Source organism: Arvicanthis niloticus, chromosome 13 (genome assembly GCF_011762505.2).
Source record: "Arvicanthis niloticus isolate mArvNil1 chromosome 13, mArvNil1.pat.X, whole genome shotgun sequence".
Classification (NCBI taxonomy): Eukaryota; Metazoa; Chordata; class Mammalia; order Rodentia; family Muridae; genus Arvicanthis; species Arvicanthis niloticus.
The window spans coordinates 77523598-77659365 of NC_047670.1; the positions used below are offsets into that span (position 1 = coordinate 77523598).

At 45.5% G+C, this 135768-nt stretch overlaps 5 protein-coding genes, 1 long non-coding RNA gene and 1 pseudogene across 11 annotated transcripts; 2 read left to right on the forward strand and 5 right to left on the reverse strand.

Annotated features, from left to right (window-relative positions):
- Window positions 1-6540: 6540 nt before the first annotated feature.
- Gpr84 (G protein-coupled receptor 84) lies at window positions 6541-9133 on the reverse strand. 2 transcript variants are annotated; one of them, XM_076912196.1, is made up of 2 exons: window positions 8732-9133; window positions 6541-7939 (listed from the first exon to the last, which is right to left on the reverse strand). In XM_076912196.1, exons 1-2 carry the CDS (start codon window positions 8805-8807, stop codon window positions 6741-6743), a joined length of 1275 nt encoding a protein of 424 aa, XP_076768311.1. In that variant the 5' UTR covers window positions 8808-9133; the 3' UTR covers window positions 6541-6740. The 2 variants fall into 2 exon arrangements, with proteins under 2 accessions (XP_076768311.1, XP_034373407.1); XM_034517516.2 differs by having other exon boundaries at window positions 8681-9133.
- A 3197-nt stretch (window positions 9134-12330) lies between these two features.
- On the reverse strand, window positions 12331-38634 carry Znf385a (zinc finger protein 385A). 4 transcript variants are annotated; one of them, XM_076912197.1, is made up of 9 exons: window positions 32816-32917; window positions 32389-32451; window positions 31652-31788; window positions 18756-18866; window positions 16488-16650; window positions 14570-14812; window positions 14061-14230; window positions 13795-13890; window positions 12331-13659 (listed from the first exon to the last, which is right to left on the reverse strand). In XM_076912197.1, the coding sequence occupies exons 2-9, from the start codon at window positions 32423-32425 to the stop codon at window positions 13429-13431; spliced, it is 1188 nt and encodes a 395-aa protein (XP_076768312.1). In that variant the 5' UTR covers window positions 32426-32451; window positions 32816-32917; the 3' UTR covers window positions 12331-13428. The 4 variants fall into 4 exon arrangements, with proteins under 4 accessions (XP_076768312.1, XP_034372499.1, XP_034372501.1 ...); XM_034516608.2 differs by lacking the exons at window positions 32389-32451; window positions 32816-32917 and adding an exon at window positions 38515-38634; XM_034516610.2 differs by lacking the exon at window positions 32389-32451 and having other exon boundaries at window positions 32816-32959.
- A 3568-nt stretch (window positions 38635-42202) lies between these two features.
- On the reverse strand, window positions 42203-65233 carry Itga5 (integrin subunit alpha 5). The gene is made up of 30 exons (XM_034516606.2): window positions 64787-65233; window positions 58239-58369; window positions 56654-56766; window positions 56395-56515; window positions 56122-56183; window positions 55985-56030; window positions 55532-55657; window positions 55293-55337; window positions 55142-55185; window positions 53474-53530; window positions 53270-53322; window positions 52802-53010; window positions 52262-52453; window positions 52034-52079; window positions 51787-51888; window positions 51565-51620; window positions 51311-51465; window positions 50796-50933; window positions 50633-50700; window positions 50214-50364; window positions 50032-50124; window positions 49843-49922; window positions 49652-49732; window positions 49447-49552; window positions 48889-49041; window positions 47502-47582; window positions 47284-47397; window positions 45164-45265; window positions 44313-44435; window positions 42203-43724 (listed from the first exon to the last, which is right to left on the reverse strand). The coding sequence occupies exons 1-30, from the start codon at window positions 65158-65160 to the stop codon at window positions 43641-43643; spliced, it is 3306 nt and encodes a 1101-aa protein (XP_034372497.1). The 5' UTR covers window positions 65161-65233; the 3' UTR covers window positions 42203-43640.
- A 1088-nt stretch (window positions 65234-66321) lies between these two features.
- LOC143434182 (uncharacterized) lies at window positions 66322-68102 on the forward strand. Its single transcript, XR_013103522.1, has 2 exons — window positions 66322-66437; window positions 67891-68102. It is a non-coding gene; the product is annotated as an uncharacterized LOC143434182 (long non-coding RNA).
- Window positions 68103-98537: 30435 nt separating this feature from the next.
- LOC117718750 (developmental pluripotency-associated protein 5A pseudogene) lies at window positions 98538-99287 on the forward strand (annotated as a pseudogene).
- Window positions 99288-101850: 2563 nt separating this feature from the next.
- On the reverse strand, window positions 101851-119150 carry Gtsf1 (gametocyte specific factor 1). Of its 2 annotated transcripts, none has more exons than XM_034517277.2 (9): window positions 119071-119150; window positions 117081-117125; window positions 114349-114449; window positions 110140-110266; window positions 109407-109490; window positions 108884-108947; window positions 106385-106479; window positions 104185-104218; window positions 101851-101949 (listed from the first exon to the last, which is right to left on the reverse strand). In XM_034517277.2, the coding sequence occupies exons 2-8, from the start codon at window positions 117094-117096 to the stop codon at window positions 104202-104204; spliced, it is 504 nt and encodes a 167-aa protein (XP_034373168.1). In that variant the 5' UTR covers window positions 117097-117125; window positions 119071-119150; the 3' UTR covers window positions 101851-101949; window positions 104185-104201. The 2 variants fall into 2 exon arrangements, with proteins under 2 accessions (XP_034373168.1, XP_076768313.1); XM_076912198.1 differs by having other exon boundaries at window positions 118889-119116.
- An 8565-nt stretch (window positions 119151-127715) lies between these two features.
- Window positions 127716-134955, reverse strand: LOC117719346 (gametocyte-specific factor 1-like). Its single transcript, XM_034517515.2, has 7 exons — window positions 134813-134955; window positions 132843-132940; window positions 132209-132329; window positions 131950-132051; window positions 130086-130152; window positions 128328-128395; window positions 127716-127864 (listed from the first exon to the last, which is right to left on the reverse strand). The coding sequence occupies exons 2-7, from the start codon at window positions 132933-132935 to the stop codon at window positions 127851-127853; spliced, it is 465 nt and encodes a 154-aa protein (XP_034373406.1). The 5' UTR covers window positions 132936-132940; window positions 134813-134955; the 3' UTR covers window positions 127716-127850.
- Between the last annotated feature and the right edge of the window lie 813 nt (window positions 134956-135768).

A 135768-nucleotide genomic window follows, 5' to 3' on the forward strand; every position in this document is an offset into this window, starting at 1 on the left:
AAGGAATGGGTGGGTGAAGGGCGATGCCCCTGCTGCATCCCTAGGAGAGAAATCAGCTTTGGGACTGAGGACAGCAGCAGATGAGAGCTGATGTCATTCTCAATCGGAGAACTGGAGTGGAGAGGCTAACAGAACCAGGACGCTGAACCAACATTTCAGGGATAGGCTGAGCCTTTGAGGAGTTTCCAGGCAGACCCAGAGCCCATGATTGGGGCTGCGTTGTGCATATTGCAGTTTCATGTCTACCTGGGTCTCCAGAAACATGTTCCTGGATCTGTGTTTTAAATAACCCCACAGGTGCCCTTTAGTCTGACCCCAAACGCTCAGGGACTCCAAGCCCTTCCTTACTTGGTGGTTGGCGTGCAGTGTTCTCTCCCTATGTCTTCCTGGGTTTCCCTAGGTCCTTTCAGTTCTCCTTTAGTGGTTCTCTGGTCACCTCAGGTACCCTGTTCTCTACTTCCTGGACATAGCAGAACCCACTGGATGCATGTAGAACCTGTTTCCTCCCTTCCGTCCTTGTAACCTGGGTTGGAACAGGGCTCATAGTGGAACTGAGACAGAGGGATGACAGGACTTAGAGCGTCAGAGTCTGGGCACATGGAAAGCACAAGAAAGTAAGGGAAGGGGAGGAGGGGGCTAAGAAGGAAAGAGAGGCAGTAAAGGCACAGAAGCAGAGGTGGAGAGAGGTAAATGAAAATGACAAGCTGGGAGAGAAATCTTACAAAGAAAGCAAGCAGAGAAAAAAATGAAGGTGGAGACAGGAAAGACACAGCAAGAAAGGGCTGCTGGGGAGGGGCAGGCTGGCTCTCCTGGGCTGCTTTATCCTGACAGGTCATAAATCATGTGTATGTGTGCACATGACACATGCATGTAGGAGTCCAAGGTGCTGAAAAGGACGATGTCCACAATATTATCCCTTTAGCAGCCTCCTTTGAGGTACCTAACACGATGTCCCAGTATTCTTGTTGCTCTAGGGACTGTTTGGAAGGTACTTCCACATTTCAGGAACTGTGGCTTTCTCACTTGAAATATAAGCCTGCTGGAATGTTCAGGACCCACAGAATAATCCAAAGGTCCCATCCCCTCAGTGTACATCCCGATGGCTGCCCACCAGCTGCTCCTGTCCATCTTCTCCTCCCACTCTTCTCATCTGTCCCCCTCCCCCAGACTCTGACCCCCAGCCTGCCTGGGGCCTGGGTCAGAGGGGAGACAAAGACAGGATTTATCACCAGTGTAGAGAAGCAGCTAGAGACCAGGGCTGAGGGCAAGGGCTGACCTCCCTGAGATGGGAGGAGACACAGAGCCGGATGCAAGAGGCTAGAAGTCTAGGCACTTCTGGTTCCTGCCCATAACCCCCAGTGTTCTTGCTCAGCCTGGCTCTCCTTTTTCCCTGAAAACAGAGAAGATGCACACACCCCCCCAGGCAATTGTTGACCTCTAAAGGAAAATTCGAGAGGGGAACAGATGAGATTCATGTCACAGGGTCGTTCTCTCATGACTGGAAGGAAACCAGAGGCAACCAGGCCTTCAGCTGTTTCTGGGCTAGGAAGATGCTGCCAGATGTGGTACAGAGAACTGCTTTCTAATATAGAGAGGGGTCTCAGCAAACCTGTCAGGTCACCAGCAGGAAGGGAAATAGGGATCTTGAAAGACAGGAGGCAAGTCCCACCTGGAAGATAAAGCAGCAGAACTCGTAAAGGGTTACAAGCTCCTACTCCAGAGAGTCTGTTTCCTCCCTGAGGTGGCATTCAAAGGGCAGAGAAAGCTGCCTTTGAAGCAAACACAGATGGCCAAAGATTGTCCACACAGCAGACAGGACATGTGCTGGAAGAGAGGCCAGTATGGTCCAAGGAGGTTCTGAGAAACCAGACTCTATATCTTCTGTGGATGGATCCTGAGGTTCACCTCCAGCTGCCCTTAGAGCCATCTCCAGAGCCTTGGTGCTCGTGGCATTTAGTGCTCTGATTCTCGCCTTAACTTACTATTTCCAGAGGATAGACACTTAGAGTGAACTCCAGGCAAGAGCTAGGTGGGAGAGCCACTAAACCCTTACCTCAGTCCCCCCCAACCCATTCCTACCCAGGGCAGATGAGGGAAAACTGGGTCCGCTCTCAGACTGCTCTATGAGGGGCATTGACTCAATTTCTGATGAAATGCTAGAAGTTGGAAATTTTACCAAGAAAGGTAATGGATTGGGAGAAAACAAAGGAATGGGGTGGGGGGCAGGAAAAGGGAGAGGAGATCCTGTCTTTTTTCCTTACTCTCTCTTCCCCGATTGAGGAGGCAGATTTACAGCCTTGGTGTTGGGGGGAGGTGAGCATAAGGAAGACAGATCTGCAGTTTTGCCCTCTGAGTGTCTGGGTACTTAGCTTTAACTCCCCCATTAGCATCAATCCCCATCTTGCTGCCCATCCGTCTTCTGACATCAGCTCCTTCCTCTCTGTGTAGGCCAGGCTTTCTGACCCTAAGTGGCTCTTAAAGGGCCAGCCTAGACCCTTCTCTTTCCTTCCTCTCAGTGGGAGGAGGTGGAGGCAGCAAGCTGGAGTCTGTGCATATGTATATTGTGTCTATCCTTGCAGAGGCCAGTGTCACTGAGGGCATGGGGGGGGGGGGGCGGGCAGGGTGACGTTCCCGTTCCTAGTTCTCTGTAGAGCTTCCTTATGTCATGGCGCCTATCTTTGTCTGCTAACTCCCCAAACCAAGAGCAAACGCATTGCTGGCCAGGGGTTGAGGACTGGAGAAGGCATGTGGATCCTTAAGCAGATCCTTCTTCCCTCTCTCTTTTACCGGAGGCCCAGAGCCAAGGAGTGTTTTTAATTCTCAGCCAGCAGTGGGGGTGGGGGGGTGGGGGGGTGGGGGGGTGGGGGGGTGGACAGGTTGGGAACCGAGGCTCCTAGGAGATACATTGGGCACCAGATTCCTAGCCTCCTTCTCCAAGGATCCAGGCTGCAGGCTCGGTGGGAGACTGCAAATCCCTTCTCTGTGAGGGAGACGTCAAGTTCGAGAAACCTGCTTGTGTTTGCTGACTCCTCTCCCCAATTCATTCCCCAGCAACTGAACTTAGAGGCGCAGGAAGAGGGCAGACTTCTCCCGGTCCTCTGCAGAAAGGCTGTAACTGCCCTCCAGGGTCTCCAAGAACGAAAGGATGCTCACAAAGTTCTTCCCTGACCTGCCTTCCATCCTTTCTGCTGCAAAACTCTGCAGGCATCGGAGGGGGTTCTCAAGGGCCGTACCTTTCTAACTTTCTTACTGGTTTCTGAAGCCCACTACCCACAGTCCCGGAGCTCCCTCTGGCTCAAGATGAGAGGGAGCCGCTGGTGGGGTCCTTGGGAAAGTGGCCGCGTCCGAAATAGGAGCCCCCACCGAACCCCAGCGGCCTCTTATTTATCACCCTCCAAACCTCACTCTCAAAGAAGCATAAATATTCCTAATTCCTGAAGGCCGAACCTGAGCTCGTAAATCTAAGCGGGGGTGGGAGTGGGGGTGGTGGGAGGGGTCCTGCGCAACAAACGCGACAGAGCTCCCACGGGCTACGCGCCGGCCTCAGGCCCTTCAGTTTCCCGGCTGTCTCAGCCGGTCACTCGCAGAGCCGCTCCGGAAGCGGCGCGGCGGGCACGCGCGACGAGCACGCGAGGACAAGGCGCGCGGGGGAGGGGCGCGCGGTCTCGTTCTCAGCGGCGCCCCCCCCCCAAGCGCCCACCAGGCTGTAAATCAGGGCCGAGGCCACTGGACCAATGGCATCGCGACTCGTAAATCGGCCTGTCAAGATCAGCCAATGAGACGTGGCGTTAAATCAAGTCCTGTCAGGAGTCGGCCAATGAGAGACTCTGGGCTGACCGTAAATCTGTCTGCGGGAGACAGCGAAAGAGAGAGAGTGTGCTTGCGAGCGGGCAGGCGGGGCCGTGGGGGAGGCTCGAAGCGGGGGACCGTCAGGAGGTCGCGGGCGCGGGCGCCGGCGCGGGCGCGGGCGGGTGGCGCGGACAGGGGAAAGACTGCAGTCTGCTCGAGAGACGCCCAAATGGAGAGGGACAAAGAGAGGCTCGACAGGGCTCGAGCCGGAGGCTGTTAAAGATAGTGGTGAGGGTACAGGCACTGACTTCCCATCCGTACACTCATGCCCCAAGAGAGAATCACCAGAAAGCCTCGTTTTTTTTTTCGTTTTCTTTCTCCCAACTCAGCCTTTATTGAAATTAGAAACGGAGATAGTGCAGAGGGGCCCCTGAAGGGTGAGAAAGCAGCTTACTTGCTAAATTTCTGTCCTTTGGTCTTGTGACTCCTATGTCCTCTGAGTCATTTTTTCCCCAGCAATTGAGAATTAGGAAGCCACCCTGATGTCTAACTGCAGTCCCTATCGCTGTTCTCTTCTACACTGAGGAAGATTTTGAATGGTCTTCAAGGAACGTGAAAAGCGAACCCTTTTACAAGCCTTCAGAGAGCTGTCGACTTTTAGAATCTTGGGAGGACTGAACAGAGCAGACTTTTAGGGTTTGCCTGATCACATGAAGTAGCTTCAGCAACACAGTTGTAGTGGTTAGTCCTTATTGCTGGCAACAGCTCTGGTTAGACTTTGCTCTCAGACCACAGTTTATCACTTACTAGCCCTTTGACTAACAAATTAACCTGTTGGTGTTTGTTTTCCCATCTGTAAGAAAGTATAATTGATTGTCATGGGAATTTTATGCCTACATGAAATATTTTTGCAAAATTTAGCACTACACAAAGAGTGTCCCCTACTCTCAGCTTTCTGCAGATCATGAAACTTGAAGCCTAGAGTGAGTCTCAAGTTCCTGGAACTGTCACTCAGGCCTTTGGTCAATCCTCAGCTGCACAGTCGCAGGATGTACTGAGACCCGGCCTCTCTGAACCCTGTCTCTGTAGCTTCAGCTTGCTTTTGTTGGCTGTGAAGAACATCTAGAAACACAGGCTCTGGATTAGCAAGACAGACTCCTCGTCCTCACTGGGGGTGGGGGTGGGAGTGTGTGTGTGTGTGTGTGTGTGTGTGTGTGTGTGTGTGTGTGTGTGGAGTTGGAGTGTCTTTCTATTCTTAATTCTGTTCTTCAAGATTTTGTTTCAAACCAGGCATTTGGGGATAGGAAGAGGCCACATGCAGCAGGGCATCTTGTCAACCCAACTCAAACATTCCATTCTCAGTGGCCTCATGGTGCTCACCCAGTACCCTGTCCCACCTTAGATAGAGGCTCCACTGGCTGAGCCTGGTGACTCATACACATCCTCCCCCACACCTCATCCCCATTTCTGAATCCTGAAGAAGAAAGATCTAGTATTTAAGGCCAGCATCAACTACATAGTGACAGCCTGTTTCAAATGAAATAAAAAGAAAAACAGTGGTTTCAGCAAGAATTACATGCCTGTAAATTTGCATTTTGTGGTCAAAGGCTGTAGGATCATGAGCTCCACTCAGCCCGGTTACATGGTAAGACCTATCAAAAATCAAAAACATCCTTCCCCCAATCTTCATTTTTCTAGCCAAGCTTGGTGTATGTGTGTGCTGGTGCAAATCCAGGGCCTCCTCCTCAGGGATCTTGCTGGCACTTACAATCCTCAACCGGAAGTAAAAAGGGAAGCACAGAGAACCAGCACCACCTGGTGGACATTGTGTTTTCAGGCAGTATTTACAGAATGATGGTGCTTGAGAAGTCAGGGGTGTGCCCTGGGGGGCTTTCTTCAGCCTGGAGAAGAAAAATGGAGGAAGAGAGTCTCCATGTACAGCTGCCATCTGCTAAGCCTGGTCCCATTTTCACGGATCACAGCCTCCACCTTGACTGTCCCCTTGCATGGGGTGCAGTGGACAGGATTCACTGCAAGGGTATAACCTGTAGCGTTGAATAAACCTCTTGGCCTGAGTGAGGGATTCTTGCAGTACTGGTGAGCAGTAAGGGCTATTTTACTAAGGAAAAAGGTACACACCTGTAATCAGGCTGTGGCTATTGTTGCAGGGTGATCTTGAATTTGAGAACAAGTTGGGCTACATATGATGTCTCAAAGGAAAAATAAAAGGGAGAGAGAAAGCTGATTCTATGTACCATAAGTTCCTGGAACCTGGAACCCTGTCAGTCACAGGCTATGTCTATCCCTGGATAGTTGCTCTCTAAACGGCTTTGATACAGGTTACCCCAAATCTCAACCACTGGATTCCAGTTCTGACTCTGGCCTAGATCCTTCTTACTCACATAACCACTCTTGGACATTAAAAGCATTCAATATGGAGTTAGGGAGGTAGGCTGCAAAGTGCTTGCTATGCAAACATGGGATCTGTGTTTGGATCTCCAACACTTATGTAAAAATTGGTCAAGGCAGTGCATGCCTGTAATCATAGCATTAGGGAGGTCATGTCAGTGGGGTTACTCACTGAAGCTTGATGGCCAAATTCTGGAGTCCCAGAAACACTGTTGCAAAAACTAAGATGGAAAGAGACCCAGGAAGGACACACAAAAGCTAAGATGAAAAGAGACCCAGAAAGGACACACACACACACACACACACACACACACCACACAGGCACGCGCAGAGTGTGGGGGATGCAATTTTTATTAATAATTAACCACATTTCTTGGGTCACACAGGGTTGACACACTGATTCCTGAATGGGAAAGCGGTGTACTTCTATAACACTGAGGTTGTCTGTGAAATGTCCAAGGGCTGAAGGGCTCCTGTCCTGTCCTCTGCAGGCCACTTTGGTTCCCGATGTTTGGCCCGGCCTGGTGAGTGGACTACTAACTCTAATGGAACCGACGGAAACTCTGTGGCCCGCGTTTCAGGATGGATCCATAAGCATGGCGAAACTGGCGGTTCATGGCTGCATAGAGGACAGGGTTGATACAGCTGTTGAGCCAGGTGAGGTTGGCAGCCACCATGTGCACTACTCGCGGAGCGCGGCCCCTTCCGTCCAGAATGTTGAGCAGCAGGAAGGGGATGTAGCTGAGGACGAAGCAAAGGAACACTGCGAAGCACATACGGGTCACCTTCCCGAACTCTGATGGGGCATCCGTGGCTTTGCGAGCTCCTGCAGCTTCCCGGGCCTTACGATGCACTTCTGGAAGGCTTCTCTCTGTGATCTGCTGAGCTGCCTTTCTGATGCCCTGGCTCCCCGCTTCTGGCGAATCACCTTCCAGGGTCTGCGTGGTCGCAGCACTGACTGGCTCAGATGAAATCCCCTCGCTGGGCCCTCTTGAGGCAAGCCCGCTGTCTAGCTCCTGGAAGTGGCCAGGCATAGCTTCATGTGTCCCAGCTACCTGATGAGAGCGGATGCTGGCCTGCTTCAGCCCGTATTGGTCCAGCGCTCGAGCCGCACGCTTCACTTGCCGGTGGATGAGGCAGTAGAAGACGCCCACGCTACTGAGGCCAACCACAAAGTAGATGACCATGAGGATGGTGGTGTAAGGCCGGCCTCGCACGCGGTCAAAGCTGCAGGTGCAGACAACTGGCACCAAGACAAAAACATTCCATAGGGGGGCAAAGCTGGTCACCCCCACAACCCAGCTGCCCACCAATGCCAGCACGATCCCCTTGGCACTGAAAACCTGGGGAAAGAGTTTAGGGTGGGCAATGAGGAGGTAGCGGCCTAGAGCAATGAGACAGAGGGTGAGAATGGAGACAGAATTGGAAGTAAAGAGGAGAAGTCCGAATATTCTACAGAAGATGGTGCCTGTGCGCCAATGGAGGTGGAGGTATGTGTCCACGGAGAAAGGCTGCAGGAGTGTACAGTAGAGTAGATCAGCCAGGGTGAGGTTGGCAATGAGCAGGTTGAAGCGGGTTCGGAGCTTGGGACGGATGGCCAAGGCCAGCAGGGTGAGCACATTGCCCACGGTGCCTGTCACAGCCACTACCACGCCCCAGATAACTGCAAAGTATCGATAGCCCAACACAGACTCGTGGTAGCAGGAGAAGTTGGCATCTGAGCTGTTCCACATGATGGAGACTGAAGGGAGAGGAAGAGGAGAGGGAGATGGTATGAGAACTTGCTTCTCCAGTTGCCTCCTTTGAACAGCTGTCCCCTGCTCTGCTCCTAGAACTCATGTTAATTCTTGGCTGAAAAGCCACACACACACACAAAAGTGATAACTTTGTCTCAAAGTTCCCTGTTAACCTACGAAGGTAGGTTCTCTCTACCCTTTCCTTTCACATTCTTGGACTTCTTTTCAAACTTCTTATCAAATGTCTCTTCTGGAAATGTGTTAATTTTGTTTCTCCAAACCTCAGGACCCTTCAGTATGCATGGGTGCCCCCATAAACCTGGCAACTTCCGTCCTAATTACTCCCAGTTCCTGAAGACCAGCCAAGAGTCCTCTGCTCCTTGATATCTCACTCCCCTCTCCCCCTCTCCCCCTCTCCCCCTCTCCCCCTCTCCCCCTCTCCCCCACTTCCTCTCTCCCCCTCTCCCCTACTTCCCCTCTCCCCCTCTCCCCCTTTTCTCCTTTCTCCCTCTCCCCATCTTCCCCTCCCTCTCTCCCCCTCTCCTGTGTTTTATTATTTAGTTAGCTCAGGCTGGCCTTAACTCACAAAGATTCTCAGGCCTCATACATATACCACTATTCTCCTGACCTCAAATTTTATGATTGTAACTACCTGAGAAATGATAGGATCGAGAAAGTAAGACCATGCACAACACACACACACACACACACACACACACACACACACACACACACGATGTGCTCACCTGAGGTTCCCAGTTCTCACACTTGTCTTCAGTAAACAATATCTAGCTCACCTAAAGAGCAGGCCTTTTGGGGGAGCAACCAGGCTTCCAGCTTTTCTGGGGGACAGTCAGGCTTCCAGCTGGACATATAGTGCCTCCTACCATGCTAGACAGAAATAAGAAACTCCCTAGTTACCCAACCTTAGCCACTTCCTTCCCCACCTCCAGCTAGTCCTACTAATTTTACCGTGGCTACTAAAGTCCGAGCTTCTCTGTTGAAATTCCCCTGCAACTTACTCCAGAGTTGTCTCACTCTTTCTTCTCTCCTTCCTGAAACCCAAGTGTTGTTTCCTTCCTTTCTCTGAGGCAGATCCTCTCTAAACTAAGGTCATTGCTGAGAACTGTTGAACAGTGAGACAGTGTCAGATCCTCTGGACTACTTCTGTTTTTTTTTTTTTTTTCTCTCTCTCTCTCTCCTATCTCTTGAGATAGGGTCTGATTCATTATCCCAGTCTGCCACGGAACTCAGAAATTCCCCTGCATCAGCCACTTGAGCACTGTGAGTATAAGCACAAGCTACCAAATCTGACTGAGCCACTTCTCAAGAGGTCAAAACTGGAGACCAGGTGCTACAAGCAATGCTGAGTACCTCCAGAGAGCTTAGACCTGTTTTGCAATAGCACTTCCTTTCTTCTCTTCAGAGACTGGAGATGGTTTACAATCAGAGGGTCCCAAATGACACTTCAGCACATCTGAGAAGTGGAACCAGATAAAAAAGGGACTGGCAAGATGGCCCAGACTGAGTTGTATTCCAGAACTTATGTTATAGAAATAAGAATCAATTCCTGCAAGCTGTTCTCTGACTTTCATACAAGTTCTGTGGGACATGGGTACCTATAAACACCCCCACAAATAAATGCAATTAAAAAAATTGAGGAGCTGGAGAGATGGCTCAGCAGTTAAGAGCACTGGCTGCTCTTCTAGAGGTCCCAAGTTCAATTTCCACCACATGGTGGCTCACAGCCATCCGTAATGGAATTTGATTCCCTATTCTGGTGTGTCTGAGGACAGCAACAGTGTACTCACATATATAAAGTAAATAAATCTTTAAAAAATAAAAATAAATTGAGGCAGGGTCTTATTATATCGCCTTGGCTGACCTGGAGCTCACTATAGAGACTGGGCTGTCCTCAAACTCACAGAGATCCACTTGTCTGTGGTTGCTTGTGCATTCCTCACCTGGAATGAAAGGTGGAAATAGGGGCTGATAGTACAGGTTGATGATCACAGTTACTCAAGAGGATTACAGTTCTTAAGATTTGCCAGAGTCGCATAGTGAGTTCTAGGTCAGCCTTGGTAATTTTGGTGAATGAGAATTTATCTCCAAATAAAAAGTAAATTTGGCAGAGGATGTAAGTCAGTGGTAGAGTGCTTGCCCAGAATTCTCATGGGTTCAATTTCCAGAACTAACTTCTCAGATTCCACTTCTCACATATGTAAACCAAGTATGCAGGTGCACACCTGTAATCCCAGCACTCAGAAGATGGAAAGATCAGAAGTTCGAGGTCATCCTCAGCTATGAAGTAATTTGGAGGCTGGCCTAGACCATGGAAGACTTTGTCTTTAAATAAATTGATTTGCCAGGCCGTGGTGGCGCACGCCTTTAATCCCAGCACTTGGGAGGCAGAGGCAGGTGGATTTCTGAGTTTGAGGCCAGCCTGGTCTACAGAGTGAGTTTCAGGACAGCCAGGGCTCCACAGAGAAACCCTGTCTCAAAAAACAAAAACAAAAAACAAAATAAATAAATTGATTTATCCTGGCAGAGTAGTCCATGCCTTTAATCCCAGGACTCAAGAGCCAGAGGCAGGTGGATCTCTGAGTTCAAGGATAGTTTGCTCTAGGTAGTGAGTTCCGAGATAGTCAAGGCTAAATAAAGAAACCCTGTCTCACAAAGCCAGACCAAAAGAAAATCACAGATGCTAAATTGATAGCCAGACTGTTGACTCCGACTTACAGTGCCAGCTCGTAGGAGTCAGAAGCATTTTGAGGCTAGGCTGAGCACAAAGTGAGACTTTGTTTCAAAAACAAACAAACAAACAAACAAACAGGTGACCCCTTGTTTTGTGGTTGGTTGGTGGGGCTGCTGCTAAACAAGAGACTGAAGGACTATGATGTACCCAGGGTTCATTCCCCAGCACCAAAAAGAGAGATAAGGAACATGGGAGGAAGAACAAGCCTAGGGAGAGGAGGGAATGATGTATTCCATTTTGAAACATCAAGTTTGTGGTGTATCAGTTTCCCAGCCTTTCCATTTTGTTTCTTCTAGTCCTTCTGTGCCATCCTCCCCACACCAGGCCAGCCATTGTTCTCCACCTATTCCATTCTTTATGTTTAGTTATTTATTTTGTGTGTGTATGTCAGGGAAGCGGGGGATGTACATGCCACAGTGCAGATGGATGGATAACTTGAGGGAGCTCTAAGGGGTTCTAAGGATTAAGGACTAAGGCTTGGAAGGAAGCATCCTTACTTACTGAGTCCCCCATTCCTTCATTCCTTCCTTCCTCTAAAGGAAAGTCCATCCATGCCTTTAATCCCAGCACTCAGAATATGGGTGTTTTGTTTGCATTTATGTCTCTGCATCATGTGCATGCCTGGTGTCCAGGGACACCAGAAGAGGGCTTCAGGTATTGTGGGACTAGAATTACTTAATCACTCATTGGGTGCTGGGAATTGAATCTGGATCCTCTGAGAAAGCAGCCCAGTGCTTTTTTTTTTTTTTTTTTTTCTGCACACTAAAAACCCCACTTGCTGGGGCCCCACTTTAGTTGGTAAACCTAGGGGACCTTATTTCCTACCTTCCCTGCTTCTGTCTTCAGCAAGACTGGAACGTGAGGAAAGATGTGGAAAAAGACGACCAGTTATGAGACTAGCGAAGACTGGTTTGAGTTTGAGGTTTTATTTTTTATTTGTTTTTCCTTGCCGATTGCCCAGATGGCATGGGGTGGAGGGCTGTGTCACTCACAGTTCTTGAGACTATGTAGTTGGGTTGGATTCTGGGGGCACCCTCCAGCCACAGGACACCTGGGGCCTGATGAGAGAGTATCTTATGTAGCAGATCTGCAGATGGCACTGCCTTGGTGGTCTTAGATCTTGGGTTTTTTAAGGTCTCAAAGGATCCTTAAAAAAACTCAAGCCTGCTTGTTGGATTTGCAGATTAGGAAACTGAGGCTCATACAGGACAATGACTGATTAAGAATCAGTACATGAGACCCATCCCCCTTCCCCTGACTGTCTTGTTAGCGTGGGTTCCCAACAGAGTTACAGAAGTCTCGTTTCTTCCTTCGTCTGGGTTTAGACCCGCCCCCCCCCCCCCCCATTGAAATACATTATCGAACGGGAGACTCCTTTTATGCGTCCTTAGCGCCGCCTAGTGGAGTTCCATCGAATTCTCAACAGCTTGAGCTGTAGTCTCAGACATGAACTCGAAATGATTTCTTTCTAGCCAAGTTTACACCAGCTAGACAGGGCCTAGAGTTTCTGCTGGCTTTACACAGCCTCTTCCCAATCTCATTTCCCGGTCTCCCTCCTTAGGTGTCGGACTTTACATTAGACACATCTTCCGAGAAAAATCGCTATCCAAACAGCAAGCAAAGACAGTCTGAGTCCTGGGCGGGAGGGCAGAACAAATCCAGACTTTATTGTCAAGGAGAGAGAAAGAGGGAGGGGAGTTGCTACATTGTCAAGCAGAAAGAGTCCATGGGGAGGGGAGGGCCAGTGGGGGCCGGTCCCCATCCCGGGTCGGCGGCTGGAAGGGCTGACCACACGGAAACCACAGAAGGGACGGGTTGGGGGTCACGCCCCCGCCCGAGTTGTGCAGTGGAGGTGTCACGGGAGGGGGCAGCCATGAGGTCTAGGAACTGGAATGGGGAGGTTACAGACGGCAGATCCTGCGGAAAGGGACGGGCCGGGGCGGGGGCGAGGCTTCTATTGCTTTTTGCTCACAGTTTTGCGGAAGGCGAGGCGGGGGTGGGCTTGGATTGGACACCCCTTGCCCCCCTTGGTACCCCTTGGGCTATGGGTGCTGGTGAAAAGAATGGAACCCGGACCGGGGAGGAAGAAGGCGAGGGAAGGGTCTATGAGGGCATCTCCTTGGTCCCACCCAAGTGCCTGAGATGCCCCCAAGTGCTGCCCCCTGCGCTGGGCCCGACTGGACCTGGGGCTGGGGCATGGTGCGGGGCGGGCACAGTGAGGTTGCAGGCGGTAAAACCAAAGTGCTTACGAGGGACCCAGGATCCCGCCTGTTCCCCTCCCCCTGCGGAGGACGGGGTTGTTCACGGAAGCGCTTTAGTTTGGGGTAGGGGAGCCGGAGTCCCAGAGTCCGCTTATTGCCAAGAAAATCCATGTTCTCCCCCCGGGCCCCGACCATGGCTTGTGAACCCCGTTTTGTGCTAGGTTTGGAGGGGAAGGGTTGGATGGACATGGCTTTTGGGAGGGGGTGTCTCCGAGGGGGCTCGGGGGTGAGACGGCCCCCCTCTTTTCTAGGGGAGAAGGAAGGGCAGGGGGCGGGGTTCCCTGAGATCTGGGGTATTCCCCCCCTTCTGAAGCCCCCCTCCCCCGCTACCCTTCCCCTTTCCTGGAACCCCGTACCTCGGGGTGGGGGGAAGGAGAGACCATTCAGGGAGCGCCGGGAGGAGGGGCGGGCTGGGAGCCCGGAGACCTGGGTCCCGGCTGGAGGTGGGGGATTCAATGGGAGGGGTTCAGGGTTGAGGTCAGTAGGGGGAGAAGAGGATGGGTCCGTGCGCAGTTCGGATGGGTCCTGGGGCAGGGTGGAGTAGAGGGTGTGTGATCGGTGGTCCCTGCAGAAGAGGTGCGGCTGGAGCTGGGCGCAGGGACAGCGGAGAGCCTGCTGCAGCGGCCATCACCGCAGCCACCGCTAGGGGGCTGGGGAGCAGGCCACCGGCCAGGGACTTGGGCAGCTCCTTCGAGAAAGTCAGCGTGCCCTGCAGCAGGCAGAAAGATGGGGACAGAGGTCGGGCCAGTAGTCCAGCAAGCCCAACCTCTGCCATCTTGCCCAGATCCCTTTCAAGCTTTCCTGGGTCCTCCCATAGCCCATTTCCCCAGCATCCAGGCCTCACCGCCAGCTCTGCAGCGCCCCTAGGCTTCTTGTGCCGGCTCAGTAGAGGGTTGGGCTTCCCAGCAACGCCATCTCGGTGCCTCCTGCTGGAGATGTGCTGTGGTGCAGTGGGTAGTGGGCGGTGAGCTTTCAGTAAAGAGTAATCCCCAGAGGCAGGGCCATTGCTAAGCACTGGGCCATACTTCCTTCTGAGTGGTCCTTACCCAAGTTCCCTTCCTTTCAGTGGGTCAAACTATTCAGATACCCTGGGATGGATGTAGGACATACCTGTTTCAGCTGGACCTCCGAATTGACCTTGACATTGCAGATCTCACAGTGGAAGGTTCGGTCCTGGGCAGGAGCCTCTGGTTCCCCAGGAGTGGGAGGCCCCAGCCGAGGGTAAGCTTTGATGGGTCCCAGCCCACTTCGGGCCTCCAAAATTGTCTTGTGCTTAGTACCTGGCCCACAGAGATAGGAGGTGAGGGTATTTGAAAAATTCTACAGGCCTACCAGGCCTCAAATGCCCACCTTCCCAGTTATAATGTGTAAAGGAATGAGACAAGTGTGGAATTCATTTAGAGTCCTATGGGTCCCTTCTAGTTCAAATGGGTCTGGGGAAGGGTGAAGGTGAATTGGGAAGCAAGAGGCTATGGAATAGGGGAGATGTCTGGGAAAAGAGACACACTGGTAGGTCTTAAAGGATCTTCAGCAATGCTGGAAGGCAGGGGAGTTAGGACACAGAGTGGGATGAAAGTGAGCTGAGGACAGGAGACTGCTTGGGAGTAGAGGACCCATACCTTTGTTATGTGCCTCAAGCTGGGACAGGGAGTTCACCGCCACCTTGCACAGTGCACAGTAGAGCAGACGCTTAGCCTTCTCTTCTTCTTCCTTGCTACCCCCAGGCAGGGAAGCTGGGACTGAAGTTCCCCCTTCACCCTTGGTTACACCCTGTCCAGTCTCTGGAACACTGGGAGGGGATGGGGAGCCAGGCTGTTTCTCTGGGGATCCTGGGGCTGGACCCAGGCCATTCTCCATGGAAACTGTTGTGGAAGAAACATGGGGTCATCCCAAATGGCTCTTCATGTGGAGGCCCACCCCCATTTCCTTGAGGGTAAGGGCCCAGGAGTCAGTCCCCACCCTGTTACAACACACATGTTCTCATGTTCTGGGCCACAGCCAAATTCTTTGCAGCTGCCACTGGCTGGGTGTGCGATTGTAATGCCTGCCTCACTCCCACCAGGGGTAAAGGCAGACACCAAGGATTTGTCCCATCATAACCTGGGGGCCCAGCCTGGGCTTCCTGCCAGGACCACCCCTTCCCAAAGTCTTGCCTGACCCTCAAGGAGGTACACCATGGGGCTACGGGAAGGTGCAGAATGAAGAGGAGGGAAAGTCAGGAGAGGCAGATGTAAGCATAGCAGAGGGAAACAGAAACAAGAACCAAAGAGGGAAGAAGCAGGGATCCAGGCTGCTCTATAATTCATGGTGCGATTAAAGATGCACAGGCCCCAGGCTCTTGCTTCTGCAGGGGAAACTCTAGTACTCCCACTTGTGCTCCAACAGATGATCCAGTTTCCGGGTCATGGGGAGGGTTGTGGTGGGAGCAAGAGAAAGTGGAAGAATTCTTAACCCCTGCAGGTATATGTGCTTGTCCATCCTATGACCCCTCCTCTGTATCTCCTACTCACTCACTCAACGACATTTTCCATCTTCATCTCAAACCAGCACATCCTCATCGAACTGGGCGGGATGGGTACATGTATCTACCCTGTGTCCTCAGAAAGCGTGCAGGGGCTACATGAAGTGATGTGTGTAAAGCATCTATAACAATAGTAGCTAAGAAATGTTAATTGTCACCATCACCAACTCTTCCCATCCTTGTTTTATACAAGTTTTATTCAGAATCAGACAGAGCACAATTAGAACTCAGGCCTGGACCCCAGATCTTGGAATGTCAGAGGGTGGTTCTAGGTGTGTGTGTGTGTAGTCACAGTGGGGACCTGGATCCCAAGTGGTGATATAGAGACTTGTTTCTCATTATTTTTAGGGTGGGGCAAAAAAGACAGGCCAGACTGAGGAAATGAGGATCAGGGGAATGTTAGGTCTCTCTGGAGTTGGCCATGACTGATATCTGATGTGGCAATCCCAGGGTGGGGGTGGCTGATATCCTTCTGTCCCCATATCCTCTCAGTTCCAGTTCATTGGAACTAGAGTTGAGGACAGCCGTCAGCCATGAGGGGAAAGAACTGCAGAATTGCTTTCTGTAAAGCAGAAAAAAAAAAAACTTAAAGATTTTTCTTTAAAGAAGTTTCTCTTTCTTAACTTAGCTCTAAGAAGTCCATGGGTCCATCCAAGATCATTTATGGAATCTCCTGGGCACATGGCCCTTAGTCTCCAGGGAAGCCTGTCTAGCACAAAGGGGCTTCATCTGGGTCAGATGAATGAGGTCTTCCGGCTCTTTGGGATGCCTGCCAGGTAGCCTCACCCTAGCCCCTTGCTGAGTCACTGGGCAGTGGAGAGGACAGACAGTAGGGACTCTGTTGAGAAGAGCTAAGACAGGGGTGGGTAGGGTGACAGGATGGAATTTTGACATCACTATGCCTGGCTCCAGGACTCACCTTGGGTGTTGGTGGGAATGGGGACTAAGGAAAGAGGAGAGGAGCAGAGGGGGAGTTCTGGGGATTGGGAAAGAAAGACAGAGATCCGTTGACACACCTGGACGAGGGGCTACACCATCCCCACTTGGAGGGGTGCTGCCTGCTGGAGCTGGATCTCCTGATTCCCGGACACTAGGCTCCCTGCCTCGGGTTTTGGCAGCTTCGATGCCTTTGACTCTTCGGGCATGGCGATTACCCTTGTAGTGCGCCTCAGCCTGGCTCTTCAAGAATGGAGGAAGAATACAGAGTCTGAGATCACCTTTCATCTACTACACCCCACAGAGCTCCTTCAGGTCTCAGGGTGGCCTCAGCAGGCTGCGGTGTGCTCAGCCTTTACCTCTGCTGTGTAGAGCTCATGCTGACACGCCTGGTTGTTGCTGTGGCTCAGATGGGCTTCTCAAGCTTTAGTCCCTGGGAATCTGGACCCTGGCCTAGTCTAGTCTGAACTCCGCCACCACACCCAGGACCTGGCTGATGACTCAGGCCCCCCACCTAGTCCTGAGTAGAGGGAGGGGACCTTCAAGCCTGCAAGAGAATGCTGAGCTGGGGGAGGTAGAACACAAAACTAGTTGGCATCTCAGATCCCAGGTGCCTGAGTTCCTCTTCTGCCTAGAATCCTGCTCTGCTGTTTCACTAGCTCTGTCCTGATACTTCCTTCCTTGGAGCCTCTGTCTGTGGACACCCTGGAAGACCTGGACTCAAGCCCAGCTCTGGAGACAGGAGACAGCAGCAGAGACAGCTGTCAAAACAGAGCAACTTTATGGGGGAGGGAAAGGGAGGCAAAAAAAGGGGGAGAGCTGTCTGTTATTGGCTTTCTATCCTTCCAATCTTGTTCCCTCCACCAGCAAGTGGAGTCAGGGTTGGAAGAGAGGATGCCTGAAGTCTAAGCAATGAGGGCTGACACTAGTTTGGCTCTGGCTCCATCCACCTACTGCCTGCCTATACCCTCCTCTCCCATTTGTGCCACCACTAAGAATGCATAATATTTGAGTCACAAGGTCACCTAAACAGGGGTAGAAATGAAGGTATGGATGGGCTGGGAAACAAGATTGACAGGGGTAGTGGTGTACAGGGCCCTGCTGTATAGGATGCCTGCGCATGTGTATACATGTGCTGGGTAGAAAAACAGAACCTGTTTTCTTTTCCCCTGCTCAGCAGAATAAGGCTCTGCTGTTTTTCTCTCAAAGCTTTTAGAGCCTGCACCTCTACAAAGTCTGGATCCAAACAGAAACCCCAATGGAGCTTTTTTTTGTTTTGTTTTTTGAGACAGAGTTTCTCTGTATAGCTCTGGCTGTCCTGGAACTCACTCTGTAGACCAGGCTGGCCTCGAACTCAGAAATCCTCCTGCCTCTGCCCCTCAAGTGCTGTGATTAAAAGCGTGCGCCACCACTGCCCGGCTCCAATGGAGCTTTCTTTAGAGGGAGGAAATCTGAGAGGCTTCTCCTCATGAGGAAAGTCCCAGACTTTCAATGTGATTTGGAGGGAGGTTAGAAAGGGGTAGAGAGAGGAGGAATGTGGAAGGTTGGGGTAAAGTAGGAAGGGCAGTTCAGCAGTTACCAAAGGGGAACTAGGTTCTGTAGAGAGCCAGTGAGATCAAACTTAGCACCCACAGATGGAAGGTTAGACACACCTTCCTTGACTCCTGGATTTCCAGGCACTCTGAGCAGGGAATGCTTCAACCCCAAAGGAGAGAAGGGCTAGTCTTAGAGGATTTGTCTACTTCCTGCCAGAACACATGGCAATATCCAAGCCTGGCGGCACAGGCTACTTATAAGGCTGAGGACTGAAAGTACTGTCCAGGCTACAGTAAGGGACAGGCTAGCCTGGGAAATTTCTGAAGCCAAGCTTCAAAATAAAAAATAAAAAAAGGAGCTGAAAGCTGGGCTAGGTGTGGTACTACATGCAGGTGAGTTCCTGGACAGCCAGGGCTATGTAGAGACCCTGTCTCAAAAAAAGGCAAAAGAAAGAAAAGGTCATGGTGGCACATGCCTTTAATCCCAGCACTCAGGAGGCAGAGGCAGGCAGATCCCTCAATGTGAGACCATCTTGGTCTACAGACTGAGTTCCAAGACAGCCAGGACTGTACAAAGGAACCTTGCATCAAACAAACAAACAAACAAATAAACAAACAAACAAGCAAAACCAGCAAACACAAGGCACAGCATACACTAGTCTTTCTCACCAGCTTTCCACAGACTCCTGCCACTTTCCTCCCAGGGTTCCCCTTAGTCACTGCCCCTCACTCAAAGTCACCAACACTTGACCTCCTTCAAGGTCTCATGGCTTCCCCACCCTATTGCCAGAAGGAAGCGGATGGGCTTCTTACCTGAGAATTGAAGCGGATTTGACAGACATTACAGGAAATGACTGGACGCTTGGTCTTGAGCAAGGGTCCTCCAAATGTGTGGGAGAGCACAGCCTTCTGTACAGGGTCCATCTGTGGATGTTGGCTAGGGTGAGCTAGGAACCCCTGTACAAGCTCATCTATCACCCCCATTTCTCTCCACCAGCTGAGGTAAACCAAGGTTCTTAAGCCCTGCTCCAGGCCTCAAGATGCCTAAGGCCTCTGAGCCTGTTTTTCTGGTTCTCTCCAGCCCAATCTTCATAGCCCTGGAAGGGACCCGATAGACACACTGGATCCAATGATCCTATTTCATAGGAAGTAGAAGTGGTCTGTCCAAGGCCACATCATGAATTAACAGCAGAGCTGCAAGTTGGACCTAGACTCTTATTCTGATTTACCATACACCATGAAGGTTCAACTCTTGTCTGTTTCCTTGGCCTATCTTTTGCAGTGAGGCCAACCTGTCAAAAGCCACTGATAGGCAGTCCCAACACATCAGAGGGAGGTTCTAGGGCTCTTGAATCCTTCTGGCCCTACTGTCTGCCAAGTGCCACTTTTGGTTCCAGGAGACAGATTTTCCCAGTTTTACTTCCCTGGGCCCTACCTCATCCTAACACATTTAGGTTCTGGACCACTGTAAGTCAGTAGCTTCTAACAGGAACCAGAAACTTGGGAGATAATTGGTGGTTTTATTGAAGAATGGGCAAGAGGAGAATGGGAATAACTTATATGGTCTGAGGGAGCCCAGGACCTTCTTAACCTTCTCTCCACTGTCAGCATCAGCAGGGCTTCAGGGCACAGCTGTTGGGACTGGAGGGATTGGGAACCTTCTCTGCTCCACCCTGGGCCAGAAGATGCCTTTGCAGTCTCCTGCCAAGAGTTCCCATGAGCAGGGAAAAGGACGGGGTTGTCTCTGAGGCCTTCTGATAATCAAAGGATACAGCTAAAGGGCCAAAGGCACAGAAACAGCTACTCTGAGCAGTTCTGCCCCCTCTCCCCCTGGTGGCCAGGGAGGGGAGAGCCTGGAATGCAGCCAGGGTCACACAGACTAAGTATAGTTGGGATGTCTTAGAACTCAGGACTGAAAGATTATCTTCTAAGGGGAGAAGGTTAAGACATGTTTGTTGGTGACTCAGGGGTCCCTAGCAATTCATGTGAAACTCTCTCTGTGCTCAGGTCTTAGGGTTTTCCATGAGACAATATGAGGGATACAACGTGAATCTCCTCCCTGCTTCCCACAGGAGTCTCTCCAGCTGATTGAAGTTACTATCAGGAATGGGGCTTCAGGGTCCCAGTGAACTGAGTGCTGACTTATATCTGTTCCATTTTGGTAGTAGTGGATGTTGGAGCCATGACTGAGTTATGATAACCTGTGTGACAAGTGTCAGTCTCTTAGCCTGCCCTTGGCCAGAAGCAGCCCCTCTTAGTGGCTATCTTCACCTCCCACAAACTTCCTGAAAGCCCCAATCACATACAGAGAAAAGTCAGAGTAGCAGAGAGAGAGAAAGAGAGAGAGAGAGAGAGAGAGGAATGTGTGTGTGTGTGTGTGTGTGTGTGTGTGTGCACCCATGAGCATTAGACAGCCTTCCATCAGTGAAAGGGTGAAGTGAGAATGAGTGCCACATACTGTGTGTATCATTTGAAGATCAACATCTCTTCATTGGGGGCTTTGCTGACACTGCAGATAGTCAGGTTGTGTAATCTTCAGCTGTGTGTTTATCTGTACAAATGTATGATATGTTTGGCAGAAAGAAAGTTAGAGACAGGCTTTAATCAGAGAGGGGAGACAGATTGCTGCTCTCAGCTTCTAGTCTTCAGGCCTCAGTCCTCCTTTTTTCAGAGACATCCTTCACCTAATTCTGCCTCAGGGTTCTAGTGAGCCCTGGGCTTCCTCATACTCTGGGTGGGGAATGGGAATTCCGCCCAAACAGAAACCTAATCTGGGCCAGGAAACCTAAGTCGTATAAAAACAGTAGGGAGAGAATAGGATGGTGAGAGGAGAAAGCAGTCTCCTGGTTCTGTCTGTATCATCACTCTAGCCAGTTCCCAGGAAGGCCTGAGGCCAAGAATCCCAAGGATGACTTGTGGACTGATAATCCCAGTATCCATCCCCTAAAAGTCTAGGTTCCACCCAGATCCCTCTTCAGGAGTGAGCAGTTTGGGGAGTGGAACAAGAAATGGAGGGAGCCAAGCCAGCCTGCCCCACTCTTTCTTCCAGGGACTGAGGAGACAGCTGGTTGAAGGTGAGGGCTCAGGGCCCCAATCCCCAAGTAGGTGGAATGTGAGCCACTGAGGTGCTCCTCTAAACCAAGGTCAGGAGGCCCCGGTGACCTAGATGAAGGCTCCCTAGGGAAGGGTGGAGGCTTCCGAAGACCCATTTCATTCTAGAGACCCTTCCCTCAGATACTGGCCTAGACACACCCTGGCAAACTCTCCAAAGCAGACCCCTCCCACCTGCCCTCCAACAGTGGTGAAGGGGAAAGGCTCCCTGAAGCTGGGCGAAATCAGGCAAGGAGGGAAGGGCAAGGAGGAGGGAAACCAGATCAGGAGCAGGAGGGCGCCTGCTACGATTAGGTTTCCTCTTGCTGCCCTTTATCGGATGGAACCCACTGCCCCTTGTTCAACCACCCACTTCCCTACCCCACCCACCCCTCAAAAGAAGGCGACAAGAGAAAGGGGTGGAATGGCAGGGATGGAAGGACCTGAGGAGCAGACAGGACTGACAAGGGGAAGAGGGAGCTGAGGGTGTCCAAAGAGCAGGTCGGGCGAGTTGGTGGGGAAGGGTTGCTTGGAAGCGGACAAGGCAGAAGGGAGGTCTGGGAAGCATGGTGATATAAAGGTAGGTGTAGAACCGATGGCAAGTCTGTGATTTGGGGAATTCCAAGGACCTGGGAAGCAGAGGCTAGCGAATCCAACAAGGTGGCAGTAGTTGGGGGCGCCAGTTGGGCTCCAGAGATCGGTGAGGGCCGCGCCGCGTGGGGGATGGGCGACAGTCGAGGACTGGGCGAGAGGAGAGGTGGCCGGCCCCGCAGGGCGGGCGGGGATGGGGTGGGGGGGCGCTGCGGCAGCCGCGGAGGCGGGGAGGGAGGGGCTGGGTGGCTTACCCTGCGGGGCCCTGGTGGCCGCGGCTCCATGGCCCGGGGCGGCAGACCCAGGCGGGGGCCGAGCCTGGCCGGCCGGGCGGGCCGGAGACGCGGCGCTCGTTGCCCGGGCGGCTCGGGGCTGTGAGGCCCGGCTGGTTGGGAGGAAGGGAGGCGGCGCTGGTCCGTCCGGAGCCCGCCCTGGAGGCGGGGCCGAGGGCGGTCCGGGAACGGGGGCGGGGACAGGGCACAGGAGAAGGAGGCCGGGGGGCTCGGGCGGAGAAAGCTAGGGACCGCGACCAGACACTGCTTCCAGGAAAGGCCTTGTTCCGGCCCGGGGCCTCTCAGCCAAGCGGCAGGGGCATTGACCTGATGACCTCGGCTACCAGCACTTAGGTTCCTTCCTGGGTCCAGTGACCGCACCAGTCCTATGCATGACCGTGTTTGTCTAGCTCAGACATTGTCCTTTTTTTCCACCCCTTCCACCCTGCTCGGTGCCTCTCTGCTGACAGCTTTTCCTATACAACGCTTCCCCAGCTTTCTCTGTACACAACCCCTGTGCCCCTGCTTTTAACAAGTCACTGCGCTCACGTGGGTGGAAAACCAAGCCCGGGTACCGAAGATTCTGGGCGACTTTTCTGGTCAGTGGAGCCGAGGGCTACTTGAGCAGAAGCGACCTCAAAGTGGTGGACGTTGCCGCTTAACCTCTTTTTACCTCCTCTTCTGTGTTCTACACCTGCCCCAGAACCAGGTTCCCAGAGCTACGCTTCGTGCCCTTACTGCCCTCTGGTGGTCAAATGGGGCAGTACTGAGAAGGCCAAAGACTTCCCCATGGCTAGGACACTCCTCTGGGTCTCAGAGCGCCCATCCTACCCAGGACAGCGACTAGAGAGATAAGTGAAGCTGGATACTGGTTTGAGAAAAGCCAGCTTTGGGAGACAGTGATGGATGTCCAAGGGTAAATAAAGTCAAACAGTGGACTGAGCGTGGAAAGAATGAGGAAAAATAATAATGCAAATATCTGAGGGGCAGCAACTGTTCACGTAGGAGAGAAGAAGAGAGATACTAATCCCACAGGGAGAGACTGCCATAATTCCGCCACCACCACTTACTGTCGATTGAGCCCTTGGAATGTGCCAGCTCTGCACTGGGCTCTTTGCTTGGATTATCTAATTTAATCATCACAACTGCGATTTGAAGTAAGTACTATTATTATCTTTACTTTATAGATGAAGGAACTGGGGTTTAGAGAGGTTAGATGATTTGCTCAAGGTCGTAAGCTAGTAAGTTGCTGGACTGGGATTTGAATTTAAACCTGAGCAGCCTGACTCCAAAGCCATGGACTTAGCAGCTGCACAGGCCTTCTGAAGGCGGGTGTGCAGCTTTTCTGCAGTCCTCATTGCTCTGCAGAATCTGAACTGTCATGCAACCAGATACTCTCTCTTGTCCTCTCCACCTCTACAGAGCAGACTTACCTCCCCAACCCCTCCAGCTGCTCATTCTGTTTCTTCGGCCAGAGCCTCCTCCTATTCCCACTACCCAATTCAGCTTAAATTTCCAAGACCACAGCCATGGTCATCCAACCTTCCTTTTTCACCTTTCCCTTAAATAACAGTGATCAGGTGGCAAAACTCTGAACACTAACTCTGTGCTAGGCATTATGATTTTGTAATATAATTCACATGGCCTTGTGAATTTGTACTGCCCCTCCCCCATGTTTGTTTGTTTGACAGTCTTACTATGTAGCCCAATCTGTCCTTGAACTTGTGAGCCTCCTGCCTCAGCCTTTCAGGTGCTGGGATTACAGGCACGTGCCTCCAGGGCTGGCCAATATTTATTTTACAGTTCGTAAGTTTAAGGTTTGGGATGCTTAAATGATTTGCCCAAGTTTATAAAGCAAGGAGTTTGCAGCATCAGTTCATGTCCTAGGAGTCAGACGCTGACAGTGATGTTGTTTGCCACCCTGCTGCACTCCCGGGTCTATTCATACTCACAGCTTTCTCCCTATAATTTATTTACTCACTCCTTCTGAGGTATTGGGGTTTGAACCCATGGTCGCATGCATATCAGTACTCTACCACTGAGCTGTATCCCTAGGCTTCACTCTTTGTCAGTGAAAGTTTTACTTTAGTTCAGGCTGACCTAGAACTCACCATGTAGCCCAGGCTGGCTAGAAATTCGTGGAGATCCTCTTGCCTCAGCATTCTGAATGCTGAACCACCACACCTGGCTCCAAACATATTTTGAGATACTCTCTATCTTGCACTTAAAAAGGGTGTGTGTCTCTCTGTATGTGTGTGTCTGTGTGTGTGTCTGTGTGTGTCTCTGTGTGTAGAGGGCTCACTGGGTAAACACCTGTTTCTTAGTCTGATGACCTAAGTTCAATTCCCAGAACCTATGCAATAGAAGGAAGAAAACTCAGTGGACAGGAGGGGACTAATTCTCACAAGCTTTTCTCTGACTCACAAATGCATGCTGTGGTATGTGTGTACATATTTCCACCCCCACCCTTACAGTAAATAAACAAAATATACAGCTGGTGTGATGGTGCGTGCTTTTACCAGTACTCAGGAGGGAAAGGCAAATGGGTCTCTGAGTGTTTGAGGCCAGTTTGATCTACAGAGTGAGTTATAGCCCATTTAGGTCTATATAGAAAGACCTGTCTAGATAAATAGATGGATGGATGAATAGATGGACAGACAGATGGACAGATGTAATAAAAAGGAGAAAGCTTGGTGATGTAATACTTCATGCCTGGAATCCCAGCACTCAGAAGCCTTAATTAAGTATAAGGATCTTTGTGAATTGGAGGTCAGCCTGGGCTACATAGTAAAAACTTGCTTCCCAAAACAAACAAACAAACAAACAAATCCCATAGTCTGGACAGGGTGATTCAAATTACTTGAGAGGCAGAGACAAGAGAATCTCCACAAATGTGAGGTTAGCCTGATCTACAATTCTAAGTTCCAGGCTAGCCACTAGACAGAACTACATAGCGAGACACTCTAAAACTCCAAAAATATCTGGGTGGTGGTGTGATTAAAGGTGGATCTCTTTGAGTTCCTCCAGGACAGCCAGAGCTACACAGAGAAACCCTGTCCCCGCACCCCCCACCCCCAGAAAAATAAAAAATAAAAGGGTGGCCAGTGAGACAGCTTAGATGGCATGAGCACTCATTACCCAAGTCTGAAGACCTGAGTTCACCCCATGGAACCCACCATGGAAGGAGAGAACCAATTTTCAGGAGCTGTCCCCTGGCCTCCACCCACATGCTGTAGTATGTATATGTACATGTACACAATACTAACATACCTTACAAACCAAAATAACAAAATAAACTTGATAAAACAAAAGTATTCAAAATACAAAAGGGTATGAAGTTGACCCTCCGTGTTCTGAGCTCCAAGCCTGTGGGTTCAACTGATGAAATACTGAAAATATTTTTCAAAAAATCATGGCTGTATTAAACATGTACACATTTTTCTTTAATATTTTTTATTACATGTATTTAGTGTGTATTTATGTGTATAGACCTTTTGTCTACACATTCATGCCACAGTGCTTGTGAAAGTCAGAGGACAACTTGTAAGAATCAATTCTCTTCATATAGGTCCGAGAGATCAAACCCACGTCCTCATACTTGGCAGCAAGCACCTTCATCCATGGGGCCATATAGCCATCCCAGACTTTTATTCTCTTGTCATTATTCTGTAAACAATACATCTGTAATGGGTACTATAAGTGACCAGAAGCAATTCAAAGTATAGCAGATATGTAGGTTATTTGTAAATATTGGGTTACTTTATACAAGTGACTTTATCATCCACAGGCTTGTCGCTCTTGGGGTTCTGGATTCAGTGCTTATGAATGACAAGAGAGGATAATATAATAAATAGTGCATCTTGGTCTGGGGAGGAAGCACTTGCCAGCAGGCCTAACAACCTGAGTTTGGTCCCTGTATCAAAGATGGCAGGAGGGAATCAACTCCTAATCTCTCTTCTAACCTCCACACTTGTACCTGCATTCACATACACATAAAACAATAAATATTATCGATAAAATTTTTTAAATGAATAATTATTTTCATCTGCATGTGTATCTGTCTGTACACTATGTATGTGCCTGAAGTCCCTGGAGGTAAGAAGAGGGTATCAAATTCCCTAGAACTGGAGTTATAAATGGTTATGAGCTGGAAACCAAATGGGTCCTTTACAAGATCAATAAGTGCTCTTAACCACTGAGCCACCTCTCCATCCCTGAATAACTAAATATATAAAAAACAAAACCAAAAAAACTGCCTCAGAGCCAAGTGAGGTGGCACATGCCTTTAATCTCAGCTCTAGGGACGCAGAGGTGGGTGGCTCTCTGTGAGTTCTAGAGCAGCCTACTCTATGTAGTGAGTTCCAGGTCAGCCAGGGATACAAAGTCAGACCTTGTCTTAAACAAACAAACAAAAACAACAAAACAAAGTAAAAAACAAAACAAAAAAACCAGCCCTACCTCTCAGGCCACATAGATGGCAGCAGTTAAGACTGTGTGCTGTCTTTCTAGAGTATGTCCAGTTCAGCATGTAGCAGTTAAGAGTATGTACTGAGGTCGTATCACAGTACCTAAGTTGAGTGGCTCACAGCAGCTTGTAATTTTAATTCCAAGAGGATCAGATGTGTCTGCATTCCTGAGGCACCTGCACTCAACTGTACATGCTTACACATGTATAAACATATTTTCAAATAATAAAAACCAATCTTAAAACATGTCTCTGTTCCTGTCATTTCTCCTGCCCCCACAGAGTGGCATCATTTGTAATTTCTTGGGTATCCATCCTGTTGACATTCCTGCACTCACATATAAACATCCTACCTCTTGTAGGTTTATAAACACTACCTGGTATTTTATACCTTGCTCTTTTTTTTAAAAAATTAATTTTAATTTCTATATTTTGTGGATGTGTGTGTGCGGGAGTAAGTTCTTCCTTCCACCATGTGGGTCCCTGGGGTAGAACTCAGGTCTTCAGGCTTCAAGAACAGTGTCTCTGCCCTCTAAGCCGCCTTGCCCCCATGATCCCCCTACTTTTGTTCAACAGTCTCACTCTGTAGACCAAGCTGGCCTTGAACTTGTAATCCTTCCACCTTAGTTTTTTTTCTTTTTATTTGGCTCTAGTCCTATGCCTTAGCTTCTAGAACAGCTGGCATTACAGGCCAGTGCTACCAGGCCTGGCTTTAAATTTTTAATTTTACTTTATTATCACAATTATCACATGGGGGCATGTGCACATATGATGCCATGTGCGCATATGGTGCACATATGATGGCCAAAAGATAACTTGTGGAATTGGCTCTCTCCTTCCATTTATGTAGGTTTTAGGGATTAGACTCAGGTCACCAGCTTTGCACGACAAGTGCCTTAGACTCACTAAGCCATCTCACCCACTCCCACCAGCTTTTTTTTTTTTTTTTTTATTGTCTTGCTAGGTAGCTCAGGTGTGCCTGGAACAAACTTCCTACTTCTGTCTCCTGAGTTCTACAGTTACAGGTGTAACCACCATGCCCAACTCTTTCATCGTTATTATTTTTTCTTCTTTTTTTTGGTTTTTCAAGACGGGGGTTTCTCTGTGTAGCCCTGGCTGTCCTGGAACTCACTCTGTAGACCAGGCTGGCCTCGAACTCAGAAATCCGCCTGCCTCTGCCTCCCAAGTGCTGGGATTAAAGGCAAGCGCCACCACTGCCCGGCTTAATTTTTTTTTCCTTTAATGTCAGTCCTGAGGATTGAACCCAGGACTTCATGCATCATAGGCAGAAGCTGACATCTGAGGCAGCTGGAGAAATGCTTAAGCAGTTGAGTGCCTGATAATCTACCAAAGAATGCATCACCTGAGTTCCATTCCTAGCATCCGTGTGAGGTAAACTCCAGGGACTGACACTTTTAGTCTCAATGGCAACAGTACTCATGCACATATACCCACCATGTACACATACACACAAATAAAAATAATAAAAAAATATTTTTAAGACAGATGGTGGTGGTGCACACCTTTAATCCTAGTACTTGGGAGGCAGAGACAGGCAGATCTCTGAGTTTGAGGCCAGCCTGGTCTATATAGCAAGTTCCAGAACAACCAGGATTACACACCAAACAACCCCTACCTCAAAAAAACATCCTGGGGGCTGGAGAGATGTCTCAGTGATTAAGAGCACTGGTTACTCTTCCAGAGATTTTGAGTTCAATTCCAAGAAACCACATGGTGGTTCACAACCATCTGTAATGGGATCTGATGCTCTCTTCTGCTGTGTCTGAAGATAGCTACAGTGTACTCATACGCATAAATAAATATTTAAACAAACAAACTGAACCAAACCAGAACCCCAACAAACAAACAAACAAACAAACAAAAAACAAAAATTGTTTTTAAAGAGTTCTCCTGAACTACAGCCTCAGCTTGCTCAAGGCTTTAACGAGCTCCACTAGAAGCAGTGGCTCCGTGGAACCGTGGGAGTCAGAAATTCCAGTGTAGGGACAGCAAAATAGCTTCGTGAATAAAAGTGCTTGCCGTCAACCCTAACACCCTGAGTTCAAACCTCATAACTCACAGTGGAAAGCGAGAACTGCCTCCCGACCTTGTTCTCTGACCTTCTCACACATTGGCACAAGAGTATTTCCGCACACAGACAGCAGAAATAAATACAGTAAAGAGAAAGAAACCCTAGGCTATAGTTGGATAGGGTGGCAGACATATTCCTGTAATCCTGACCTTACAGAGGCAGAGGCAAAAACCAGATGAACAAACAACACAAGAAACAAAACATATTTACATGAGTGGACTGAAGATGAGTCTCAGAAGAGTCATTCAACCTCTGTGTTTCTTCTGTAAATGGGGACAATTCCTGGACTGCTGAGCCTGGGAATATGCTGTTTAGACAGAGGACAGCATTCCCTGCCCTTCAGTTCTAATTACACTGGGTCACTTGTACTTTCCCAAATGATCTTTTTTAGCTATAGTTCATGTGATTTGATTCAATTTGAAATGATCTGCCTTCATTTTATCTTATTTTGGGTGTATGAAGTGTTTTTTCATGGGGATAGTCTTTTTTTTTTTTTTTTTTTTTTTTTTTTTTTTTTTTTTTTTTTTTAGACATGGTCTCTTTATGTAGCTCTGGTCATCCTAGAACTGACTATATATACCAGGCTGGCTTCAAACTCAGAGAGATCCACCTGCCTCTGCCTCCCAGGTGCTGGGATTAAAGGTATGTATGTGCTGCCAAACTGGATTTTGTATCAAGTATTTTGTCTGCATGTTTGTATGTGCGCCACACACATGCCTCTGAAGCCAGAAGAAGGTACAGATCTCCTGGGACTGGAGTTATAGATGGCGCTGCCATGCGGGTTCTGGGAATCAAACAGAGGTCCTCTGAATGGCGGCAGAATAAGTTATCTCTCCAGCTCTTCTCTAAAGCCACTTTTACAACTCTGTGAATATTCTGTGTGTTGTGACACATGACTAAAATTCCAGTACTTAGGGGGTTGAGGTGGGAGAATCCCCAAGAGTTTGGAACCAGTCTTGACCACACAGTAAGCCCTTATTTAAAAAAACAAAACAAAGCAATTCCAAATAAAAACTACTAAGGATTCTTCAAAGCAAAAATCGTAAGTCCTTGTCCCAGCTAGATTAAGTCTTTTTCTTCTGCTTCTCTTGATCCTGGTAAATCTAGTTGGCTCTTTAGGTCCCCCTACAGCCAGCAGATTTGTCTTGATACCCCTTGTGCTCCCATGTAAGCTAAATGCTTTCAACATGGCTTTTTATCAGGGTTATAGTTAACTTGCTATTATTCCTGCTAAAACATGGGCTCCTACAGCCAGTGACCAACTGACTCCTATGCCTCAACACGACACAATTATGAGCACATAGTATGTGTTTAGTGTTTATTATTATTAATATTATTATTAAATTGCTTTATTTATTTATTTATTTATTTATTTATTTATTTATTGCCAGTGCTGGGAATTGAATATAGGGCTTCAGTCATGCTAGGCAAGTTATTTACCACTGACTGAGTTGTATTTCTTTTTTTTTTTTTTTTTCCGGTTTTTTGAGACAGGGTTTCTCTGTGTAGCCCTGGGTGTCCTGGAACTCACTCTGTAGACTAGGCTGGCCTCGAACTCAGAAATCCACCTACCTCTGCCTCCCAAGTGCTGGGATTAAAGGCGTGTGCCACCACCGCCGGCCTGAGTTGTATTTCAAGCCCTTTCACCTACTTTTTGTGAGACAAGGTCTCATGAATCTCAGGCCTGAAACTTGTTATGTGACTGAAAATAACCTTAAACTCCTGATCTTTTTGCCTCTATCTTTTGTGTACTGAAATTGAGTCCTTGTTAGTGTTTCTGCAACAGTAGCCATAACCTTCCTTCTGCTTTGTGGCATATATGCCTATCTCCTGGTATAAGTTCACCGAGGATAAACTATCTTCTGTTCACCCTACTGTTAGCAAGGGTCTAGGACTGGGCTATTTTTACAATCAGTGCTAGATTCCCTCATCTGTAAAATAAAGCTAATATCACCAACCACCCCAAAGGATGCTGTAAAGGTTGAGATGTGACAAACACTTTGTGAGAGTCAGAATGAAGTGCAGAGGATGCTTTAGGATTCTAGGAGGCGTTTGGAGGCTGCAGCTATGAGCTGAAGATCCCTCTCTCACTCTCTCTAGACAGAGTATCGGTCAAGTATGCCAGGCTGAGTATGACCTTGAACTTCTGGTCCTCTGATCTTTACCTCCTGAGTGCTGGGGCTACAAGTGTACTCTGTCACACCTCATGCATTCAGTACCAATTGTTTGAATTACATCTTAGGCATATACTGTGTCAACTAACATCTATCAGTTACTAAATGCTTCTGAGCCTCAGCTTCTGACCCTATTTGTCAAACAGAAATACAAGTGTCTACTTTGCTAGGCTGTCTCTGTAAGGGGTGGTTTCAGGCCTCCCTGAGGCCTGAGCTCTGGACTCATCCTTAGCTCACCCTCTTCCTCTCCTCTATTCTTTCAAGACCACTTGGTCACCATGGTAGGTCAATATTTTCTTGAAAGCACCTCACCAGTCTTTCCTTCTTCTCCTTCCCAATCTTACTGCCCACTTAGGCTTGTAAGGCCAGATAGCCTCCTCCAGATTTGTCCCCTTTATTGGCTTCCACAGTCTTCTTCCTGAATCACAAGTCTTTCCAAGGCACTCCCCTGCTAAAGAATGGGAAGTGGCTCTCTGTTTCTTTTCCTATTTAATATAGAAGACTTCACTATCCCTCCAACAACAAACTGGTCCTAACCACCCAGATGTGTACTCTGGAGAATGGTAAAAAGAAAGTAGTGGTATAAGCCTGATGATCAGAGTTTGATCCCCAGGACCCACATAACACTGCCCTCCATAACTGTACAGTGGTGTGTGTGTGTTGTGTGTACCTGCACACAGGCTTACACACACACACAGGCAGAGGCATACACACAAAGGAAAACCTTCTCAGCCGTGCTTTTTGCCCCTTGCCTCTCTCCAAACCCAGCATCCTCAGCTCTGTGACTTCCTATGGCACTACCTATGGCAGTGTCTGCATGACAGAGAGAACTTAGCACATACTCTGTTTTCATTGCAGTTACTATAGCCTCAGAGAGCCAGCAATGCTTGCCATCCAGTGACTAGACATGAGGAACACAGGGTCATAGGAAGTGAAAACAAAATAGGCCTAGGTGGAGAGCACAGGGGTAGACCAGGAGTGAGGAGGTTCAGGGGCATGGGACAGGGGAGACAGACAGTACTCACTGTGCTGTAGTTGCTGAAGAGGCCCAGGGTCGGGGCTGGCTCCAGTGGGAAGGGCAGGATCTGCTTGAGGTCCATTGGGGGCTGCATAATGGGGGGCTGCCGGAGCAGAGGGAGGGGCCCTGCCCGGCTCAGGCTGCCTGAAAGGCAGAGAAAACATTCTGTGGGGTAGGAAGACCGAGCTTGGGAACACCCAAGTACACAGTGCTACTCCCTAGATGAGGCTTCCATACTCAGCAGTGTGCCCCCAGAGTGTACACATGTGTGAACCATACACACACTTCCCTTGATACTGCTCAAGGAGCAGATCCACTGTGGGCCTGGGGACGCAGGCCAGTCTTCCCTTGGGGGTGGTTTTCACTTCCCCATTCTGCATCCTCCTTCCCCAAGCCCTTCAGGCTTTTTACAGACCCAAGAAAGGCCTACACCTCCTCTGCAGACAGCCTATCTCTGGATCTACTCTGAATCCCAGACTCCTTCCTCTGGTCTGGAGTTCTTTGTGTATCTGGAGGTTTGTTGCATCCACAGATCAGAGTCAAGTGGGTGATGTATCCTACTGTCCAGAGGGTGACACTGAAGAGTAGATTCAGAAGAGGTTGCTGCATCTGGCTCCCTAAGTTACAATGCTGGTCAGGTCATAACTGAACAATTTTTTTCTGAAAAATTGTTGCCACCTATAGGTGCCATTTGCTCCGACCCTTCTGTAGCCCCCTCTTTCCTACCAGACCTCATTGACTCACCGGGCAGGCTCAGTTCTAGCTCTGCAAGAGGAACCATGGCCACCGCCTCTGTGAGAGGAGGGCCTGCATGTGACCCCAAGGGGAAATGAAAGTCCAGCCAGCCATTCAGTACCACCCCACAAGTCTTCTCTTCCCCCTGGAGTCCTGGAGGAGGCTCTACCAGGTTCCAAAGGACCCAGCTTAAAGGTACTCAGGACTCTCAGGGTTTCTGATGGCCCAGCTTCCTCCTGAAGCGATTGTTGTCAATCAGTTGGGCAATTCCTTCTGCCCTCTACTACTCCAGCACCCTCTGCCAGCTGCAGGGGTTTCTGGAACAAAGGCCAGACCAAGAGACTGCCTGACTGGCCCTGGACCTCCCTTGACCTTCTTAGGGTAATGGGTCCCCAGGATCCTTTCTTGTCCCTCCATTGACTCACCCCTGTCATACCTTCTGTAGCGGGCACTTGCTGCCCCCAGGCAGTGGCCTGGCCCTGGCCCCCTAGGGGCCTGGGCCTGACAGCGTCCCCTTCCCTTGGTTCTGCCCTCTGCCCCCTTCCTTTGCCATCCCCCTCCCCCAGCCCAGTCAGTTGAATCAGCCAATCAGAGTCCTGGAAAAGTGGGGCAGAGGGGAGGGCGGGGGAGCAGGGATTAGGGGAATCTGAGGAGAGAGGGAGGGGGTGGGGAGGGCTCAGGCACAGCTGGGGGTGGAGAATGAGGTCCAGAAAGGTCTGGAGGGGTCTGTTTCTTCCACCCAATGCCAACACTGGAGGCCGGTGTGCCTGAGGCAGACAGGGGTTAAGGCTGCTGGAAGCTTGGTTTCTAAATTCTACGGCCTGAAGGAAAGATTAGGATGTTTGTTTGCCTTTGGCCTTTGAACTGTTGGGAGTCTGAATGCCTCGGGTTACCTTCACATTTGTGTGTGTGTGTGTGTGTGTGTGTGTGTGTGTGTGTGAAAGAGAGAGAGAGAGACAGAGACAGAGACACACAGAAACAGAGATAGAGAGACACACAGAGACAGAATATGTGGGAAAGTGGCAGAGGAAGGAATAGGTGACTAGAAATGGAAAGACACAGGGAAGGCTGAGGATGGGAGTTAAAACCTGACAGGCAGGATGCAGAGCTATAAGAGGACAGGAAGACCCTGGGGCAGAGACCATAAGGTGAGAAAGATGAAGGGACAGACAGACTTCTCCTCCTTCTGATCTGTCCTCTCAGGCCTCTCCTCTGTGCCCCACCCTTCCTCACTGCCTGGCACACCAGGGCAACCTTAACGAGCCTCAGGAATGGTGAGAGAAACCTGAGTGCTCTCAGTGTCCCCCGCTCCCACTCCCAGCAGCTGGTTCAGGGCTGGCACTTCCACCCCACCGCTTGGCTCCTTGACCTTGTCCCTGGCTGTCAACTCTCTAGGATCCCACTCCCAAATCCATTTCAGAGGAGGGAGATGACTTCCAGAAAAAGCCACAGAGAAACACTTGAAGAACTGCTATGTACCAGGCAATGAGTCTTATCTGATGTAAGCTTGGAGATGGGGCAGTCTGGGAGATGGCTGTGAAGTAGCCAGTATTATTTCTTCCACTCAGCATGTGAGGAGACTGGGACTCAGAGAGGTTAAAAAACTTGGCTGATGCCACACAGCCTTAAGTATCCAGGGCTGAGAATCAAATCAGCATCTGTCGCACTCTAGCAAATTCTTCCTCTGCTACATCGCTCCCAGAGGGCTCTCATTTAACGCTGAGCACAGGCTCGCATCTGGTTTAAGCAGAGAATGGGGGAAAGCAATTCCTTGCTTTTCCTGGGTGTGGAGTCCTCATTTAGCTTTACTGGAGGAGAGATGGAGAAGAACAGACAGAAGCCACTCAGCTCCCTGTAGCCTGGAACTGACGTGGAACAGGGTTGGGATGAGAAGAGACGTGGGACAAAGGAATGAGATGAGGGCAGATTGAGGGAAGTCGGAAGGTGGGCAAGTGGTGAGGGGCTACCCCCGAATTCTCATGGCTCCTCCACTCTGAAATCTGAGGTGGGAGAGGGGCAGATGGCATCTTAAGAATTGGGTGAGCAGAAACCGGGCTCTTCAGGGCTGGGGCTGAGGCTCAGTGGTAGAGCACTTGCTTAGCCTGTGGGAGGCTCTCACTGCCCTCCCACTCCAAGAAAGCTCTCCAGGGTTCTTGGTTTGAAGCTTCAGGCTCATCCACTGTTTTCTGAGAAAAATAGTTGCCATTTTGAAGCTTATTGCTCTCTCTCTCTCTCTCTTTCTGTTTTCTTTCTTTTCTTTTCTTTTCTTTTCTTTTCTTTTTTTGCAACTATAATCTTGGCTATCCTGGCACTCACTATGCAGCCATGCTGACCAGGCTGACCTTGAACTCACAGAGATCTGCCTGCCTCTGCTTCCGAAGTGCTGGGAGGTGTACACCACCACTGCTGGCAAATTTTTTTAAAAAGCTTTATTTTTATGTGTATGAGTGTTGTGCTTGCACGTATAAAAATGTACTTCGTGTGTACCTGTTACCCCCAGAGGCCAGAAGAGGGTGCTGGATCCCCTGGAATTGGAATTAAGGGTTGGTTGTAAGCTACAATGTAGGCACTGAAACCCAACTCAAGTCCTCTGCAAGAGCAGCAAGTGCTGCTAACTGCTGAGCCATCTCTCCAGCCTCCTGAGACTTATTCATTGACAGGACTTTATATAAACAATCTCCCATGAGATGGCTTCACTGTGCACTAACTGGGTGAGTGGCTGGTTTCTCTGACTGGCTCAGTCTCATTTCTCATCTGTCAAACCAGAACAACAGTACCTGCTTCCCAGAGTTGATGACAGGATTGGACGAGTCTGTGTAAAGTGCTGGCACGACACAGCGAGCACTCAATAAATGTTTGCTGAATAAATGAATTCTTTTATGATAAATGACAGTTGGTTCAGATGGCCGGCATTACTAGACCAAGGTCACACAGCCAGTGGGGAACTTGAATGGGTCTCGCTCCAGAGTAAGGTTTTCAAGTACTATGCTTTTCTGGGTAGACTGGAGAAGGAAAGGGAGACAGGAAAGAGGAAGGGCTGGGGAAGAAGGAGCAAATCCAAGGCTTTTGTCATGTGGGAGGTGAGGGCTGTAGCAAGGTTGGAGGAAAAGAAGGTAAGGTGGGGTTGGGAGGAGTTAGGGTCGGGCTGGGGCAGGCTACTCTAGAGGGAAGCTCATTAGAGTAATTACCTCCAACAGACAGAGCCCCACCCTCGATCCCTGGGGGATTGTTAACACGTTCTATTCAAGACAGTTTCCAAGGATGAGCTTGCTGACTCTTGGTCCGAATCCACCTGTCCATCTCCAAACCCCGTTTAGCTCTGGGTACTTTTTGCATTCAGTATCCCACAGTCAAACCCATGTCTAGCTTCCTGCATCTCAGCAAGGACTGCTCTTTTCCGTCCTCCCCTAAAAGGTCTGGCCAGGTCCTGTGCCATGGCCCCTGGGCTTTCTTAGGTGGGCTGGGCAGGCTTGACGTGGAGAATAGGAACAGCTTGGGCGAGTCTGCCTTGGGAGTGGCTCATCAGGGTAGGGCAGGAGCAGGGAAGGTTTTAGGGTAGGGCTGTGAGTTAGTGACTGTCTCACTGGGGTGAGACTAAAATCATGGTGGTGAAAGGGACCTCATGAGGCTAAGAAGGGAACCAGCCTCTGAGGCAAAACAAGAGACTGAGATTCCATCTTTAACCACCTCTGTTTTCCTTCAGACACTTTAGCTTCTTCCTCAGAAATGACCAAAATTAGAGTCAGGGTAGTGGGGGGCGGGGGGAGGCTTGAACTCTCGCTTCTTATTCTTTTGGCCAAGTCCAGTGAATCTGTCCCCTCCGCCTCAATTCCTTCATCCTGGCAGAAGGCAGGCAGAGGGCTGGAAAGGCTTTGAAGTCAAAGATGAAAGAGACAAGGGGATGATTGTGCACAACTAAAAACACCAGCCCTAATAACCTCGGGGTATATGTGGGTGGGGGTGGGGCTTTGAGGGAGGTGATGCCTAGGATGGGAGGGGCTTATTGCAGAGCTTTGGGAAATCTTCCGCAACCTGAATGGAAGAGCCCTCCCTCTCCAGGCTTCTGCCCCTCGCTAAACCAGGGACTTGGTTGCAAAGGACGATGGTAGCCTAGGGAATCTGAACTCAGAACTACAAGGTCTTAAACCTTCAGGCCCTGATTCTTATGTGTACTTTAATTTTGTTTCGAGACAGGTTTTCATTCTGTAGCCTAGGCTGGCCACGAACTCAACCTTTAGCTTCAATTCCCAATAACCTTCTCCCTCAGCCTGCTGTGATAATAGGCACGAGCCACCACATTCAGCTGATCTGGGTACAGCCATTTTAGAGTTCCTCTAGGGCCGACTTGTAGAGGACTCAATGACCTTAGCATTCAGACCAGAACATCTTAGTATGATTCTAAAGGTGAGTCTTGAGCCCTGGCAGGCAGTTTCCTCCCTCTCTTCCTTCTTAAGAGGGTTGGGATTTAAGGGGCGCGGGGGGGGGGGGGCTGGGGGAGGGAGGAAGAGCTAAGCTGAATGGGGCACCACTAGGTTCCCGCCCCTCTGTGGTCTTCAAATAGGAGGGAGATGTTCCAAAGAGATGGTTGGGGCCAGTTGGTGGCAGGGTCCAACGTCAGAGAATTTGGATTCAGTCTTCTTGTGGCTGGGTGTTGGTAGGGGTCTTCCAGGTTTGACACCTAGTTTTCCGGGGCCTCCAGACCAGGGCAAACAAGGTTTAGCCTGGCCTATTCTGGGTAAGCAGGCTATAGACACTACAGCTGGCCCAGGATACAGGGAACACACCGGCAGGCAGAGTGTGGAGCCTGGGTGATAGAGTCCTGGGTCTAAACTGTGTTGAGGTGTCTCTTGGTGTTCGAAGGCAGACCACCTACTAGAGAGCCTTGGGGCAGAAGGATTTAAATAGCTATGATGGCTGGCCAGCTGGAGGGAGGCAAGGCATAAAAGTTGTGGGAGAGGCTGAGACCACACAGCAGCTAGATGGAGGAAGGGGGATACAGTGGAGAAAGGGGCTAGTGAAGATACACAGTCAATAGAAAGAAGAGAACACAGGCAGAGAGTCTTGGGAGAGGGATGAGGACAAGGGATATAGTTCAGCCCTTAGGCATTAGCACAGAGCCAGGTGTCCTCAGTGGGGGCAGGGAGACCACAGGTGTCTGAGAGTGGTAGGGGGCTTCACAATAAACAGGGCCCAGGAACCGGCCTAGCCAGGGTGGAGGGCAGAGGTCAGAGCAGGCCCTGCACTGCTGTGGCAGCAGGGTTGTGGGCAGGGGCTGCTGCGGAGTCCGGAGCACAGCTAGGCCCTCTCCTCCCCCATCCCTGGGGCTCCCTTCCCGATGTAGGTCATGAAGATGGGGTGGCCAAGGCTGAATGGGCTGGCTGTCAGAGCCCAGCGGGACTTCCCTTCCCCCACTCTGACTTTCCTTCTCTCCTTGGTCTCCTGTAGCCCCTGACCCAGGGCTGGGGTGGAAGGGAAGAAGGAAGAGAGGAAGAAGGGCCCAGGCAGCCGGCGCAGGGAAAGAGGGGCAGGTCCCGGCGTGTCGGGGCAGGATGGCTGCGGAGACAGGCTCTAAGCCGCAAGAGCCCGGGATGGACAGTTTCCCACCCGCTCTTCTACCCAGCCCCCTTATCTTCACCCGTCAGGTTCCCACCTCCCACCGCACTCACCTCGAAGCTACACCCAACATCTTCTTCCTCCGCCCCCCACTTCCTCCTTTCCCTCTTATCCTGGGCCCAGAGGTTGTCGGAGTGGCTAAGCCAAGGGTGGGGGAAGGCGCTGGGGGTGACGGGTCAGAACCTTTACCTCAACTCCACCAGGCCCGGCCAGCCCCCTCCCACAGTCTCTCCTACACTGTCTTATAATATTCATGAGTCTCATGAATACGCAATGTTCTCATTATGGGGCGGGGGTCTCGCTCTCTCGGCCTTCCTCTTGCCCCTCCCCATGTTACCAGGATAAACCGCAGCTAGGGGAAGAGAGGAAGAGGGGACCCCAGATGTGCAGCCAGATGAGGGGGGAGGGGGAATGAGTGGCAGACCGGCGGCCGCAGTCACCGCGGTGCCGAGATGAGTGGGGGTTGGTGACCCAGTGAGAAGGAACCAGTACCAGGAGCCCAGAGTCGTGGAGACCACTCACCGAGGATCATGCTGGGGACCCTGGCTCCCGGGGTTCCGCGTCGTTCTGTCCCGGGGGCCGTTCTGGTCGGACTGGGGGTACGGGGGGAGGAGTCGGGGAGGAGCAGGGGCGGGCTGAGGCGGAGCGGGGGCGGAGCCCATAGCAGGTGAAGACCGGAGGGGGCACCCTGGCACCCCGGGCTCCGCGAGGGGGCGTCCTGGCAGCCTCCCGCTTCCTCCAGCCTTTCAGTTACCGCCCCCAATCTCTGGGCTTTAGGATGTCGCTTTAGGCTGGGGCTGGGGAACAAGATGGTGTGAGGTTATTGAGGAGGCTGGAAACTAAAATGCCTGGGTTCCTGAGCGGCTCAGTCTGAGGGCGGGAAGACTCATTCTCGGCTGATAGGGGGACAAGATCCTAAGTGCTCTGGGGATGAACAGAGCTCGGGTTGAGTGGGATAGTGATGCCCCTCTAGAGCAATGGGCTGGGCCCTGGAGGTGCAGGGAGGATGCCTGGGTCCTAGTTTGTTCCGCTTCGGAGCAGGATGTGGAGACTGACTATCAGAGGTGAGTTGTGGGTCTGGAGATGGATCCGAGGTTGATCTGACAGTGTTCTTAGGGAAGTTAAGTGAACAGATTGCATTCAGTGGTCCTGAGGAGGTAGAAATAGAGGCTTGCAGTGGCGATCGATAGGCTATTTGGAAGATGACAGGTCAGAATCAGCAAGGATCAACCTTATAGAGATGTCCTGAACTGAGTTGGGGAGGAGGAGCATCTATCTCCGGCTTAGATGCAGGACACCTTCACTAGAGCTTTGATTCAGGTGGCAGGCGTATAAGAAGGCTGGGGGGAACGTCTGAGAACGGGATGTTCCTAAGGCAAGCGGGAGGAGGCTGGAGTGTCAGTCGGGTAGGTATCTGGGGAAGATGCAGCTGCTACAGTCTGAACCTGTCTGTACCTGCCACAAGAGGGAGGGCAGCAGGCAGAGTTCCCAGAAGGCCAACCCAGCCAGAGGGAAAGGGGGTGAGACTGGGAATGGGAACACACAGGGTTTAGGGAGGTTGGAGGCAAGGGTGAAAGGCAGGGTTAAGAGTGGTAGGATTGGATCCAGAAACTTTGAGGAAAGGAGGGCATTTCTAGCTTCTGTCGGGAAGTTGGGGCTTGATGGCTAACTCAGGTGCTGGAATTTTAGGTTTGTTCCTATTGCGAGCCCCAGCGATGTCTGCCTTCCATCTGTGAAAAGCTGGTTGCAATTGCCATGATGCTCTAGTTCAAGGCTAAGTGAAAGATGGGTGCCAGCACCCTAGTCTTTGGGTTCTGTGGTCCTGCTTTGAGGAAAGATGTAGGATCTCTGGGTCCACCAGAGACAATCTTCTTGCTTTGAATCTAACATGCTGGGATCCTACTGTACTTCTATAACAGAAAGCCTGATTCTTAGGTTGAGCTCCTCCTCTCCTCTTTCAGGTTTCTTCCCTGGGGAAGAGACATACTATAAACAAGGGCCAGCACTGAGCTCCATCCATGCGAGCGCCCCCTTTGTCCTTCAGGCCCACCTGCCCACACTGTCTTTCCAGGTCTCCCGAGTTAGGTGGAACTCAGATGAGGGATTGCTTACTATGGGAGTCAGCTGGCTAGAGGGTGGGGTGACCTTGCAGCCCATTGTGTGGGGCAAATTCATTATTGATGAGCCCTGCACCCCAGGCTACTAATGAGTCCAGGCCGGCTGCCCTAATTGATGTCAAGAAACTTGAGACCCCCAGATCATCTTCCCGATTGCCAGCTGCCTCTCCTGAGCCCCTTCCCCCTCTGACATCTCCAGCCGCTCTGTTTACTTCTTTCAGTCCTCCTTTCCATTTCCACAAACTCAGGCAAGGAGAGGGTTCAGGTGGCTGATCTCTACAGACACCATGCTCCTCTGGATTGCTCAAGCCTCAGAGTGGGAGACACATTCTATCTGTAGGGTAGGGTGGTTGAGGAGAGGCAGCTCAGCTCAGAAACAGACATAGAAGAATCAAAGTAAGCTCAGAGATGGTACTAGATCACACCCATGGCATGCCTGAGCCCAAGGAGTTCCTTAATTAGAGGGAGATCTGGTCAGTCTCTTCAGAAGCAAAGGTATCTACCATATAATGACATACTCATGACACCAGCCCTAAGTACCAGCCCACTACTCTTCACCATATCCTCATTACAGTGGGAGACATTTTAAATTCAATCCCTGGAGTTGGTGTTAACCTTTTCCAATAGTGTCTCCCCATTGAGAGTTCTTGCTATCATTGGACATATTGGGTGCTTCTCTGACTCACTGTGTTTCTGCTGCCTCAGTCCCTTTTCCTTCCTGGGTTCTGGGAAGACACCCCTTAGGTATAGGATTTTAAGACCTTAGACTGGTGTGTGGTTCAGGTAGAGGAATATTTGAAGGTGCCAGAAATCTGAGTTAATAGTAATAGCCCTGTTGATGAGGAGAGTTGGATCTCATGCTTCCTTGCCACAAATCCCCAGAAATTTGTGGCTATGCTGCCCTCTGGTGGTAAAATCCTAGTCTAGTGTGTCATAACCGTCTTTACCTTATTCAGCCTTTTGCACATCAGGACAGACCTTGAGAAGAGGATCCTGGGTCTACCTCATGTTACAAGATTTCTCTTCGAAGACCTGAGCTCTCTAGCATGTTGGTTAAAAATAAGGGATTTCACAGTCAGGCAATACTGAGTGTGGCTTGTTCTGCTATACAGTGTGACCTTGGACAGTTATATAAGCTCCAGACCTCAGTGTTTCCTGGTATAGATGGGGTTAATAGTACAATCACAGGATTGCTACACTTACAATGCAAGTCAACAACCTGAGATCAGATCCCTAGAACACACATAAAAGCCTGACACAACAGCATATACATTTAATATCTCATTGTACTCAGGAGACTCAGGAGAATTGCCAGGCTAGCTAGCTTGTGTTCAGCAGTAAACAAGAGACTCTTTCTCAAGATAGAAAGTGAGGACCAACATTCTAATTCAAGTTTGTCTTCTGACTTCCACATAAATACAAGCGTACACACATACACAGGAAGAAAAATTAGATGAGATCATGTATGTGATCTTAGTGCCCTTCATCCTGTCCTTGCATTGTCACACAATAGCAATTGCAACACAAAACCCCAGAGGACTGGTGATTAAAGGCACTTGTCACTAAGCCTAATAATCTGAATTTGATTATTTTTCTCTTTTCTTTTTTGAGACAGGTTTTTTCTGTGTAGCCCTGGCTGTCCTGGAACTTGCTCTGTAGACCTTGGCTGGCCTTAACTGCCTCTGGCTCCCTAGTATTGGGATTAAAGGCATGTGTCACTCTCTGCCTGGCATGAGTTCACTTGGTGGAAGAAAACTAAGTTCTACAAGTTGTCTTCTGAACTCCACTTCATGCTGTGTGGCATGTTGCCTCTCCCACACACAAACTGTGCAAACAACAACAACAAAAAGCCTAATGGGCTTTCCTTTCACTTTATTTTTCCTGATTTAAGGGAAGCCCAGGTGTTGTACCATCTTTTCTCACCTTTCATAGGGACCTCTCTCTGCATATTTCATAATTTTCAACCACAAAGAGAAGAGATTTCTCTTTTCTCTTGGTGGTAGGTAAGCCCCCTCCTAGTGGGAGCTGGATGAAGAACAACAAAGGAGTCAACACCCCCCCCACCCCCTTTCTTTTGGTTTTTCAAGACAAGATTTCTGTGTAGCCTTGGTTGTCCTGGAACTCACTCTGTAGACCAGGCTGTCCTCAAACTCAGATCTCCACCTGCCTTTGCCTCCGAAGTGCTTGGATTAAAGGCAACAACCATCTGATGCCTTTCGGTCCCTCTATTTTCTTTTTCTCTCCCTCCGGTCTTAAGTAGCCCAGGCAGGCCTTAAACTTACTATTCAGTGTGTAGCTAAGGATGACCTTGAACTTATCCTCATGGCCCATCTCCAGAATTCTGGAATTATAAGCATGTGCCACCATATCTCATTCTCTTCCTTTGTCTTTTAATGACCTAGACGTTTCTGGGGTAGGGGAAATAACACTCCTGGTTTCTAGTGGAAATAGGCCCATGGGAGACAGACATTTCCCTTTTGGCCTACTTTCTGGGTCTAGGATGGGTTTGGAGAGTAGGGTGAAAGGACAGACTGCAACTTTGGTCAGTGGGGGCAGTGGGTGGGGTTTATTGCACTTGCAACAGAGTTTAAATAAGTTGGGGGGGTTCTGGGGGAGAGGGGAGGGTTGGCTAGGGAGGGAGGGGCAGCGTCAGTGCAGCTGTGGGCAGAACCCAGGTCATACAGGCCTGGGGCTTCCCGTTCTCTGGGGAATGAGTGAGCCTGTTTGACCAGGCTGAGGTTCCAGGTCTGTTTGCCACTGTGTCCTGGTTAGGGTCCTGGGCAATTCCTGACTTGTCCTAAGTCAGAGATAAATAGGACCCTAGGCCCAGGTTTGCAGCTGACCCAAATGCCATCTTGGGTCTGCTAGCATAGGTTCTTAGAATCTGAGACTGGGCTCCAGATCAATCCCAGGCCCCAGACTGGGTCTGGCTCCATTCTCATTCTGACTTCCATGGATCTGGGTCTGGGCCAGCATTGACCTCTGTTTGGGATTTGTCCTGAGCTGGTCCTGCAGCACCATCCATGGTTAGTGTTCTTTATTGGCCTTCCAGGATAGGGGCTGTTGGAGTTGTCAGGTCTTACTCCCCAAGTCTCAGGCTCTTAGCTGCAGGCTTCCTTTGGTTCTCTGGCAAGACCAAAGATGCATCTTTGCAGGCAGTAATCAGACGGGAAGTCCTGGTGGCATGCCCAGCCCAGAGAACCATGACTGGATTCCCTAATTAGGGCTCCAAGTTGATTTCAGAAAAGTCTCCAAAATGCAAAGGCTGAAGAAAGGCTGGAGCTTCTGTCCCTGGACCTGAGGCCCCCATCCATGAGAGGGCATGTGTAAACGAGGGTCCTTCACAGTGCATGGGGAGGGGGAAGGATCCACAAGCTTCTTGCACCCCAGCTCTGGCCCTTCAAGTATGTCTCTGGACTAGGGAGAAGAGCTTCTCCCTAGCCCTCAGCACCTTCAGGAAGTGCCTAGTCCCTCCCTGTTGGAAGGTAGTGGACTGGCTCTTCAGGATCAGAAGTCTGAGATCAGGAGGGCTCAGGCATCTGAGGTGGCTGGAGGCTTGAGCTGAGCTTTTTCCATGGCTGTGCCATAGGGGAGGGAGCGTTTGAAGAAGCCAAGCTGATGAGAAAAGAGAGGTACGATTAGAGATCATATTCTCCCCAACCATGGATCCAGGGGAATGAAGAGTCTCCTGCCTCTATCTTCCCCACCTTGCCAAAGTGGCTTCATTCAGATACTTTTCCAAGGGGTCCAATAGACGTGGGAGATCTAAAATCAGGGCATTATTATGGGACAATCATTTATCAGAGTTTTAAAATGATACTAGTTAAGCCAGGAAGGGTAAACAAGTTCAACTCAACAAGTGACACATCTGAGCCTCGAAGTGACTGCCACCTGTAGGATAACATCACTTATTCTTAGATAGATGTTGGAAGAAACAACAGCACAAATGCCATCATGTATTTGCCATCTGCAGTTTTGCAATATGGGCAAACTTATTCTGAGACAGGAGGTCTCTTTGTAAACTGGAGGCTGCAGACTGAAGGGAGGGGTCTAAAAGGAAAAGAGAAGACGGGGTGTGAGTAGCTAGGGCAGAGATGGGGGCCTGTTCTGGAAAACAGATCTGAGGGTGGCCTCTTTGATTCTACTGGGTAAAAGGCAGAGTTGGACAGGTGGGAAGCCAAGTCCAGGCTTGGCATGACTGACCTTGTAGAGGACATAGATGAGCAGACCTAGGAGCAAGAGGCCAAAAAGGATGGCTAGAATGATGATCCACAACGGGACCCCATTGCTGCCTTCTGCCTTGGTCCACTGCACGGCTGTGGCCACCTGTGGACAAGGCAATGACACTGAGAACCAGTAAATTCTTCCTGCCCTATTCCCAGTTACCTCCGTCTGTTGGATCTGTACCCAACTCTCATTTTTAGCTAATAGCATTCTGAACTTAAGAGTCTGAAGTGCAGCCAGGCAGTGGTGGTGCACGCCTTTAATCCCAGCACTTGGGAGTCAGAGGCAGGCGGATTTCTGAGTTCGAGGACAGCCTAGTCTACAGAGTGAGTTCCAGGATAGCCAGGACTACACAGAGAAACCCTGTCTCGAAAAACAAAACAAAACAAAACAAAACAAAACAAAACAAAACAAAACAAAACAAAACAAAACAAAAGAGTCTGAAGTGCACAAGTGTCTCTGCGGTCACATCTGTTGTTTTCTCCACCCAGACTCTTCCTTTCTGGAGCAGTCTAGTTAATTTCTTCAGTCCTCAGCTTGTACACCACTTCTTCCAGAAGTCCTTCCTGACTCTGTGAGACTGGGTTCAGGTATTCCTATGACATGTTTCCATAGACTGTCTTGCCACATGCACACTGATGTCACTGCCCTCTAGGCTGTGAACTCCAGAGCACAGACATGTGTTAATCTGGCCAATCACTTTATCTCTGGACCTACAAAGTCAGAAAATATTTGCACAAAGCAAGACCAGCCTCTGTCTATGTCCTCATCCTGCTTCTGACATTCTTGAGCTTGCCTTCTTTGATCCAGACCTCTGACCTTGAACTCACCTGAAGTTTCTTTTGGGGCAGTTGCCGAGGCAGGATTTGGTAGGGCATCTTCAGGGCTTCATATACAGCTTCACACTGAAGGCTAAATGGCTGGTATTCCCGCTGTGGGTGGAGAAAGGTGGTCAGGTCAACCCCTGTGGGATCTAGAGGACACAGGGCTTCCCTACAGTCTATCCCAGGATGCAATCTTTCTCTATTATGGACTCACTCTCTCTGATTATCTAGATATTCCTTATGAGAAAGAATAAATGTAAAATTGTGTAATTATAGCTAAATAATGCATAACCAAATAACTACACGTTCAATATATATATATATTTTTAATGATTAATATGGGTTAACATTCAGGACCGTGGTTGGTCTATAATGTGTATTCAATAAATGATGGCTTTTTTCTCTCCCTGCTTCTGCTTGTCTGTTCACTATGGATTCAATTTGCCCCCTAGTCTCTTAAGTATTTTAAAAAATTAGCTGGGTGATGGTGACACACGCCTTTAATCTTAGCACTCAGGAGGCAGAGGCTGGCAGATCTGAGTTCCAGACCAGGCTAGTCTACAGAGCAAGTTCCAGGACAGCCAGGGCTACACAGAGAAACTCTTCTTGAAAAACAAACAAACAAACAAACAAACAAACAAAAATTATACTTTTTGTGTGTGAGCGTGTATATATGTGTACATATGTGCTTGTGTGTTATATGTGTATGTACACATGCCAGTGCACATGTTTGATGACACATCTGTGGAGGTCAGAGGACAACTTTCATAAGTCAGTTTTTGTCTCCCATCTTGTTGAGGTTGGGTCTCTCTTGTTTCTTCCCCTGTACTGAATACTCTAGGCTAGCTAAGCCACAGAACTCAGCTTTGTCCTTGGGTCCCAGAAATTAGACTCAAGTGGTCAGGCTTGCAGACCAGTTCATTTACGCACTGAACCATCTCCCCAATCCTCATTTCTTTTTTCTTACTTAATTTTAAACATTTATCCATTCATTCATTTGAGAGAAAGAGAGACAGAGAGACAGAGACAGAGAAAGACACACTCTGTGTGTGTGTGTGTGTGTGTGTGTGTGTGTGTGTGTGTGTGTGTGTGTATGTATGTTTGGTCATGGACATGCCAAGGTTTGCCTAAGGAAGTCAGAGGACAGCTAGAGGGAATCAAGCCTCTCATTCTGTCATGTGCATTCTAGAGATCAAACTCAGGTTGTTAGGCTTGGAGGTGGGGACCTTTACCCACTCACTGAGCCATCTCATACTCCTTCTTTTCTTTCTGTTTACCTTTTCTCTTCTTTCTTTCATATATGCATGCATGGTGTGTGTGGGTGCAAGTGTGGGTGGGTCAGAGGCTGATGTCAGGTATACATTTAGACAGGCTCTCTCATTGAACCTAGAACCCAGAGCTCACCATCTTGTTTCAACTGGTTGGCTTACCATGGGGATTCCATGTTTTTGCCTCCTGTGTGCTGGGATTACATATGGGTTGCTGCCATACCAGCTAGGCATTCATTTAATGTGGATGCTGAAGATCTGAAGTCTGGTCTTCATGTTTGCATCTCTTCAGCCCTACCCACTCTGGTCTTTATACCTATGGATTGGGTATGCTAGTTATACACTTTACCACTGACCAGTGACCTACATCCCCACCCCCTCTACGGTTTTTCTTTTTGTATGTTTAGTTATTTATTGTTTTTGTTGTTGTTTTGACATATAGTCTCACTATGTAGTCCTGATTGGCCTGGAACTGGAACTCACTTATGAAGACCAGGTTGGCCTCAGACTCAGAGCTCCACTAGCCTCTGCTTCCTGCGTGCTCTGATTAAAGGTTAGCAAGTGTCAGCATGCTCACCTTGTTCTACTGTTTTTCCATCAGGGCCAGAAAGGGAAGTAGTTGCTCCTACTGTGGTCAAGAGGTGGCGCCAAGGACACACAACTAGTCTAAACCAAGGTGAGTGAGTGAGGTGACCTGTAGTGTGTGTGTGTGTGTGTGTGTGTGTGTGTGTGTGTGTGTGTGTGTTTTCAGTTACCAAAGCAGAGGTGGAAGGGAAGACAGCAGGGGGAAAGAACAGGGTCAGGGTCAGTCCTGCTAGGACCAAAGGTTGGGGTTCAGGCTGCATAAAGCCTCCTAACCTGCAAGAAGGTCTTGGCCCAGACTCGGAAATGTAGCTGCAGACTCCGGCTCTCTTGACGGTGCAGTGGCCCAAACTCACAGCGCAGCCTGAAACACTTGGCTTCAGGGCATTTCTGGCAAGAAAGATGTCTGAGTCCACATTTCTCCCCTGGTGACCCTGAGAAGTCAAACAGGTGTCCAACACTTGGGACAAACTTTCTTCCCTGCAGTGACTTACCAGGACTTGTGTTCCTGAGGCGGTAGAACTCCTCCCTGGAGCCTCTCGTTTCTGCAGGTGGTGTGAAGTCTCTGGATCCAACTGGAAGAAGAGACATTCTTAGCTGCACCTCCTGCTTCATTATAACACCTAAGTCAGCCTGAACCTATGTTCCAGAACCAGGGACCCGATTCTGCCTCTGTCCTTGTGTTCAGTTAACCCACCTATTGCCAAGAGCAAAGTGTACCTTGCTCTGCACCATGTAGGAGATGTGTAAAGAAATCATTAAGTCTTTCCTGCCTAAGGGCCTTTGTATTGGCTGTTACCTCTATTGGGAATGTTTGTCCCTTGTCTTAGAGGGAGGCCTCAGCTTTGTCTTTCAGGTTTCAGTTGAACCATTGCTTGTTTATTTAGCAGTGCTGGGATTGAACCTAGAGCCTTGGGCATGGTAGGCAAGTGTTCCACCTGGCTAATGACTACCTCTTCAAGAGCTATCATAAGTCAGCTTTGTATCCCACAGCATATCTCACAGGTCCTCTTGCCTGTCTTTTTTTTTTTTTTTTCCTCCAAGAATTCTTACTTTGAGGCTTTGGTTTTCCCAGAACTCAGTTTACAGACCAGACTGGCCTTTAATTTGTGGTTGTTCTCCTGTTCCAGCCTCTTTTAAGGGCTGGTGATTAAGGTTACTGGTGTGACCATCATGCCTGGGTAGCTTTACACTTTCATTGCTTTCCACCCATCTCCTTTGTCACCCAGGGTCTCAAGTAAATAGCTGAGAATAATCTTGAACTTCTGATCCTCTTGCTTCACTTCACAAGTACTGGGATTATAGGTGTATGCCACCATACCAGGCCTCCGCACTTTTCTTTGTTTCTTTTCACTTTTCGAGACAGGGTTTCACTGTGCAAATCCTGGCTGTCCTGGAACTCACTCTGTAGCCTAGGCTAGCTTCAAACTCAGAAATCTTCCTGCCTTTGTCTCCGAGTGCTGGGATTAAAGGCATACACCACCACAACCCAGTTTCTTTTTACTTCTTATTGTCTACCAGCCTTCATTAGATGCAAGTTTCAGGAGTGTGGGGACCTTGTGAGTTTCATTTGGTGTGGGGTTTTTCCTAGGTCTAACAATGTTCACTTTAACACTTACTTCATTAAATGCTGTTTACAAACAAATATACTCTCGAAGAGGGCCGGAGGTCTCATAGAATGAGGTGGTGTAGATCTGATAGCACACCACGAGAGAAGGAAGACTACTTCAGAGCAAAGGACACACATGTAGTAGATGTGGATCTTTTTTCTCCTTCCAGATCTTGAAGTGCCTGTATCTTCCCACCACTTCCAATAGCCTCCAGGCAACCTTTCCCAGCCCCATAGCCCATTGCTCCACCTCATGATGACCAGGTCCTCACCTCCAGGCCCTGTGAGTTGGGGGTGTAGTTGGAAGTGCAGTTGCTGAGTCCTGTCACCTTGGTCACATAGAGGAGCTGTTGGCCTTCCAGAGCCTGGGGACAGCTGATCTCCAGTACACCCTGGCTGATGGAGCTGGGTCCCTGGTTGATGAGCTGAGGGGGAAGAGCACACTTTGAGGAAGGGAAAGCTGGTTTGACATGCAAGCCTGGGTCACCACCCATACATAGTGCATCAGTCTGAGAACTGAAAGAACATCCAAGGGCAGCAATAAAGTCCGCCTGAGCCATCACTTTTGAGACAAGGTCTCACTTTGTAATCCATGCTTGTCTGAGACTCATAGCAATCCTCCTAAAACATCTTTCCTTTGTAAGGCAATGGACCAGCGTGTCCCTCTTCTGGACGTCTCTCATAGGTCCTCAGTATTCTCCAGGCTACCCACTCTTATTCTCTTCACTTCACCCGGCTCCTAGGTACTGCCATTTATATTTATACTGGCTCCTTCTTTCTTTCCCTTCCTGTGGCTAAACACCTATGGCTTATCTCCTAACCCTCCTCACCTCATAGACATGGTGGACAGCTGGGCCCAAATCTCCCTCCTTCTGAGGCTGGTCTTGAGGATCCCAGTCGCTGACTGGGAAAATCACAGCTTCAGGCTTGGAGACACTGAGGGGGAGGATGGTTTAGACAAAAGGGACCAACGTGTCCTTCTCTGGAAGTCCACCACCCTTCCTTCTAAAGGCCCCTTTCTGCCTGGGCACTGACCCGTTAAGGGAGACCTGGGCTTGAGCCTCCACCGAGAGTGGGAAGGAGACCACGTTGCTTTGTGAGTTGTTCAGGTTCTTGCTGTGGGATGGAGGCAAGAGCAAAGCAGTTTGACAAGAATCCCCAGGCTCTGCCACCTGCCCCATCTTCCCTTCTTTCACTCTCAACTTAGCCCCAGTCCAAGTCCCTACCTGAGGATCTGGAAGTCAAACTGGATGGTTTTCTTTGTGTCTTGAAGATGAGGAACTGTGAACCGAAGGCCACCCCAGAGCTGTGCAACAATCAGGGAGGATAAAGGGGCTGTTAGATAGAGTGTCTACCTATGTGCTAGGGCCCATCTTGTGCTTTCTCCTAGCCTTCCTCTTCTACCTCTCACTTACACTGGTGCCTGCCTTCATGGGGTTGCCCAGGTCACACACCAGCTGGCGGCTCTGGTTCACAGCAAAGTAGTCACAGCTCAGGCTGGAGAAGTTCTGGGGATAGGCAGGCATAGGCCAGTCAGGCTTTGGCACCCCTCTGAAGGGGATTACCACTGAAGCCCCACTTGAGAGTCCCTTCTCACCCCTGGGTGTCTGACAAGTCCTGAGTACTCAGCCTCCAGAGGGGCTGTGACCCGAAGCTCAGCTTCATAGGCGCCACCCTCACCCATATTTTGGGCATGGAATGTCAGGTTCAGTGCGTTCTTGTCACCCAGGTACACATGTTTCTTCTCCCTGGAGGGGCACACAGGGTAAGGACACCGAGGAATGAATCCATAAACCAGGGCAGTGGGGCATGGTGATAACACAGTGGGACTGGCCCTGTTGACTGGGCCCCAGCTCTGGCAGGCATAAGGCAAGATGCTGCAAGCTAAGTACTGTGTTTAACTTGTCTAGAGCTAGAGAAATGAATGCTCCCTGTAGACAAACCCAAACCCAGAGATGCTCACGGACCTCACAAGGCCACACAGCTAGAGTGTCCCTGTCTCTTTGTCATCCTCACCCATACACATCCAGCTGCAGGTCAGGCACACAGATATTGTCTTCACCACAGTCCAGCAAGATCTGGGCCTGGGGAGTGGAACAGCCGTGAGAGAGGTTCTACCACCCCATTCCCAGGGCCCCACCTCAGAGGCCAGGCCTGTCTTCTCAAGTTCTTTCCTTACCTTGTCCTCTATCCGGCTTTTGCTCTGGTAGTGTAGGACTGGCCGGAGGCCATGGCTGTCCATGGGGGCTTTGGGATCCAAGGAGAAGTTGAGGGCAATGTGAATTGGGGAGAGTTTGTCTCTGAATTCTGATTCATTCTAGGGCCAGCGGAGAGAATTCACGGCATCAGAGATTCTGGGACCTCAGTGACCCTGCTTCTTAGCCTTGCTTCTCCCTTTATCTGCTCAGGGCCCAAATCTGACCTCATTGCTCTGAGGTCCTAGGCACCTGGTATCTGGCTCTTCTGACAGAAAGGCTTCTTCTTTAGCCTCCCCCAACCCTCAGGCTCTTCAGGGGGAATCTCCCAATCAGCCATCTAGCCACATGCACACACACACACACACACACACACACACACACACACGCATGCACACATACCCACCACCATCACCACCACTACCACCACTGCCACCAAAATCCTTTGTTTTATATGGCCATCTACACAGGCCAGGCCACCCTCATCCTCAGGCCATACCCTGAGGTAGATCTTCATTTCCCTGCAGTCTTCCCGAGCCCCATTCTGGATAAGCAGGGTCTGGGTAAGGGTGGCCTGCTTGGAAGCCAGGAACAGTGCCCGCCTGACCCCTCCCTTCTGCTTCTGCCAGTCCAGTTGGAGTTCCACCTCGAAGCCTGTGGCCAGGAAATACAGTGTCAGTCTATTTTTCTTACCTGTTCACCTCAGTCCTTCTGTCCCACCCCATGGCTGCCACATTCAGCAGCTTCTCTCACCTATAGAGTTGGGGACATGTTTTCCAGAGGCATTGAGGCAGAAGCTAAGGTTGATGCTGGAGAAAGACAGAGGAGAAAGTACTGAGTGTAACTGGAACTGGCCTCCTACCTGCCTCAGGAAGACCCAGACTAGGACACCCCTGTTTGTCCCTTCCTGAGGCAGACATGGCCCCCCTACCCACTGGCAGGTACAGATCTCTGCAGGCTCCTGGCTCAGCTCACCAGGATACAGGGTTTCCTTCCAGGCTGCAGCTGCGCTCCTCTGGGTTGAACATGGAGGGAAAGATGGTGAGAGATGCACTGGCAGATATGATGGGCCGACCCCTGCCAAGAGTGGATGTGGGGTTAAGTAGAATTAAGGCTGGGCACCTGCTCCAGAACCCCAGTTCCCTCTGTACTGATGGTCCCAGTCTTAGTTTTAAAGGGAAAACTAGTTGCCCAGGCTGCCTCAGTCTCCCTGAGTTCATACCTGTACACCAGAGCCTTGTCCGCACCAAAGGATCCAACGATTAAATCTGTAGAAAGTCAAAAGACCGCCCTTTACAGCAAGCCTCAAATCAGGATTGCAATCATCCAATGATTTCGAATTTCAAGGCTCAGAGGCCTGAGCAAGGGGACTGCACCATCTGGTGGCAGCTGCTTAGAATTGCATCCTGAAGCTTGAATTCTAAGATGAAGGGCAATGGACACAACTTACCAGGGTATCCATTGCCATCCAGATCTCGTCCTCCTCGAAGGGCAGAGCCAAAGAAGTCTGGGGTATGACCAGCTGCCCACAGAGGCTGCAAAACCTGGGAAGGTTTAGTGCTCAGTCCTTCTGGGCCTCCAGGGAATATAAATACAACTCCCTGCTGGGCTTCCCCACTAAACGGAGCCCCAATGGCGACATCTGCAAGACACAGCACACATTATTCAGGTTAGGAGGTTAGGAGTCCAAATCACTATCAAAAAAACTAACCAACCAACCAACCAAACAAACAAACAAAAAAACCAAACCTGAAAAACAACAACAACAACAACAACAACAACAACAACAACAACAACAAAACCCAAACCCATCAGGATCCTATTTTTTTCCCATCTACCCATTAATTCCTGTTCGAATCTCTTTAAACCCCAATACCCTTGAAAAGTCAGGAGGGCCTGGTAGTTTAGTTGACAGAAACCTTCCCACTAAGTTCCTGACCAACTAGCATCCTCCCAACTCAGCCTCAGCCCCCTGGGCCACCATACTTACCATTGTAGCCGTCTTGGTCCAGGTCCCCCAGGGGTGTCAAAGAGCTGCCAAATCTGCCGAACTCCTCTTGGCCAGTGAGAGTGAGGGTGGGTGTGGGCTCTATGCCCTCTGGGTGCTGCAGGTAGATGTAGACCCTGCCCACCTCCTGAGGTCTCCCATCAGGGGTCCGCTCCATGAGCAGGGGTGCCCCTACCAGCAGGTCGTCTAGCCTGGGGAAAAGGGAAGACCCAAACATCTTGACAACCCTTGTCTTGCTATAATTAATTGCCCTTGTGGAGGAACTCCAGGCATTCTGGATCCCCAGGTACCCTGAGGGCTCTGATGTAGCATCCAGCCCTCTTCTTGCCCTGACCAAGGAGAAGGCAAGCATGAATTAGAGTCTAGAAAAAAATACCCTGAGGGAGCAGTCTGCCTGCATTGTCCCATCCCCTGATCAGGTCTGGAAGATGCAACCTTCCCATCACTCACCCATCTCCGTTGGTATCGGTGGCAGCCACGGCATAGCCAAAGTAGGAGGCCATCTGTGGAGACAAAGGGCAGCACAGAGTCAGAACAAGGTTGGTTCAGTAAACAGGATCAAGAGAGGCTGTAAGTGGACATTCAGAGGCTCCAGGGAAGGTGGGAAGTGTGACACTATTGGTGGGGGGCTGCAGTCAATGAGGGTATCCTCACCTGTTCTCCTGAGACATTGTAGAGGGAGTGGATGTCTGAGCCATTAAGGACGGTGACCTGAAGATGAAGATAAAGACTTATAGGTCCTAGATGCCCCATGTCTGAAGGTCGGGGACACGTGGGACAAGCATTCCTCAGGAATAACTTAGCACTCGTCTGACTCCTTTCCAACGTGCCCTCCTTCCACCTACAGGCTTTCTCTACCCCTTTGGTGTTTTGCATTCTTCCTCCATATCCTTTATGGATTTTCATCCCTACCCACTAGATGCTAGCCACCAGACTATCAGATCAGTGGGACCCGGAGCATGGTCTTTGGTCTTTGCCTTTCAGAAATGAAAGAAGAGCTTAGCAGGCAGCAGGCAAACGATAATTGCTACTGGATACACACTGGGGCTTCAAATCCAACAGATTCAGAACTCTAGCCACCCCTCATCCACCAGAGTCTGTAAGGCACTCACATCTCTGCTATCTCCTCTTAGCCATTGACCCAGCAGACCTCCAAGTCTCTTGGATCTTGCTCTCTGCCCACTGTTCTGCTGAGATCTGGTATGAGCCTTCCCAGGACTGGCTGGAATGTGTCTCGGGTTTTCCCTACTGGCACTGATACCAGAGAGCAGATGGAGGACTGTGATTCCCACCTGTACACCCCAGGGGCCCCTGCAGCCACCGTGAGTTCCTCTGTCTTGGCCAGCCCTCTAAAGCTCTGGTGTCTGGCCCCACTGCCTGTGCTTGTTCAACCCTCCCTTATGCTTCTCATTCTCTTTTACCTTATGAAGCTGCAAACTAGTCCCAGTCCCATATTCTCTGTGTTCTTCATGCCTGTGCCTGGGACTCCCTCTTGTCCCATCTGTGTGGAACCCTTACAGAACCTTCTCTGAGGCACCCTCTCTGGAAGGAGGTTACTGCTTTCTTAAAATGTGCTGTTATCTTGATTGCTTTTCTGTAACTTCCGATTCAGAAAGAGCATGAGATTTGGAATATGATAGATATTAAATATTTATCCAGCTGCTCCAAAGTAACACAGTTGGTATTTTAGGAAAACAGTTTTCTTATGTGCAAACTGTCAAGATTGTTCTTCACCCCACAGTCCCGTAGTGGGGAAGGGAACACCATCATGCATGGACAGTGCCTGGAACCTTGAGAGGCTCACAAACAGTGGCTTCATCAAGATTAAAGCTGTGCGTTTTATCCCACCTATTTGACTAGAAGAGCCTTAAGAGATGGGATAAGATGTCTTCATCTCATTTCTCACCTTGCCTTAATAAATGTTGTTAATTGAGCGACCGTGTGTGGCACTTGTCATGGTCTAATAATAGCTGGTGGCTGCACACGGTCTAACAATTTACAAGTGCTTTCATTCCCCTCACAAGTGCCTTGTGAGGTCAGAACTATTATTACCCCATTGTACATCGAAGAAGCAGCTTAGAGCGGTCAAGCAGGGGACAGTGTAGCAATAAAAGAACAGATTAATTTATCCAGAGTCACTGCCAGAATTTGAACCTAAGTCTGATTCACACATTTCCTTCCCTTGAACCAGATTTCAAAAATCCCATGTGTTCTCCCAGAACCTATGCTCTGATCTCTTTTCTTGATGTCCCCAACAAACTGCCACACAAGGCTCTGCACTTAGCCTGGGTGAGAGGCAGAGGGTGGTGGGCAGGGGCTTACATAGCCATAGGTGAGATTCCCTTTGGGCACGCCAGCAACGAAGTCTGCAAAGAGAAGAGAGACTGATGGACAGAGGTGAGGACAGGGCGGACTCAGAATGTTGTTTTGGGCTTTCTCTCCAGCCCCCACTTTGGCCTGAAGACTCACTTACCTTCTGTGTCATCACCACTGAATTCACCCACAGCCACAGAGTATCCTGGGAACAGAGTGTGTGATGTTAGCATTGCCTCCTTGGGGACCCCTATTCTCTGGCCCTCAATCCCTTCATTGTCAGCCTGTACACAAGTATGGCAGCAGAGCTGGTGGCACTGAGTGGGAGAAGCAGGGAAGCTGAGTGAGGATAGAGGCCCCTGATTTCCCCTCCCATTCTCTCCCCACCTGCTTGCCTACCCAAGTAGCTGTCATCATAGACGGAGCTGGCCTGGCGGGTCTGCAGCTGCCCCTGAACAGGGTTGATGAGGTACTCTGGGTAATAGGACTCTGAGATCTGCTCTTGAGTGGCAGACAGGATCTGGCCTGGAAGGGGAGAAGGGTAATGGGTAGGGGGAGGTCACACTTTGGGGAGAGTGAGTAGGATTTTAGAAGTATGGATCAAAGCTGGCCAGTGGTAACACATTCATTTAATCCCAGTTGGGAGGCAAGTGGATCTCTGAGTTCAAGCCCAGCCTGGTCTACAAAGTGAATTCTACATAAAGAAACCCTGTCTTGAAAAAACAAAACAAAATAAAACAACAAACAAACAAAAATGAAAAGAAAGGGAAAAAAAATAGAAAAGAAAGAAAAAGTTTGGATTAAGGAAAGGATGTGGCACCAAGGCCCAAAGAGAGCAGAGGAAGGGCTTACCTTGCCAGAAGTAGCTCCCAGGTCCACCTAGGACCACACGGCCAGTCTATGGGGAAGTACAGGGAAGAGGGATGATCACACCATCTGGTTCTGATCCTAGATCCTCACTTACTGCCTTCCCTCCCCGATCACCTCACCTTGGTGAACTCAGCACTGAAGCCCCCTTGGCAGTAACCCTGCCCTGCTGCACTGCCAAAATCTGTGAGGGAAGAAGACAATGAGATGAGCTAGCAGCACACTGGTGGGCTGACAGGGAAGAGAGGCAAGAGCAAGAAAGGAGACTGGTCAAGAGTCTCCTGAGCAGTCTTGAAAATATGTATCAATGCCTGGGGACCATGAAGAGAAAGCCTCAAGCGCCTGACACCCTCCCATGGAGAAGGCACAGTGGTTCACTACACTCTGGCCCCTACCTGAGCGGCAAGGTGCATACTCCAGAATCCGGGTGAAGTTTTCTGTGGAGAGGTAGCAGGTGCCCACTGGGTCACTCTGTGGGTCCTTTTCTGTGCGCCAGCTATACAGTGGAGCGCATGCCTGGGAGGGCCCGGGGCAGGGGGGGGTGTTTATATTTAGCTTAGTAAGACGACCACCCCCCACCCCCAGCCAGGCCTGGCCCTCTCTACCACAGCTTAATCCTTAGCTACCACACCCCTGAGCCCACCCATGCCTCACCAAGATGGAGGAGCCATGGGCCCGAACCGTTGCTCCAAACCACTGCAAGGACTTGTACTCCACGGGCTCCTCTCCCTTGTCACTGGACATTGAGGATTCCAGGATCCGGGAGCCTTGGGGAAATTGAAAGTGGACTGTCGCACTGGTTCTCAGGAACCTAGCCTTGGCCTAGGATACTCAGCATTTCTAGACCCTGAGTTCCACTGGGACAGGGGTATGGAAGGAGTTTTAGACTCCTTTGTGTGACTGGACTTGACTGGTTCTTGCTCTCCTTATACACACACACAGACACACACACATCCACAGAAACATACACACACACACATTCATAGAAACACACACATATACACACACACTCATATACACACATACATCCACAGAAACAGACACACATCCACTCACAGAAACATACACACTCATACACTCACACATCCACAGAATCACATACACTCCCTCTTACCCCCCCTGCCCCCCCCCCCCCACGCCCCCAGCTTCCCAAATTGTCTCCTTGGCTCCTCCTCTGACTTTCTCACAACTGGAACAAGACACTTTCATTGTGGTGCTGGGGAAGACTGGCCAAGTCCCATGGCTAATCTCTGTCTGTAGCCAGCCCTGTCTCTAATGGCCTCTCCTTTTGCCTCCACACTAGACTTTCCTTTCTGTCTCTTTCCAAGTCTAAACTCTGCCCTCTGCAGCACTGCCTTTCTTGTTCTTCTTACTCTCCACCTGTCTCTCAGTCTTTTTGTTTGTTTGTTTAAGACAAGTGTCTTACAATGTAGCCCGGGCTGGTCTTGAACTTCTGGCACTCTTTTTCTTTCTGCCTTAGCATCCTGTGCCCTCGGGCTTTTAAAGTCAGCCTTAGGACTTGAGGCTGTAACTCAGCACTGTTTACTATGCATAAAACTTTGGGTTCAATGCCTAGCGCCCCTGCAGAAATTAGCTGGCCTCCACATTTTTACGCTTACTTCTTGCCCTCTTATCTCTGAGGACAGACTGCCTGAGTTCATAGCCTTGCTTTTTTACTAGCTGGGTGACTTAACCTCTGCTTCCTCCCTCACAGGATGGGAATACTAATACTTCATACAGTTGCTGCAGGATTAAGTGAGCCAAGGCACTCTCGGTAGTGCCTAGCATGGAGTAAAAGCTCTCTGAGTGCTAGTTGAACAGCCTCAGCTTCCTTAGGTCCATCTGCCTGAAGGCCAAGCTCCCTGGGGGCAGTGGCTGAATCACAGTGTGCCCAGTGTGCACTGTCACTTAACTTAGGAGCAGAACTCTGCAGCCTCCTCTGCCTTTGTCTGCATTATGGCCCTGGCCTCCCAGAGCTGTGGGTGATTCAGTGGAAATGAGAGCCACATGTTTCTGAATCATGCCCGCCCTTCTTGGGCTGGGCTGGGAACATGGAGCGAGTGCCATGGGGGAGCCCACAGCTAGGAGCTGGAGCACCAGAACTCCTGCTGGAGGAGCACTTGGTCCTGGTGCTAAAGTTGCACCCCTCACAGCAGGATCCCCAGACCCAACCCCCAAACTGCAGGCCCATTCACCCACCCACTTAAGCTAGGCCCCTCCCTGAACTCTTCCAGCCTACCTTTGCTGTCAAATTGAATGGTGGTGCACTGGATAGGACTGGTGCCCCAGGGACACACATAGACAGCACCACCTTGCAGTACACCTGGCTGGCTAGTGTTAGCCTTGGGTGCCCCAACCAGCACACTGACTCTGTGGAGGGGAAAGGAGAAGTGGATTAGGATGGGTCCTATTTCCAGGTCAGTGTCTGGAGGCAGGATGCACCCAGACCTTTGGGCCAAGAATGGGGGTGGGGTAGATGTCCCTCGGGTTGTATTTATATCTCGGAAGATGCCACAGATGCCAGAGGCAGGGGCTGGAGTCAGGCATTCCCCATGTGCTGCTGTCACTAACTCTGCTCCTCCCCTCCTCCTGTACTCCTACCTTCTTCCCCTACTACTAGAGAAGAGAAACCAGAGTCAGTTCCTGGAAAGGGAAAAGAAGACTAGGGTCTGGACTCTGGCTTTTTCGTCTCTTCCATCTACTTGCTAAGGTTAGATGTCCAGCCCAACTGGGGCTGTAGCCCAGGAAAAGAGGATGTGTTTGGCACATGCAAGGCCCTAAGTACCAGGCTAAGAAATGATACCAAATGCAATGTGAGACCTTTGTTTGAAAGTGGATTAATATGTGTGTGTGTGTGTGTGTTTCTTTGTGTAGCTCTGGCTATCTGGAACTCGATCCTTAGACCAGGCTGGCCTTGAAGTCACAGAGATCCCCCTGCCTCTGCCTTCCAAGTCCAGGATTAAAGGTGTGTGCCACTACTGCCCAACTAAAAAATATATATTTAAGGGACAATTTAGCTCCAGAATCCCAGTCTCCTGCAGAGCCTCAGGGCCCTCACCTATTTTGTACCCTTTCTTCCCAAGCCAAATTTTCTCCCCTGGCTGGAACTCAGGCAACTGGCCACTTAAGTATTGGGGCATGTTGGAGGAAAATGTGAGTCTCAGAAATCAGGACTATGAAAACAGGCCACTTACTGGGCCTGGCTTGCCCCACCCTGTGGTCCATAGTGGACCTCACCTTCCTAGCTGGGGTTCTGACACACTCATACCTCTTTCCCACAAATCAGCCCCAGAAAATTTAACTCAAATGTTGTTCTTTTGGATCCTCTTCCTGGATACACATGTCTGAGATGGGGTCTTCCAAGGGATGGCTCCTGGCATTCTTCCTCTAGCAGCTCTGGTCCTTTGCCTCTGGGGTCTCCACACAGTTCCCCTCTATTAGTCCTGGTCCCTGGTCTCCAGGCCCTCCATAGAGCCTTCTTCTCTCCTGGCACTCTCCTTAGGATCTCCTGCAATGACTGCATCTGGCAGTCTGGGCAGCTTTCCTTGGCACCCCAGCTCTGGGCCAGTGTCCCTGCCAGCCTTGGCCTCTGCTCTTCTCCCCTGCTGTCACTGGCAATGCTCCTCACACTCCGCCTGTCCCCAGCACTGCTTGCTCTCCTGATTTAGATTCCCAGGTTCCCTCCTATCTTCTTTACTTTTTAACTTATTTATTCATTTAATATATAGGGCTATTTTGCCTGTATGTATGTTTATGTGCCGTGTGGGTACTTGGTTCCAGAGGAGACCAGAAGAAGGCACTGGATCCACTGGGACTGGAGGTAGTCATGAGCAGCCATGTAGGTACTAGGAATAGAACCCTGGTCTTCTGAAGAGCAGCCAATGTTCTTAACTGCTTCTTTCTTTTTTCTTTCTTTCTTTCTTTTTTTTTTTTTTTTCTTTTTCTTTTTTGACACAGGGTTTTTTTCTGTGTAGCCCTGGCTGTCCTGGAACTCACTCTGTACACCAGACTGACCCTTGACTCAGATCTGCCTGCCTCTGCCTCCCAAGTGCTAGGATTAAGGCTTGTGTCACCTTTGGCTTCTTCTTTCTTGATCTCAGATCGTAGGCCTCTTCACCCCTCATGGTTTCTGTACCCTCTCAGCTTTCAACATTCCCAACACTCAACCTTTTTCTTGCAAGTGGCTGTTCCTCAGTTTTTATCACTAGAAATGAGGGCCCAAAAGGGGACTTATCGTAAAGATGGATGTCTTCTGAGAGTCATGCTGAGAGGGAAGGGGTCTAAGAGCAGTGAGGAAGGCAGTCCCCAGGACACCAGGGGAGTATGGGTGGAGTGTGAGAGGACAGGCGAGAATAGAGAAGGCAGGGGTCCAGAGGAGCAGGATGGGGACAGACAGGAGGTGCTTTAAGATATAGAGTGGAGAGAGGAGGTGCCAGCTTTGGTTACCCTGGGGACAGGAAATGTTTACTGCCTGTGGCTTCCGGTCAGTTTTCAACCTCTCACTTCTCCATTTGTCTCCCACCTCTCAGGCATTAAAGCCAATTAGAGGTTTGACACACCACTCCACCAGCCTAGTGACTTTCAGGTGAGAATGTTGGGAAAAATGAGAAGCTGCAGACCCAGAGCAGGGGTGGGGAGGGAGCAAGGGGTGTGGTCCTTGTGTAGCTTGGGCTGCTGGGCTGCTACAGAGAACTTGGCCACAGCTGCTAGCTCCACAAGAGTGAGGGCAGAGCACAGGAACCAGACCTGCTGCACCGGAGCCGAGAGCTCTGGTTCTTGCCCTAGCTCAACACAGGCTTGGGTTTCCTCTCTTCCTCTGGGTTCTATCAGGATACCCGAATTTCTCCCATACTGCCTGCATTCGTGGAGAAACTGAGAAAAAAGCGTTTGTCAGTCCTTTCAAAGCTTGTGAAGGCTGTAGGCCTGTAGGCCAGGGGCATATCTGTTCACCATGTGAAGGTTTGGGGATCCCAGAATGCAAACAGGGGACATGGATCCAGATCAGACCCCCTGATCCATGACTTCTACCTAAGGCTTTAGTGTTGTGTCCATTTTAGTAGTCATTCTGGCACCCACACATGTTAGGTGAGGTGCCTGTGCCAAGATTGCCATGTAAGCCTTTTATCCTTATTCTCTTCCTACCTGCTGCTTCCTAAATCCTACAGCAATAGAATCCTCATAGTAACTCAAGGGTACCAAGGGAGGGTCACTTGGGTTATTTTCAATATTGCAGAAAGCCTAACGGCAATCATGCATTTACCTGATAAGGTATCACAGACTAATTAAAACTGCAAGTGCATTTGCTTTTGGCTAGTATTATAACAGCTTGCATGAGGAACTTGGTTATCTCAGGCTGGTCAGAAGCTCTGATCGGCAGCTATAGATACTTTTGGTTCATAACAGATGAAAAGACCATTAGTTATCTCCCACTGGATGCAGCTTAGACTCTGTTGGAGTCCATACTTGGCATCATTTCTCTTGAAACTTCAGAGTTTGGAGGTTCTAGTTAGTCTTTTGAGACCATCTAGAAGCTATTGCACAGAACACCCACTGACTTTAGGACTAATGTAGATGCCCTCTGAGTGCTGCATGCAGTAAAGGAAGGGCCACTTCAGTTCTGACATCCCTCCACAAGTCCTCAAACTGCTGCCCTAGTCTTATGGCAAGTCACACCCATCCAGGGTTGCTCAGAATCTTTCCCAGGATGTGAACTGAAGCCTGGAGTCCTGTAATGTCATTTCCTAGGCTAGTATTCTGTTCTGCCCCATTGCCAAAACATCCCCTGCTCTCTTCACTATCTTCCTAGCCAGGCTTCTGATTAACCAAGCCCTTGTTCAATATTCAGTTACTGTTTGACTCCCTTGGCTTGACAAGGTCAGGGTAGAGAGCATCAGATGGGTCAGGGCCCAGCTCCCACAATCCTACCTCACTCCTGGCCAGGTCAGAGGTGGACACTGCTTTTGGAACCCCATGTACATCCCAACGGGAGACATCTGGTTGGTTGAGTAAGAGCTGCCTCCAGCAGACTGGTCCATTTAAAAGTCACTTTCCCTCCTCTAGCTTTCTTTCTCAAAGATGAGTTGCTTTTGAGTGATTCCTAAGCTAACTTCTAAATTTCTATGATTTCTGAAGCTATAATACTTTCTCTGCTCAACACAGATTTTTAAAAAATAATACAACGAGAAATGAATGCAAAAATTTATGGGATATGTGAGGAAACTATTATAACTATCACAGTCATCAGCAAGTACTACAAGCTTGTAAGGACTAAGGATGTAGCCCCGCAGGTGGACCGCTTGCCAAGCATGCACAAAGGCCCTGGGTTCAATCTCCATAAACTGGGCGTGGTGGAGGGAGTGACAGAGCCTACCTACAATCCCAGCACTCTAGATAGGATCAGAGGTTCAAGGTCATCTTTGGCTACACAGTTTGAGGCCAGCCTTGGAATGAATGAATGAATGAATGAATACAAGTAAGAAAGGGAGGGAGACTTAAAATAAGAATGAGGAGGGTGTCAGGGAAGAGCATCAGAATCAGGAATTCCCCCACAAAACTTATGCCTTGAGTATGTTTCTTAACCTCTGTGGGCAGGCATCTTTTAGATATTGTCTCATTCAGTCCTAAGAATAAGTTAGGCATCATGTTCAAGAGAAGGATGAACTGCCAGGTTTAAGAACTTGCCCAAGCCCCAGCTCTTTAGTGAACAGTAAGCACTCACACCCAGAGCTGCCTGGCTTCAGGCTTCTTCACCTCTTTATGTCTCTGTAACCTCTGTAGAGGTTCACCCTGTTCTCTTCGTTATTCAACATGAGAAGTGATGCAGGAGAAACAAAAAAATACCAAGACCACAGCCACCAAAGGGGCTGAGGTTTTCTTCATGAAATGTGTGTGTGTGTGTGGGGGGGGGGGAGTCTAATACACACAGGTGCTGGGAGGGATGTCATGAAATGTGTGTGTGTGTGTGTGTGTGTGTGTGTGTAGTCTAATACACACAGGTGCTGGGAGGGATGTCATAAGGAAGGAGAATGCCCTAGAGCTGGCTTATGCCCAGAGCAAAGGGGAGGGAGGGAGGGAGTAAAATGTGAGCTGGACACCTGGGTTCTCTTGAGGAATGAAGAGGCTGGGTCTTGTTTTAGAAGATACCTCGGGGACTAAAGGATCAGGCCAGGGGTCACCAGGAGTGCAAAGTCCATCAGATATTTTAAAAGAGAACTGACAGTTTTGTGTGGGGTGGAGTGACACTCTGATGGGGGGGAAAGACCCTATATCCCCTCCATCCCCTCTGCTCCATTAGGGTAGTGGTAAGAAGTTTGGGGGACCCTGGCAGAGGCTCCAGGATAGGGTGATAAAATGAGGTTTTGGGCAAGAGGCCAGGGTGTGGGGTGGGGGTTGGGTGGGGACCTTGAAAAGCTCAAACTCAACGGCTGTGGCCTAGTTATCTTTCTGTTTTTCTATCCCTAAGTCTCTCAGATAAAGTAAAAAAAACCTGTCCCTTCTCCAACCAAATTAGCCAGAGTTAACCCCACCCCAGTCCCCTAATTAAATAACAGCTAAAATCAGATGTCTTCTGACAAAGGTCCTAGCAAGCCCTAAGATTCCAGGGTTGATTCCATGGGCAGAGAGAGGCTTAGAGCTAGGAGGTGGAGAAACACCTACTGCTGTCACCATAGGGGTTCAGAAATCTGGCATCTGGGGTTCCTTAGCCCAGCAGTTGGGACTGTCACTTTTCTCTTACTTCCCAACCTCCTCTCCTTATTTAAACAAACATGTTTGTTTCAATGTGGTCTCTAACTCTGGTTTCCCCAAGCCTGTGGGCACCAGTCTAGGTCTGCTTATTACCCGGAAATAAGGATTCTCCATAGAGATTTTCAGGAACCTTCCTTTTGATGCTCTTGGGCCCAGAGAGTCTATGTCTTCCCAGCTTCCGACCCTCGTCCCAGAAGTCTGAGTCTTAGTTCTACTACAGCCGACAAGCTACAGGAAATCAGCTTTTCTCTTCCTCCCAAGAGCTGGAGCAAGAGGGAAACCTCCCACCCCCCTTCAGGCGCGCGCACTCACACCCCTCCCGACACATCCGTGCACCGCCCTGGGCTGATCCCGCCTCTAGCCCCAGTACCCCCAGTGCCAGGGTCCAGGGATTCTCCCCAAGTTCTTGGATCTCCTCGCCTGAAGAGATTAGGGGTGGGATACAATTCAGGAGACTGGGGAGAAAGGGGGAGGGAGCCTCCGTCCTCCTCCCGGGTCTTTCCCGAGTCTGAGTTGATGGGGGAGGGGAGGATGAGACTGGCCCCCACGTAACCTTCCGACCCCCTCAGTCTGTCTTCCCTCTTACTGCACACGCTCACCCAGCTCCAACCCTCTCAATGGCCCCACGGAAAACCTCGAGGTTCTTTCACTGTCCTCTAAGGCCCTGCCCGGCCTCCGCGCCCACCTCGACTCCCACCCGCCACAGGTCTCCCACAGCCCACAGATCGCCAGAGACCCTAGACTTTCTGCGCCCTTTCCTCCCGGTTGGCCCCTAGACCCTGCCTGTACTTCTCCAGCTTCTAGATTCGAGTCCTCTCCTCATGCCACACAAGTTTCGACACCGATCTCACACTCCACGTCGGCCACGGTCACTCCCTGCTGCAGCGCGGGCCCCCAATTTTAGCTTGGGCCCCCAACTCAAGTCTTAGTCCTTCCAAACTCCGCCCTCCAACTCAAGTCCTGGTCGCCTCCAGTCCTCGGCGAGCCCCCAGTCTCCAGGTGGCCCCCTGCCCGCTTCCCGCCTCCAACCTTGCCACTCACCCGTCCCTTCCCGGCCGGTAAAACTCCACGGAGAAGCCAAAGAGGGATCCCGGGGGCCCGGAGAGCACTGCCGGGGCCTCCGCGTCTAGGTTGAAGCCCCCAACCTGGAGTGGTGGCGGCCACAGTAGCAGCAGCAGCGGCAGTAGCGGCGGTAGGCGTCGGGGCCCCCAGCGCAGCAGCGCCGCGTGGAGAGGAGATCGTGGTGACCGTGGCGTCCAGTTCCCCATAGCGCCCGCTCTTCCCTGTCCTGGGGCCACCGACCCGGAGCCGCTTCCTAAACCTCCCAGAGGCGAATGACTCAACGCGGGGAGGAGTTTGCCAAACTCCCGGCTGGGCCCTCCCCCCGGCCGCCGGGCCGGCTGGCGGGGGGGCATTCCTGGGTCCTGGGGACGCTGAGGCCGCGCCCCGCACCCCGAAGGGGCGTGGGGGGCCGCACCTCTGCACCCCTGGCTCGGGCCCCAGCTGGAGGCTGGTGGTCTGGCCTGGCTCAGACTGGGCGGGCTTGGGTTCTTTGCCCTCCTCTCCGCTTCCCCCTCCTTCCTCCCCCTCCTTTCCAGATGTACAACGTAAACGCTCGGAAAAGTAGTCGGAAAAAGGGAGCAGAAAATTTCCTAATGAGGAAAGGAATCACCTCTGGGGGGCGGAGGGAGCCTGAAAATTGTGTGTGTGTGTCTCCCTCATTTCTTCAGGAAAAAAACTTTGGGGTCGAGAGACAGGGGACTCCTCTGGCGTCTGGCCAACCGGGATTCCCCTTGCCTTCCGGGGCCACTGGGTGCCTGGGTTCGGGCCAGATGGATTGGGGACTCTGCAGCCCAGTCACTGAATGCTCCCAGGCAGCCTCCTAGAGCAGCTTCATTGGCCTCTCGAATTCCGCAGCTGACCCTCCCCAAGCTGATAGAGTGGATAGCATAGGTGTTTTGGGGTCTCTGACATAGGAGCATTCAGCCTTAGTTTTCTAGCTGCTAATGTGGAAGTCTCTGTAATGGCCCTTTCTTGGATTTGATACTAACCAGGTGGTCAGCCCCTCAGTTCAGTTCCTTCATCAAATTGCCTGATTCCCCAGATAAACCCCAGAAAGATAAGTGATGGGTAGCAGTTGTGTTGGTGGTGGTGGGGAGTCTTCAAAGGGAACCAACTTTCAGCTTCTGTTGATCGTCCGAAACCCTAGACACTCCCAAGGCTTGTGTAAGTATCGGAAGGGGTGGTAGTAAGTAAAGGTACCTTTCTAGCCCCTAGCTCAGGCAGTGTTTGATGAGATCACCTTTCAGGATTCTGGTCTTTATCTTAGTCTGGGGGAGGGGAGAGAGGCCTAGAGTCTCCCCTAATCCCCTTCCCTTTCTACTTCAAGACTTCTCCCCTTACAGAATAATGCCCACGAAGTAAAATCCTGCCTGCTTCTTGCCCTTCTCTTTTGACCTATTGTGGCCTGTGGGGGTTCCAAATAAGAAATCTCAGAGTCATTTTTTCCCTGCTGTGTGCTTCCTCTCATTCTGTTACTCTTACTCTGCTTTCTGTCCCCAGTCACCCAGCTAGATCTTCAAAAGCAGATCTCCAGGGCCAATTGCAGCTCCAGAGAGAGGCCAGCTGGACAGACCACAGCCATGCTGGCTCCATTCCACTTTCACATCTGCAGGTTCTGACCCTTTGTCAGGTGAGGAACCCAAGGAATCTGTGGGTCAGGATCTCAGGCAAGCAGTGTCCAAATCAGCCTCTGGTGTGACTGGCCAGGGGGAACCCAGTTGGAGAGAAGGATGGAATTTTACTGTTTATAGACATCCATGTGAGGCTTGGGTCCCACATGTGTGAATCCAGCCCTCTCCTTTCTCAGCCCAGACTTTAGATTTTTCCCAGGATTTAGGAGCTAGGGGAGGAAGGGGGGTATACTGCTAGGGAGGTGTGTGACTCAGATCCTCCCAGGAGCCTTGGTGGGGGACAGGGGACATAGTGTCCTGCCCTGGTCCTCCTCCTCAATCCCCCAACATTGGCCAACTCAAACAGGCCCCCTCCCTGTCCATTCCTTGCTCCTGTTTACACAGGAGCCCCTTAGTCATTCTCTGGCTAGCTGTTGTACTCTTCCCAATATCCCTCCTCTCTTGGCTCTCTCTGCCCTTATAAGTCCTCACCCAGTGGCCCTGACACCTCTGGCTTTCTCACTTGCCTTCCTTGCCTTTGCCTAGCCTCCCTTTCCTCTGCTTCTTGTTGAGTCTGAGCTGGAATTTCTTCCTGCTGGTACTTCAGCATAACCCTCCAGGCCAGTTAGAGAAAGATCCCCAGAGGCTATCCATCTAATCTTCTTTAGAAGAGAAAATTGCTGTAGAGTGGTGACTTGTTTAAGGTCACATGGCTAAACCAATTTTGGAGTGTTTAGGACTTGAGTGCTTAAAATTTTGTTTGTTTACATGTATTTTGTGTGTATGAGATAATGACACACATGTATGGGTCAGAGTACGACAGAACAGCTGATTTTCTTACTCCATCATCTGGCTAGGATCAAACTCAGATCATCAAGTCTGAGGTACCAAGTACCTTTACCATTTTGCCAGACCAGCCTGACATGGGTGCTTTGACTCCAAGCTCACGGCTCTCTTCTTAGGCCATTGCTTCTGCATCCTCTGTCTCCTCTCAATATTTCTCCCTGTTCTGTATATCTCACCTTCTCTTTGTGTGCCCCTCTCTATATCTCTGGTTTCCCTCTCAGATCTGATTTTTGCTAGCCTCTGTCTTATGGTTTGGCGGTAATGATTTGCTTTGGTGGCTATTATTTACCATAGTGTGCTCCAGGATGGAGGCACAGAGGGTGAAAGACAAGGCCAGGGCCCTACTCACCAAGCTCCTGCTGTCAAGAGCTTGCCTCTTTGAAGGCTGCAAGTTTAGAAGCAGAAGAGTGAATTTCCACAGAGGAATTCAGATGCAGATGCAAGATCTAAAGTTATGCCAAGAGTAATGCCAAGCTCTGGCAGCCAGGTTAGGGTGTGAAACAGTGATAGTTTATTTAACACATGTTATATGTTGAGTTCTGGTCTGAGCTTTAAGCTGTTTGTCCTCCATGTAGTCTTCCTAAAGGCCCAGCACTGAAAGTATGACTGTCCTAATTTTACTGTTAGGAAGCAGCCTCAGAGGAGTGGCTATCAGCATTACAGAAGGAGAAGGGGAGAAAGGCAGAGGAGCACCAGAGCAATCCAGCAAGAGGCTTGTTCTTCTGATGGTCTACAAAGCTGGACATCTATGGGGAAGCAGGCATCTTAATCTAGATCTGTTGTTCTTGGGGATAGGAGAGGAGGATTGTACATACCACCCATAAATCTTCTGAAACTTGGGAGTTTCTGTGTGTGTGATTTCTCTGGGACAAGACCCAATAGCTTCTTCTTTCAAATTCCTGGAAACTGAGAGCCCTGAGTTTGGGTGCTTTGAATTTAAGAAGTAGGCTTCCACCTTGTAGGGCCTGTAAAAAAAAAAAAAAAAAAAAAAGCTTATCTGGATAAAGGGGGCTGAGGTCCTCAAGAAATCTACCTCTCACTAACTGGACTCAGTGGCACATGCTTATAATCTTCACACTGGTGAAGCTGAGAGAGGAGGATTATAAATTTCAGGCCTGTGTAGAGTATATAATGAAACCTTGTCTTGAAGAACTAGTGGAGGTGGTGGCACAGTCTTTAATCCTAGCAATAGGGAAACAGAGGTGGGGAGGGAGGTGAGAATCTCTGAATTTGAAGTCAGGCTGGTTTACAAAGCAAGTTCCAGGACAGCGAGGGCTACATAGAGAAACTCGATAACATAAAAACAAAACAAAACAAAACAAAAACCCCATAACCAATTCTCCCACTTCCATCCCTCCCCCAAACTATCCTTTCTCCCAAAACCTCTTCTGGCTGGTGAGATTAATACACAAGTAGACCATCGGTGTGTTAGAACAGACTGATTCTGAGACTCCCCAAAACCGGAGAGATTGGTGCTGCCAGAGACTGCAGGCTAGTGGCTTCTGGCCAGAGCAGCCTTTCTTTTACTTGAGGTATTGCTCAGACTTAACGTTCTCAAAAAAAGATAACACAGATCAGTGGAAAGGAGACTGAAGAGAGAGGTTTGATTGCAGAACCCAAGCCCCTGTCCTGAACTCGATCAACCATATGAGGTGTCTATCAATACCATGATCCCAGTTGCAGCAGCAGCCTAGGGGCAGAGCCTGCTGAAGTTGGGGCATTGCTGTCTGTCAGAAAGGGAAGTGGGAAAGTACAGGATCAAGCCCTCTGAACCCAGGGGCTCTGTCACTGCCCTGACTCAGTCTCTGTTTAGGGGAACTGAGGGCTCCATCATCTGTGAGTCACCACTTAACACTCCCACCCGTCTGCCCTGGGAGAAACCCCTCCTTGTGCCCCAGAGATTGTCCTCTCCTCCCAACCCTGACTTTCTTCTGAATGTAGGAGGAGGTGGTATTTGCCAGGGTGACCAAGCAGTCCTGGAGATAAACGCTAAGGTCCTCTTGGGGCTGTGGAACTCTGACCCTAGTGACTGAAATGGTGCCTGGATAGCTCTGCGGACACCAAATTCAGAGTTTTCTGGAACAGAGGAATGGGGATATGTGATGGGCATTGATAGAGAAGGGACACTGTGATAAAAAGTACCAGTCCTGGTACAAGTTGGTCAATGGAAAAAAAATAGCCACTCTCACTAAGTACCTCCTCTTTCAACTTTCTTCAGTTTTTCTTTCTCTTCTTTCCCAGCCTTTTGAGAGTCACCAGAGCTCTACAGCAAATTTTAATAACCCAGATAGGAAGTTAAAAGGAGAATAAGATCCTCAGGGGTGTCCTAAACATTGACCTTCTTTGATCTATTCTCTTACCCCACCCCCATTTTTTCCATCATTGTTCCCCCTTTGCTGGTAGTTCCTACCTCTGGAGAGGGAAGGGGTGACTGATACTTCTTAGCTAAAGGCCTGGAAGCTGAAAGAAGAGACCCATCCGGGGTGGGAGCTGTAAGTGGGAGTGTCAGCTTCCTGGGATGGCCTTCCCAGATGTGAGCACATCTGGAGCCCATCAGGAAGGGACCTGGAGCACCAGGATTTCCAGTGCACATCCGATTGAGACTGCAAGGGGTTGTGGATGAGCCAGGACTTCCCTCATACTTCCACAAGTCTGCCTGCCATTTCTAGATCTCTCTGGAAATATTTCCAGCCAAGACAGGATGTTGAAACATGGGCAGGGCCCAGTCAGGGAGAATAAGAAAGCCAGAGATTGTACCCCAAATCCAAACATTTCAGTAGCTACAGAGCTTTCTGGTTCTATAGAGATGACAGTATCTCTGACCTGGTAGGAGTGTGTGTGTGTGTGTGTGTGTGTGTGTGTGTGTGTGTGTGTGTTGGTATACACTTTGTCCTTAACACATAGCATGAAGCTGAAGATAGAGCCCAGCATAATTACTTGCTTGCTTTTCAGGAAAAAGTCCTCCTCAGGAGATTACTAGACCTTTGGCTCTCTTCTTCTCTCTACTCACCCCAAACAAACACACACACTCCTTCCTTGGCTGCAGACTCCTTCCTGTCCATCATCACTTCACAATGAGCACATTTGTTTTCTAGGGATCATGTGCAAGGCTAAGAATAGGCAGACCTTCTTACCCTTCAGTGAGTCTACCTATCACAGGGCGAAATCATAGGGTTTAGAATGACCTCACAAGGGTTCCAGGTGTCTGTTGTAGCAAGCATTGTATAACAATGAATAACAATGTATAACACAGAAAGTCTCTGTGGCTGGAATTCCTGAGGCCAGTGACAGACACTTCCAGTGTGTGTGTGTGTGTGTGTGTGTGTGTGTTGTGTGTGTGTTGTGTGTATGTGTGTTGTGTATGTTGTGTCTGTGGTGTGTGTGTGTGCCTATCCCCTCCTTTTCTTCTAGAACAATAGCTGGAGACAATAGCTGGAAGAGGAGTCAAGTCTTAGAAGATTTTTTTCATTTGTTTATGTTCTGTGTGCATATGCATGTGAAACACAAAGGCAGACATTGGGTCTTCCTTCTTCTATTTTTTGTTGTTGTTTTTTTTGTTGTTGTTTTTTGAGACAGGGTTTCACTGTGTATACCTGTTTGTCTTGGAACTCACTCTGTAGAATAGGCTGGCCTGGAACCCATTTGCCTCTGCTTTCCAAGTGCTGGGATTAAAGGCGTGTGCCACCATTGGCTTGGGCAGTTTTTTCAGCTGCTCTCAATCTACACAGAAACAGGGTTTTTTTGTATTGCCCTGGCTGTCCTGAAATTCACTCTGAAGATTGTCTCAAACTCAGAGATCTACCTGCCTCTGCTTCCCAAGTGCTGGATTAAAAGTGTGTCCCACCATACCCAGCTGAATATTGTGTTCTTTTATTTTTATTTTATTTTTTAAAGATTTATTTATTTTATGTATATGAGTACACTGTCACTGTCTTTAGACACATCAGAAGAGGGCATCAGATCTCATTACAGATAGTTGTGAGCCACCATGTCGTTGCTGGGAATTGAACTCAGGACCTCTGGAAGACCAGACAGTGCTCTTAACTGCTGAGCTATCTCTCCAGTCTATTGCGTTCTTTTAAAACACACATACACGTGTAAAGAAAAACTAAATTTCACAAGTAACATTGCATTTTTAAGATTATGTGCAGTATTTTGAAGTATACTGGGAAATTTTAACCATCTAGCTAATTAACAAGAGCATTGCATCACAGAGTTACTCACTGGTGAAGGGACTCTCTTTTTATAGCTGCCAAGGAGCAACACACTGTGGTTAACTGTAGTCACTTTGATGGGCATGGTGGCACATGATCTTAATCCCAACACTTACAAAGAAGAGATAGGAGGCTCTCTATGAGTTCCAGGCCAGCCTGGTGTATTTAGTGAGTTCTAGGCCAGCCCAGGATACATAGTGAGACATGTCTCAAATAACAAAAACAAAACAAAACAAAACAACACAAAAAAAAAAAAAAAAAACCCAAAGTCGACTCCTGCTTTGTGTAGATCCTGAAATTGACTCTAACTATAAGCATGTATCCTTGGGCTAGCATCTCCTTCTTCTACCTATTTTAACCTCTGATAGTCACCTCTTTACTATCAGATTGAATTGTTTACAACCCACATATGAATGACATCACGTGACATTTGTTTTTCAGCACCTGGTTTATTTTACTCAACAGAATGTACTCTAGGACCAGATTATCTATGCTAGATGAAATGGCAGCATTTCATTTTTTTTATGACTGAAGCATATTCCACTGGGAACATTATAAGCCACTCATTGATTTATTGTTGACTATTGAGAACAAGTCTACAACGCAAAAATGCAGGTATCTTTTCTTTTCTTTCTTTCTTTTTTTTTTTTTTTTTTGGTTTTTCGAGACAGGGTTTCTCTGTAGTCCTGGCTATCCTGGAGCTCACTCTGTAGACCAGGCTGGCCTCGAACTCAGAAATCCACCTGCCTCTGCCTCCCAAGTGCTGGGATTAAAGGCGTGCGCCACCACTGCCCGGCGCAGGAATCTTTTCAACATACACATTTCCTTTGCTTCAGTTATTCCCAGGGGAATTGCTAGATGGCTGTACGACATTACCTTCGATTTTTTTCCCAGTACCAAATCTAGAGTGTCGTATATACTAGAAAAGTGTTTCTTCATTGATATATATATATATATATATATATATATATATATATATAATGTGTATGTGCTTACATAGTAATATATTATATATAATTTAGTAAGATGGGATATCACTAAATTTTCCCGACTGGCCTCAAACTCCTGGGCTCAAGGGATCCTCCAGCTGGTGAAGACCCTTTTGTGGTGTTAGAGACTGGGCCCTAGACCTATGAATGCTTGGCAAATACTCAGCAGCTGAGCTACAACCTAAATCTCACAAGTCTTCTAAAAAACCCTGAATTCCAAAATTGCAACTTACAAATAAGAAAATAATATAAAAGTAGTGTTGTACATAGTTTCCAAACTTGCAATTAACAGTGGCTTCTTTCTTTTTTCTTTTTAAATTAATTAATTTATTTATATCCTAGCTCTCCTTTCAAACACACCAGATAAGGACATTGGACCCCATTACAGATGGTTGTGAACCACCAGGTAGTTGCTGGGAATTGAACTCAGAACCTCTGGAAGAGCAGTCAGGGCTCTTAACCATTGAACCATCTCTCTAGACCAGCTTCTTTCTATTCTACCAAAATCTGTTGGACTTGCCTCATCTGATACAGACCTTGAGCTTGCTGGTGCACTCCTTAGATCCCAGTACACAAGAGGCAGAGGCAGGCAGAGCTCTGTTGAGTTCCAGACCAGCAAAGGTTATACAATAAGACCCAGTCTTAAAAACAAATAAACAAACAAACAACAAACCAAAACCCCTAAATCTACCACCACCACCAAAACTTGTATAACAAAGACCCAGCACCCATTTCTCTCCACCTCAGCCTCTGGAAGAGGATGCACTTCTTGATTCTTTGGCTGAGATCCCTTTCAACAGCTGTTCCCTAGCTTACAAGCTGATTGCCTTCCTGTTCCAGGCTCAAATCAACATAACCTAATTCTAGATGTAGGCTTAGGGTCTCTAAGCCTCCAAGATAGAAGGGAGGTGTGTGATACAGATTGACTTTGGAGAAGCTGGGAATATGTTCAGTGGTTAGAGTGGTAGCATGTGCAATGTCCTGGGCTCAATTCCCAAATCCTGAGAAGAAAATTGGGTGAGTCAGGTGGAGAGCTGGGCCACAGGGGAGGGAAAGGTGAGATGACTTCTATCTCTAGTAAGTCAGGCTTTCATTGAGGTTGCTTCCTTTCAGCCCAGGCTGCCATGGCTGGCCAAAATGCAACAGCCTGAGACTCAACTCTATTCCTTAACCTCAAGCCAACTACCTACAGTAGTTATTAGAAGGGTGGGTAAGGAGAAAGAGCAGAATAGGGGTTTCAGGGAGGAAAAACCAAAAGGAGGAGCAGGGGTGGAGGAAGAAGGGAGAAAGTTATCACCAGGTGGGGAGCCTTTGGAAGATGGGGAAACCATCAGAGAAATATCTAGAGGAAGAGAAATGATGTGGTTATACTGCAAGACCCTGTCATCAACCAAACAGAAAAAGAAAAAGAGGATCTCACATCTTCTGCAATTCACCCTACTCATCTGGGGCATCTGGGCCACCTAAACAAGCCTGTGATGGTGTTATTTTCAGCTCAAAACCTATGACTCTGTCCTGTGAGAGAAGGAAGTGACCAGGGACGGAGAGCAAGGAGTGGTGTATGAAGCAGAAGTGGGAAGGAAGGTCCTGACAGATGGTAGAAGAAAGGAGGAGGAAGGAGAAGAAAGGGGAAAAATGAAAGGGAGAAGAAACACGGAGGTAGGCTGTTGTGGAGTCCTGGAGTGTGGGTAGATACACTTTGGAAGGGACCTGAAGGGACCAGTTCAAAGCCTTTTCTGTAGTTGACAAGGAACTCTCCACCAGCCACTGAGAGGCAGCTGCAGTTCTGAAGAGGCTAGGAGTGGGCCACCTGGTTTACTTCATCACCAAATTTCCTGCTCTCCACTTAGGGCCTAATTTTCTATGTCATTATGTCATTTTTAGGTCCTTGAGTGGAGCTTGTTGTTTTTGGGTCTTCTGCCCTCCCGACACCATCTTTCGGGCACAGATTCCTGGTCACCCTTCTCCCAACTTACCACCTGCAGGCCAGTCTCTCTCCCTGGTTTCTTTAAGTCCAACTTCTCTGGCTTATTCACCTTCTGTGGCAGGCAGGGATGAAGCAGACTAGAGGTGTATCCTGCTTTCAGCTCAGTTCCCCTTCCCCCTGCAAACCAAGGCTGAGACACTGATGCAACTGTCCCTTTGGCTGTCTTCCTGCCCCTGAATCCCAGGGGTGGTGTTTGGGGGTGGGAGGAGGGGAAGGTCTGGGGTGGAAAGTCTGACTCTGAGTCCAAGCCCCCAGCCCCACTCAGACTGGCTGAGCTCATCTCTTCAAGCAACCACAGCTGGACATTTTCCATGTGATCACCTCAGGGAGCAGCAAAGCTCCAGAAACCCAGGCAGCTGACAAGAGTTTCACAGGAAGCAGGCTGCAGGCCAGCACCCTACGTGCCTCCTGTCTACCCTTTTGCTGCATCCTGCAGGCCATAGTCCCAGGAGAGGAGTGGAGAAAGGGTTCTAAGCCTGGAGAAGAGCCAAAGCTAGACCAGCTTGTGGGACCCAGACGGCCAGGTTTCTTCATCCCTCTGCAACAATGTTTGCTGTTTGTATCAGACTGTTTAGGAGAGGTGCAGCATGAATGAGTCTAAGAGCTGGTAACCCATGTGTGTGTTTTACACACACACACACACACACACACACACACACACACACACACACACACGCTCTTCCTCTGAACAGTGCATGGGTTTGTTTCCTGGGGTGAGGTATTTGTGCTCTGAGTAATCGACAAGGCCAAAGTTGGGGTGATGTGGGGTATGAGCCCTTCTGCCTTCTTCTCAGAGGCGTGGAAGAATAAGGTAGCAGGTTTGAGAGGAGGGCTACATTTTCTCACAATTCCTGTTTCCCCACCATCAGTTTGTCTCCCCCCACCCCCCTTTGATTTTTTGAGACAGGGTTTCCTCTGTGTAGCCCTGACTGTCCTGGAACTCACTCTATAGACCAAGCTGGCCTTGAACTCAGAAATCCACCTGCCTCTGCCTCCCAAGCGCTGGGATTAAAGATGTGCGCCACCACTGCCAGGCTAGCTTGTCCCTCTCTTAACTGTTCAACCATAGATAACCAGAGGGCAATAGAGAAACGGGAATGGATTCTTTTGGTGGAGGACACAAGTCTGGGTGGGGACAGTTCTCTAGCACTGGGTACAGGTACTTCTTGGAGAATAGCCAGGCTCCCGTTGTGAAGGCTGGATGCTTGCTATTTGTGTTTCTTTTGTGAGGGTGAGTTTAGCTATGTAGCTTTGGTTATCCTGGAAGTTGTCATGAAGCCCAGGCTGATCTCAGACTTGAAATAATCCTCCTACTTTTGCCTCCCAAGTGCTAGGATTACAGGTGTCAACCCCAGGGCCTAGCTAAACCTGTCTTTGCTAGGGGTGCTGTGATGTCTGTATGGAGTGGAGGGGGCTGGAGGCAGCAGCATGGGCAGGAACTACTTGGCTGTTTGTTCTCTTTCTTTCCTGCCTCTTTTGTGGTGGCAGACTGGCTTCCTTCCTTGCTTCAGCACCTTGGCTCCCAGCTCATTTCCGCTCTTATAGTCCCAGTGTGGCTCTCAACCTTGCACAACAGAGTTTTTCCGTGCATGGTCTTCTGGGCAAGGAGACCCCTGGGTGGGTGAGTCAGGGACTGAGGAATGCTAGTGAGCTGCCTCTGTATCCTTTCCTCACCCTATTCAAAGCCAGTAGCCCTGAACTGAGGGAGGGTCTCCTTTGCCAGAAGTGTAAAGCACTGTCCTAGGTGTGTAGTTACCTGGGCTTACTTCTCCTTTGGCTTGGGATGTAGTGCAGGCCTGAAAAGATACACAAGCCCAGCCCAACCTAGTCCAGATTCCCTCTTTGTGTCCCTAGTTGGCTGTCTTTGCTTCAATCTGCCCCTGTCCCACCTCCCACCTCCAATTCACTGCCCTACAAGTCAAGGAATGTAACTTTTCTTTCTCACTCTCTCATTGATTAGTCATGGGCACCCCATCCCCTTGGGAACTGTTACTCACCCTTGGGCCCCCCTTTCCCGGCTGTCTCCTCAGAGCTGGCTTAACTCCTGCAGGAGTGGTTAGTCAGTTGTTGGACACCAGGGTGGAGTGGGGGCAGTGTCCTAGAGAGAGCCATTTTTGAGCAGTGTTTGATCTTATGGCCCAGAAGCAGGAGCACCCTCCCAAACTGGTCCATATAACAAGAGCTTGCAACTCCTAGATATAGCTCCTTTAATAGCTGTGGTTTGGTTAGCAGGGGTAGGGTTGGGGCAGGGTACTGTTTGGAGAAGGGTCCAAAGCAAATTAGCATCTAGGACCTTCTCTGGTGCTAGCTTTGAGACTAGGATGAGGGCTTGGAGCCTGCTCTTTGGATTTGGCTTGGTGCCAAGGCCTGGCCTCTGTCTGTCAGAATCAGACAGGACCTTTCCCAATAAGGAGCCTCCCAACTCTACGTCTGCTCCCTGCTTCCCCCCTTCCAGTCCCTCCAATAGTTCCTGTGCCCTAAAATAGCCAGGCTTTCCCCTCTCTTCCTCTTTGCCTCCCTCCACACCCAGGATTGGGGCCCAGAGGGATAAAGAAGGGTGGGACTTCAAAGGGAACATATGGGCAGGTTTGGAGAGGGGTAATAAGAGCCCATCAAGATGCAGGGAACTGGCCACATGGCCCAGGTCTGCAGGGGGTGGGGCTGGGGACACAGCTTCCTGGAACTATTGACTCTACAATAATAATAGCTTGTGCTTTTTGGCATAATGTGTATTCAAAGAGCTCTTTGTGTATTAGTTTACTTAGTTGGTACTGATCCTGTATGAGGGAGGTCCTCTTGTCTATCCCAAAAGAAGAAACTGAGGCACACAGAGAATAATTAATGTGCTTAAAGTGAATAGAAATGTTGATTCCAATTAAGCAATCTGGGAAAATCCATCATACTTTTGGCTTGGTTTTGGAGTGGGCCTCCCAAGAGCAGTATAAGGAAGGCTCTTCTGGTGCTTATGGGTGGTGATACTCATAGACTCTGCCATTCTAGTATGCCCACTACAGCCTTCACTCTTTGGATAGATACAGATTCTGATTAAATACTCCCCAAGAGAACCATTGTTCATTTTAAGAAGAAAAATTATTTTTTTTATTATTTATGTTATGCATGGGTCTGTGTGTGGGTACCTGAGGATAGCAGAGAACGGGGACAGATCTCCTGGAGCCGGGGTTACAGGTTGTTGTGAGCCATCTGCTGTGGGTGCTGGGAACTGAGTCTTCTGGAAGATCATCAAACCTGTAGAGACATTTCTCTAGAACCCCAGTGAGCATTAAAACAAAAGAAATCAAGACAACACCATCATCAAGAAAACCCTTGCTGAGACGTGGTGGTGCCCACCCTTAATCTCAGAAATCAGGAGGCAGAGGCAGGAGGATCTATGTGAGTTCTAGGACAGGCAGGCCTACCGAGAAACTCTGGCTCAAACCAACCAAACCAAACCAAAACCAACCCTAGATTCCCCTCATCTTATTTATTTTTAAAAACAAAGTAACTTTATTCCAAAGTGAAAAATACAGTTTATTCTTTCTTTCTCTCTTACTTTCCTTCCTTCCTTTTTTATTCTCTTCCTCCTCCTCCTCTTCTTCCTCCTCCTCCTCCTCTTCCTCCTTCTTTTTTTTTAATATTTTTGAGGCAGAGTCTCACTTTGTAACACTGGTTGGCTGAAATTGTATACCAGGCTGGCCTCAAACTCAGCTTGGTATGTCTTTGCTTCAGAGTAAAGGCATACTACTCAAATTAATATTTTTAAGATTTATTTATTTATTTATTTACTTACTTACTTATTTTATGAGTATAATGTACCTGTCTTCAGATACACCAGAAGAGGGTATCTGATTCTGTTACAGATGGTTGTGAGCTACCATGTGGTTACTGGTAATTGAACTCAGGACTTCTGGAAGAGCAGTCAGTGCTCTTAACTACTGAGCCATCTCTCCAGTTCCCCAAACTAATTAAAAAACCAAAACCAAACCCCAAAACCAAATATATAGCTTGACATTACAGTGCAGATCTATAATTCCAGAATTCACGAGGCTGAAGTAGGAGATTGGTAAGTTCCAGGTTCCCTGGGATACCTAGTGAGACCCTGACTAAAAAGCCAAATCTAGGCCTGGGGAGTTGGCTCTGAGGACAAGGACTGTGTAAGTATGGAAGTGGAATCAGATCCCCATTACCCACTATACAAGTGTGAGGATGGCATGAGGTCCCCATTAACTGTGTATAAGCTATAGCCCCAGGTGTGCATGGTAGCCTCCCTCTTATCTTATCTTATATTTGGGAGGCAAAGGCAGGTAATTCCTGGAGAAAGCTGGCTAGCCTACTAAACATCCAGCTCTGAGTTCAATGAGAAACCTTGCTTCAGTATATAAGGCTGAAAGCACTTGAGGAGAACTGCTGAAAATAACCTCAGGTCTCCACATGTATGTGCACTTGCATATGTGAATGCTCACAGGTGCATACATGCCACATATGCATACTCCAAAACCTAAAACAAAACCAACATCACCAAATTAAACCAACAAAATGATACATTTATTGTCGAGTGATGTGTAGATGATATACAGGTTAGCACAGGGGTCAAATATGTGTGATAGGAGGTGTGTGTCAGGGGAGGAATGCAAGGCCAGGAACTAAAGTTAGGAGACACCTGGGAAAAAGGAGGAAGAAAAGTTGAGTGGAGGACTTTTTGGGGGCCTCTGTCCAGCCATTCTGTATGTTCCAGGTAGTTTAAAATATTGATTTATTTTGCCCTCAGAGAGGAAGAAAGGAAGAAGTGGGGTGAGAATTCTAGCTATGGGAGCAGACAGGAACCACTGGGATGGATCCAAGCACTTGTCTCAGAAGTTCCAACTTGAGCAGGATTCTCCTTCTTTGGCTCTGAAGTTTGTCTGTCCTAAATGAGAGTGATTAAGCCAGCTGAGCATTGGGGTTCCATCTTAGAACACATTCAGATTCTTATATATAGAAACTCAGGGGAAAACCAGGGCTGAAAGTCCTTGTGAGGGGCCAGGAACAAACAAATACTTGGTAACCAGGATGAGCTCAGGGCTCTGTAGGGGGTAGTGAGGAAAGCCAGGCCAACTAGGCCAGACTCCAGAAGTGAATGGAGGGTGGCCCACTCATTCATCTGACCCTGTGCCTTCAAAAACTAAAAGCTAGAATGTAAGCATCCTATTGGAGAAGGCTGAAAAGAGACACAGCTCTGGACATCTGGGAGGGGCAAATTCTCAGGTCCTCTGTAATTGAGGTATTACAGGCGTGGGAACGGGTGTGGGAACAGCCAAAGTTATTCAATATTATTTAGAAAACTGAGCAGTTCACAAATATTACCTATGTTAACCCCAAGAGAATCCTATAAGGCAGCAGTTGATATGTTTAAAATTAACATTGTGGTTTTCTGTTACTGGTTTTTTGAGACAGGGTCTCCTTATGTAGCTGTGGCTGTCTTGGAACTCAGAGATCCACCTCCCACTGCCTTCTGAGTGCTAGCACTAAAGTTGTGTGACACCATGCCCAGTGCCTATTTTTTTTTTTTTTTTAAGGCTTATAGTTCTGGCTTACCTCAATTTTCCTGATTTTTCTTCCCCCACCTCCCAAATGATGGGATATAGGCATGTTCTACCATGCCAGGCTCTCTCTCTCCTCTTTCCCGCTCTCAGAAAAAAAGAGTCATTCTGTAACCCAGGCTGGCCTGAAACTCAGTATATAGCCCAGACTGGCCCTCAAACTAATGGGTAAACTTCCTTCCTTAGCTTCACACAGGCTGAATTTAGAGGTGTGAGCCACCAAGCCTGGCTTGATTTCTCATTTAATATTCTCAAAAGTCCTCTAAAGTTAACAAGAACATTTGACCAATGTGCTATCTTTAAAAGCAGGAAAAGGGCTGGAGAGATGGCTCAGTGGTTAAGAGCACTGACTGCTCTTCCAGAGGTCCTGAGTTCAATTCCCAGCAACCACCTGGTGGCTCACAACCATCCATAATGAGATCTGATGCCCTCTTCTGGTGTGTCTGAAGATAGCTACAGTGTACTCACATACATAAAATAAAATTAACCTTAAAAAAAATCTTAAAAAAAAAAAAAATAAAAGCAGGAAAAGCTAGCACAGTGGCCTACGCCTTCAGTACCAGCATTGGGAAGCAGATCTCTGTAAGTTTGAGGCCAGCCTTGTCTACACCAAGAGTTCCAGGACAGCCAGGGATATATGATTTTAAAAAAGAAAGAAGGAAAGAAAGAAAGAAAGAAAGGGCAAGAAAAGATGAGGTAGGACTTTCTGACTGGTGAAGGAATAGCTCTAGAAGTTAAGGGATTTTTTCATCCTAGTAGGATCCATTCTAGATAGGGTTTTTGGGGTGGAGTGGGTGTGGTTTCCAGTCCCTGAGGGATGAGAGTTGGATACCCACACCATGTGACTGAAGAGAAGAATGTGGCACCTTGATAGCCCCATCCCCGCCTTTTCCCTGGCATTTTGAGATAGGATCTCATTGTGTAGCTCTTGCTGACCACAAACTCAAGGTTCTCCTGCTCTGGCTGACCAGTGCTGGCATTACAGGTGTGCAACAAGGTAGGCCTATGAGAATTCTTTAGAGATGGAGACAGTTACCAGGAGTAGATTCTGGGACAGCAAATTCCCTTTTGTTTTCAACAGCTAGTTGTTCAATAGCAGGAGAGAAGGAAATTAGATATTAGAGGGACTTCCCTACTGTTTGGGGTTGATAGGAGCCTCTGCCTCCTGTGGTGATTTGTAAAGACAATGCATTCTTCCTTGTCTGTAATGGGCAGGAGCTGGAGGCATGAAAGGTCATTGTGTTGCTAGGATTGTGGATGAGGTGGTTTATTTGATGACCTATGACCAGCTAGAAGAGCCTGAGGTTTTTGAAGGAGAGGAAATTTGCCAAAAGGGCATTTGGAGGAGGCTCTAGCCTGGGGTGAAGTCAGAAACATAAATCACATCTCCCAACTGCCCATTTCCGCTTTGAGCTCAGCTCCCAGCCAACAGTTCAGTCAGCTTGCCAGTGGAGTGTGTGGATGGAGGCGGGGCACTGAAGCTGGAAGCAATGGCTGGGAATAGGCATCAGCAGGGAGTGGAAATTGATCGCTAATAGTCCCTAGTGAAGGGTCAGAACTGGGCTGGACCAGGGTGTGGGTGTGTAGGGATCACAGTGAAAATGGGTTTGAAAGCCTTGTGTGACTTCTGTAACTCCAGCACTTGGGAGATCACAGGCTAAAGAAACACTGCAGGTTCAGTACCAGCTTCATCTAGACAGTGAGACCCTGTTCCCCTCAAGCACCCCCTCCCCCAAATCCCAACAAAACAAGAGCGAATTGGAGATTCCTCATCCCAGACATGACTCTCAGCCACACCCAGTCTGATGAATTCTCCTTCAGGCACAAAACCAATGGGACATGCTTAGAAGACATACCTTCAGAGAAACACTCCTTCCCACCCAACTGTTGCTCACTTCAGCCAGGAACTTCCAGCTGTTCCGGAAGAGTAGAGCTGGAAGTGAGTGGGGATTGAGAGAGATGAGGATCTTACAATCTTTATTATAGTTGGAAAATATGCTTCTCCTATGACTCTAAAGGCCTGCACCATGGCAGAGCTGGATGATTGTTCTCACTGGAGATCCTCAATCATCTGCTGTCCTGTGGTGGGCATGGCCTCCTCACTATGGGATTGGGGAGGTGCAGTATGAGGCATAGCATTGAGTGTATATGTTGGGAGGGGCAGGTGTTTGAGGGCAGGAAATCCAGAAGGCAACTCAGACAATGGCTTTTTCCGCTGGCATGGGTCCAGGCTGCTGGATCCCGTCTGACCCCATAGCACCTGATTGGCTTTGGTTAGCATTCTGCTTACTGATCACTAGGGGGAGAGAGGCCCATTTCCAGGTAATTTAATTCAGCCTGGAATCCTCTTGCCATGGCTCCCTATATGGTATGGTGGTGCTATTTGATCTTATGGTAAACATGATTTTATTTATGTTTAGTCTGTCATGTTCTGTTCCTTAAACTGTTCTCTTGTATTCTAGAATAGTTTTGGTACATGCTCCTCCCCACCTCCCTCTAGTATTAGGACAATAACATGTGACTCTTGATACAGGAGGTGACAATATGATTAGATCAAAGAGCAGAGATCTTGGAATATTGGAATATGTTTCTAGAAGAGTGCGCTGAGCATAATCCTGCACTTGGGAGGATCGGATCCTGAGTTTCTGTATACAGTGAAACATCACCTTAACAGATGGGAGGGATGGCCATTGTTACCAGGGCTTTAAATTGGAAAATTGACATGGAGGTCCCACCTCTTCCCTTCCTCCTGCAGTCTGATTAGACAGCTACTTTTCAGCTCATCCTGTGGATAGAGGACTCAGTGTTGTCTCACTAACATGCCCAATTTACTGTTCGCCTTGCTCCTGTAATTCCAGGGTATGCAACTCACAGCCATCTCTATTGCCCAGGCTATTGAGATCCTGCACAAGTGTTTTTAGCTCATCTTAACAGTCAGAAGTCCTCTTCTTCTCAAGTATTGCCCTTGTAGTCTGGACTGCACAGTCTAGAACTTAATTATCCAGGGTATTTATAGAGTTCCTGTGAAATTTAGAAACTGAATGAATCTGAATGTACATATAATCAAAGCAACTATAAATACTTTATAAAAATTATAGACTTCTTTAAAAAATTTTATTTTTATGTGTAGGTGTTTTGCCTACATGTGTTTATGTGCAGCACATATACACACCTGGTATCAAGGCCAGGAAAGGGCACTGGATCCCCTGGAATAGAAGTTACAGGTGGTTATGACTGTGAGCTACTATGTGGGTGTTGGGAACAAACATGGGTCTTCTGGGAGGGCAGCAAGTGCTTTTAACCAGAGACATTGGCACTGATCTGCCTTCACTCTCAATGAGCTGACTTGTTTGTTTTTTGAGACAGGGTGTATGTACCCCTGGTTGTCCTGGAACTCACCACGATCTGCTTACCTCTGGAGTGCTGGTATTAAAGGTATTCAACATCATGTCCTGCCATAGAATTTTTAAAATTTTATGTGTATGAGTACAGTGTAGCTGACTTCAGACAGAAGAGGGCATTAGATCCCATTACCAATGGTTGTGAGCTACCATGTGGTTGCTGGGAATTGAACTCAGGACCTCTGAAAGAGCAGTCAGTGCTCTTAACTGCTGAGCCATCTCTCCAGCCAAAACATAAGAGTTTTAATGTTGACTTTTTTGGTAGTTGTTAATGTGTTTTTATTTTGCACATAATATATGTTATATTAGAAAAAATACTTGAGTTTGAATGCTGACTCTATCATTTAATAAATAGGCCACAGCTTGGTATGGTACTTTTTTTTTTTCTTGGTCCATTGATACTGAGAGAGAGTATTCTTGAATACACCAGTAACTAGGATAGATTATACATTCCTTGAAAGTAAGACTCATGTCTGAAACTTATTTTGCCTCAGACTATTGCATTAACTGCCCCTCCCATGAAAAGATTGGAGCATACTAAAACAGCTGGAAGAAATGACGGGTAAAATTGACATTCCCCTTGACATTGAATAAGAAAAACATTAATCATTCTGAATAAATTTTTTTTCCTTGAGGTTGAAGATTTCTCAGGGTGGTAACAGGTAACTTGTCATTCTGGAATCTCTCTGAACTCTGTCCTCAGCACTTAACATGGGGTAGGCTGCTTCTTCTTTTTCTTCTTCCTCCTCTTCTTTTTATTTTTATTTTATGTACATTAGTATTTTGTGTTGGATCATCTGGAGCTGGAGTTACAGGCTTCTGTGAGCTGCTTGCTATGTGGGTGCTGGGAACTTGGGTCCTCTGGAAGAGCAGTGCTCTTAACCACCAAGTTGTCTTTCCAGAACCTCCTCTTTTTTGGAGACAGGGTTTTCTTGTCTGTCCTGGAATTTTCTATGTAGACCAGGATGGCCTTGAATTCACAGAGATCTACCTGTCTTCGCCTCCTGAGTGCTGGAACTAAAGGCGTGTACCACCACCACCACCACCTGACTACCTGTATGCTACTTTTAAACAATCAAAATATCTTGGCACTGAAGGCTGTGAGACAGCTAAGCAGGTAAAGGCCTGCAGGTTGCCAAGCCTGATAGCCTTAGTTCAAACCTTAGGAACCACATAATGGAAAGAGAGAACTGATTCTTACAAGTTGTCACCTGACTTCCTCATGTCCACCATGGCATGTGTGTACCCAATGCACAAATATGGAGGAAAAAAAAGACACTGGCTTTTGCTGGGGAACTCACAAACTGCCACCCCTCCCCCACCAAATAAAAAAAATATACAGGCATTTTCAGATTGTCAGGTGAGGTAATACTGTAAGGCCCCCACGAATGGAGGACCTCACCCAAGCCTCGGAAATTTGAGGCCACCCATTAACTGTAAGACACCGAACTTGATGTAATCAGCAAGAGGCATATTTTAATCAGTATACTGAGGTCAAGACCCATGACCCACGCAGGGGCAGTGGGGTCTGACCCCAAGGCTTTGGAGACAGAGAGAATTTAAAGCCCCAAACCACAACTCTGGGGGGAAACCACAACCCAGGGGGAGTAAAGGAGGGCTATTGGAGCGCACCTGTGGAAAGTCCCAGCCCATTATTTAGTTTGTGACAGGGTACAAGGAACAGGCTATTCTCTAAGAGTCTATATGTCAGCCAAGTTCCTGGTAGCCAGGCTGCACAGGCATGCTAACTTGAACTCCCAGCTCTAACCCTATTCAATCTGTCTTATGGTCAGTTTTTAGTTCCCGGTACCCATAGCGCTTGGTCACGATGTCCTGAACTCCCAGCTCTGAACTCTTTTCTTATTTATTTTGTCTTGTGGATAGCTAGTTTCCTAGGACCCAGAGCGCAGAACAAGCTGATCTGCACTCTTGATTCCATCTGTGGAAGGTTTAAAAAATTTTAACTCTTTCAATACCTCACTGCTAACCTAGAATCTGTGGACAGCCCAGAGTCTGTGCTTAGGAAAGTTTTCCAAAAGTCTCTATGGTTGGTATCCACAGTTTAGAAGTTTCAGATCTCCTGGAACTGGAGTTAGAAATGGCTGTGAGCTAGCATGTGGGGGATTGTCTAGTTTACGGAGTGTTGGGGATCGAACCCAAGGCTTTATGTATGCTAAGCAAAAGCTCTACCAATTAAGCTCTTCCCTAACCCAGCCCAACAGGGCATCATTTCTAAGAAAGGGAAGGAAGAGAAAGAAGGTATGGGTGTGTTAGGACAAACACACTGCAAAACATCAGAAGTACTCTGCTTACAGGCTGCAGTCTCAGGCCACTTAGATTTGAATGCCACCTGCTGGACATCAAGGAGCTCCACAGCCATGTCTCATCAGATTTTTTTTTTTTTTAAAGATTTAAAAATTTTATCTTTTGTGTGTTTCATTTGCATGTTATATGTGTGTACCACATGCGTGCTTGGTGCCCTTAAAAGTCAGAATAGGGCATCAGATCCCTGGAACTGGAGTTACAGGTGGTTGTGAACCACCATATAGGTGGTGGGACTCAAATTCAAATTCTCTGGAAGAGCAACCAGAGCCATCTCTTCAGCCCAGAACTTCACCTTTGTTACAGGGTTGAATTCTTCCTTTTAGAATCTGTTAAGTTTTTTCTCTTGTGAGCTGACTATCTTTTCTGGGATACTTCTCATATTTTTCCCCTCACAGGCTGCCCTTTTCCAATCAAAACATTTTTTTCCCCCTCCTGAGGCTGGATAAAGAGTTTCACAGTTCCTTGATTCAGGGTCCCCAGGGTGACTGGAGTCAACTTTGGGAAAATACAGAACACTCTTCTCTCTCTCTCTCTCTCTCTCTCTCTCTCTCTCTCTCTCTCTCTCTCTCTCTCTCTCTCTGTGTGTGTGTGTGTGTTCTTTACAAAGTAAGCAAGACATTTCAGAGGCACTGGCTATGAAGCCTAATTCAATTTAATTTGGATGTTATTAGGAAGTAGCATCAGATACAGGGGTTGCATGCTCAGTCCCAAGCCTGTCCCCTGCCTTCAGATGCCAGCTGCATTCCTTTGGCTGTTTTTTGACCAACTACCTATAAAGTGAGGTTCCTATAATCCTCATTTCTGGGTTAATGTGCTTGAGTGGCTCCCCGAATTCTGGGAAACACACTTACTAGTTTGTCATAAAGAATATTAAAGAATATAGACAGACATGCAGGAGAGTGAAGCATAGTTTGAAGGGATACCAAGTTTCCATGCCCCTGGTGTTATATACTGTTCTCCAGGTCTGTTATCTTCCAAAAATCTGATCAGCTACTACCCAAGCTCTCCAAGCCCCATCCTGTGGGATCTTATGAGGACTTAAATGTGTTTCCAACTCTAACAAGACCAGGTGAGGACACCCATCAAGACCTGTCTGCTTTTCCAGTCTTCTTGACCTCTATACAACATTCCTCATTCCAGGTATGGGCAGACCTTTCTGGAATGAAGTAAAGGGAAGGTCAGAGAATTTCTTCATGGCTAGCTCCAGGACAGAAAGGCAGGGAAAGATCACAGTTCCTGCAACCTGCTTTGGGGAAAATTTCTAATTTTTATAGCCTTCCCTGGGTGGGTTGGGGGAAGCTATGAGCCAGGAACTCCAAATAAAATCCAAAAAAGTATTTATCATACAATTACACCCTCCTACTGCTAACAGGAAGTAGCTGGGTAGATGACACAGGCTCCTTGGGTAGGAAGAAGGTATTGCCTTCACTTGGTTCTCTGTCTCATCTACCTGATTAAAATATAGGGAACTGGGGGTGTTATCTACTGTTCACAGTCCTTGTTCATTTAGCAGAGATAACACCACTAAAGTCTATTAACTCATTTAGTGCACTGGAAACTGGACTGTCCATGAAACTCCTGGGCTGCATCTTCAGAAGGGAAAGTCATTTGTGAGTTGTGAGTTCTGAAATAAATCCTTTATTGGTGAAATAGGGATGACACTATTATGCACCTTCAAAATTGGTCAGGTTGTATAAAACGAATCCATATTGTTCACAGGGCTGAGAATACAGTTGACATCAGATGTAGAAATCTCTCCATCCCCAGCTGACTCTTCAATCTAGCTGGGTTAAAAGGCAGTCCTTTCTTATTTTCTGGATGTCTTTGATTTAATATATGTCCTTCAAGTATCTTTCAAATTTTTGCTTTAAAAAGAATCAAGGAGGATTTAAGACAATGTTGTGGCAAATCTCATGCTGTATGTCATGTCATTTCTGTAATATCTTTAGTTTACCCAGAACTTTTTTAAATAAAAAAAATTTAAAAGTGCATGTGTGTATGTGACTGCAGGTGACCATAGAGACCAGAGGTGCTGGAGTTGCAGATGTTGTGAGCTACCTGATATGGGTGCTAGGAATTGAACTAGGATCCTCAGGAAGGCAAGTATATGCTCTTTTTTTTTTTTAAATTAACTTTTTATTCTTTGTGAATTTCACATCATGCACTCCAACTACACTATCTCCCCGTCCTTTCAGATCTACCCTATACCCTTGCAACCTCCCCACTCTCCAAAAAAAATCTGAATGTGGAAGCTGTATTAAGTCACAGTGTCCTACAGTATATACCCTTTTGTACACACATTTAAAAAAATATTTATTTTATGTATATGAGCACTCTATCTAGATGTACATTTGCATATCATAAGAGGGCATTAGATCACATTACAGATATATGGTTATGAGCCACCATGTGATTGCTGGGAACTGAACTGGAGACCCCTGGAAAAGCAGTCTGAGCTCTTAACCACTGAGGCATCTCTCCAGCCCCTTGTAAACACATCTTTACTTCAAATAAATGTTCATTGCAAGAGTATTGGTTTGGTTCGAGGCCTTTGGCTTCTGCTACACCACCAATACTAGATCCTCGCAGGGATTCTTCTTGGATATCTTGTGTTATTGGGATCTGTAGGACCAGCTCCTTACATGTTCCAGCAGTTCATTAGATAGGGTAGATGTTGAGGTAGGTCAACTCAAAAGCCCTGGATCTGGGCCTGGGTGGTAGCTGGGCTGGTCAGCTCACTGGCTTTCTTGCACTCACACCACCTCGGTGAGCTCTCCAGTACTGTCCTGGTTAGCTAGCTCACCCAATGATGCAGTAGGCAAGGGGTAGGACCAGCTCTTCTGCCCTCTGGGCCGGCTCTACTGTGCTGCCCAGGTGAGCTGCAGGGCCTGCTCGCCTGCTCTCCTGACTGCTATAGCCAGTGAGGGTTGGGTCAGCTCTCCCTCTGGAGATCAGTTCTCCCATCTGCAGCAGGAGGCCAAGTGGCGGGGGTGTGTGTGTGGGGGGGGGGGTGTAGGGGAGAGCATCTCTCCCATGCCCACAACACCTTGAGGCAGGTAGTACATGTTCTTAACCATTGAGGTATCTTTCCAGCCAGAGAGCTTACTCTTAAGGACTTTTGTGCACTGTCCTACTTAAACCTTTAAAGGATCGGGGCTGGAGACATTGCTGAGTTGGTAGAGTACCTAGCATGCATGAAGTCATGGGTTCAATTCCTACCACCACATAAAACCAGGTACAGTGGCTTATTCCTGTAATGTCAGCACTATGGAGGTAGAGGCAGGGAGACTAGGAATTCACGGTTTTTAGGCAGCTGAATTCGAGGCTGGGCCTGTAATACCTCAAAAAACAAAACCACCAAACTCTTTAAAGGATCTGAGGATATAGTATTCAAATTCTATCTTTAATCACTACTACACTATACCTTTTACTTGTAATTAGTCTGTGGATTTTTCATAAAACTAAAAAACAAAGTGAGTTCAAGGCCAGCCTTATTAAATAGTAAGTTCCTGGACAGACAGTACTAAAAATTATGTGTAAGGGCATTTTGCCTGCACTTACATCTGTGCACCACTTTTTTTTTCTCCCTGAGACAGGGATTCTCTATGTAGTCCTGGCTGTCCTGGACCAGGCTGGCCTCAAATTCAAAGATCTGCTTACTCCTGCCTCCTGAGGGCTGGGATTGAAGATGTGTACCACCATGCCTGCCTGGGTACCACTTTTATGCCTGGTGCTCGAGGAGGCCAGAAGAGGGCGTTAGATCTGGAATTACAATCAGTAGCCACCTTGTGGGTGCCGGTAATCAAACCCAGGTTCTCCATCAGCCAATGGTCTTAACTGCTAAGCCCTCCTCTAGGTTCCTGTATCTTAACTTTAAAAGAGTGTTTGTTTTTAATTACTCATGTGTATAGGTTTGTGTTCAGGAGCTCTGGTGTTTGGGGATATCAGAAGTACAGAAACCCCTAAACTGGAGTTATAGGTGGGTACTGAACTCAGGTTTCCCAACTCTCCAGACTAATCTGTGGACTTTTAAAGGACTAAAGCTGCAATTATCTTCCTTGTGAACTTCTAAAAAGCCTTTTTTGTAGTGATTTTAGAAACTCTTTTGCCTATACCATGAGGTGTACTGTGAGAAATGGATTTTTGAATGTGGCCTCTACATATTCTGATTCAGGATCTGTATACAAGCCCAAGAATCTGCATTTTAAAATAAGCATCTACAGCAATGATGATGGAGGTGATAGATAGTTGGACTATGCTTTCAGAACACTGACGCCGACTATAAAAGGCCTGAGGGGAGGGCTGTAACTAAAACAGACCTTCATGTGCACATCTCAATTTAGCTCTTTGGAGCCACAGCTCTCACACAGGTTGGTGTTATCTTTCCCCTGAACTAAACCCTCTCAGTCATTTTCCTGTAGCAAGGGGAGGCAGCCCTAGGCTGTGCGATACATACTCAGGAGAGTATGTTATGTGTTATTTCCTAACCTGAAAACTTCTGTGCAAATGTTTGGCAGAAGGCAGTATGAACTGACGTACTAGCTCTGGTGATTTTGCATCAGAGATGACTTGTATGAAGCAGGGAGTAAGGGGAGAGATACCCAGTGACTATGCTCAACTGATGTCAAGCTTTGCAGCACAAAAAGCAAGCACTTTAGCAGGGGAGAAAAATGCCACACACAATTGCTGACACCAGAGTTTTCTGGTTATCTCTTATTTTGAGAGAAACAACAAAGATGCAGTCTTGGCAAACCAACCCTTGGCTACTATCCGGAAAGTTTGTGTGTGAATGGTTTATTGAAATGCAGTTTATTTCACAGAAGAGAATGAAGGGTAAGTCTTGACAGAAAAAACTAGGCCAAAAGCATCATAAGTGCATCAAATAGCCCAGAGGGCTACGGGCCCTAGCAGAGAGCAGCATCATTTCATCTCTGGCCTAGCTAACAGCCTAGATGATGCTTTCAGTGCACTTTATAACAGACTGGCTTTTCTGATGAGCCTCACTGCCCTTAGAAACTAGTGATGGTTCTTTGAAGAATCACCATCCCGAAACTCCAGGGAACAAATCAAGAGCTCCAAGTTGGAGTATCAGGGAACATGGAGGCTGCTCTGTGATTTAAAGTCTGATTCTGATTTGACATGTGAGAGGTTACTTCTGACTCTTCTTCCCTCATCTCATTTGATAGTCTCAGAGTGTAATTTAAGGATAGAAAAATTTTATACAGTAATCAAAACTCTAGAATATATAATTAACTTTTCATTTATTTTTTACTTTTATACAATCTGTTATAAATTATTTTTCCCAGGTAAAGAAAGCCACCAAAATTTTAGTGGTAAGCAAATCTTAGAAACATTTACTTCTGTTCTGAATCTTTATAAAAGAGGTAACTGAGGCACAGAAAGTCTGTTTGGCATTTCCAAGGTTCTGGGTTATTTTCTGACACAGGGTTCACTAGGTAGCTCTGGCTGTCCTGGAACTCACTATGTATACCAGGCTGACTAGATGCCTCCTGAGTACTGGCTAAAGGTGTGCACCATCACATCCCATGACAGGACTGTTCTTCAGTCTGTAGTACTTCTGTCACTGCTTGCATAGCCACCTTCCCTTTAATTCTAACTTCTCACCCAGTCCTTGAGCACTACAGCAGCATAATCTGTGTGATTTTCTGAGGAGAGAATATGCTAGCATTTGGTACTTATCCCTCTTGGCTTTGAGAGAGGGTAGGAGAAGGGAGAGATGAAAGGTCAGGGAGAAAAGAGAAGGGAGGGAATGTAAGGAGGTGGGAAACAGGATCAGTGGGAGATGAGAGGGAGACAAGCTTGCACTTATTTTTTAATTCTTAAAAAATTATTCTAGTCAGGTGGTGGTAGTGCATGCCTTTAATCTCAGCACTCAGGGGGCAGAGAATAGCCTGGTCTACAGAATAAATTCTAGGATAGCCAGGGCTATACAGAGAAACCCTGTCTCGAAAACCCAATATATATATATATATATATATTGGGTTTTATATATATATATAAATAAAAGGAAAAGAATTTATTTATTCTAAGTATATGGGTATTTTGCATGCATACATGCCTGTGGAAGTCAAGGGAGGGCACTGGATCTCCTGGGACTGGAATTACAGTCATGAGCTATCATATGGATGCTTGGAGATGAACCTAGGGCCTTTAGAAGAGCAATTATTGCTCTTAACTGCTGAGTCATTGATCCAGCCTATCTGGTTTCAATTTTCCTCCGTCCCTCCGTCCCTCCGTCCCTCCCTCTATCTATCTATCTATTTTTTTTTTTTAAGGTTTTTCGAGACAGGGTTTCTCTGTATAGCCCTGGCTGTCCTGGAACTCACTCTGTAGACAAGGCTGGACTCAAACTTAGAAATCTACCTGCCTCTGCCTCCCAAGTGCTGGGATTAAAGGGCTGTGCCACCACTGCCTGGCTCCTTCCTGTCTGTCTGTCTGTCTGTCTGTCTGTCTGTCGTCTGTCTGTCTATCCATCCATTCATCCATCTGAGACAGGCTATCCTAGATCTTGCTATGTAGACCAGGCTAGCCTCAAACTCAAGAGATCTACTTGGCTCTGCCTTTGGAGTGCTGTATTAAATTCATGCACTACCACATTTGATACCCTAGACTTGTATTTAATCTTAGAATAGAAAACACTGAAAACCTCATACATCTGAGAGTAAACCTGAGTGCTCAATACACTGAATACCAAGCTTCCTCTTACCCCTCATCAGATGACCAGTTCTCAGATGTCTGTATTAGTCAGTAACTCTAAAAACAAACAACAAACAAAAACAAACAAACAACCCCCCCCCCATCTCAAGAATACTGTGGGCTTTTAGCTATGTTGTCATTTCCTTAAGCTTAGTCAGAAACCACCAGAAGCTGCAGGCCCAATGGTGTCTTAGTCTGGTGGTGTCCTGAGAGTTATTCCTAAGAGGCCTACAGCTATTCAGATGATGTCATCATCAAATAGCCTTATGCTTAATATGTCAAGTATGTTTTCTGTTTTCTTCTAAACTCTGACTGATTCAGGCATTTAGAAGTGAATTCTAGGGGCTGTATGATGGCTCAGCAGTTAAGAGCACTGACTACTCTTCTAGAGGACCTGAGTTCAATTCTCAGCAACCACATGGTGGCTTATAACTATCTGTAATGGGATCTTATGCCACTCTTATGGTGTGTATGAAGACAGCTACAGCATACTCATATGCATAAAGAAATAAATCTTAAAAAAAACAAGTGAGTTCCATAAACTCAATGTTACTAAACAAAGTATGAGCCAGATGTGGTGGTATGGACCTCTAATCCCAGCAGCACTTGGGAAGCAGAGGCAGATGGAGCACTGTGAGTTCCAAGCCAGCCAAGAGCTACATTAAAAAAAAAAAAAAAAAAAAAAGAACAAATAAGAGTGTAAAAAATGAGGAGACAACTTTTGAGTTGGAATTTGAAGATATTATACCAGGCAGAAAGCATCAGGAACAGAAAACAAGACCTGTGGATGCTATGGCTATAATTTTTTATTATTTTATGTATATGAGTAATAATGTCTGTACACATGCCTGGCTCCCTAGGACATGGTTAGCTTCCATGTGGATGCTGGGAATCAAACTCAGGTCCTTTGTAACAATAAGTACTCTTAACCACTGAGTCAACTTCTCCAGATCCCAACAATATGCTCATTAAAGAGCACCTTAGGGACAGTGAGTTAGTCTATGACCAAGGTAGGACAACTGTAAAATGCAGTGGGGGTTAAGAGTACTGACTTTTGGAGCTGTAGACATGATTATAATTTTGTTTCTTTCATAGTAACCAAGCAACAACTCTCTCTCTCTCTCTCTCTCTCTCTCTCTCTCTCTCTCTCTCTCTCTCTCTTTTTTTTTTTTTTTGGTTTTTCGAGACAGGGTTTCTCTGTGTGTGTAGTCCTGGCTGTCCTGGAACTCACTCTGTAGACCAGGCTGGCCTCGAACTCAGAAATCCGCCTGCCTCTGCCTCCCAAATGCTGGGATCAAAGGCGTGCGCCACCACCGCCCAGCTCAAGCAACAACTCTCAATCATGTAAATTCTGTGACCCTCATTTTTCTTATTTACCAGTGGGAAATCTAAGAGTAGCCACCTCAGATTATGTGGAATAAAATGTGATGTTCTAAATCTACAAAATATGTAGAATTTTGTGCAATTTGCTACATACTAAATGCTCTAAAAGCCTTTTCTGGTGGGCAAAGTAAAAATGAAACAAAAAATTATTTTTTTCAAGACAGAGTTTCTCTGTGTAGGCTTGGCTGTCCTGGGACTTCCTCTGTAGAAGAGGCTGGCCTTGAACTCAAGAGATCTGCCTGCCTCTGCCTCCCAAGTGCCAGATTTAAAGTCATGTGCCACCACCACTGAACTGGAATTAAATTTTTTTCTTCTACCATATGGGTCCTAGAGATCTAACTCTGGTTACTTGCCTTTTTTTTTTTTTTTTTTAAAGATTCATGTTTATTATGTATATGAGTGCTTGCCTGCATGTATGTGTGTACACCATATACATACTTGGTGTTTGGCCTGAAGGAGGCATGGATGTGTTAGTTCACACTTAGAATTCACTCAGTATTCAGGCTAAGGCAGGAAGACTGCCCTTAAATTCCAAGACTACATAGTGAGACTATCTAAGACAAGACAAGACAAGACAAGACACACAAAAAAGGTTATAACAGTAACCAGACAAATCAGGAATGAGTCTGAGATTAGAAATCATGTCTCACTGGTGGTGTCAGGGAGATAGGGTATTTTCTATGCCAATCCTACCAGGAATAGATTAGAAGAGCCAGGGCTTCTCTTGACTTGGGGATTAGTGAAGCAGACAGTAGAAGTACAAGGAGGTCAAGGAAATTAAGGAGTAACTGATAATAGAATTCAGGCAAATTATGGAAATGAGCTCAAACATAAGCAGTTTGAGAGAGAAATTTTGTGCACACAGACAAAAATTAAGGAAGCTGGATGCAGTTAGCAACCAGAAACATGAAGTTCTGATCATAATTTACCATTAAGAAACTGTTATAGTCTTAGCAAAGATCAAATTTCAGGAGATTTTCACCTAGGTGATATTTGCCTGCAGCAAATATTTAATATTTAAAAAACACATCTGAAGTACTTAGTACATACCCATGAAACAATAAATACTGAAAAGGGCTGGGTACACAGTAGATTCAAGCTCTGGTCCTACAAAAACATCAAAACCCTAAGAAACTCCCCACTGGAATTTATCAAGTAGATAGTGATAATAACCATCTGTGTTTGTCTTAATCCTATCATGCTGGGTCCTTAGAGAGAACCACTATCCAGACCTGTTTATCATTCTCTTTGCTTTTAAAAGCATCATGTTTCACATTGCATACACTATTTCCATTAAAGTTACATACCAGCAATGTATATTTTTCAGAAGCTTTAAAAAGCTAAAGGAACTCTTGTCACAAAACTTCCCATCAATAAAAGGGCATCCCAATGGAACTTCTGGTCTCCATCAAGATTTTCCTTTTTTTTTTTTTTTTTTTTTTTTTTTTTTTTTTTGTTTGTTTGTTTGTTTTTTTCGAGACAGGGTTTCTCTGTGTAGACCTGGCTGTCCTGGAACTCACTCTGTAGACCAGGCTGGCCTTAAACTCAGAAATCAGCCTGCCTCTGCCTCCCGAGTGCTGGGATTAAAGGCGTGCGCCACCACCGCCCGGCTTTCCTTCATTTTCAATGTACATCTCTGTTATGAAGATCTGGAGAAAGGACTGTCTAAGAACAACCTCTAATCCAAGTCTGAGCAAACAGAACCACAACAGAGGAAGTATAAAAAGCATGCTTTAAGTGACTGTTTAGACACAGAGTCTCAGCTGGTGTGGTAGCAAATACCTTTAACCCTGGGAGTCGGGGTGAGGGCTATTGTGGGATGTTGGCAGAGATAGGCAGATCTCTGTGAGTTCCAGACTAGTCTGGTCTACGTTGCAAGTTCCCAGACAGCCAGAAATACTTACCATGTAGCCAAGAATGACCTTGAGCTTCTGACTCTCCTGCCAGCCCTGACAAATGTATCTCCTTACCAAAGACCACAATTTCAGGATGTTTTTACTTGTGCTAAAAAACACGAAAAACTGAGAGTAGAGAAGTGATTTTGGGCACCACCACGCCACGAGTCACTGACAACTGAAGCCAGGGTTGTAGTGTGTAATGAGCAAGCACTTTACTGAGCTACAGTCCTGGTCCTATTTTACTTTAAAAGGACTTACTACATAACAAGTTCCAGGACAGCCAGAGCTACAAATAAAGACCCCGTCTCTGCCCCTTCCTCCAAATTAAAAAATTTATTATCCCCTCCCAAATACTGAGACTGTGATGTGGACCACACCCAGCTTAAAATAGCCTTTAAATAAGGTAAACACAAACACAAATCTGTTGACCAATCTGTATTCTCTACGGTTGTGGCTGAGAGTGCTGTTCTTGCAATGTAAGAGTTGGAGCCTGCAGACCTGCCATATAAAGGAAAACATTGTGTTCATACACAGGCTCAACTGATCTCAGTATGGGCTGGGTGTGGTTATACATACCAGTAAGGGCAGGACTCCAGAAGCTAGATACAAAAGGTTCAAAAAAGTTACAGGCCAACTTGGGATATATAGAGATTTTTAGGCCAGTCTGGGGTATATACTAAGGTACAATTTAAAATCTGAACCAAAACAAATAGCATACAGGAGATGATGGCGGACATCTCCCACATCTGGGAGAGGTTGATGCAGAAGTTGGAGAATTTGACGCTTATATGGAAGGCCCCAACTAAAGAAACAAACAAACAAACAAAAAAAAAACCCAAGCCAGCCAACTAACCCTTCCCTCAGTAACTAGTAAGCAAAGAAATATATAAGCAGTACATGTCTGGGGGTGTACTCAGTGGTAGAATGCTTGCCTAGCATGCTCAAAGCCTGGGGTTTGATCCAGTATCCCTTATACAGTTAAGCATTGCCATATCACAATTTACCTTCTTAAGAATGGGAGAAGTAGCTGGACAGCAGTGGCACATGCCTTTAGTCCCAGCACTCAGGAGGCACAGGCAGGTGGATCTCTGATTTCAAAGCTGGCCTGGTCTAGAGCTGAGTTCCAGGACAGCCAGAGCTACACAGAGATACTCCATCTGAAAAAAAAAAAAAAACCCAACAAAACAACAAAACAATGCAATGGTAGAAGTAGCTGGTGACACACTTGAGAGGCAGAGGCATAGGCTGGAGGAAGATCACAAGTTCAAGGTCATCACTGAACCAGAGGCCAGCCTTAGACATATGAGACCTTGCCTCTAAAACAAAACACAAAATGTAAAATGATCTCCCTTCAGCTTCTGTCTCTGATGAAGAAGACAACTAAAGGATCTAATGCCAATGTAGTAGATACTGCAGCTTTTTATCTGCCTCTCCAGTGAGAAAATACTACTGTAGGGAATTATTTCATGTGAAATTTAAATATTTCCCCTCTTCAGCTCAGGTGCAGCTACCAGGAGAGCCGAGCATCACTTATTATCGATACTTGTTCATTCCTGGAGAGAAGATTTGCAAATCGAAATGGCACTTTTAGAACCCTTGAGAGAAAGTCAATCTTTGAAAGAAAAAAAAAAAAAAAAAAAAAAAAAAAAAAAAAAAAAAAAAAGCAAAGCAAATGTTCTGACTGAAGCAGAGCACAAAAACCCTGCATAAAATCAAAGTGCAAAACCCAGAGTCTAGCTCTTTAGGTAACTTTTATAAATGATTTTAAACAGCTATGACTTTAAAAAAACATTTTACTTAAAAAAGTTTTATGTGTATGGGTGTTTTGCCTGGATATTTGTCTGTGTACCATGTGTATTCAGTGTCTAAGGCAGGCAGAAGAGGGCCTCTAATCTCCTGAGACTGGACTTATGGGTAGCAATTGCCATGTAGGTGCTAGAACTTAAACCCAGGTCTCCTCTGTAAGAGTAGCTGGTGTTCTTAGCCTCCAAGCCATCTCTTTAGCCCCATTTTAATTTTAAATGATAATATTTGTTTTTAATGGAAAATGAGACAAATATTTAACTATTTATGTCCTTTCCATTCTTTATATTATCCTCTGACAAGGATATTCTGAGGCAACAAGGTCCCAGAGATATATACATGAGCACTAAAGGTAAGAGCCACTTCTTTAGGTTTTGGAACCTCCAAACATTTCCAGCAAACAAAACCAGATGTATGAGTTCTAGGGCCAATAAATACTATAAGTAGTCTGTTAAAGCTTGTGAACCAGACAGGAAGGTAGTTTTAATTAGTAGTTTGCTAAAGAAAATACATCAGAAGCTACACCTGTAAAATCCCACCAACATGACTTTGAAAACATAAGCTGAACAAGGACGACATCAATGAATGCACAAAACTGTACAGGGATAAAGCCCAGGAGGCCTTGACCTTACATAAAGAGCTACAGCTAACTAAATAAAGCTGAGTAGGATAGGTGTCCTTCAGTGAAGAAGACGCACTAATTGCTTGTTTACTGCCAAACAATCAGGCATGAAAACATACATAAAAGTAACATTATAAAAGGACCCAACTCAACAGGTTACATATATACAAATTATATATATATGTACATATACACACAAACACACACACACACACACACACATATGTATATATATATATATATATATATATATATATATATATATATATATATATATAATAAGTGATGTAAAATGCCATAAATTTGAAGGAGAGTATATGAGGAGTATATGGGAGGGTTTGGAGGGAGAACAGAGAGGGGAGATATGTAATTAAAATACAATCTCAAGAATCTCGATCTGTGGGCCATCACGGTTAAGCCTGACCTAGTCTTCCCTGGAAACTGGTTCCTTGTCAGGAATTAAGATGGGAACCCTCGTGACCCGTAAGGATATCGCCCCATGGGTGAAAGTTGCTGAAGACCTAAGAGATCCAGAAGTATTACAAGCCCACATACTGGTGCTAAAATCTCTGTTTGGCCCACAGGGATCTTGGATGCCTCACATCAAGCAAGTGAGTCAGGCCATGTTTGAGCTGAAGATTCTGAAAATTTCTGAACTTACCGACGTCTTAATTTATGGCTCTTACAATCACCAGCTTCAGGCTAAATGGATGCTTCAGTCCATGGCTGAGAGGTACTGCCTACACCAGGAAAGAGGAATGCTCAAGCTGGAGGAAGCCATGAAGACCCTGGAACTAGGCCAGTGTTTGGAGTGAAGCCAGTTTCCAGTCATTGTGACTCCCACCTGGACACAGATTAATCTGTGGCCAGTGTTTGGTTCTGGCATGATTTTTAACTCTGCTACATCCTTTAAAGTCTAACAAGATATTCCTGGATCCTTGCTGTGCATTCTGATGTAAATGTCTCTTTTCCAAGATTATTATTTCTCAAACTAAATAATAAAATTTAAATTATTAAAAAAATCTTAAAAATAAACAAAAAGATAAAATGTAGACTATTGATACCCCAAACCCAAACAATAAACTTATTTTGTGAGCTATCTAAATTAACATATGTGAACATTCTTCTACATCAAGTGCTATGCACATTTCAGAAGGCCAAATGTTCTATGAATAAGTTCTAAGGAGGAAAGAGATGTTCCAAAACAGCAAACTCCAGGATTGCTGAGACAGCTCTTGCTGTTCTTGCATAAGACCTGAGTCCACTGGACCCCAGCACCCATACTGGGTGGCTTACAACCACCTGCAACTCCAGTTTCAGGGGGTCCAATGTAGTTTTCTGGTCTCCTTGGGTATCTGCACATATGTGCATATACATATAGATACATACAGGTCACTAAAAATCTAAACAAAAAAATAAAAAAAATTTCCTTTTTATTTGAGATAGGATCAAATATTATGTGATACATATACTGAGTATTGAGATACTATATCAAAAAACCAAACCAAACCTATATACAGGGGCTAATGGTGGTGTTTCTGCTGTAATCTTATATCTGGGAGGGTTGACACAGAAATGAAGTTTGAAGCTTATATAGCAAGGCCCCAATCAAAAAAAACAAAACACAAGTATACAGTGCTGGGGAACAAACTAGAGTTCAGGCATTGTTAAGCAAGCACTCTACCACAGAAGCCTTGTACCCATCCCACAAACTAGGATTTTTCATGAATGACAGTATCACTTTATTTTGAAAAATTATACAGAAAAATTAGTTTCTCCCTCTCTTTTCTTCCTTCCCTCATGTTTGTTTCAGAATTCACTATGTAGCCAAGGTTGTTCGAAAACATGAGGACAATCTTCTTGCCTCAGCCTGCCAAGGCTGGTTACACAAGCCACCATACCTGGAACTATTTTCTTTTGAATTCCTTTGCTCAATTCTGTTGCAATTAAACTTAAATCTGTTATTTTCCAAAACTAGTTCATAGTTCCTTGCTGAAGTGCAGCATGCAGTTTTGTTTTGTTATTACCAAAACAACCGAATCAAAAGAGTTACTTATCTCCAGACTTTGGGGGCACATTCCTTCTCAATGCACTAACATCCTCTGCAGAGGAAATAGTCTAGTTACTCACTTAAGACTGCATAGCTACAGAAAGAAATGCTACTATGCTGTTGCTGACCTTAAAGCAATCATTTGAGCTTGGAAATAAAGCAGGACACAATTTTGCTCATTAGGAGAGAAGTGTGCTTTGGGTAAAAGTCTTGGAAACACCAAGTCCACACACAAGAGCCACTCACCCTCCCTGTCTGTAATCTGCAAACAAGCCTACAAAGAGCACTTGGGATTATTTGTCAGTGTGCTTCTTCCATGTCCTCCTTTATGCACATGGTTTTAAAACAAGCTAAATCTTTCCCAAACAACCAAAGCTGGCCTAGAAGGGGTAGGAATGCAGCTCAGTGGTACAGTTTAGCATGTGTGAATTCCTGGGTTCAATCCTCATCACAGGAACAAAAAACAAAACTGCTACAAAAACTTCTCCAGGGCCAGACATGGTATCTTATGTTTGTAAACCAGCCTAGGCTAAATAAAACGGGGTGGTGTAGGGGTGGGAGAGGTGGGGACTGTCATGAGTTCCAGACAAGCATGCGGTATAGAGTGAGACCATCTTTTTTGTAATCTTTCAAGACAGGGCTTCTCTGTGTAGCTGGTCTGGAACTCTCTCTGTAGACCAAGACCAGAGCAGGACTTGAACAAGACAGGCTTAAAAAAATGGGTTGAAGAGGTAGTGGTGCATGCCTTTAATTCCTGCATTTGGGAAGCTGAAGTAGGCATATCTCTTGAATTCAAGGCCAGCTTGATCTATAGAGTTAGTTTCAGGAAGCCAGAGCTACACAGAAAAACCCTCTTTTGAAAAACCAAAAAAAGTGAAAACAAAAATCTTAATTGCTATGCATGTATCCCAAGGCAATGACGAGGACCCCTCACACATTTATACTCTCAATTCAAATCAAAGGTAACATGTGGAAAGCCTCCCTTTGTTCCTATAGAATCCACAGCTAGCTTGATAGTACATTTTCTAGTTAGAACATAGGGAGGAAAAAAAAACAACAACAAAAACTTAACCCCTGCTGGAAATATTCAAGCAGCAAGATGTCTAAATGAGAATGGGGAGTTTTGCTGTACATAAGCTACCGGCATCTCAAAGACAATGGATGAACAGCTGTATTGTTAAGAAAAAGCCCAGGTTTTTATTATTATTATTTTTTGTTTTTGTTTTTCTGATACATGGTTTCTCTGTATAGCACTGGCTTTCTTGGAACTGCTTTGTAGACCAGCTGAGGTTATCCTGCCTCTGCCTCCTGAGTATTGGGATCGAAGGTATAAAAAGCCCATTTTTTTAAATTCTTAAAAGAATTTGGTACACATATACCAGAAACATAAAGCATAGTTACTTTTTTTAACCCAAGTTTTCTGTCTATGTTAGCTGGATTCTGTACAACAGCTTCACATCACTGTTTCATTAACTAGAATGGAAAGTGATTTTTTTTCTTAATTTGAGGTTTAGTAGGTATTTAACCAAACTATCAAGCTGGCTTTTTCAGCAACATATAAATATTTGGCATCAAATAATTGAGGAGTAAAGTCTCAGCAGTGAAAAAAAAGTACTTGCCAGTTTGAAAGTCAGACAGTTTACTGTTCTATAATTAGATAAAGAGAAAAAAGAAGAACCCTTGGTAGCAGGAATAAGCAAGAGTCTTCCACAGTCTGGCATCTGCAAGGAAATGAGAAAAAAGTTTTTATTTCCTTTCAGTGACAGAAGTACCAACTACATCTGCCAACAGCTGACACAACCATAACCCCTCAAACTCTCTTAAAAGAGCTGTCTCAGAAATTCACTGTTGTTAATGGCAGGACACTGAGTACCTGCTGACCCGCTTCTCTTTAGTACCTCTGTGTACATGAAAACTTGCTAAGTGAATTAAAAACATTTTTCACAGTCATTAACATACATTTCTTGTGTCAACAGCTTCACAAGTGAGAACTGACTCTGTAGGCAACTGACTACTTTGAACAATTCTTGAATAAATAAATTCTAATTAACTTAATGTTGTATTCGTATTTTCTTCTCAAATACTCTATTACTCATTAATTAAAAATATTGATGTGTATGTATCTGTGTGTATGAAGACTTTTAAAAATTATATTCATTCAGGGCTGCAGAGATGGCTCAGTAGTTAAGAGCATTTGTTGCTTCTGCAGAGGACCCAGGTTTGACTCCTAACACTCACAAAGTGGTTCACAACCATGTATAACTCCGTTTCTGGGGAATCTGATGCCTTCTTTTGCCCTCCAAGGGCAACAAGCATGCATGTGTAATAGTGGATTTAAAAAGCCAAATACCATCTAGGTAACCACATGCCTTTTAGTCCTAGCACTCAAGAGACAGAGAAATGTGGATCTCCATGAGTAGGAAGTCAGCCTGGTTTAGTTCCAGGACAGCTAGGGTTACATAATCAAGAGACCTTGTCTCAAAAAAGGGGTTGGGGGTAAGTGGGAGGAAGCACTTTGTTCTTATGAGAACTTCTCCTAAGTTTTCATTTGTAGAATTGCCTTTCTTATTTACTAAACAGCTATATACTGTATTGATCACCAGACATTTTGTACAACATATTAAGAGAACAATTCAAAGTTCACCATATTTATCCAGGTCTGTTCAATGTATTCTTTCTGATACACCTCAGTGTATCTTTCTTCTGGGGCCAAATTTCATTTTATTGTTTCCAGATATATTTAAAAATTTAAAGTCAAAACCTACCAACCTGAGTATGGGTGGCACACACCATTAATCCCAGTGCTCATAAGGCAGAGGTAGGCAGATCTCTGAGTTTGAGGCTAGCCTTGTCTATTAAGCAAATTTCAGGACAGCCAGAGGTATACAGAGAAATCATGTCTCAGAAAAAAAGAAAAAGGTCAGACCTAAGAAAAGTGGCCAATTGCTAGAAGAAACTGATAAATTTCTAGCAATGATTCAAGGGTATTTCCTATTTTTTTTTTAATACTTTCTTTTAAACTTTTTTTTTTTGAGACATGGTTTCACTATATATAACTGTCCTGGAACTCACTCAGGCTGGCCTTTGACTCGGAGATCCTCTTGCTTCTGACTTCTCTTGAGTGCTAGGATTAAAGACTGCCTGGCTGGGTGGTTTCACTTAGCTTTTCCACTTCTTATCAGAAGAAACATTAGGTCTGTACAAAATGGACTCTACCACAGATTCACCTGCTTCACTGTGTAGATGGGGACTGGATAGCAACAGACCAATTACTCATTCATTTGATAAATATTCACCGAAGGACTAGGATCTTCAAGACAGCTGAAATAGAATCATATACCAGCCTTACTAAAGTCCCTATCCCATGAGCAGTAGGGCTGGGCAATCTTAGGCAAGGTAGCCAAGCTTAGCTCTACCATACACAGGGAAGACCCTCTAGGTTTCATCTGGGAAAAGGAGAATTTTGTGAGGTTTTGCACAAAAAAGCTGCTAAATAATATCAACAGTGCAAGACTCTTAAGGGACCCCCAAAATTTAAATGCCCATTAAGAAGAATATGATTTTTTTTTTTAAAAAAATGATTAAACTGTACAGCACTGAGAAAGAATTGCAGCTGTTTGATTAATCTCACTCCATTACAAAAGCCAGGGTAGATCTAGATGTCAAAAAAAAAAAAAAAAAAAAAAAAAAAAAAAAAAAGGGAAAAAAGAAAAAGCAGTGTGCACTAACATCAGGGAAAAGAACTTAGCATGGTAACAGAATTCTAATTTAAGTAGTAAATGCCTATTCATTAGTATGTAAAGCCATTATAGAGGCTATATACACACAAAAGCACACGCACACCCAAAGCTTTAAATTGGTATCATAATCTGAAAGAAAATTGGACTCAAACTGCTTTATGTCCAGTTAAATCTTGCTACCACCTGAAGCGATAGTGGAAGAAAATAAATACTTACTTGAAAAAGATGTTCAGTTACTGTGCATTTCCATCTACAAGAATAAACATTTTAAAATAAATATATCATGTCGACTGAATTCATTCCACTTTCAGTTCTTACTAAACACAAATTACCCCTCTCTTCACCCCCAAGCCAGGGTTTCTCTCTATAGCCTTGGCTGTCCTGGAACTCACTTTGTAGACCAAGCTGGCTTTTAACTAGGTGATCCACCTGCCTCTGCCTCCCAAGTGCTATAAGTCTATGCCACCACTGGCTGCCATAGATACATATTACTCATTTGTAGAGTATATGGGGTAGTAATCTTAAAGCAGAATTCAAAACTAGTAATGGGATTCCACTGAGAATCATGGAAAAAGAAAATAGTCTTTTACCTATTTTTTTTTTCTTTTTCTGAGACACAGTCTGAAATTCTGATTCTCTAGTCTCTACCTCTCAAGTGCTAGGAATTATAGGTATATGCTACTGTGGCTGGATGTATCAAGCCTTTTGATATATTATTTAATGATCTCACTTTTGGGAAATGCAAATATTTAAATAAATATGTTTTACTATTTTTTGAAGATTTTTTTGTGTATACATGTACACATATGTGAGTTTATGTTCACCATGTGTATGCAGGTGCACATGGACATTAGGACATTAGGTCTCCTGGAACAGGAATTACAGGCAAGTGTGAGCTGCTTGCTATAGATGCTGGGAACCAAAACACATCCTCTGACAGAGCAGCAGGTGCTCTTAATTGCTGAGCCATCTCTCTAGCTTCTTTAAAGGGAATCCATTCTATTCACTCAAAACTTAAATAGTAACAAAGACTGAAATCAAGGGAATTCAAGTGAATCTGGATTTGGGAATAAAACCAGAAAGTCTGGATTAAATAAAGATCATACGCTCCTAGGAATTTTGTTCTTTTAAAAAATCTTTTAAACAATTGTTGTGTATATGTATGTTGTATACATATGTGTATAATGTAGGAGCTTTTCCCCTACTCCTACTATGTGTTCAAGGATCAAAAGCAGATCGTTGGATTTGCACAGTAAGTGCTTACACCTGATGAACCATCTCCTGGCCCCTACCCTGGGTATTCTGAATGTAGCAATTTCTTTCTTTCTTCTTTTCTTTCTTTCTCCCTTTCTTTTGTTGTTTCTTTTTAAATGTATGTGAGTACATTGTCACTATCTTCAGACATATCAGAAGGGCATTTGATCCCATTACAGATGGTTGTGAGCCACCGATGGTTGCTGGGAATTGAACTCAGGACCTCTAAAAGAGTAGTGTTCTTAACCGCTGAGGCATCTCTTCAGCCCACCCATTCCCTTTTATTAAATTACAAAAAAAAAGTGTGGTCTGAATATACATATGGTCTGGTGTCTGTGGACGCCGGAAGTTGTCTGGTCCCTGGAACTGGAGTTACAGATAACTCTGAGCTGGTATGTGGGTGCTGGGAACCAAACTTGGGTTCTCTGCAAGAGCAGCTACTGCTCTTAACTGAGCCATTTCTCCAGCCCCCAAATTTGGATTTTTTTTTAAATCAGGGCAGAATGGTGTGAATTTCATACCTGTTTACCTAGTATGGGCTCAGATGTTTAGGGGACTCCATTCCCTATGCTGCTTCTTAGCATTTTCCTTCTTCCCTACCCATTGTCTCTTAGGTTACTGAAATACCGTTTTTTAAAAAAATTAATACCTTGACAATTAAGAGATGACTTTTTCTTAGCCAAAATTTATCTCCTCTAATGGTCTCTACATCTACTTAGTACACTGACATTAGTGATTACTCCACTGCAGGAAAACATCCTTTTGGGTTTTGTGCTCTTGCACTTTGTCTTTTAAAAATACTTTTATTATTTTTAATTATTTATATACATGTGTATGTTACTGTAGAGGTGTGTACATATGAGAACAGGTGTTAGAGAATTTGGATTACTTGTAAATGGAGTTTACAGGAGGTTGAGAGTCACTTGACATGGATGCTGGAAACCAAATCCAGATTCTCTAGAAGAGCAGTAGTTGCAAGATATTCTTAATTTCTTGCTTGTAACCAGGCCTAGGAGTAGCATGAGGTAAGTGAGGTGCTTTGAACACAAAATTTAGAGTCACACTTATTTTCAGCATCAGGCTGAACATACCTAAATAATTAAACCAACTGTTTTTGTTACAATGAAAAGTGCAAGAACACTTTGACCTCTATTTTACTTACTGTTTTTCCATGGCAGAACATAGGGCAGAGACTTGGGAACTCTCATGCCTGAAGCAAGGTTACTCTTATGTTCCATAACTATGTTATTTGCAGGACTGAAAGAAAAAGGAGTAATTTGATGTCATCATGTCAGTATTCTTCAGGCATACAAAAGACAATCAAAATGTGTTTTTAAGTGGAGGGAACAACCACCACTCATCTGAAATATGAACATAGTTCTATCAAAAAATTCTTGCAATTAGAATGATTATCATTTCTCGGGAATGTTCCATATGTGTATTAAGATGGTGTGGCGGTACATGCCTTTAATCCTAACACTCAGGAGGCAGAGGCAGGAAGATCTTTGAATTCAAGGCCAGTCTAGTCTAACAGAGCCAGTTACAGGATAGCCACATAGAGAATCCTTGTCTCAAAAAGCAAAGCACAACAAAAATAACAAAAGATAAGAGTTTTACATTTTTTTTTCAAAAAATGATTTTTAAAAAAAATTTTATGTGTACTGACTGACACTTTGCCTGAGTGTCTGTGAGGGTGTTGGAGTCCCTGGAACTAGAGTTACAGACAGCTATGAGCTGCCAGATGGGTGCTGGGATTTGAATCTGGGTCCTTTAGAAGAGTGGCCAGTGCTTTTAACTGATGAGACATTTCTTCAGCCCCTACATTTGAATTTTATATAAACTGAGATAAACATCAATGCCATCAGTAGTAGACAAAATCCCACCCCTGCAAACAAGACAGGGTTTGTCTGATCTTGGCTGGAACTTACTACATACACCAGGCTGCTGTCACACTCAAAATGATTTGTCAGTCTTTGCCTCCTGAGTACGAGTGCTGAGATTAAAGGTATGTGTCACCATGCTTGGCTGCAACCAATCTCTTCATAAATTACTATTTTTATGTGTACATGTGTTTTGTCTACATGTATTTTGTCTACATGTATGTCTATACACCATTTGTCTGCTTAGTGCCTACAGAAGGCACTGGAGAGTATCAGACTCCTATAGTGACATTTTTAAAGAATTTCTGGAATTTTGGTTTTAAAAAAAAACACAGAAATATCATAAGAATGTACTTTCGTTTTACTCCTAGGTATAAGGTGTGGGGCTAGACTGTACATAGCAGCTGACTATGATTCTGCTTTGTGCTCTAGCAGAAGTGTGGTTTTGCTAGCTGAAGATAATTTCTTCATTTATGTGATATTTGGCATTCTGGGAACTTTTCAGAGGGTATATAAATGTTAGAGCTTGGACATGTGGGGTTGGTGACTGTTGGTCATTTAGAGGGGTTGGTTTCAGTTTGTTAGAAGTCATGCTCAAAAAAGAAAAAAAAAAAAGGAAAGAAATTAGATTCAGGAATCTCTCTCCCTCTTTTTTCCCTCTATCTTTCTCTAGCTAGTGATAGGGTCAAACTGGGGGATAAAGGTGGGGACAAAAAGAAGCCACAAGAAGCAAATACCAGCTACGGATTCCCCTGGAGCTGGAGTTACAGACAGCTCGGAGCCAGTATGTGGGTTCTGAGAATTGAACCCGAGTCCTCCAGAAAATGAACCACTGGGTCATCTCTCCAGCCCCTAAAATAAATCTCTTAAGAACTGAAGTAAGTTATAAGTTGCCACCAATAAAACTAATCTAAGTTTTTCTATGTTTTCTGATTCAAAATAGTATGAGTTGAAAATTAGGTGACTTCAGTAACTAAGAAAAAAAACTAAGCATTTTATGAGTGCTGGAGAGAGAACTCAGCAGTTAAGAGCATGCACTGCTCTTCCAAAAGCCCTGAGTTTGATTCCCAGCCCCTGTATGTTCACATCCACCCTGTAGTTCTGCCTCCAGGGAATCTGGCTCCTCTGGCCTTTGTGGCCCCTCCACTCATGTGCTCATTATTTCTATACACATAATTAAAAAATACAAAATCAAGCATTTAGGGAAAAAAGTACAGCATTTGATTCCTTTATTCTCTAGCCATGAAATAGTCTCCTTTGTATTTGAAATTTGGTCTTCTAAGGTTTGAATGTGGGTATAATGAGAAATTTTACAGTTCTAAATTGGATAGAGACTATTAGTAGTAAAGAGAGATATTTTTTCTTTCCCATTAAGATGCTCTGGATTTCCAATCTCAAGAACTTTCAGGATTCTAAAAAAGATTTACATGTGTATATGCACATGTGTATGAGTGTCCACAGAGCCTAGAAGAGGGTATGGATCCCATAGAACTGGAGTTATAAGCAGCTGCTTTAAAAAAGCAACAAGTGCCCTTAACTTTTTAAGTCATCCCTTCAGTCCATCCCCGCTCCCCTGACAGGAGGTTTCTCTGTGTAGCTCTGGCTCTCCTGGAACATGCTCTGTAGAGCTCAGGCTGACCTCAAACTTAAAGAGCTCTGATTGTCTCTGCCCAGGGTACTGAATTAAAGGCACACACCACCACACCCAACTCTATTATTATTTTTTTGTCACACATCTGGATTTGGGGAGGTAGTGATTAGAGTAAGACCTTTTAATTTACCTGTTGTTACCACAGAAACTGGCTGTGCCCCAGACAAATGGGGTGCTAGTCTGTTCCCACAAGTCTGCCAAAGGAAGCAAAACAGTTTGTGATACTGTGAGATGAAACACCAACCTATGTTAGTTAAACTTGTCAAATGAGAGATAATACAGCCAAGTTTTGAGGGGTAAGTAAAAATTGATTGAGTGCCCTGCTCAAATGAGTCAGAACCAGGAATTTAACAATGAAGCATATAAATGCAAGAGCCATAAATAATAGTAAATGTGCCCAGTAACAATTAACCACAGATGGTATAACCCAATTTATAGGGGAAACATATGTAAAGAAATGCTTCTTCCAACCAAGGAGGATAGGCTATTCTATGTGTGTGCATAGTGATACAAATGTGCTCATTTGGGGGCCCAATAAAAATAAAGTGTTCCGAACAACATATATGCTCATAAAAAAAGAAAATCTTCCATCTCAATCAAATGATTTGAGATTTAAATATGTGAAGAAAAAAAAAACTGTAGAGGCATCTCACCTTTATCCCAGTCTTCATCACAAGGAGGGCACTGCCATGTGCTCTCAGCCAGAGTCTCTTGTCCAAGGTTCCTGGTTTGGTTGACTGAAAGACAACAGAGATTTGTTATCTGGGCAGGGGGTGTGGGATCTGCTAGGTTATTCTGCTTAAGGGATTTAAAGCCTTTAAAGGCTGCAAGGTAGCTATTGAATCTCTGCTTCTAAATATGGATAGGGTGAAAGCTGACAGGAACAAAAAGCAGAAACAAAGACTGTTACCATATTTATGGCAGTAACAGGATTATTTATTCATTGAGACAGGGTCTTGTGTTCCTAGCTGGCCTCAGACTCCAAGGTAACCTTGAACTCCAGAACTTCCTGCTTCTACCTCTTGAGTAACAGGATTATAAGTGAGAACCATCATGCTCAGTTTTGTGGTACAGGAGCTGGAACCCAGGGCTTTATCCATGGGAGGCGAGTGCTCGGCCCACTGAGCTCCTTCTCCGGCCTCAAGGACTTTATTTTTAGATGATTTATTATAATAGTAAAATGAATCAGGCTGTTCAGAAAAGAAAGCAGTCTGACCTATATAGAAGCTAGCAACCCACTGCTATAATGATATAATCATCTCAAAGGCAGAAAAATATTTCTTTTGAAATGGTAAAAGCCAGAAAGCAAACCAATGATGTAATAACATAACTCCAAATTGACCAGCTAACCCTGGAATCCTGGGGCATTTCAGCTAGTCTGCTTACCCACATCCTGTTCAATACAGCTCTTGTCATCACAGCTCGAGATGTGATGACTGATCTCAGCCCGGGGAACCTGGTGCCGAGCATTGAAGGGACAAGTAGCTAATTTGTTTGCTACATCAGGATGATTCTGTGGAATCAAAATTAAGAGATCAATTCTCTGAATTTCTTAAAATTCAAGGAAACTAGCTCAGCTTTTTTCTATAAATGGCTTCCTAAAATCCCTTAACAAGTTTGTGTCTCAGCTGTGGTGGGCACACTCTGCAATGATAGGCACACTCATCACAGAAACTGAGAGGGAATTATCATCCATACAGACCATGCAGTTTCTATCTCAATATTGTCAAAATGCAAACCTTTTGGTTATGACTGCAGGGATAACAACACACAGACTGAGATTTTAGTGGCTTATAAAGAGCAAAACAGTATTAACCATCTCTTCTCTTTGTTTATTAGACAGCACAGCAGGCAGTGCTGGAGTTTTCTGTGTGTCTTTGAAAGCTAACATTCAGGATCTACAGTAACAATGAGGCAGACAGCACAGCAGCAGTGCCCTGCTATTGCAATTTGACAATTCTGGAAAATGGCTGTTGTAAGGGAGTTGCAGAGACAAGCTAATGATTTTTCAACACAGAGACACTTAAAGAAAGTAATGATCCCTGAAATGAGGAACCAAACAACAACCTTTTTGTTGTTGTTGTTTTTTGTTTTGGGTTTTTTTGTTTTGTTTTGTTTTAAGACAGGGTTTCTCTGTGTAGCTCTGTGCTAGCCTGGAATTCTGCTCTGTAGATCATACTAGCCTCAAACTTGGAGATCCCTGTGCTTCTGCCTTCCAACTGCTGGGATCAAAGGTATGCCATCACTACCGCTTGGTAAACACTTTCAGCTATTTCACTTAGGAAAAGCCCAAATGATACACACTTTGTGGGCCAGTATCATTTTTAAAAAAGATTTATTTAATGTATGGATGCTCTATCTGCATGTAGGCTTGAATGCCAGAAGAGGACATCAGCATCAGATCCCATTACAGATGATTGTGAGCTACCATGTGGTTGCTGGGAATTGAACTCAGGACTTCTGGAAGAGCAGCCAGTGCTCTTAACAGCTGAGTCATCTCTACAGCCCCATTTATTCATTTATTTATTTAGTTATACAGTAGCTTGTTTTGAACCCAAACTAAGTACTTATTATCACCAAAATGTCATGGCAAATGTATCAGCAATTAAGAGATTTAAAAAAGGAGGGCTTGGAGAGATGGTTCAGGAGTTAAGAGTGCTGCTACTCTGAAAGAATAGCAGTCAGACTGGAAGCCTGACAACTGCCTGTAACTCCAGCTCCAGGCAATCTGACAGTCTTCTTGTCTCTATGGTTATTCAAAAACACACAAATTAAAAAAAAAAAAAAAGAGGGGCAAGGAGGTACAGTGGGTACAGGAGCTGGCCACTAACTCTGACAACCTGAGTTTTATATCCCTGATATCAAGGACCTATACGGTAGAAGAAGAAGGCTGATTCTCTTTCACAAGCACACTGTGGTCCACACATGCTTGCAAACACACAAACATTAAAATGTTTTGTTATTGTTTTAAAGAGAGAAAGAACATAAAGATGGGTAGATAGGAAGTTAGGGAGGACCTGAGAGGAATTGTGGGAGGGAAGCATGATCAAAATATTTTGTATGAAAAAACTTTTTTCAATAAAAAAGATTTTAAGGATGTTTCACAATTGAAACTCAAAATGTTAAACTAGTGAGAAGCAGGCTGGAAAAGCACAGTACTAAGGAACTTGAATGGATCTGGAGGGATAGCTCAGTGGTTGAGATTTCTTGTTGAGTAATCATGAGGACCTTAGTTTGAACTCTTGCACCCAGTAAATGAGCTTGATATGGTTCTCCATCTGTAATGTCAGCACTGGTGGGCAGCAAAGACAGGAGATAGCTTGCTGGCTGTCAGCCTAGTTGCAAAAAACATAAGCCCTAGGTTCAGGGAAAGACCCAGTCTCAAAGGAATACGGTAGAGTGGAAGATGAGAACATGCTAACCCTCCTGTAGCTTCCCTATGTGTACACAAGTATATACACACTACACACACCATATTTACACAAAAGAAACTGGAGCTAGGTACAGTGGCACAGACCTCCAATCCCAGCTCTTGGAAAGTGGAGGTAGGGAGATCTGCAGGTAAAGGCCCACCTTTACTGATGAGGTGAGGCCAACCTTGGCTACAAGAAGCTCTACTTAAAAAAAGAGATGGCTCAGAGATGAAGAGCACTGCTGCTCTTGCAACAGGACCTGAATTCAGTCCCAGAATCCACATGGTAGATTACAACCATATGTAATTTCAGTGTCCTCAGTTACAGTTTCCTTCAGTTACAAAGCTTCCTCAGGCACCAGATACACATATGACATATATGCAGACAAAACACTTACATACATAAAATATAAATTTTTTTTTTGGTTTTTGGTTTTTTGAGACAGGGTTTCTCTGTGTAGCCCTGGCTGTCCTGGAACTCACTCTGTAGACCAGGCTGACCTCGAACTCAGAAATCCACCTGCCTCTGCCTCCCAAGTGCTGGGATTAAAGGCGTGCGCCACCACTGCCCGGCTATAAATCTTAAAACAAAGTTCAAAAAAAGATCTTACACTTTAATTGTGTGTATTGTCTTTGTGTATGTACATATGAGTATAGGTGACTATGGAAAGCCAGAAGAGGGCACTGGATTTTGTATATTTGGAGTTATAGGCAGTTGTGAGTTGACTGATATGGGTGGTTGGAACTGAATTTGTGACCTCTGGAAGAGTAGCAAGCACTCTTAACTACTGAGCCATTTCTATAGCCCTGACATCAATACTCTAACAACCCTATACAAGTACTTTTTAATTAACAAAAGACTTGAGTAGGTTACATTAGCTAAGTCTATAAAGAAGTAACCAGAGAGAAATGCAAGAAAAAAAAAAAAAGATTTGCAACTGTAGTGATAGCTCAGTGGTTAACAGTGCTTACTGTTCTTGCAGAGGATCTAACCACCTACATGGTGGCTCAGAACTGCCTATTGTTAACTCTAGTTCCAAGAGATCTAACACCCTCTTCTGGCCTCTATGGGGACCTGTGCGCACAATGTGCACACAAACTTACACAGACATATACATAAAAAACCCAAAGCTGTTGCAATGAATGTTTGTTAGTGAAGATGTGGACAGAGGGGTATACTGTGGGACACACTGTGACATACTATAGCTGCCATGATGAGATGTTTTGTATGCTTTGTTATTTGTTTTTTATTTTGGGGTAGGGGGAGGTTGTAAGGGTAAGGGGCAGATGCCAGGGGATAGGAAGATGAGTGGGACAGGGATACATGATGTGAAACAAAGAATAAAGTTAAAAAAATGGTAAAAAAAAATGTTAAAATTTGGGGAGTTATTTTTAGAAACAATATTTTCTTAGGCTAACAAATTTAAACAAAAAATCAGAAAGAGATGTAATAAAGGGACTGAAGAGATGGCTTAGCGGTTACAAACACTTGTTGCATTTTCAGAGGACCCAGATTTATTTCACAGCACCCACATGATGGTTAGTACTATCTTTTAACTCTTCCAAAAGATCAATACCCATTTCAGACCTCCACAGGCACTAGGCACACACATGGTACACATACACTTAATTAAATTAAAATGCCCATACACATAAAATAAATCTAAAACTATTTTTAAAAGAAATAATGAACACATCAAATTTAATAAGGGGGAGTTTTTCATTACTAGGAAGAAATTAGTGATTCCTTTGTTTTTCTGAAAACCAAGCTAAATAAATTTGTGCCTAATTTTTTAAAAATACCAATATCAGATACAGATACAAAAAGTTCAGTATTTAATCCAAACTATATATAATTCATATTTAATATCTTAAAATAATAGGTTCAATTCCTAGTACCATAAAAACTATGTGTGATTGTACATGCCTAGATACTCTAGAGACAGTTTTTAAACAATGCTTTGTTGCTAGTTAGGAGGAAGAAAATAAAAGATTGAAATTTTATATACTTCAAAGAATAAAACAAACACCTGTAAATATTGAACTTTAACAAAGGTAGACTTGCCAAACAATCTGGCATTCAATTAAAATATTTATGTTAAATGATTTGTTGCTTACAAAGCTTGACTCATCAGAAGAACTCAAGAGGCATTAAGGGGCATATTATAAAAATAATACCCTACCTTTCTGCACTTGATAAGATGATAAGGAAACCTGCAGGCCCTGATCTGGTGATTTTTATCATAGGGGCACTGTAATAACTTTTCAGGGTCTAGGGAGTCGACTGAAAGAGAGAAAAATACAGTAAGTATACAGTATAATAGGACTCTGTAAAACTAGAGCACATTGGTGTTTTCAATAAATCCATAGTGAAAATAATAAGGCAGTCTAAAAACAAGTTAGATTAAAATAAGTGTGACTGGCCTGGTGGTAGTGGCACATGCCTTTAATTCCAGCACTCAGGAAGCAGAGGCAGGCAGATTTCTGAGTTTGAGGCCAACCTGGTCTACAGAGTGAGTTCCAGTACAGCTAGAACTATACAAAGAAACCCTGTCTCAAAGAAAACAAAAAAACAAACAAAAAGTGTGATTAAATGATTAAAAGTGAAATGGAACTATGAGACAATAAAATTGTGTTATCACTGACTCTTAAGTATCAGGAATGGTGTACTAAGGTTTCATTCACATTTGACTGTATATAGTTTTCATTCTTATTATAAAATGACATCCACACTAACTTTTTCCTTTTACTTTTCTTTTTAAAGATTTATTTTATGTGAGTGCACTATTGCTGTCTTCATTCACACCAGAAGAAGGCATTGAATCCTGTTAGACATGGTTGTGAGCCACCATGTGGTTGCTGGGAATTGAACTCAGGACCTTTGGAAGAGCAGTCAGTGCTCTTAACCACTGAGTCATCTCTCCAGCCCCCCTTTTCTTAAAAGTGACAATTTATGGTCATTTTCATTCTCTAGATATTCCAACAACAGTTTCCCAACTCACACACTAAAGTTGGAATAAACTGCTGGTGTACTAATATAACCAATATGGCCCACTGCACTTTTCAACACTCTCTCAATCAAGCTAGCCATAAGTCAAGCTGAGAATAATTAATCTCATTAGCATTCTTGTTTATTTCTAGTTAAGAAGTTGATAGCCACAGTGCTTTAATTGAGTGTTCTATAAAGTATTAATAACTAGAGTTCCCCCCCCCCATCTGTTCTGTACTTTACTCCTTCCTGTATGTTGTGCTGGCTGTACTGGCTGCTCTCATTCCCTTGACAGTGATCTCATTACTTTTGTCAGGTAGGTGATTTTACTTTTCATGTTTTGGAATATAGATGAGAAAAAAGTTCCTTAATCTAATGACTACCAAACCGGCTAGCTAAAATAAAAATAAACTGCAAAGACAGAACCTCCTACAGCTAAGACAATTGTAGACACAGACTGCTGTGTCAAGAAAACCCTGAATCTATACCATGTTATTCAAAGCTGCCCTTAGGCTATCCAAGCTTCCCAGGCTGTGCCCCAAATCTTAACAGGCCTGGTTAAGGAAAGAAAATTAAATAGTGCATTCTGAGAGCAAAAGGCACCTAATAAAACACTCTTGCCATCTCAGAAGGTAAGGATAAAAGAAAGACAAACAATTCACCATTGATAAGAAGCTTATAAACCAGGAGACTGCAATGAAAATCAGAAACCAGAGGGGAATTGAAACTGACAGTTTCACTGGAAGAGTGGTAAACATGGAATAAATTGCTAACCATGGTCATGATGCAAATCAGCTTCAAAGGTGATCCGAAGGACAGAACGAATAGGGAGGCAAGGTCCCAGAGGACAGGCATGCTTATTATGCCTCTGAGCTCTTAGCCAGCAATCTCTTCTGATTTCTGAAGCTTCAGAACACTCAGGGAACAGTCACAGATGAAATTCTTATTAGTTTTCCTTCATTTAATCCATTCCATCACTAGCGAATGTCAGCAGTTGACAGAATGGAAGTACCCATGATTCACACATATTATAACTGCCCATATAGAACATGTGTCAAAGTTGATAATGAGAACTACCATAAACGCTTTACTTCTTAGTCTGGCAATTTAGGCCAGCTCTAATTCTAATTTACTGTTCAACATTGGAAAGAATCAATCAGTCTGTCTGTCTGTCTGTCTATCTATCTATCTATCTATCTATCTATGATCCATCTATTTATCTATATCCATCCATCTACCCATTTATCAATCATCCATTTATCCATCTTAGTCACCAACCTATCCACCAATCTAACCACCAATCATCCATCTATCTATCTATCTATCTATCTATCTATCTATCTATCTATCATCTATCTTGGTGTTAAAATATGGGTCTTGAGAATGCTCCATAAATGCTCTACCACTGAGTTACATCCCCAGTATTACAAAAATTTTGTACTTATTATTGTGTGTATAGCTCAGAGGACAACTTTACAGAGTCAGTTTTCTCTCCTACTTTTACAAGAGTTCTAAAACTCAAACTAAGGCTGTCAGGCTTGTATGGTAATAAGCACTTTACCCTTGAGCCACCTCAGTGGGCTATTGGTTTCTCTTTTGATGGTCTTTCCCTGGAGCCCATGATGGCCTAGAAGTTGTGATCCTCCTGTGAGTTGGGATTACAGTTGTGTATCATTACAGTTGCTTCTCATATGTCTTTCATTACTTAACTTTAAAGTGTTTGTTTCAGACCATGTTATCAGGGTAATATGGCTGTAGACTAAAGTGTCTTACTTAAAATTTGAGCATCTGTATACCTCAATACCACACAGACCTTTCTCAGCATTTTGGGGAGAAATCTGAATTTTTCACAACATACAGTCTAGCCAGGCATCAAACTACACATAAATGATGTATTATTTTCTAAAAGCAGCAAGCAGTACATACTGTAAGTGTCTTCCATGCTGATGGCAAAGGAGTCCTGTTCAAGTGCTAGAGGGAAAAAGCATGGTTCAGAGAATCAGAAATGAAATGCATCAAAAGTAGCCTTAAGATGTAGAGTCAGTCCTGGAACTGAAGTTGCCCCAAGTTCAATAAAATAAACCCTTAGCAGACAACCTTCTCCCCAAACAGTTTCTTCTTTAAGGCATTCTTTACTCCTAGGACTAAGTTCAGCATCACTGAATAACTCACATTCTTGGAACAAACAGCTAGGTCAAATATGACAACTGACATAAACTACATTTAGGTGACAACATAACAATTTATTTTAAGTGGTATTACAACACCTGCCACTGTTTACATGATATTAGTGTTTGATGGTATTTAACATTAGTAACGGGGGTGGGAGGCAAGTCAAGGTCATAAAAATACCAGTATTTAAACTTCTGGATAAAATACGTTAGAGCTTTTCCTTCCAGCTGGAAAGATGATTAAGTGGTTAAGATGTCTGGGTGCTCTTAGAGACATTTGGGTTTGATTCCCAGCACCCACATGGCTTACAACTGCCTATAACTCCAGTTTCAGGGGATCAGATGCCCTCTTACAGCTTCTGTGGGCAAAAGGCACACAAACACATGTAAAATAAAAAAAAAATACACCTCATTTAATGACCTTTCTTCTTATTCTTTTTTGAGAGACAGGGTTTCTCAGTATAGCCTTGGCTGTCCTGGAACTAAATCTGCAGACCAGGCTGACCTTGAACTCACAGAGCTCCACCTGCCTCTACCTCCTGAGTGCTGGGATTAAAGGCATTTTCAACCATACTGGGCTTAGTAACTTTTCTTAATCATGATCAGAAGATGTCACACCAATGTTCTCCCTTTCTAGTTATGCTTCACTCTGTTCCTCTCATTTCCCATATAATGGGGCAAGATAAATAGTTTCAATCAGTACTGATTACTTAACTGTACTGAGGGAATATGCATGAATGTTAAAAACCACCTAAGAGAACAGATATAACAAACATGAAAAAAATGAAAAAGAGAAAATATCTCAGAGTTTGAATTCTCTTTTACTGGAATCTCTATTGGAACACTACTTAGTTCACTTATTATGAGAAAACTAATTTTGTATATAACCTCTCCCATAGGAATCTTCTGAAAATTGGATGCACATACAGCTGTTGTCTCTAGGCAAAGCTCTCCTTTGGCCTCTCACACAAATTCCACACCCCTTCCCTCCATTCTATGACATAAGCAACATTAGAACCTTTGTTAGGAAATACAGGTGATGAACTAACTCTAGTTTAGTACTTTGCTCCAGAGCCCATTTGTTAATGGTAATTATTAGGGAAACTATCTGAAAATTACTCTTCTAGCCCTTATGGAACTTCTACTACAGTTATATCATACTTTGTTAAAAATAAAAAAAGGTTTTAAGGAAGAACCAAGAGTTACATTATTTTTTTTAAAGGTATAAAAAAGAACTATAAGATATTCAGAGACTTAGAGAAATGACCTATTATTTCCTAGCAAACAGACCGATTCCAAATAGGCCAAGGGCGCTGGGAACTCATAACACCATGTCTCTTACCGTCCCCATCAAATTGTTAACAGGTGATTTGATTCTTTTCCCCCAGTAATAGGCTGTAGGCGAATTGGCCAAAGTGAGAATTTAACGCTACTGTTTAAAATCTGAAGAAAGTTGCAGGTCTCAATAAAATAGTAATTTCTTTCCCCTTACAAAAAAGCTCCCCCTTCATCCCCCACCCAGATTCGAGGAGATTCAAGCAAAAAGAACCAGGAAGAGGTTACCTAGAAAACAAGGCAGAAAAAGGTACCAGGCAGCCTGTCGAGCAGACGATGGCCGAAGCTGCCTGTGTTCAGGGCTTACGGCTGAGGAGTGAGTGAAGACTCTACTTTGAAGGTATCTTATACATGAACTGCTTTCAAGGGCTGACCCGAGCCAAGACTCTATCGCCTTGCCTCTTTCCTACCTCAGTCCAGAAGCTCTCCCCACCACCGACTTCGCCTCACAGCCAGGCCCCGGCAACGCCCACTTCCGGCCTCGTGCCAGGGCGGGGCCGCACTTCCTGTGACTATGGCTTGCGCAGGCCCAATGCGGGGAGGCAAACGCCTTTGCTGTCCTCTTCCTTTGGCTCCCTCTCCTGCTGCCAAGGTTACTTCTTGGGGTCTTTGGCTTCTTTGCTTTTAGCCACTAACCTTCCTCTACTCGCTGGCCTAAATTGCCCTATGTGGGTGGAGAACTTCCTTTGGTGACTTTTGAGCAGCCATCTTAGAAAAATTAGGAAAAGAATGGTACTGGTCTGTGTAGGGTGCTCTTTATAAGGAAGCCTTATTTGTGGAAGTTGTTGAGACAGAAATGTAGTTCAGATTTTGAAAGCTCAAGAGAGGAATGATGGAAACAGGTATAACAGTTTTAAGATAAATCAAAAAAGTACAGGGATTTTGTGTCCATGTAATGCATGTAGGCTCTCAATTGAAAAGGCAACGATAGTCTCAGAATAGTTGGGAGGATGATACAGTATTGGTGGGATTGAAGGGAGTTTTAGGCTAGAGAGGACAGATGGGTCAAAGAACTCAAAGCAGGAAACCCAAAACACTACGAGCTTTGTTCAGAAAGAACACCATTCCAAAACTGTATACCTCCCTAAATATAAATACCTGTCCCCAACGTACTTAGGAAAACAGGAACTAAATTGGACTGATGGTCAAATGGGAGTACAACATTGCCAGGAAGTGGTAGAGAGACTGTAAACTGCTATAAGGAAGAAATTAGTAGGGCCTGGGATGACCTGGGGAAGCACTAGGGAGAAAAAGGATTTATACTGTAAACTTTATACTATAAATTTAGGTTATAAATTTTATAGCCTTTGAGAAGGTGTTGACACTGTGGGTAGATCTGGCAACAGTATTTTAAAAACATTGAGTTATAAAATACATTGATAGAAAATTTTGTACTGTCCAAAGCTAGCAGGCAGTCTTGTTGACTGGCTGCTGAAATACTGAGACTTCTGACACATTTTATTGGGTAAGAACCCAAATACAGAAAGGATCATCAGAATAGCAAAAACAAGGTATCTTAGGTAAATAGGATCTTGGGAATGTGACATTTTGATTAATACATAAATAAATTAGCTTTGACCCTCTCCAGTCAGCAGGCTAAAAAGTGTATGCTTCATTGTTTTCAGTGCAGAATAAGACTCTAAAAAGAGCTGTGTGGTAGAGGTAACAAGCCTGTTACCTCAGCACTTAGGAGGCTGAGGCAAGAGGATTGCCATGAATAGGAGACCAGCTGGGACAGCCCAAACTACAGAGTAACTAAAAAAAAACCACCCAAACCCAAACTAAATGAGGACAAACCAGTCAAACAACTAACCAAACAAAACCATAAAAAGCGTTTGTGGATAGGAGATGGGCTTAAAACATTCCTGTTGCAGGATAATGACTCTTAGTTATATCTGCATATTAGAATCATCTGGAGCATGCTTAAGACACACCACGAAGCTGGGTGGTGGCACAGTTTTTAATCCCAACACTCAGGAGGGAGAGGTAGGTGATCTCTGAGTTCAAGGCCAGCCAGGGCTACATACACAGAGAAACCTTGTCTTAAAAAAACCAAACTGAACCACACCATACCACACCACACCACACCACACCACACCAAACCAACCAAAAATCCCAGCCACTCCCCACTCAAGACAGACCATGTAAATTCCCCTCCTTGACAGATTGATCAGAAGAGAGCCAGGCATAGTTATTTTTACAACTTACCCAGATGACTCTAATGTGCATCCAGACTAAGAACCACTGATTTAGGCACTGTCTTGAATTTACAAAAGCATTTCTTTCACCTGGATTGCTTGGATGATTCATAGGAGCAAGCTGTTAAGTGCTTTTTTCAGAGAGAAATTGCTTCATTGAAAACTTAGCACAAAGCATTTTAGGAAAAGCTGATTTCTCTCTCTCTCTCTCTCTCTCTCTCTCTCTCTCTCTCTCTCTCTCTCTCTCTCTCTCGGTGATAACCTCAGGTTGTTAGGAAATAGCTTAAAACGATTCTTAGGAGTTCCTGAATTTTGAATTTATCACAATATCACTCATGTAGAATTAGTGGGGGTCAGCTCTGGTGCAATTTTTGTCAATGTTGCTATGACCCATAAGTACTTTTCATTTAGATACTTGTAGATTGAATTTTTTGAGGAAGAAAGAGCTAAGGACTTGAGAGTAGGGGAACAGTAAGCTGGTCCTAAACCAGAACCTTAAATAGGCTCCGCTGTAGTCCCTGATGCAGGATTCTCAGCAGGTGGAGCTGCTCCATTTAGCACCAGCAGATAAGTCCACACTAACTTATAAACAAAAGCCAAAGCTGTCTTTCAGTGGTGATTTGGAAATAAAGATGTGCCACACATCTGTTCCTTCTATTCTTAAATGCTTTGTTCATTTTTTTCCAAGTCAAAAAATATGCTTTATCTGAGATCCTTTCTTTCAGATTTTTTTTTTCAGATTGTTGAGTTTTCTTTCAGATTTTTTTTTTCCACCCAGGTTGCTAATATTTGAAAATGGAAAAACAATGAGACCAAGTAATTTACACAAGGTTCATTCTAGGAGCTAGCTAAGATTACTATCCAAAACTGAATCTAGTCCTTGCTGGTTCTGTGTATATACTATCATCCTTAAATTATATGCATATAATGTATATATATATATATATATACACATATGTATATATATATTTATTTATAAATAGTTCTAAATAAAGCCAGTGGTCTAATAAATAAGAAGAATTTGTTCGACTCTTTAAAAACATTCAATATTAGATAAATTGAGGAAATGGCTCAGTGGGTCAGTGACTTGCTGCCAAGCCTGATGACTCAAGTTCAATCCCTGGGACAAACTCCTGGAAGTTGTCCTCTGACATCTGCATGTTGTACCATGATATACATGTGAACACACATCCAAATAAGTGTAATAATATTAATAAAAAGAACCTTTCAGTGTTTCAGAAATCCTAATACACTTCCATCCAGCAGAAAACTAAGCTTTTTTTGTTTCTGGCTTGAATTTTATTGATTCCTTGTTCTCTCATCTAATTATGATTTCTGATTGACATTTAAGCGTATAGTTAAACATAAAAAGTATTCCATAGATGCAGTTGAAAAATCTGTCAAAATTAGGGTATACAGGGCTGGGAGACAGCTTTGTAAGTAAGGTGCTTTTTCTCAAGCATGAAGATCTGAGTTCATATCCTCAGCACTCATTTAGAAATCTTATGTGGTGATAAATCTAAGCCAGGGTGTACACACACACACACACACACACACACACACACATTTAGGTGTAACACCTAAGATTTGCTAAGCAAATTTTAGGTAATATATTGTTATTAACTATAGCTGCCAAACTTCACAATTAGATCTTTAGGACTAACTGATAATCTAGCTGAATACTCATAGACTTCAACCAGTATCTACTTACTTCTTCCCACTCTGTAGGCTAGGCTGGCCTTGAACTCACTGAGATCTGCCTGCCTCTGTCTCCCAAGTGCTGGGATTAAAAGCATCCACCAACACTGCCCGGCTCCCCAAACAGTTCTCAGTGTCTCAGTTAGAGTAGATTTTACCTCGTTTGAGAATGTGGGTGTACTTTACTAGTGTTGCAATGTCTGTAAGAAACCATCTATTCTGTAAATGAGTGTGAGGCAAGAAGAGACTACAATACTTGAAGCTTTTTCTCTCCTTATTTTATATTGCAGCTGCTTAGGAAGCCTGCATAGGAATATAGATAGACAACAGGGGAGATGATGTGGGACCAGTGGGGTATGTTTTGGAGCAATAAGACATGAGAGCAAGAGCCCTTGTTAGCTGAGTCATGTTACCATATTTTTTTTGACTGTGTTTCTCACTGAACCTGGGGTTTACTGACTTGACAAGATTGGCTGGTGAGATCCAGGAACACATGTATGCACCCATGCCTGGCTTTTTATGTGGGTGCTGGTGATGATGTGAACTCAGATCCTTATGCTGTGTGGAAAGCACTTTAACAACTGAATGATATGCCAGTCTCCATCCATACCCTGTCTTAAAAAACACAAAACTATAACACACTGAAATGTGCAATGTCTTAGTAAATGAAAGCAAACTGAGTACATCTGGGAATGCCTGTAGTCCCAAGTTCTCACTTGTAAGTGAGGAGGCTCACTTCAGTTCAGGAGTTCAAGGTAAGCTTGGGTAGCAAAACAAACAAAATGAAGCGGTCAACACGTGTAACTCTAGTACGCAGGAAGCTAAGGGAGGAGAATTTTGAGTTTGAGGCTAGCTTGGACTATGTATTGAGAAACTCTCAAAAACAAACAAAAAAATGCCTATATAAATTTAAGTGAGAACATCAGTAGGTCTCTTTTATGCATTCTATGTCATAGAAACAAAGTTCAGTTTCCTTTTGTTTCTGCCATAATTAGAGATAAAAAGATTTGAAAGCCTTCCCGTAACTTCAGTTAACTCAGTCATTCTGGATTTCTGATGGGGTTGAAGACCTATAGTCTCATAGCCAATCCTGGCTATTTACTTTGAGAGAAAAGATCTGAGTAGATGGTTTTCAGCTGACATTCATTCTAAAGCCAAAAAAGCCAGGATCAAAAGTAAGAGTTTTAGTTAGAAGAGATGACAGAGGTTCTGGTTAGTCAACAAAATGATGGACTGGGTATTAGGACTATCTTGTACCTCACTGGTACAATTAGGAATAAGTATGCTGTAATTGTATATTGAGAGAAAAGTTTTACTTTAACAGGAAGAGTGATATGTAGGAGGAGCTAAGTGGGAAGGAGTACTGAGAGGAAGAGATGGAGCAAGGAGAGAAGATGAAGAAGAGGAGAAGCTAGGTGATGAGAGAGAGAAAGAGAGAGGGGGCATGGAGGCAGATGTTCACATGTCTCCACCAGTCAAAGATAGTTTTTATATCTAGGTTGGGTATTGGGTTACACTTCTGATTGAGCATTACCAAACTTATAAATCCTTTGATTAACATTTAAAAAAATCGTATAAAAGCAAAAAGGAAAGGGGGGGCATGGGACAGGGGTGTTCTAGGGAGGGGAAATGTGGAAAGGGAATGGCATCTTAAATGTAAATAAATGTAAAATAAAATTAAAAAAAAGATTTGAAAGTCTTTTACAACAGAAAAGATTGTGTACAGTTCTAGACTGTGTATAGCCCTTAAAGAAGAATGCTGCTTTTACATAGACAAAACAGGGATGATTAAAGAGAGCATGAAAAAGGCCAGAGGAGGTCTTGAGAAAAGACAGAGAGAGAAAGAGAAAAATGAGAGCTTGTACAAGAATTGGTATTCAATCTCTCCATGATTGTTAACCCTACTTCCTTCCATCTTGGGACCAGTAATTAGGTTATTTTTGCTTATTTCCTTTGGTCCTTGGGCCTTAAATAGGCTGACTAACTTTGTGAAACAGATAGATAATCTGATAGCAAAATCTATTCAGATACATTATCATAAGTTAGCTATGGAGGACCACAAGACTCTAGGTGAGGATATTACTCTATCCAGGGTGCTCCCAAGTCCCATCTCCACCCAACCTAAAAGAGGGGACTTCTGCCCCTAGACCAAGCAGAGAGGGGCCACCCAGAACCCCCTCTGTCTGGCGATCTGAATTCTTGCTTAGGCTGTGAGGCTAAGCACTGCAAAGGAATATAAATAAAAGTTAAAAATGTGTTTCTGGGTTCCCTGAGGGACAAGCTTGACTGCATAGGGGTTGATGTCAAAAGTATCCCCTCTCCAGGAAAAAGACATCGGGACGGGTATGGCCCTCATGCCTCACTGGACAATGACAGGAGGACTGGAGCCATTACAAGGTCCCCTTTAATTACTGGAGGTCAGGCCTCTATCCTCGCCTTGGCAAGATTAGAATCGCCACAGCCCTTCTATAATTAGAGAAGGGAGGAGATGTCAGGGGCAGCTCTGCTTATACACTGAAGGCCTAAAATCAGCCATAAGCCTAAAATCAGCAATAGGCCTGACATACATGCCTGCTAACACAAAGTCTTGGGTCTCTATGCAAAAACACTGAAACAGATGTCTATAAACTATTGTAAACAGGCAGCTTTTGTGGAAATCTTCCAGCTTGAGTAGTTATAGACCTTGTAAATAGGCAGCCTTGGCAGATAGTACCAACTTAGATAAGGACAAGTGAAGCATAGGCAGAGTCATAGTGACCTGACCCCTGAACCTTCACCCAGCTGATACCCTGTTCTGAAAGATATCTGTAGTCCCCCTGAACATCTATGCTCCTGTGTCATTCCCTTCCCCACATCCTGCATTTTCTTGTTTATAATCCCTGTGTTAAAAAGTAAAAAATATGATTTGATAATAATAAAAAAAGAAAAAAAAAAAAGAAATGAAAAGAAAATAAATGACACACAGTGTCTCCCTGGCTCTGCTGACTTAGCTTCTGACAATCCATTTTCTTGTTCTCAGAAATACTTTGAATTATAAAATGTTATTGTGGTTTTTGTTAGTATGCTGGGTAAAATAATTTTTATTGATTTCATTTTAAATTTCAAAGTTTGTAGTGAGTTAAAATGTCCTTCAACATAATTATAGGTCATATTTGTTTTCATATTGTAAAATGCAAGTTAATCTGTTGAACATTTTTAAAAAAATGGATTCCTTTTTGAGAATTTCATATATGAGCACTGTGTTTACATAATTTTTTCTTTCTCTCCTTCCTCCCACTCTTTCCAACCCCCAATACTGTTCAAATACATCTTATTTAATTATTGTTCATATATATGTATATATGTATACATGTATAAGTATGTATGTATATACAAATACTGATAAATAAAGTGTTTTGGGAAAAAAAGATTTGAAAGGACTAGTAAATTTGTATAGGGCTGAACCTCAAAAAGGCAATAAATGTTTATTTGACTATGATAATATATTAAAACTGTTAAGTCTAACTAACTGTAACAAACTGCAACTCAGCATACTAGAAAAACAAAACTAAAAAAAAAAACCCACTTCTAGTGCCACTATTCTAAAGGGTAAATTCAATAAAGAGATAGAGCTTAAAAGAAGTTAATGCTGTCTGCCAACCTGGATTACAGTGGGATCCTGCCTCAATAGAAAGTGTCCAGCATTTGATATGTTTTACACAAACAGTACCAGGTTAGTTATGTGGGAAACACAAAGAAACACAATTCTGACTTCTCTTGGTGGCATGGTAGAAGAGAGAAAATTATATTTAATTGCCATGTTTGAAATCACTAAGAGAGACAGGAAAGGTTTTAATGTGGCAAAAGGATTAAACTTAAAAAGCTCAAAAGGGTATTTGAATGGCTAAAGGGTGAAGAGTGACATTTAAAAAGGCACAGAGTGAAAAGTAAGGTGTAATCCAAGGGGAGCAAATTGAGCTGACAGAGTTAGGAAAGTAGATCTAGAGTTATGTTCCAAACTTAGCTTGACATAAAAACTGTATCATCTAAAAGCCGGGAAGAGTCCTTCAACAAAGAAATGGATACAGAAAATGTGGTGCATTTACACAATGGAGTATTACTCAGCCATTAAAAACAATGAATTCATGAAATTCTTAGGTAAATGGATAGAACTAGAAAATATCATCCTGAGGTAACCCAATCACAAAAGAACACACATGGTATGCACTCATTAATAAGTGGATATTATCCCAAAAGGTTGAAATACCCAAGATACAACTTACAGACCACATGAAGCTCAAGAAGAAGGAAGACCAAAGTGTGGGTGCTTTGCTCCTTCTTAGGAGTAGTAACAAAATACTCATGAGAGAAAATATGGAGACAAAGTGTGGGATAGAAAATGAAGGAGGGGCTGTCTGGAGACTGCTTCACCTGGGTATCCATCCCATATACAGTCACCAAAGGTAGACAGTGATGTGGATGCCAGGAAGTGCATACTGACAGGAGCCTGGTATACCTGTCTCCTTGGAGGTCTCAGAGCCTGACATATACAGAGGTGGATGCTCACAGTTAACCATTGAACTGAGCATGGGGTTCCCAATGGAGGAGTTAGAAGACTGAAGGAGCTGAAGGGGTTTGTGGCCCCATGGGGAGAGCAACAATATCAACCAACCAGAGCTCCCAGGGCTAAACCACCAGCCCAGGAGCACATAGGGAGAAATCCATGGCTCCAGTTGTATATGTAGGGGAGAATGGCCTTGTTGGGCATAGGTGGGAGAGGAGGCCCTTGGTTCCATGAAGGCTGGAAGCCCCAGTGTGGGGGAATTCGAGGATGGGGAGGTGGGATTGGGTGGGTGTGTGTGGGCATATCCTCATAGAAGCAGGAGGAGGGGGAATGGGATTGTAGGTTCCTGGGTGTGTGGGGGAAATGGGGAAAGGGGATAACATCTGAAATGTAAATAAAATATTCAATAAAAAAAATCCAGGAAGATTTGTATAGCAGATGGAAGAAGGGTGATTGGAGGGTCACTCAATAGGTGACAGAAAAAACTTGGGGAATGATCTATGGAATAATTTCACAGCTCACAGAGTGATGGTAATTCCTCTTCTAATAATAGAAATAGGCAAACAAGCTCTGTAGCCTTCAGGTGATACACAAGGATGTGAAAACAAGTAAGTTTGTCAAAGGAAAATATTCTTTATTTAAATAAAAACATGTTAAGATGACAATCACAAATTTATTAAAAGTTGAGATTTCCCTAAAGTTTAAAATGACTTCTATTTGTCTTCGGGCACTTTAATTTGCAATGTCTCCATCAGTTTTTCTGACCTGTGGGGAGAAAGAAAAAGATTAAAGTAGTGCCATTTTCACAGCTTGAGATGTGCCAATAGCATTTAAAAACAGCCTTTTCCTCAGTCTGATCAGAAGTCCCCAGGACTTTCCCTGTGTCCTACTGTGGGTCAAGTAGGAGCAGAATAATTTTTCCCCAGGGCACTGAACTAGGATCATTTGCATATGAGGCAAGGGTGTTATCACTGAGATGAATCCCCAGACCAATGTTTTAATATTTTAATTAATTTTTGTTTTGAGTTGGGATCTTATTCTGTAGCCCTGACTGTATAGCAACTATGTAGACCAGACTGGACTTGAACTCACAGAGATCTGCTTGCCTCTGCCCTTTAATTTTGGGGATTTAAAGGTGTGCACCACCACACTCCATGGCTTATATATCTTTTCAAGTTTAGATCACAATGTTAAAAGTTTGATGTTAACCCAACAAAGGTTACTTTACCTCTTCCCCAAGACTTGGAGCTGTTAGGATGCTTATCGGCCATAGCCTCTTGTAGGTCTCTTGAGTCACTATAGAAGAAGTACAAGAAAGTCAATAGGGAAGCAGGAATGGGGAATCAGTTGATATATCCAGTTCCAGGCAGCCAGAATTGCATTATCCAACATAATTTATATTAATTACTAAGAGTTACAGTAGGAATCATTGATTTCTATCTTTTGTTTCTTATGGTTCCTCTATGCCTTCCATTCTCATGTGGTAGGTGACTCCTATAACCCTTGGGTGTGCTCTCCCAGCTTGTTTGGCTAGGGATCCTGAGCTGTTTGTATATAGATGGTCTCCTTAAGTCTGAGAAGTTGGTCTTTTGTTCTTTACAGAATTATGACTGTTGTATATACAAGGCCTTGATAGAATACAATCCTAAGTGAAGTGTTGAGAAGGAAATTACCCGGAGCCACACACACTGCATGTGTGTATGTACCTGTGTGCTAGAGGTCACCGTTGAATGTTTCTTCAACTGTTTTCCACTTTATTTTAAAAAATGTAAAATCTTATGTATATTGGTATTTTGTCTGCATATATGTCTGTGGACCACATGCATGACTCATGCCCATGGAGGCAGGAAGATGATGTTGGGATTGCTGGAACTAGAGTTACAGATGGGTTGTGATCTGTCATGGATGCTGGCAATCAAACCTGGGTCCTCTGCAACAGCAGCAAGTGATCTTAACTCCTAGGCCATTTCTCTAGCCTCCTATTTTAAACTTTTAAGAGTCTCTCTCTCTCTCTCTCTCTCTCTCTCTCTCTCTCTCTCTCTCTCTCTCTCTGTGTGTGTGTAGGTCAGTGGACAATTTATGGGAATAGTTCAATCACCATCTGGGTCTTGGGAATCGAACTCAGGGTGCCAGTCTTGGCAACAAGCACCTTTTAACTCTCTGGAACATCTCACCAGACTTCCACATGAAAAAGAAGAAGAAGGAGAAGGAGAAGGAGAAGGAGAAGGAGAAGGAGAAGAGGAGGAGGAGGAGGAGGAGGAGGAGGAGGAGGAGGAGGTGGTGGTGGTGGTGGTTGATGATATGAGGTCTCCTACTGAACCTGGAGCTTGCTGATTTGGTTAGACTACTTGGCCACATTCCAGGAAAGCTCCTTTCTCAGTCCCTGCTTTCTCGTTGCTATGATTATAGGTACATACCACCGTACCTTACTGTGTTCTTGTAGGCCTGAATTCAGGTCGTCATGTTGGTGCACCAAGAATTTACCAGCTGAGCTATACCACCTGATCACAATTTTTTTTTTCTTGATTTTTTTGGAGACAGGGTTTCTCTGTGTAGCCCTGGCTGTCCTGGAACTCACTCTGTAGGTCAGGCTGGCCTCGAACTCAGAAATCCACCTACCTCTGCCTCCCAAGTGCAGGGATTAAAGGCCTGCGCCACCACTGCCCGGCACAAATCTTTAAGTTAGTGACTGAAGCTCATGTAGTTTGAGCCTATGGCCTAATGGCCATCTTCCCTTTAAAAGTCTAACTTTAGGACTGGTGAGGTGGCTGAGTGAACAAAAGTACATACTGCCAAGCCTTACAACCTGAGTTTGAAACCCAGAATACATGGAGTGGAAGGAGAAACTGGTGATAGCAGGTTGTTCTCTGACCTGCCCACATCTGCCGTGGCCACACAAAACAAGCAAGCAAACAAGCAAACATTAAAAAAAAAAAGTCAAACTTACTAACTTGAATGATGGTGATGAGCATATAGTTTATCTTACCTCTCACAAACCAGCGTTTTTGGAGCAAAAGTCTCAAGAACAAATGAAGGAAAATGATTCGTATGATCTAGAAAGTAAAGAATGAGAAAGAAGAAACACAATTCCTGAGCATCTTCAGATTGTTGCAGAGAAGGCTGCTGGTAGCAGAGCCCTTCTTTAGTCTTCCTGTATAGCTGTTGCTGGGAAGTGGCTGCTCTGCCAGGGACTACATGTCCACCCCTTACATTTAGGTGTGAGTATACAACTGCTTTACCAGGGGAATATGAATGCAAGTATCTTTTCAAACCAGGTACCTTTCTAGTCTCCATTTATGTCATCTTTGGAAGCTAAATCTGGAAGATTGACAGCCACAAGCTGAAACAAACTTGTATCCTTATGTCGTTATTAGCGACTGAATCTGTCTTAGGGTCTTTATTACTGTTAACAATGAACAAAAGCAACTTGGGGAAGAAGGGGTTTATTCCGATTACACTTTCAGGTACCAGTAGGGGAAGTCAGAACAGGATCCTGGAGACAGGGATTAAGGAGGTGGCTTGCTCGATTGCTCAGTCTGGTTTCTTAGGACATAGAACCACCAGTCTAGGGGTGGAACCACCCACAACAGGCTGGAGCTTCCAACATCAATCACTAATCAAGAAAATGACCTACACCCTGATCTTGTGGAGGCATTTTCTCAATTGAGGTTCTCTCCTCTTAGATTACTCTAGCTTGTGTCAAGTTGTCATAAAACTAGTCAGCATAATACTTGTACTGACATTTTAAGTTATAACAATGTAATTCAGAGCTTATATTATGGGAAGAAGTATTGTTCTAACATGCACATTTAATTATTTTTATTGTTTTGCAGTGCTGGGGTTAGAACCAAGACTCCATGCATGCAAGGCAAGTGCTGTGCCCCTGGGCTACAGCCCTTCCCTATATTCAATATTAAGTTTGATTATGAGGCAGACTTTTGTAGATCAGCATTTTGAAGATGTGTTTAAGAAATACTTCCTTAATAGCCAAGCTTCAGACTGAAAGCTGGTGAGGTCTTTTTATTTATTTTTTAGTTTATTTTGTTTTTTAAATTAATTAATTTATTTTTGAGACCTCTATGTGGTCCTGGTTGTTCTGGAGCTTTCTGTGTAGACCAGGCTAGCCTTGAACTCACAGAGACCCTTCTGCCTCTGCCTCCTGAGTTCTGGGATTACAGGTAAGTCATAATGCCTGGCAAGATGGGAAACCTTTCATTTTCATATGTGAGTTTAAATTTTAGCTATATTACTTTTTAAATTTTTTAAAAAAGGAACAATAGTTATTGAATATACTTTTGTTTAAGGAATAATTGTTTATTGAGTATTAGAAAAGGGCAGAGGGGCTGGACAGTAACAAAAATACCCCTGAAGCACAAGGCTGTGGGGTACATGGAGGTGCAGGGGGTATCTCCAGTTGGGAGATGTACTTGTTTGGTTACAGCCAGTTTTTGGTTGTTTTTTTTTTTAGCATGTAATTTGCACTATGTGAATAAGGCAGTCCAAATCTGCCAGTGTATGATACTAGGACCTTAGTATGAACTGCTGAGTCTGAATTTTCAGTTACACAGTCTTTACCACACAAATCAGGATGATTTGGCCACTCTGGCTAATCAAGGTTCAGCCCTGTTTGAAGGCTGTGACAATGGCATGCTGGCCTATAGCTTAGTTACACTATTGTTTTTAACTGGGCCATCGCCTTAGAGACAGGTGACATTCTTAGGTTTAGTGATTTGTAGTGAATGGTTTTTGTGAGAAGAGCATAAGTATTTATCACTCAGGCTGTGTTTACTATCTGCTAGTTCTAAAGCACACTTCTGCTCACAGTTCTGTTCCATTTCACCCTTGCTCACCCACATTCCAGACATCAGGGTCAGGATTCTGACTCCCAGCAGTAGAGAGGTTTTCATTTTCTTCAAAATTTGGATGAGTGATCTTTTGAAGATTAAGTGGCTCTGAAACAAAGTATAAAAGATGTTCTTGAAGTAGAATATAAAAATCAAACTTTTATCTGCTTTGTTTGACTAAGGCTTCGAAATCACCCTGAGATATGGGGATGTTGGAAGACATAGAATTTGGTCTTATCTACTTGTTTGCAAGTGAAAAGCTTACCATCATCGACTGCAGTCCTGTTGATACAGTTGGCCTCATGTTCCTTGAGACTTTTGATTGGGACCACATGACAAGCATTGTATTTGCAGTTAGCCATCTTTTTAGCTATCTTTGGATTTTTCTAGAAGGAATAATTCTTGTTAGGTCTTGCCTGTGTTCCATCCTCCACTAATTTCTGAAAATTTCTGAAGAGACATTATATCTCAACTTTAAGAACTTTTAGTTTCACTGGGCAGTGGTGGTGCTCACCTTTGATCCCAGCATTTGGGAGGCAGAGGCAGGTGGATTTCTGAGTTTGAGGCCAGCCTGGTCTATAGAGTGAGTTCCAGGACAGCCAGGGCTACACAGAGAAACCCTGTCTCGAAAAACAAAAAAAAAAAAAAAAAACAAAAAAACAAAAAAACCCCCCCCAAAAAAACAAAAAAACAAAAAAACAAAAAAACAAAAAAAACCCAAAAAAACAAAAAAAACAAAACAAAACAAAAAAACAAAAAACAAAAAAAAAAAAAAAAAACAAACCCCTTTTAGTTTCTAGCTGTGATCAGAAGCAAAAAGCAAAACCAAAGAACTATCTTTTTATATTTTGAAAAAAGGTCTTTACTTGTGATTTACAGTTATTACTGGGGAAACGTACCTTTTTGCATGATGCCAGGTGGTACTGTAATCTGCTGGCAGGTATCCTGTGGTTTGGATCATAAGGACAGAGCTCTATGGGTTCCAACTCCATTAGTCCTAAAAGGCAGGAATCATAGGTTAGAAAAGGAAAGATTACCACCTTAGATCAGTCTTGACATAGGCCTATTTTCTACTCTTAAAAGCAATGTGGTATTAGGGCTGGAGAGAGATGGCTCAGCAATTAAGATTGGTTTCTGCTCAATCTTGAAGCCTGGAGTTTAGATCCCAGAACCCACATTGGACGACTGACAAATGCTGATAACACCCACTCCTAGGGATCCCACACTTTCTTCTTCTTCTTCTTCTTCTTCTTCTTCTTCTTCTTCTTCTTCTTCTTCTTCTTCTTCTTCTTCTTCTTCTTCTTCTTCTTTTTTTTTTTTTTTTGGTTTTTCGAGACAGGGTGACAGGGTTTCTCTGTGTAGTCCTGGCTGTCCTGGAACTCACTCTGTAGACCAGGCTGGCCTCGAACTCAGAAATCCACCTGCCTCTGCCTCCCAAGCGCTGGGATTAAAGGCGTGCGCCACCACCGCCTGGCCCACACTTTCTTCTTACTACCTAGGGTTACCCACACACATCACCCACATGGACATATTTGAATAACAAAAACAATAGCTTAGCTGGTTAGACCAAGTTCTTTGTTTTGGGAACTCAAAATTTAATGTTATACATCCTTGAAGGTTGCTTTAAATAGTGTGCTCACTTCTCAAATAGAATATTAAACAGGCAAGAATTCCTGGAAAAATCATAGACCTGGATATGATTAAATTCTACACTTGTGCACTAGAGAAAGCAAGGCTCAGGAAGCTGCTTCCTTTAGGGTTCATCACTCTCCTTCATCTCCAATTCTTCTAAAACTGAGCTATTAATAGTCAGATAAGTCGGCATAACCACTGAGAAGGAATCAGAAGAACCGTAACATAGTATCTGAGTCTAGCCTAAGAATTACCTAAGAATATTACCCTGAAATCTCTAAACTTGTGGATATCACTCCTAAAAGTGAGCTAAAAATAAAACCATATCAAAGTTGCTGCATTTTACTGCCAATAGGAAGCGCACTCTCCCCCATGGCTAGCTGTCTTTAGCTATCAAAGCAGACATTCATTTCAAGGACTTCCAAGTTTCCAAGCAACAGCTATAACTGGGATTTCTGCAAAGCAGCGATGTACAGTTTGGTGGTGATGGTAGTGTGTGTGTGTGTGTGTGTGTGTGTGTGTGTGAGAGAGAGAGAGAGAGAGAGAGAGAGAGAGAGAGAGAGAGAGAGAGAGAGAGAGAGAAAAGATCAAGTACAAGTGGCAGGGTTAGAAAAGTGCCCTAGAATACCCCATTTCGATTTCGCTGTACACCAGGCCTAAGACATAGACAAAGGACATGGAATTAGACTGTTAAATGTCAGAGTTTCCCAGGGCATTTTGGTGATTAAATCTAGGAATTTAGACTGAGGTAGCTTTTGGAAACACAAGCCAGGGTGATTCTTATGTTTTCACTGCATATTAATGAATATATTAGAACCATGGATACTTATAATGAAGTGAATTGACTTTCTGGAAAATTAAAGCTTGTAAAACCTGCTATTATAAATGATTATCTTTAGATTAAAAAACAATATGGGAAAGGTGTTTTAATATCTGTATGTAGTCTTTAGAAAACCTGTTATTTCAGCCAATGGCCCAGGAAAGCATTAATTTTGGCCACACTTATAAGTTTGATCTCAATAAGCCAAATAAATAAATAAATAAATAAACAAACAAACAAATAAGAAAGATTGTTGGAGGATACACAGTGACAAGTAATATTGGTTTGTTCATTAATCAAAAACTACTTTTCCCATGGAGGGAGGCCATGACTTGATAGAGGCCATTTGATTTACTATGTTAGGCTCCTTGAAGCCACTGTCATACTTAAACCTAGCATAAGGATAGTGAGATTTACCTTATTCTTGAAGCACTGAGTCAATGCAAGAAGTTTAAGAAGACAGAGGGCACAGCACCCTCCAGTTAACAAAGGGGATCAGCTTGCTGTCCAAGCTTTCTGTTCAGTCTCTCTCCTCTCACCATGGGTTCTACGTTTCTCAGGAGTTTGGAAAGTTTTGATGTCATAGTGAGGTCTTGGAGAAGTGATTCTCAGTCTGGCTACATGTGGGATTCACCAGGAAGTTTTAAAGTGACAGATCCTTTAGTTCTACTTCAGAACTATTGGGTCAGAATCTTAAGAATGCAGGCTGGGTGAGTATGCCTTTAAGAGTTTCTCAGGAGATTCTGGTTGATAGTTACTAGGTTACTAGGTTACTGCCACCATTCCTAGGCTTTGCTCTTGGGTAATTAAATGTTTTTAGAATGGTTCTTTAAGTTCACAGAAGAAGCCACAGTATAATCTTCTCAGTAAATTCCTAAAGACTACCTGTTGCCACAATAAGCCCCACCTTTCAGTCTTCTCCTCTTCTTTATGGGGAGCCAAATACAGAATTCCATAGAAAGTGATAGGACAAACTCACTACACACTCAAAAATTAAAATTTTAGTTTATTTTTGGTATACCATACCCAATATACCAGGCCCTGAGCTAAATAATAATAAATCATTTAATCACTTCTGTACTTGTATAAAGAATTACCATCATTTAATAAATGAGGAAAACAAACTCACTGAGAATAGCCTAAAGGTTTGCACATATTTCAGTAGCCTTATTAATATTGTTTGAGGTAACACATGTAGAATGCTGAAAAATCTGGTGTGGAGCAAACAGCTAGGTTATCACTTAAACTAATCAATGTAATGCAATAGTCCCATGAGATACAAATTACAATGTACATAGTCCCATTTAAAGGCACATAAATGGATCAGCTGGTAACTGATAGAGTTGAGATGCAAATTAAAGCTACCTGAGTCC

Bases quoted from the DNA above. Each gene is read 5' to 3' on its own strand.
- Gpr84 (XM_076912196.1), bottom strand. From the start codon at position 8,807: ATGTCCAGCTGGAAGCCTGACTGTCCCCCAGAAAAGCTGGAAGCCTGG. The intron at 7,940-8,731 runs GTGAGCTAGATA...CTCTCCCTTCAG, and splicing joins CCAAAAGGCCTGCTCTTTAG to TCTCCATCATGTGGAACAGC.
- Znf385a (XM_076912197.1), bottom strand. From the start codon at position 32,425: ATGGTTCCTCTTGCAGAGCTAGAACTGAGCCTGCCCG. The intron at 31,789-32,388 runs GTGAGTCAATGA...TCTGCCTTTCAG, and splicing joins GCTAGAACTGAGCCTGCCCG to GCAGCCTGAGCCGGGCAGGG. The intron at 14,231-14,569 runs GTATGGGTCCTC...TCTGTGGGCCAG, and splicing joins GCTTGAGGCACATAACAAAG to GTACTAAGCACAAGACAATT.
- Itga5 (XM_034516606.2), bottom strand. From the start codon at position 65,160: ATGCCCCCCCGCCAGCCGGCCCGGCGGCCGGGGGGAGGGCCCAGCCGG. The intron at 50,934-51,310 runs GTATGGCCTGAG...CGCTGGCCCTAG, and splicing joins AAATGAAGATCTACCTCAGG to AATGAATCAGAATTCAGAGA. The intron at 44,436-45,163 runs GTGAGTTCAAGG...CCTTGTCCACAG, and splicing joins TGCCCCAAAAGAAACTTCAG to GTGGCCACAGCCGTGCAGTG.
- Gtsf1 (XM_034517277.2), bottom strand. The intron at 108,948-109,406 runs GTGAGATGCCTC...TTCCTTTGGCAG, and splicing joins TGATGAAGACTGGGATAAAG to ACTTGTGGGAACAGACTAGC. The intron at 106,480-108,883 runs GTAAATTAAAAG...TTTTTCTTTCAG, and splicing joins AGTTTCTGTGGTAACAACAG to TCCTGCAAATAACATAGTTA.
- LOC117719346 (XM_034517515.2), bottom strand. From the start codon at position 132,935: ATGGAGTTGGAACCCATAGAGCTCTGTCCTTATGATCCAAACCACAGG. The intron at 130,153-131,949 runs GTGAGCAAGGGT...TTTACTTTCTAG, and splicing joins CCCTGATGTCTGGAATGTGG to ATCATACGAATCATTTTCCT. The intron at 128,396-130,085 runs GTAAGATAAACT...CTTCTTCTATAG, and splicing joins AAAACGCTGGTTTGTGAGAG to TGACTCAAGAGACCTACAAG.